The sequence below is a fragment of the Equus przewalskii genome, chromosome 22, assembly GCF_037783145.1.
Source record: "Equus przewalskii isolate Varuska chromosome 22, EquPr2, whole genome shotgun sequence".
NCBI classification, from domain to species: Eukaryota; Metazoa; Chordata; class Mammalia; order Perissodactyla; family Equidae; genus Equus; species Equus przewalskii.
The window spans coordinates 6702697-6846875 of record NC_091852.1 but is presented as its reverse complement, the minus strand read 5'-3'; the positions used below and the strand labels follow the sequence as shown (position 1 = coordinate 6846875).

The 144179-nt window shown below is 41.6% G+C and overlaps 1 protein-coding gene and 1 pseudogene across 3 annotated transcripts; both read left to right on the top strand.

Annotated features, from left to right (window-relative positions):
- The first annotated feature begins 57782 nt into the window (after positions 1-57782).
- On the top strand, positions 57783-88243 carry LOC103560600 (solute carrier family 28 member 3-like). 3 transcript variants are annotated; one of them, XM_070590796.1, is made up of 17 exons: positions 57783-58032; positions 63506-63672; positions 64869-64960; positions 66339-66528; positions 67611-67755; positions 69003-69116; positions 69736-69813; positions 71887-71967; positions 73334-73414; positions 75226-75351; positions 76971-77101; positions 80046-80214; positions 80615-80812; positions 85351-85432; positions 86164-86262; positions 86489-86609; positions 87494-88243. In XM_070590796.1, the coding sequence occupies exons 2-17, from the start codon at positions 63563-63565 to the stop codon at positions 87618-87620; spliced, it is 1944 nt and encodes a 647-aa protein (XP_070446897.1). In that variant the 5' UTR covers positions 57783-58032; positions 63506-63562; the 3' UTR covers positions 87621-88243. The 3 variants fall into 3 exon arrangements, 2 of the variants coding, with proteins under 2 accessions (XP_070446897.1, XP_070446898.1); XR_011531815.1 differs by lacking the exon at positions 85351-85432; XM_070590797.1 differs by lacking the exons at positions 85351-85432; positions 86164-86262; positions 86489-86609; positions 87494-88243 and adding an exon at positions 83491-83724.
- Positions 88244-99158: 10915 nt separating this feature from the next.
- On the top strand, positions 99159-128556 carry LOC103560599 (dual specificity protein phosphatase 5 pseudogene; annotated as a pseudogene).
- The last annotated feature ends 15623 nt before the right edge of the window (positions 128557-144179 follow it).

The following is a 144179-nucleotide window of genomic DNA, read 5'->3' as shown; positions in this document are numbered from 1 at the left end:
GGGGGACCAAACCACCCATCAGCACAGAGGAACAGCTAACCCTGCCTTGCCATCTCTTCTGTTCTAGTTCACATCACACACACAAACACACACACACACACATACACACATCCTGGGTCTTCTGGAATATTCTGTGCGAATGCTGAGAACATCACCCCTGCCCAGCTCTTTAGCACTGGATTCTGGCACCTTCTTCCTTGTCATGAGCCCCACTGGACCTGGAATGGTTCACTGCTTACGAAAAGGCCAAGAGCATGGGTGAATGGGGAGAGAAGTGCTTCCCCTGTAGAGATTAGCTTGTCTGAGTGTCTCCAAAATCCACAAATTAGATGACTAGGGGCCCAGATGGCTTGAACTGTCTTTAAAGAAACCTTTCATCATCCCAAGGAGCCAGAGCAAGACATCTGTTCTCCTCCACTGGGGAAGATTTGTTGGTGTTGGTGGAAATCCATGCCACTTGAAATGGTACTTTTCCTCAAGTTCCTTAGCAATTATTCTTGAGGAGGATGGGAGGGCAAGCGATGAAGTAATTCACTTCCTCCACTTAAGCATGACTCTTTTCCCTATCTTTCGATCTTTAGAAAGAATCATGTTCTTAGGAAAACACGGTATGTCCCCTGTGATTTCCTCAGGGTAGAGGTGGAGGGAGGTGGTTTCAAGCTCAATCACGTGCTTGTACTTTCTTAAAATAAGGCACTCAAGTAAGGAGGGCGGCCCCTTCCTGACAGAAACAGAGCTGTGTCACACCAGCTGCTTCGTCCCCGCCCACCCCAAGTTTCTGGATGGTTTTAAATGTCCTCATCATTGAGAGTTCCAGATCGCCTCGAGAGAGAGAAATAATCTCCCCCCAAACCAGTCTGCCATCTCTTTCTCTAAGGACAAAAGGATGACATACTTTCAATCCCCTTTCAACTGAATTTACCAGGAAATTAACAAACACAAATAAACATGCCTCATTCCCTTTCAGCAGAGCACTGGGTAGCTTCCTTGTTTAAAAACTTCAGAAAGCTCTTATGCAGTTTTTCTTAAAGGGAGATCTTTGTTTTGTTTGTGTTTTTTAATTAGCCACATCCCAGTTATCCCTTGAAAAATCTTCTAGCTCAGGAGCCAGAGCAAGGGTGGTGCCAGGACTTTCCCAGTTGGCATTAACTCCATCAGCTAAAAGTCCGGGCTGGACGCACAGTTCCCTCCTTATCCGCAGCGGCGCAGGGATCTGTCTTGAAGGACAGCCAGATGGGCATGTCTGTCAGGGCAGGGACTCCACGCTCTGCAGGGGCCAACAGGATGGTTCCCTCCAGTGGTACTGGGTGTGGTGACCAGAACCTGAGGGCCTGAGATTCCATGAATGTGGTGCCCTTCTGTCTTATGTTGTTGGCTTTAACCCCATTCTGTCTCCAGCAGATGCAAATGACAGACTTTCAGGAGGGAAGGAGATGGAAGACTGCAAGCAGCACACTCTCCAGGACACCTTCCCCACCCCGCTTCCTCCAGACCTGGGACTGAGATGCCTCTCCCCAGGTTCGGGCTGGCTCTAGCTATGGAAACAGTAAGGTTAGGAGAGGCCAGGGGCACCCCAGGACCGAGCTGCTCAAAGCCCACACCTGGGCTTCCGTGTGATGTCAGGCCTGAGTGGAGAGAGGAGGGAGAGAGAGAAGGAAGCCCTGCCTTTGTCTGCAGGCCTCAGCAATCCCAGGTGGGATGCCAGCATATGCCCTCGGGGGAACGTGGGTGCTAAGTCTCAATTAATCTCTCAACTAATAGAGCGACTACTACTCTAAGGAAGGTTTATGGGACACCAATTTGGCACCACCTGCATCACTCAGGAATCATTTAGGGAATTCCACAGTAATCCAGACTGTCAGTACGCAGAAGATGGAGCAGTGGTTCTCAACGTGTGTTCTCTGGACCAGCAGCATGAGCATCACCCAGGAACTTGTCAAAACTACAAATTCCCAGCTCTCTCCCCCCAGGACCTACTGAATTAGGAACTCCGGGGGTGCAGCCCCCCAGCTCAACCATCTACTCATATTACCTATCTGACTCTTGCACTTCGCAAACATTTTGTATTTTTCTGAGAAAAATTCTTGGATACAACTTAATTAATCACATTTTCTCTTGGGATTACTTTGCAAGGGAAAAAGAGAAGCAAAACTATGACAATATTGACAATGACATTATGATATGTATTGTACGTGTTTAAAACCAAAGGTTTAGGAGCCCACATGCTGACTCATCTGTGGTGCCCTTGTAGGTGATTGCAAACATAGTAAGAAAAGAGAGACTGTGGTAACACCCACAGAAATGACCCTCAAAACCAGAGTTTGTTGATTACATGCCAATGCACAGGCCAGGTTTATAAATAGCGCCTGAGCTCCAGGATATGGCTTCCTTCTACCTTCGAGAGCCCTTGGAGTTGACACTTCCCCTGCAAAGTGCAGGCTTGCTGATAACCCTGAGCTACGCCATTTAAAAGTTGTCAGAGCCCTGTGGGAACAAAAGAATCATGTCAAAACACAAATATGAGCTTTTCTGTTCCAGTTTTATTTTTTACTTTTTTGTTTTTATTTATTTATGTTTTTGTTGAGGAAGATTGGCCCTGAGTTAGCAATTGTTCCAGGCTTCCTCTGTTTTGTTTGTGGGACAATGCTGCAGGGTGGCTTGACGAGCAGTCTAAGTCCACACTTGGGATCTGAACCCCTGAATCCTGGAACGCTGAAGCAGAGCATGTGAACTTACCCACTACGGCCCCAGGCTGGCCCTGTCCCACCTTTAGAAACTCTGAAAGTGTCTGCTGCCATTAGATTATATTCCATGGTCTCAAAGGTCCTCTGTGGTTTGATCCTTGACTCCTCTCCAGCAGCCCTTCATATGTCTGTCCCCCACTTTGACCTCACGTGGGACAGATTCATATTTTATTTGAAGTACACAGTACTTTTAAAATTTGAACTAAATTTACATATTGGGAAATTTCAAATAAAAACTGGGGTTTTTGTTTCTCTTGAAGACTTGGAGGATCTGTTACTGACTCTGCCTTTCCCAAGTGTTTGACTGGAGACAGTAGGCGGCTGCTCTCCATTTCTCCGCAGTCCCTGCCTCTCCCAGTTGTCTCCCTGATCCTGAAGCTGTCCGTTACAATCGTCATCATGGTTTTTCTGGTGGAGAACTATTTACCTTTATTCTTCTTGTAATAAAACCCAGAAAAATGAAAAACAAATTGACAGTATCATGCATTTGCAGAAAAATGGGAGATACATTTCTTTGTATAAATTAAAATTATTTCTTTGTATTTTTTATGTAGACAAAGTTTATCTACTTCAAACCAGTCACTTTGCCTCTTGGAGTCTCTCCTTGTTGGTAGAAAGCGGAGCATAGAGAAGACGGCATCTAAAATCTCTTTCACATTTAAAACACACTCAATCTTCATGCACGGGACAAAATTAAGGAGTGGGTTGAATGCTAAATAAATGTCTAAAATGTTCTAGGCCTCCTACAGCTACTTGGACAATCTACACATAGATGCTTTGACACTTCTGTACTTTCTGTTTGCATGTATGCTTCTAATCCATTATCTTCAAAAACTTTAGTGTGCCGCTCCCATGTACAAGTTCTATAAACAGTTGCCATGGAAAATGCAATAAATGATAACATGAAACTTGCTTCAAGGAGTTTACAGTCTCACAGAGGGTGTGTCCTCATTTTATAAAACAAGAAATATTAAAGACCAAATGGATGGTGGGAATCCTCCCACAGGTCAGAGAGGAAACATGGCTTTCAGCTGTAGTGAGCAGAGGAGGCTTCCTGGAGAGGATGTCGCTGAGAAGCTCCGATTAGCAGGGTTCTCTCCTCCTGAGAGCACGATGTCCCTAGGTCACATGTTAGCACAGCTATCGTACAGGAGACAGCGCTAAAGAAGACGACTGAATGATGCAGTTCCACATCAACAGGCTTTAATCAAAGGCTGGATCCTCTGGCGAGGGAGTCCCATCTACACACATACGCCTCTCCCATCAGTAGGAATTTCCCCTCCTGCTTAATTGTCATTTTGTTAAGATTCAGGTCCGAATCCTTTTGTAAATGCAAATCTCCACCTCTGTTGGGGAAGATTCATTCTAATTTCTCATCCAGATTTATTCTCTACTAACCTGGACGCAAGGCTAGATTCTACCAATAGCACACCAGCTACAGTAAGCAAAATGCTGAAGCAAACTACTTCAAGTTCATGTTCAGAGTCCCTTGGCCTTTCTTTCTACCTTCTCTCCTAACAAAACTAGCTGCCAAGAAATGCTCTGGAAACAGTTAATTACTCTTCAGTATAAATGAAGCCAATCTGAGCTTCTTTGAGAGTTCCTTACATTTTAGCTCTCATCTCATATTATCACATGGAAGGGTTGGCACCTAACAAAATATCAGCCCTTCTGTGTGAACCAGCTTCTCCTGCAGATCATTGCAATAATTTAAGTTTTGAGACTCTGGGCAAGTCCTTAAAAATTTATGCAAGTATTTAAATCAGTGGGGTATCCAAATTATCAGCCGAAACTTAGTGAGCTGTTATAGTACTCAGACTATTAGAAATGTGACCAAACCTTGGTATAATCCTGGACCAACCCCATGGGAAAAGCTGTCATGGTCAAAGCATCTAAGGTACCTCCTTTTTCAGGGTCCTTGTATTTTAGATACCAAGACCCTTCCAATCTCTGTCCTTCAAATCGGGGCTTCGTTGCAAGGTAATTACAAACTTTCGGGGTCCTCTCCTTGTCTGAGATGGTTAAAAACAAATCCTCATCCTCATCTTACTCACATTCTATGCAAAGATGCTCAAGAAAACAAGAGATTCTCTCTGTTTAATTTTGAGGCAAGGATTTGTGAAAAGGTCATTTCAGTGCAGAAGCCATGGCAGCTGAAAGGAGGTCTGCTCAGGAGGAGTCTTCTAAGGGCTGGAGAGAGAGAGATCTGGGGTGGGACAAAAGGCTCCTGCTGGGTCTCAGAGGAAGGGTGTCATGGCTGCTGTCCACTGAGATAGTGTAGCACGTGCGACTGAAAGGAAGAACAGCTCAGAGACGGTCACAGACGCAGCAGCCAAACCACACAGAGAACAAGGGGCTGACTTCAGAGACATAGCAGGGAAGAAAGTCATTCAATCCAGATTGGGACACTTCCGTGAATTATGGCTGAACCAAAATGCTGAAATGAGTTTGTCTGGCATTCAGGCATTTGAGGGGCAGCCAAGAGGAAAATGGTCTGGCGCTCTGTTTCTAGCTCAGAACATGTGTATTTTATCTAGTGTCCAGATGATGAAAAGGTCCAGGGAGCCAAGAGACAGAGCAGACTTGATTCCCAAGTGATTACAGGTCCCTTTCAGTTGCACTCCGCACATCGCAAGCAGAAATCAGACTGTGTTTGTTCCCCTTTGTCAGAGCACCACACCCCGCCCTCTACATTTTCTGCTCTCAAAAATCAAAAACAACAGACACACACATAGACACAGAGAGCAGACTGGTGGTTACCAGAGGGCAAGGGGGAATGGGCGGCTGAATGGGGTAAAAGGACACATGTGTTCGGTGACCGATGGCAATTAGGCTTTCAGCAGTGAACACGGTGTAGTCTACACAGAAGTAGAAATACAATGATGTACAATTGAAATTTATATAATGTTATGAACCTATGTTACCTCAATAAAATTTAATTAAGTAAATAAAAAAATAATGTTTTTGAAGAGAGGAAGGAGCAGTCCATTTGGGGATTTTGCACTAATAAGGGATTCTGGGAGCAGATGGGAATGTTTCTCATGGCTGGACAAACGCAATCAAGTCCATGACGGGGATGCACTTTTCCATTCCCGCGATCCAGGAAACAAGACACACAGGCTGTTAACACAGAGAACAGGCTGTTGCTTCACTGAGCAAGGTAAGGCCATAGCTCAGCTTCCCCCGCACAGTTTAGGCACCACTGACATGGACAGTGAATGGGACTCACGCTCCATAAGGCCCTGGGAGGATGTGAGCCATCCCACCTCTTTCTCCTGACTTCTTTCCTTAAAAACAAGGTTGAGAGTGTGGTAGGAGAGTGGAAGGTTCCAGAGAGCAAGGATTAAAGGGCTACACCCTGCAGAGGATGGAAAGCAGATTGCAGTCCTCCTGGGTCTAGTTAGAGGGGCCCAGAAAAACCACTGAGTGTCCATGAGAGAAGGTGGCTGCCTGGGTGGTACCAGCAAGGCTTTGTTGCTGTTGCTTTCGACACAGATTCAGATCCAGGTAGGAAAGGTGAGACGGGAGGTCCATTCCTTCACCCAGTGAAGTACAGCACAAAAGATGGCGCTGCAGCCGCAGACCGTGACCCACCCTGTGAGTCTAGCCAGCATGTGCTGGGGAAACACTCTTGAAATAAAATCCAACCAGAGTTCATTGACTCCTCTTCCAATAATGTGGCTGATCACCAGGAGGGTGGCAATGATGAGAGGCCGCCATTCTGTCAGCCACCAGTAGAGTGGGAGTTCCTCCTACCCTGTCCAGGACAGAGATTTCCCTACACATCAGACCACGCCTGGAAATCCTCCAGCCAGGATCTAGTAATCGCCAAAGATGGCTGTTCACTTCTCTGTTCTTCCCACCACCAGAAAGTCACATCACATACAAAAGTACAGACCATCCCCAGACCCAGCCCCAGTCACTAAGATATTGTGACGATTACTAATCCAGTGTCCCTACATGGCAGTGACAGAACCAGTGTTAAACAGGCTGGGATGGTCTCAGCAGGGACTCGGGCATCACACTGAGCCACCACGGGTGGAAATGTTCAGTGGGGCAGACCACGGGCCTTGAACGAAGATATTGGCTCCAGCTGGTTTCCCAAAACCACTGCTGGGAATGAAAACCATTTACTGGATTACTGTTCAATCACTTGGATTTTCTCAAGTGGGTTCCCCCTGGTAGTGCTGGAAAGTCCTAGGAATAATTCCTGCACATTCCCCCACCCACCTATTTCCATCACTGATTGAAACCATGTTTGTGCAGGCTCTAACTACACAGTCTGTGGATAGTCTAATCTCCGAAGGGCAGACTCTGTGAATTAACTTTTTTCTTTGACCACATCCTATAATTTATCATTAGCTTGTCTTTTGATCTTAATTCCTATGCTCTGAGAATGACTGGAATCCCCGAGTCAGTCTCAAACACTGAAAGCCACTCACATGTGGAAAATAAATTCTCAGCAGTGGGGAGATATGTGGCCTGATAGTAACTGAAGTTTAGAGAACTGTAAAGATGCCACGAAAACCTGCGTTTTAGGAGGACTTGGTGGATGTCTATAGTTGCCTCACTTAACTTAGAAATGAGGATATCATTTTACTTAATTAACCAATCAGAACTCCGAGTGCAGAAACACACGCCTCTGGGGAAGTAAGTAATTGAAACTTCGCCCAGTGGTATGAAGGAGTCGTGTGTGTCCCCGTGCCCCGATTGTTACATGTCCAGGAATTTCATAAGCGGATCATTTAAAGCTTTGTCAGCTTGAAACCAGCGATGTTGGGAGTATTTAGACCACAGGAATTGGCAAACACTACAAATCAAATTTTTGTTTTGTTTTCTTTTCCGAAGAGCCGTTTTACCAGCACCCCACTGCTTTGGCCTCTACCAAACGATTTTAAAATCCACCTTAATTACTGAAACGTCTCTCTAGTGGTTGTAGGCTTTAGAGTTAGGCCCACCTGAGTTCAAATCCTGGCTCTGTTCTTTTCCAGCTGTGTGACCTAGATCAAGTCTTTTATGACAAAGCTCTGTCTGAGCTTGACCTTATCCACTGTGCACCTGGAATTGCTGTTCATTGTGTACAGAGCACCCTCTAGTGGACGCCTGAGGACATTACAGAATTTTATACCAAGGTTTCAGCAGCAAAATAAATTGCCAGAATGTGATATACACGTAATTATAAATACATGTGTATGTGTAGATATATACATGATATTTTACACAAATATGAGAAAATTAATGAAAATTAATATTTAGAATATGCAACATTTTAGCGTAAAAGGGTAAAATCAAAAGAAAATCAATCCACGGCCTGGACATATGTTAAAGATTTTCAAGATGCTCAATGTCCGGTGAATATCATTTTGCTATTAATCTGGATAACTGCTCTTAGCCATTAAGTAAGCATTTTTTTCTTCTAACTTCATTGAGATGTAATTGATATATATCAATGTTCAGGTTTAACATGTAGAGCACAATGATTTGATAGACGTGTGTACTGCAAAATGATTACACAATAAGGTCAGTCTACATCTATCCCCTCCAGAATTAACTTTCTGTATGTGTGGTGAGGACGTTTAGGATCCACTCTCTTAGCAACTTCAAGTATCCAAGACAGTGTTGTCAACTGTAGTCACCATGCTGTAAGTACATCTCCAGAACTTGTGCATCTCACACCTGGACGCTTGTCCCCTCTGACCACCTCCACCCACCCCACTCCCACCCCAGTCCTGGCAACCACCAATCCACTCTGATTCTGTGAGTTAAGTTTTTTTAGATTCCCCATATAGGTGAGATAATACAGTATATGTCTTTCTCTGACTGGCTGATTTCACCCAGCATAATGCCCTCAAGGGTCCTCCATGTTCTCACAAATGGCAGGATTTCCTTCTTGTTTATAGATGAATAATATTCCATTGCATTATATATACACATTTTCTTTGTCCATTCATCAATTGATGACACGTGGGTTATTTCTATGTCTTGGCTATTGTAAATAATGCTGCAATGAACAAGGGTGCTCACATATCTATGATAATTTCACTTCCTTCAGTTATATTCCCAGAAGTGGCACTGCTGGATCAATGGTGGTTCTATTTTTAATTTTTTTGAGGAGCCTCCATGCTGTCTCCCACAGTGGCTGCACCAGTTCACATCCCCACCAACAGCACACAAGGGTTCCCTTTTCTCCACATCCATGCCAGCACTTGTTATCTCTTGCCTTTTTGATAAGAGCCATTCTGAGAGGTGTGAGGTGAGATCTCATTGTGGTTTTGACTTGCATTTCCCTGATGATCACTGAGGACTGATGTTGGCAACAGACTTGTTGCTTCTCTCTCTGCTGCCTTCTCTCTTGGGTTAAGTGGACTTCTCAGGTTAAAAAGGCCTTCAGGGAAAGACTCCCTCATGTCAGGAGTCATGCAGACCACTTTTGTGACAATCCCCTGACTAGCATTGCTCTGGGCAAGGCTAACTGAGCTCTAATCAGATCCCCCAGGACAAATATGTCAGTCAGTCAGTCTACTGGAAAATCAGGGCAGATGTTTCTCCTCAAACTAGGGAAAAAACTGCCACTCAGCATGGCAGGATGGAAATCACTTCTCCTTATCTCCATCTCTACTGATCTCTATCTCTATCATGTATGTCTGTAGCTATATCTGTATCTGTATCTACTTACCACTGAACCTAGTTTTCTCTGCAGCAAGGCTCAAAGTCTTATTAACTTGAGTCCATCATAGAAATTGGCAATACTTCCTGGTGTCACTCCAGCTATGGAATAGAGGAAAAAGAGAGGAAAATAAAGCAAAAGCCTCAGAAATGGGGTAGAATGGCAAGAAGTGACGATATTGGGAGAGAGGAGAAAGGAAGCAGAAGGAATGGCCATTTACTGAGCCGCTGTGTGTGCACTTTCCACACATCCTCTCATTTAGTCCTCACACCAGTCCTGGAAGGGATGTATCATTTTCTCTCACTGTACAGACAAGGAAAGCAGGACTCTGAGAGTTACTGCATCTGTGGTTACCCTACCTGTAGGTGGCACAGCTGGGGTCTGAAGGTAAGTGTGACTAGAGAACCAACTCTGCCAGCCTGGCTCTCAGGGAGAGAAGGGAGGAAATAAAAGGCAAGGGAGGGAGGGAGAGAGGAAGAAGATGTTAGAAGTGAATGGAATGAGGCCAACCAGGAGAACTGACTGACTGTCAGAGCCTCTCACATCACGCATTGTGAGCTAGAACATCTTTTCTAATTTCCCTGTGTGTGAGTCATGCTGATTACCGAGCAGTTAATAAAATTTAGCCAAGATCTCGAAGTGTGCTGATTAAGTGTTGTCACTGAGGCTGTCATGCGTGTCTTTGGAACCTCCCAGTGGAGTTGCTGACTTCCTGGAGGAGCCTGCCCATGGAATGCTCTTGAAGAGAAGGAGAGAGGGGAAACAGCTCTAATGTTTCCCAGGTTGATGGTCACTAACCTGGGATGGCCCGCTTATCACCTCACCAACCAGAAAGTTCGAGGGGGGCTCCATTATGTTGATGTTTAAGGATGATTTGGGACAAATTATGATGAGATAAATTTCAGTTATATTCTGCAGTGGCAACTCCGAAGAACCCAGAGACCCAAACATTGACCAATTAAGAAAATTCCCTTCCCCAGGATGCTTCTGTCACTTGCTTGAGAATTCCTCTGGTAATGGGAATTTGTTTAATTTTTCTGTTCCCTGATACCTAGTAAGAGGCAAGAACTCATGCACAGTTCAAACATGAGGAGGTACCAGAAGAGCAGAGCCCTCTTGACTGTGTAGGGACTGAGGTGCCAAGTGGGATGGAACAGGGACCCAGGGCAGCAGAGCTGAAGGTGAGGAGGACGGAGGGAGCTTTAGGGAGGCGACGGTGAAGGGGGACAAGGGATGCCGAGAAAATCCTCTGTGGCTTGGCTTTCCTTAGGCTGCTGGAACCTGTAATGGCTTAAAATTTTGGGAAAAATCTTCCATTTTGGGTGACTTTTGAAGGCTCCTCGTCTCTGTTGTAAATCTTCACACGAGGGTCCTTCTGGATCAGCCACCTTTGTGAGGAGGGTCAGCGTTAGCCATTGTAATAACAGCTACATGATCAAAGCTAAAGAATGATGCCTTTTAAAAATAAACAATGAATTAGGGCAGAGTCACAACATGCTTCTGTGAGCAAGAGTGAAATGCTGGGACGACAGCTCAGGGGTGGGAGCTGTGCGAACCCCAGAACCTGCTCTGTCTCAGCAGAATCCCGTGATCCCCTCAGGCTCCTTGGGATGCGGCGCTCAGCTGTGCACCCGGAAGTCTTCCCTTTGCAGTCCTTGGTCTCTTTTTCATAGTGAGTTCCCGCTGCACACTCATCTAAAGACCCCGCACCGTAGAGAACCGAGGACGCCTCAGCACAGACGTCGCAGTCGTCCGCTGAGGGACCATTGCCCTCCAGGGGACACACTGGTGTGCATCTTCATAGAATTGGTGAGGACAGGACTGATGGCACATATGCCTGCACAGGAAGGACCCAGGCACACACTCTGGGGAAGCGGAGAGCAGCAATCAACCCCAAGGGGGACAGGAGAAAGGAATCCATTCCTTCTGCAGAGGGCTGGCCTGTCCCCACCACTTTGGCTCATCGGACCTGAGTATACGGGTGTCTGCCCCATCCCCACCCTGCTGGGGTTCATCCTCCATGTGGCACAGGCCCTGCCTTGGGAGAGGAGACCACATATGGTGGTCCAATTGGATGGTGACGGGTTTACATCCTGAAATGTTCTTCCCCTTGGAGATGCAAAACATTGTGGTGCTGTGGCAGATGAGTGATGGTTGAGATGCTGGAGAGATTGTCCTGAAATCCCAGAAAGCAGTAACAGATTTTTTAAATTGTATCGAGCCCCTTAGGCTCTATTTAATATGGAAAGCCATTTAAGAATTCTCAGGTTAGTTGATTTTTCATTCACTGATAGGGTAGACCACCGAAATATACATGTTTAATTAGCTGAAAAACGCATTGTAGGTATATTTTCTTTGTGTTCATTCTCTTGTTTGGGGGAGAATTCCAGAAAACACTTTGGTTAGACCAAGAGAATCCCTTGGATAGGACAGCACCAGTATTGAGTCAGTCTTATCCTTGGGAGGAAATTAGCCATCCTTTCTTGGGAGATAATTCCAGAGAGAAAGTTCCCAGCCAGAGCACTATTCTCAGAGTCTTAGTTTCCCCCAGCACTTGGGATAGTGCTTGGCATCCCTAAGTGCTCCATACACGTGTGTGGAAGAAATCGTGCAAAAAGGGGTTCTTGTCTGTCTTAACCTGCAGAGTGCACAATGGAAAGGCTTTCTCTCCTCCTCAGTATCCTCAGTGATGTGCACAGTGGTGGACCCATTTCTGTGAGGGAAGGGAGACTGGTTCCTCCAGTTCTGCTCGGACACCCCACCCTCAGAGAGTCAGTCCCCAGTTGGGGAGGTCCCGCAGAGCCATGCTCTCCCCTGGGATGCTCCCAGCTACCTCTGCATGTTTTCTCGTGTGTGCAGTCCTGACACATCTCTGAGCAACACTTGTTCATCCCCTCCATGGACATATGCCTCTGGGAGCAGGTTTCATGTCATGCCCCATGGTCCAGGACAAGGCCCCCTTCACAAGAGTGGCTGTTGGTGGCATTTCCTCCACATTCTGCAAGGAAAGCTACAGCGTTCACAGGTGCCGTCTTCTGCATAGAAGCCCCTGTGGGGAGGAGAGAGCGACTGGGGAAGCCCATAGCCGGGGAGAAGATTTCCACGTGGGGGCAAAGGAGTCAGGGCTGTGAACACAAAATGCTGCTGCTGTCGACCCAGATGAACCAGCAGATCTCCTGAGGAAGTGTGGTCAGAGACCATGTCTGCAGAAATGACATGAAAGGGACAGGGGTCATCCTGGGGAATTCGGTTTGTTTGGAAACAACCCGTGTTAATTCCTATCTAGTTTAGTTATCTTCTTCTGATTTCCCTGTTCTATCACCTGATTTTCATTTTTTCTTTTTCTTTTTCTTGGTTAAAGTAGAAAATGATTTTTATTTAATTTAATATGATTTTTAATGAAAAATGTTTTAATTTAACAAATTAGAAAAAATGTTGTTAAAAGCATCAAGAGTTTTATTGTCCTATAAAATGGGAACCACTTTTGCTTCTGGGTGCTCTGAGCCAGCCTCCCATGGCTTCTTTCAAACACACATGTAACGTTTGCACACAGCATCAACCACATCTGGAGCGCCTGTCCGTGGAGTTTGTGTTTGTGTGATTGACTTTCTTCCAGGTGGAATCTGGTGACTGTATGTGTGCTGTACCTGAGTGGTTAGCCTGTCACACCATAGATAACACTCACTGGTGTGAACACAGTAAATATGAACAACCCCAGCCCTCTCAAATGTAATTGGGAGATGAGGAAAGTATGGATGATGCTTCTTTGGAGGGAAAAATTGAAGGGAAGAGCTTGCAGAAGCAGGACAGTCATAAACCAGTTTCGAGAAGATGAACTTATGATGTCATAGGTGGCTAGTCCAATTGTTTTCTATAATTACCCTTCTATTAGTCAGCTATTGCCATAATAGTGCTATGTAACAAAACACCCCAATCTCATTGTCACTCGTGTGTCTGTGGTTGGCAGAGCTAGGCTGAGCCTGCACTCAGAGAAGCACGTGTCCTTGTACAGGAAGAACTCAGGCATGCGCTCTGGGGGAAGGAGGCCTGACTGCAAGGTGCACACTGGGTCTGATCTTCACGTCCCTGTATCCTCTCGGCACAGGGGACTACTGGGGCATGTTCTTCTCTTAGCCATGACAGAAGCACAAGAGGGCAAGTTCAACCCGGCCAACACATTTTACTCTGCTTCTTTCCTGCTAACATTCCATTGGCTAAAGCAAATCAAACAGCCCAGCCCACAGCCAAGGGTCAGGGAAGGCCATTCTGCCTCTCCTGGGAGGTGCTGCAAATTTACAGGCAGAGGGCAGGGGTGCAGGGAGGGTGAAGAATTGCAGCGAATAACTCCATCTCCTAGAGTCCTCTGTGAACCCTAAAGCCAGTACGGGACTCCTCCTCTACAGCATCTGTACTTGATGTTTTGATTCATTAACTCATTCACATCCATTTAACCATTCATTGTCATTAAGTTCTTGTATTTATTCAGTAAACAAAACTGTATTGAACGGGTCAGGAAGAAATAGGACAGTGGTGAATAAAAGTCACATTTCTAATGTGGTTTTAAGACAGAAAGATTGAAGAAGAAGCACTTAATGTCAGAGAGGGGGAACTAAATAGTAACCAGATGAAAGCTAAGACTGGCTTCCTCACACATTAGCATGCTTAACTTTGGGACCGTGATGGAGAACACTCGAAGAACAAAGACACTGCTGCTTTATGCAAACAAGTCAATCTGTTAAAAATGAATCCGACAAGACAGTGGATAGAAACATATTACTTCCTCACCAAGAGTTTGACTGAATTCAAGAAATTTGAAATTAAGGAAATTTAGTGCACTCTCAAACACATCACACCTTCTACCTCAATGAGAATTTGGTGGACTCATTGTTTCTAAGTTTGTAGTGAGGAATTTGGCCTCAAATGAAGAGAGGTCTGGCCTTTCCCCCTAGTTAAATTCTAAACTCTTGGAATTTCCCAAGTAGTAGGAAGGTCTTTGTCGTCCATCATGGGCCTTACTACCACACCTGATAGTTCCTGATAACAAAATGACTCAAGGTTGGGCTTGCCACACCCTGCAGTTTTAGGATGGGGGCTGGTATAACCAGAAGCACCAACCTTGTGTTGAGAGGTTGGGGATTTTGGGCCAAGTGATGCCTATTGATCTCTGGGGAATTTTCTATGCTAGGCCCAGTCAAGGTTGCAACAAAATAGTTTCTGGACACTGAAGATGAACAATTCTAGTACAAATTTGAAAAGACGCAGCTGGAAGAAAACTTTTTCCAATTCTTCTCATCAGGGAGTCAATGGATGTCAAATGAGAAGCTGAAATGAGAGGAATGGATTCAAGCAAAATAGAGAAAAAAGTATTGAAGACTACTGCTAACTCAAAAATACGTGAATCTCAGAAACGTGGTGGGAGGCAGCCAGAAGGCAAGTTGAGAAGGTGCTTTTTTTCAGAGAGCCACTTGGCTAAAAGCAGCCTTCTCCACACAGATCTGCCCAGCAATTTGTCCTCCTGCCTTCTCCCTGCACTTACAAGCCTCTTCTGTTAATGCTTTATTTCACTGTTATTTTCATTTGAGAACACAGTTATTTTTTTTGAGAAGAAATCGCTACCTGTACTAAATAGTTAAATTCAAAGTACTTTATGCTAAAGTCTTTCTGCCAGGATAAATATATGTAATGCAAAGCTGTGTGGGTCTGGAGCTCCACCTATATCTTACAGACACCAAGACAGTGGCAGCCAGCGCTTTAAGGAAGACTGGGTTTTCTTTTACCAGAGCTTCAAATCTGTTCACATTTGGTGAATCTGAGCACACTTTAAGTTTTGCATTGCTTTTTAAACAATCATTATAATGATATATGTTACAACTCAAACTATTTTCTTTCATGAACATATTCCATATTTGAAAAAGCAGTGGCCCCTAATGCTGACTTTTAAATAATTCTGATTAACTGGTTGCCGTTTTATTGCACGTTGTCTTCCTGTTATAAATCTTACTGCGGTTTTAGGATGAATTGCACCCCAAAGGGCAATTTCTCAGAAATAGCAACAAAGCTGCCAAACCAAGCTGGTTATTCTATGTTCCTCAGACTTTATCTATCTCCCGTTTTTTTGTAAATTTGAAGACGAGGGACCCCATGGTAATCAGACCACCCTACTCAAACAGGAGAGCACATGCTTGTGATTCCATAGTCTGCAGGATCTTCTGACCATGTTAGCAGCTTCCCTACTGCTCAGAAAATGCAAAATATCTTGGCTGCCAAGTAACTGCATAGTGTCCATTGCTGCATAAGAGTGGCTCACACCAGATTTGGAGGAAATATTGAGTGGTCTACCAGCTGGATGAAGGCGAAATGCATCTCTTTTTTCCTCACGTTAATGGATTTTCAATTCCTGGAACATTCAGAGTCCAAGAGACAGTTGGGAAAGGATGGTAAGGATTAAATGAGTAAGGTGATAACAATCGCAACCAGTTCAGTCCCACCATGGCAAAGGTCAATGAGGAAGCAATGGTTGACTTTGGTAAGTAGATTTCTGACCTTCTCCTTTGTTGTGTAATGATGTCTGTGCTAGCTTTGCTGAGCCTGGAGCCTGGTTGTTGGGGGAGCAGAGCTGGGACTTTCCTGACTCTGTCTTGCCTCATACTCCCTTCTCCACCTGGATTCTCTGACCCTGACCCTTTCACCAGTAAGCATCTTCTCAAATACCCAGCTGAGCAGGAACCTTGACAATATTATGCTGATTAAAAGAAGTTAGTCACAAAAAAATCACATTTTGAATCATTCTAATTATTTGAAATGTTCAAGAAAAGGCAGGTCTGTAGAGACAGAAAGTAAATTAGTCGTTGTTTAGACTGGGAGAAATTGAGAGTTAATGGCTAAAAGGGTATAGAGTTTTCTTTTTGGGGTGCTGAAAACATTTTAAAATCAGTTGTGATGATGGTTGCACTACTCTGTGAATATAGTAAAAGCCATTGAATTATACCCTTTTATAGGTGAATTGTGTAGTATGTGAATTATATTTCAATAAAGTTGTTATAAAAAAAGAAAACCCAGTTGCATGAGAAGGTGGCCTTGTGCAGTGGTTAAGCACATGGACTTCCGTGCTGGAGAGATTTGGGTTGACATTCCGACCATATCATGGATTAGCTGTGTGATACTGAGCATGGCACCCCTGTCCCCATCCTTCATATGGAGGAAATCATAGTACGTGGATAAGAGGATTCTTGTGAGGACTACTGGGATCATACATTTGAAGCCCTTAGTGCAGTGCCCGGATATCACAAGCACTCAAGTCCCTGTTTTTAAATGGTTTCTTTTCCCTTGGAATCTCTTGGCCCTTTGTCTGTTAAGGCTCTGAGAGGTATGACATTGATTGATGTAAACCTTCCTACAGGATTACAAGCCTTTTTCAAGCACAGACTTCCTTTAGTTGGTCTTAACTTTGTTTCTAACATCAATTTTTACACCTAGTAGGCGCTACGTATGTATCTGTAGAATTAAATTGAATATGCTTAGCTTCTACACTAGAGTGGAAGCTTCTTGAAGGTAAGGACCATGACTTATGTTTGTACCCTCCAGGATCCATCTCGGTGACGGATGAAAATAGGTGATAGGAAATGGGTATTGTTTTCTAATCATCAAGTTCCTTTAATCATCAGGCAAATTAAATTTCTAACTCCTTAAAATGGATGTGTTGGTTGTTTCCCGAAACTCATTTCTACCCCTCTCTCCACTCTTCCTGGCCATAAGTGTCCTGATTTTGTTTGGGTGTTCAGGGGTGAATCTTGTTCAGCCTGTCCCAATCCTTGTATTTCCATTCTCCTTGCCAGAGATCAGTTTAGGAAGGTGTAATGAGGCATTCTGGCTAATGAGCTGTGAAGGGAAATCTGAGGGAGTTTTCTTTCCTCTGAAAAAGAGATAATCAGGGGAAATGGGCTCTTTTCTGTCTCTGGTTGTTGCAGCTTGGGGTTGTGATGTTTGGATATGGAGCAGGCAACAGTGCTCAGAGGAGGACAGGCCAAGGAAGGGACGAGAGCAGAATGGAAAGACTGTGGGTTTTCAATGAGGTGTTGGCCACTGGAGTAACCAAATCTGGATTTCCAAACTTCTTGTGATGTGAGATAATAAGCCCCCATCTTTTCTCTGTCATTCTATTTGGCGTTTCTGTCCCTTGTCACTGGAAGTTCCCTGATATACTTTTCCATTTGCTCCTCATACATCACTTTATGTAAATCCTCTAAGTGGGAGCATTGATAGGAAGAGTAAAGGAAAGATAAACCACAGGACTGAGAAAGCCTTGAGGAATCCGTAAATAATCAGGTGTTCATTAATCATCTATGATTCATTCCTCACCTACTTTCAACATTTAGAGGAAGTTCATGTGTTCCCCAGCCTATCACAGCCTCACTTTTGTGATGGGGAAAAAAAACGCAGAAAACAAAAAACTGTCAACTACTTATCATAAATACAAAGTGGAAAAAAATATTTTCACAAAAGTAAAAATATATGCATATAATAGTCACAAGGGAGAAGTGTGCTTCTGGCCTTATGTAAGTTTTGGCTGCTGTGGCCAACAGTGATGCCAGACCATCAAGAAGGAACAATTATGTAGGCGCTCTAACCAGCAAGGATAGGAAAGAATTGCCCCATATACTGCAGGAGAATGCACACCTGCAGGGAGAGAGAGGAATGGGGAAGCTTAGGGCACTTGGTGTAGCACCTGCCTTCCTGGAGGGAGAGAGGCTGCTCTGGCTGACAGCAGCACTCTTTGCAAAGCTCGGCTCCAGAGCGAGAGACACAGTCCCCTGTATGGTTCTCACAGCCTCCACTCCTCACTGAGGGCCATGTGCCCTGGGGACAGGGGAGACGCTGCCTGAGCCAACAGGTGTATGCACCCAGAAACCCAGGGAAGAAGACAGAGCAGACGAGCATCACGTGTTTGATATGACAGCACAGCATCCATACAGAGAACTGATGCTCACAACAGTTCATTTTAAATTCTGTTGTTTTTGCACCCCATATCACTACATATTAACATTGCATACTCCAACATAATGATCACTGTAATGGGAGTACAACATTCTTTTTTTATTGATGAATAGTTGACATACAATATTGTGTTAGTTTCAGGTGTACAACATAGTGATTCAACATTTATATACATTATGAAGTGATCACCCTGATAAAGCTGGTAACCATCTGTCATGTAAAGTTATTATAATACTGTTGACTATATTCTCTATGCTGTACATTACGTCCTGGTGAGTTATTTACTGCATGACTGGAATTTTGTACATCTTAATTCTTTTCACCTATTTTGCCCTTCCCCTCACTCCCCACCCCCTACCTGCAACCAGCAATTTGTTCTCTGTATCTATCAGTCTGTTCCTGTTTTGTTTTATTGTTTTCTTTTTTAGATTCCACATATAAGTGAAATCATATAGTATTTTTCTTTCTCTGTCTGACTGATTTCACTTAGCATAATACTTCCTAGATCCATCCTTGTTGTCACAAATGGCAGGATTTCCTGCTATTTTAAGGCTGAATAATAGTCCACTGTATATACAAACCACATCTTCTTTATTTATCTGCTGATGGACACTTAGGTTGCTTCCATGTTTGGCTATTGTAAATAATGCTGCAATGAACATAAGGGTGCGTATACCTTTTCTAATTAGTGTTTTCATTATCTTTGGATAAATACCCAGAAGTGGAATTGCTGGATCGTGTGGCAGTTCTATTTTTAATTTTTTGAGGAACCTCCGTACTATTTTGCATAGTGGCTGCACCAATTTACATTCCCACCAATGGTGCGCAAGGGTTCCCTTTCCTCCACATCCTGGCCAGCAATTGTTACTTCTTATCTTTTTAAGAACAGCCATTCTGATAGATGTGAGATATCGAATTGTGGTCTTGATGTGCAATTCCCTGATGATTTGTGATGCTGAGCATTTTTTCATGTGTCTATGGTCTACCTGTGTGTCTTTTTTGGAAAAATGTCTATCCAGGTCCTCTGCCCATTTTTTAATTGGATTGTTTGCTTTTTGATATTGAGTTGTGTAAGTTTTTTATATATGTTGAATATTAACCTCTTATAGGATGTATCACTTGCAAATATCTTCTCCCATTCAGTAGGTTACCTTTCCATTTTGTTGAACGTTTCCTTCACTTTGCAAAAGCCTTTTAGTTTGATGTAGTCTCATTTGTTTATTTTTGCTTTTGTTGCCCTTGCCTGAGGAGATATATCCAAAAATATATTGCTAAGACTGATGCCTGAGTTTACTGCCTATGTTTTATTCCAGGAGTTTTATAGTTTCATGTCTACATTTAAGTCTTTAATTCATTTTGAGTTTATTTTTTCTTTGTGTAAGAACGTTGTCCAGTTTCATTCTATTACATGTATCTGCCCTGTGTTCCCTATGCTATTTGTTGAAGATACTGTCTTTTCCTCACTGTATATTTTGCCAATTTGTATCAGATTAATTGGCCATATAGGTATGGGTTCATTTCTGAGCTCTCTATTCTGTTCCATTGATCTATGTGTCCGTTTTTGTGCCAGCACCATACTGTTTTGATTACTACAGCTTTGTGGTATAGTTTGAAGTCAGGGAGCGTGATCCCTCCAGCTTTGTTCTCCTTTCTTAAGATTGCTTTGGCTTTTGGAGTCTATTGTGGTTCCCTACAAATTTTAGGATTCTTTGTTCTATTTCTGTGAAAAATGCCACTGGTATATTAATAGGGATTGAATTGAAACTGTAGATTTCTTTGAGTAGTATGGACGTTTTAACAATATTACTTCTTGCAATCCGTGAGCACAGTATATCTTTCCATTTATTTGTGTCACCAATGTCTTATAGATTCCAGTATACAGATCTTTCAATTCTTTGGTTAATTTTATTCCAAGGAATCTTATTCTTTTTGATGAAATCATAAGTGGGATTGTTTTCTTAATTTTTCTTTCTGATAGTTCCTTGTTAGTGTAAAGAAATGCAACTGATTTCTGTATATTTATATTATGTCTTGGACATTACTGAATTCACTTATTAGTTCTAATAATTTTGGGGTGGAGTCTTTAGGATATTCTATATGTAGCATGATGTCATCTGCAAAGAGTGACAGTTTTACTCCTTCCTTTCCAATTCGGATGCCTTTTACTTCTTGTTCTTTCCTGATTACTGTAGCTAGGACTTCCAACAGTGTTTTGCAGAAGAGTGACAAGAGTGAGCCTCCTTGTTTTTTTCCTGTTCTTAGAGGAAATGTTTTCAGCTTTTCACCACTGAGTATGATGTTAGCTGTGGGTGTGTCATATATGGCCTTTATTATGTTGGAGTATATTCCCTCTATATCTACTTTGTTGAGAGTTTTTATCATAAATAGATGTTGAAGTTTGTCAAATGCTTTTTCTGTATCTATCATGATGATCATATGTTTTTTATCCTTTGCTTTGTTAATTGTGATTGATTTGTGCATATTGAACCATGCTTGCATCCCTGGAATAAATCTCACTTGATCATGGTATAAAATCCGTTTATTGTATTGTTGAATTTGATTTGCTGATATTGCTTTGAGGATCTTTGCATCTGTGTTCATCAGGGATATGGGTCTGTAATTTTCCTCTTTTAGAATGTCTTTGTCTGGTTTTGGTATCAGAATAATGCTAGCCTCATAGAATGAGTTTGGGAGTGACCCTTTTCAATATCTTAGAATAGGTTGAGAAGGGTAGGTATTAACTCTTCTTTAAATGCTTGGTAGAATTCACCTTTGAAGCCACCTGGTCCTGGACTTTTATTTGTTAGGAGTTCTTTGGTTACTGTTTCAATTTCATTACTAGTAATAGGTCAGTTCAGGTTTTCTATGTCTTCATGGTTCAGTCTTGGAAAACTGTATGTTTCTAGGAATTTATGCATTTCTTCTAGGTTATCCAATTCATTGGCATATAATTGTTTGTAGTAATCTCTTATGGTCCTCTCTGTTTCTGTGGTGTTGGTTGTTATTTCTCCTCTTTCATTTCTGATATGATTAATTGGAGCCCTCTCCCTTTTTTCCAGATGAGTCTGGCCAATAGTTTATCAGTATTGTTTATGTTTTCAAAGAATCAACAGTTAGTTTCATTGATCTTTTCTATTTCTTTTAATTCTCTATTTCCTTTATTTCCACTTTTGTCTTTATTATTTCCTTCCTTTGACTAACTTTGAGCTTTGATTGTTCTTTTACTCATTCCCTTAGGTATAAAGTTAGATTGTTTTTTTGAGATGTTTCTTGCTTGTTGAGACAGGCCTGTATCACTATAAACTTCCCTCTTAGAACTGCTTTTGGTGCAGCCATAGATTTTGGAACATTGTGCTTCTGCTTTCATTTGTCTCAAAGTATTTTTTGATTTCCTCATTAACTCATTGATTGTTTAATAGCATGTTGTTTAGCTGCCACCTGTTTTGTATTTTTTCCAGTTTGCTTCTTGTATTTGATTTCTAGTTTCATGCCATTATGGTTGGAAAAGATACCTGATGATTTCATTCTTCTTAAATTTATTGAGACTTGTTTTGCAGCCTAACATGTGATCTATCCTGGAGAACATTCCATGTGCATTCAAGAAGAATGTGTATTCTGTGGTTCTTGGATGGAATGTTCTGTATATATCTGTTAAATCTATCTGGCCTAGTGTGTCATTTAAGGCCAAACTTTCCTTGTTGGTATTCTGTCTGGATGATCTATCCATTGTTGCAAGTGGGGTGTTAAAGTCTTCTACTATTTTTGTGTTGCTGTCAATTTCTCTCTATATGTCTGTTCATATTTGCTTTACGTATTTAGTGGCTCCTATGTTGGGTGCATAGATATTTAAAGTTTTGTATCCTCTTGTTTGTCGTTTTCTTTATCATTGTGTAATGCCCTTCTTTGTCTCTTGTTACAGTTTTTCTTTTAAAGTCTCTATTAACTGAAGTAGGTATTGCTACCTTAGCTTTCTTTTTCTTTCCTTTTGCATCAAATATCTTATTCCATCCCTTCACTTTCAGTCTGTCAAGGTCTTTAGATCTGAAGTGTGTCTCCTGTAGGCAGCATTGTTCTTTTATCCATTCAGCAACCCTATGTCTTTTGAATGCAACTTTTAGTCCATTTACATTTTAAGTAATTATTTAAGTGATAAGATTTGTTATATTGTTATTTTGTTAATTGTTTTCTGGAAGTTTTTGTAGATCTTCTCTGTTCCTTTCTTCTCTTGTCTTTTCCATTGTGATTTGATGACTTTCTTTAATGTTATGTTTGGATTCCTTTCTCTTTAGTTTGTGTATCTATTAGAGTTTTGGTCTCTGGTTACCAGAAGGTTGTTCAAATATAACAACCTTAACTTCTTATTGTAGAAGGAGTATGACATTCTTAATTCTTAATGTTAATGTAACGTGTTAATAAAATATCTAATTCAAGAAAGTTGTTATTTCTGAGGGTTTTTTTCTAAGGATAATGAAGCAATTGATTTGTTGTCCTCTAAATTCAGTACCAGAAATGAAGAAGGAAATAACAGGTAGACTGTTGATCCCCACTTAAACTCTCCATCTTCAGTTCTCTTGTTTCAGCTAATGCACTTTAAAAGAACAATGGAACCCCTAGAAATGTCAGCTACCGAGAGACCCTAACAAATTTTGTGGCCAAGTCAATCGCTAACTTCATCATACTTTTAGATTAGAAGTATTTCTTTTTCATTTTGGTCCCTTGAAAGCTGATTTTTATAATAGGCCAGTGTTTGGGTCCCTGCGTTTCTCCAGAGTGTGGCCATTGTGATAGGAACATGTGATGGGACTAGATCAAGTCCTGGAGACTGCTTATATAAAGATGCTCCTATAAATAACACAATGAACCGGCTCGGGCTTCCACCTCCTGTCATGCTCCCCACAAACCTTTTGGATGTGAAGTGCACAGGGTTGCAGATCCATTGCTGGCATTACTAGGAGAAAGACAAGGCTTGTATTGTCCCAAAATGTCGATGTAGGGAAAGACACAAGCAGTCAGTCTCCGTTGAACAGGCTCATAGTACTACAGTGTTGTAAAGGATCTCATGGGTAATCTGGTCTCCCCTCCTGCCCAAAATGGAATCTCTACAATTTTACGTTAGCTAAATGTTGGCACCCACCCATTGCCTACACTATGGACTTCATTCACTTATTTTTTTCTCTTACTCCTTCATTGACAATTGATTATCTAGACTTTTGTTGCAAACTTCTAATGACAAGATAGCTTTAAATACTAAGGGGATATCTGAACTAACAAATGTTACTTCTTTCATAGTTTAAAAATGTGGGAGTGAGTGTTTATGTGCTTGTGTGTATGTGTGCATGGGAGAGTTTTCATGTCAGAGGTGATCACTTATTTCACAAGATTCTCAGATGACCACTTCTCTTCACTCCAAGATGATGCCTGAAAATTCATTGTGCCTTTCATGGAGAAACATATTTTCTTTTTCTTTCTTTTTTGGAACTAGATTTCATAATTCTTCAATGTTTGGATCTCTGTGTCCTTCAGAGTAGCCACTGTGGAATATAACCTAAATTTGGCTCATCTTTATTTGTCCAAAATCATCCTTAAACTCCAACATAACTGAGGCCTCATTGAACCTTCTGGTTGGTCAGGTAATAAGCAGGCCATCCCAGGTTAGTGACCATCAAGCTGGGAAACATTAGCACTGCTTCCCCTCTCTATTTATCTTCCTCTTCAAGGGCATTAAATGGGCAGGCTTCTCCAGGAAGTCACCAACTCCGCAGGAAGCTTTCAAAGACACACATAACACCCTCAGTGATATCACTTAATCAATACACATCAAGATTTTGAAAAAATTTTATAAATTGCTTGGTAATCATCATGACTCACTTGAGGAAATTAGAAAAGAAGTTGTAGTTCAGAATGTGCGATATGAATGACCCTGCAATTACTCAGTTGTTATTATTGGCATCTTTACATTCCCTTCTATTACCTCCTTCCTCACTTCCTTCCTTTCTTGCCTTTCATTTCCTCCCTTTTCTTGACGAGAATCAGTGTGGCAGAGTTGGCACTCTAGTCACACCTGCCTACAGACCCCAGCTGTGCCGCTTACAGGTAGACTAAACGTGGATGCAGTAACTCTCAGAATCCTGCTTTCCATGTCTCTACAATGAGAGGAAATGATTCTTCCTTTACAGGACTGGTGTGAAGACTAAATGAGATGATGTGTGTAAAGTGCACACACAGAGGCTCAGTAAATGGCTATTTCTTCTGCTTCATTTCTCCTCTCTCTTGATTTCCTCATTTGTTGCTATTATACCCCATTTCTGAGGCTTTGCTTTATTTTCCTCTCTCTTTCCTCTGTTGCATACCTGGAGTGACACTGGGAAGTATTGTTTATTTCTATGATGGCACTCAAGTTAATAAGCCTTTGAGCCTTGTTGCACAGAAAACTAGATTCTAAGGTAGGTACATACAGATACAGATTTAGCTATAGATCTAGATGATAGAGATAGAGCTCAGTAGAGATGGAGATAGAGAGACGTGATTGTCCATCCTGCCACGCTGAGTGGTAGTTTTTGTTCTAGTTTGGGGAGAAGCATCTGCCCTGCTTTTCCCGTAGACTGACTAACTGATGTACTGTACCTGGGGGGATCTGATAAGAGCTCAGTTAGCTTGTGCAAAGCAATGCTAGTCAGGGGATTGTCACAAAAGTGGTCTGCATGACTCTTGACATGAGGGAGTTTTTCCTTGAAGGCCTTTTTAACCTGAGAAGTCCACTTAACCTAAGAGAGAAAGCAGCAGAGAGATAAGCAACAAGTCTGTTGCCAACTTCAGTACTCACTAATCATCAGGATAATCCAAGTCAAAACCAGAATGAGATCTCACCTCACACCTCTCAGAATGGCTCTTATCAAAAAGGCAAGAGATAACAAGTGCTGGTGAGGATGTGGAGGAAAGGAAACCCTTGTGCACTGTTGGTGGGAATGTAAACTGGTACAGCCACTATGGGAGAGGATATGGAGGCTCCTCAAAAAATTAAAAGCAGAAGTACCTTTGATCCAGCAGTCCCACTTCTGGGAATATATCTGAAAGAAATGTGATCGCTACGCATATCTGAGCCCCCATGTTCATTGCAACATTATTTACAATAGCCAAGTCATGGAAATAACATATGTCCATCAATGGATGTATGGACAAGGAAAATGTGTATATATAATGCAATGGAATATTATTCAGGTATTAAAAAAAGGGAAACCCTTCCATTTGTGACAACATGACGGAGACTTGAGGGCATTATGCTAAGTGAAATGTCAGACAAAGAAAGAAAAATACTGTGTGATCTCACATATGGAGTCAGAACAAACAAACTCACATAGAATCAGAGTAGATTATCAGAATATTATGCAGAAAATGATCAGCACATCACCTTCTTTACTGCCCCCCCCAAAAAACTCTGCAAATGAATTTCTTTTTCATGTGTTAATGGTTAATATTATTTTTTCTGATTCATTTATACTTCTCATTAAAATCTTACCTCACAATAAAGTTGAAGTCTCTCTATGGTGGTTGCCAGGATTGGGCTGGGGGTGGGGTGGTCAGAGGGTACAAGCGTCCAGGTGTGAGATGCACAAGTTTTGGGGATGTACATACAGCATGGTGACTACAGTTGACAACACTGTCTTGGATACTTGAAGTTGCTAAGAAGGTGGATCTTAAAAGTCCTCACCACACATACAGAAAGTTAACTCTGGAGGGGATGGATGTGGACTGACCTCATTGTGTAATCATTTTGCAGTACATACGTCTATCATATCGTCATGTTCTGCACGTTAAACCTGCACATTGTTATATGCTAATTATATCTCAGTGAATCTGGACGAAAAAGATGCTTACTTAACGGCTGAGAGTGGTTATTCAGAGAATAATAACGAAGTCATATTCATCAGACGTTGAGCACCTTGAAAGTCTTTAATATATGTCCAGGCCATGGGTTAATTTGATTTCGATTTTACCATTTTTATACTAAAATGTTGTAGTTACAAAATATGTTTTCATTAATTTTCTCATATTCGTGTAAAATAATGTTTATATTTACACATACATGTGTATTTATAATTTCGTGTCTCTCACATTCTGGCAACTTATTTTACTGCCACACACTTGGTATAAAACCCTGTAATGTCCTCATTCCTCCACTATAGGGAGCCCTGTGCACAATTATCAGCAATGAGGTGTGGACAGTGGATAAGGTCATCCTCAGTCAGTATTCTTTTAAAATTTTTATTGTGGTGACATTGGTTTATGACATTACATAAATTTCAGGTGTCCATAATTATATTTCAATGTAGATTACAACATGTTCACCACCTGAAGACTAATTACAATCCGTCACCACACACGTATGCCACACACCCTTTCACCCGCCTTCCTCCCCACTTTCCTCTGGTAACCACCAATCCAATCTCTGTTTCTATGGGTTTCTTTGTCATTATTTTTATCTTCTACTTATGTGTGAGATCACGCAGAATATCTTTCCATTGCTTTGTGTCTTCTTCAATTTCATTCAACAATGTTTTATAGTTTTCAATGTACAGATCTTTCACATCTTTGGTTAAACTTGTTCCTAGGTATTTTATTCCTCTTGTTGCAGTTGTAAATGGGGTAATATTATTAATTTGTCTTTCTGCCACTTGGTTGTTATTGTATAGAAATGCAACTGATTTTTGCATGTTGATTTTGTATCCTGCAACTTTACTGTATTCATTTATTATTTCTAAAAGTTTTGTGGTGGGTTGTTTAGGGTTTTCTGCATATAAAATCATGTCATCTGCAAATAGTAGCAGTTTCACTTCTTCCTTTATAATTTGGATCCCTCCTATTTCTTTTCCTGTCTGATTGCACTGGCTAAAACTGCCAATACTATGTTAAATAAGAGTGGCGAAAGTGGGCGTCCTTATCTGGTTCTTATTCTTAGAGGTTTTCTCCATTGTGAATATTAGCTGTGCATTTGTCATATATGGGCTTTATTATGTTGAGGTATTTTCCTTCTATAGGCATTTTATTCAGAGCTTTTATCATAAATGGATGCTGTATCTTGTCAAATGCTTTCTCTGCCTCTATTGAGATGATCATGTGATTTTTATTCTTCATTTTGTTAATGTGGTGTATGACGTGGATGTATTTGCAGATGTTAAACCATCCCTACATTCCCGGAATAAATCTCACTTATCATGGTCTATGATCTTTTTAATGTATTGTTGTATTAGACTTGCTAGTACTTTGTTGAGGATTTTTGCATCAATGTTCATCAGTGATACTGACTTGTAATTTTCTTTTTATGTGTTGTCCTTGTCTGGTTTTGGTATAAGGGTAGTGTTGACTTTGTAGAATGAGTTAGGAAACTTCCCCTCTTCTTCAAGTTTTTGGAAGAGTTTGAGAAGGATAGGTATTAAGTTTTCTTTAAGTGTTTGATAGAATTCACCAGGGAAGCTGTCTGGTCCTGGAATTTTATTTTTTGGGAAGTTTTTGATTACTGTTTCAAAATCCTTACTGGTGATTGGTCTATTCAAATTCTGTTTCTTCTTGATTCAGTTTTGGAAGGTCGTATAATTCTAAGAATTTACCCATTTCTTCTAGATTGTCCAATTTGTTGGTGTATAGTTTTTCGTAGTATTCTTTTCTAATCTTTTGTATTTCTGAGGAGTCTGCTCCTCTTCCCTTTCTGATTTTATTGATTTGAGCCTTCTCTCTTTTTTCTGTGTCAATTTTGTTTATCTTTTCAAAGAACCAGCTCTTGGTTTTATTGAGTTATTCTCTTGTTTTTTTAGTTTCGATTTCATTTATTTCCTCTCTTATTTTTATTATTTCCTTCCTTCTACTGATTATGGGATTTGTTTGTTCTTCTTGTTCCAGTTACTTAAAGTGCACTATTAGGTTGTTTCTTTAAGATTTTTCGTGGTTGTCGAGTTAGGGCTGTATTGCTATAAGCTTCCCTCATAGAACCACTTTTGCTATATCCCACAGATTTTTGGCATGTCATATTTTCATTTTCATTTGTCTCCAGGTTTTATTTTTTTTATTTCTCCTTTGATTTCTTCTTTCACCCAACTGTTGTTCAGTAGCATTTTGTTTAATCTCCATGTATTTGTGGATTTTCTGATTTTCTTCCTTAATTTCTAATTTCATAATGTTGTGGTCAGAAAATATGCTTAGTATTATTTCACTCTTCTTAAATTTTTTGACACTTCTTCTGTGGCCTAATGTGTCATCAATCCTGCAGAATGTTCCATGTGCATTTGAAAAGAATGTGTATTCTTTGGTTTTTCAGATGGAATATTCTATATATCTACTAAGTCCATCTGGTCTAATGTGTTGTTTAAGGCCATTGTTTCCTTATTCATCTTCTGCTTGGATGATCTCTCCATTGGTGTAACCGGAGTGTTCAAGCCTCCAAGTATTTACATCTGTTAGTAATTGCTTTATATATTTAGATGCTCCTATGCGGGGCACATAGATATTTATAAGCATTATATCCTCTTGTTGGATTGTTCCCTTTGTCTTTACGTAGTGCCCTTTGTCTCTTGTTACAGTTTTTATTTTAAGGTCTATTTTGTCTGATATAAATATTGCTGGCCCAGCTTTCTTTTCTTTGTCATTTGCATGGCGTTTCTTTTTCTATCCTTTTACTTTCAATTTGCGGGTATATTTAGGTCTGAAGTATGTCTCTTGTATGCAGCATATATATGTATCTCGCTTTTTTTTTAATCAATCGGCCACCCTATGTCTTTTTTTTTTTTTGAGGAAGATTAACTCTGAGCTATCATCTGCTGCCAATTCTCCTCTTTTTGCTGAGGAAGACTGGCCTTGTGCTAAAATCCATGCCCATCTTCTTCTATTTCATGTGGGATGGCTGCCACAGCAAGGCTTGACAAGCGGTGAATATGTCCACCCCCTGAATCCAAACTTGCAAAACCTAGGCTGCTGAAGTGGAATGTGTGCACTTAACTGTTGCACCACTGGGCCAGCCCCACCCTATGTCTTTTGATTGGAGAATTTAGTCCTTTGACATTTAAAGTAGCTATTGTTAAATATGTACTTATTGCCATTTTGTTATTTTTTTCTGGGTTTTTTTGTAGTCCTTCTCTGTTCCTTTCTTATTCTCTTGCTCTCTTCACTTTTGGTTTGATGACTTTTTTTAATATTATGTTTCGGTTCATTTCTCTTAATTTTTTTGTGTATTTATTATAGGATTCTGGTTTGTGATTACCAGGAGATTCACATGTAATAACCTATGTATATATCAATCTATATTAAGTTGATTGTCTCTTTAGTTCGGCCTCTTGCTAAAAGCTCTACTCTTTGACTCCCATCCTTCCACATTTTATGTTTTATTAAACTTTTTATTGAGATTATGATAGTTCATAACCTTGTGAAATCTCAGTTGTACATTATTGTTTGTCAGTCTTGTTGTAGGTGTACCACTTCACCCTTTGTGCCCACCCCCCCCACTCTCCCCTTTCCCCTGTTAACCACTAATCTGTTCCCTTTGTCTACATGTTTAACTTCCACATATGAGTGGAGTCATACAGAGATTGTCTTTCTCTAGCTGGCTTATTTCACTTAACATAATACCCTCAAGGTCCATCCATGTTGTTGTGAATGGGATGATTTTATCCTTTCTTATGGCTGAGTAGTATTCCATTTTATATATATACACCATATCTTCTTTATCCAATCATCAGTTGATGGGCACTTAGATTGCTTCCATGTCTTGGCTATTGTGAATAATGCTGCAATGAACATAGGGGTGCATAGGACTTTTGGAATTGCTGATTTCAAGTTCTTTGGATAGATACCCAGTAGTGGGATGGCTGGGTCATATGGTATTTCTATTTTTAATTTTTTGAGAAATCTCCATACTGTTTTCCATAGTGGCTGCACCAGTTTGCATTCCCACCAGCAGTGTATGATGGTTCCTTTTTCTCCACAACCTCTCAGACATTTGTTACTTTTTGTTTTGGTTATTTTTGCCATTGTAATGGATGTAAGGTGATATCTTAGTATAGTTTTGATTTGTACTTCCCTGATGATCAGTGATGATGAGCATCTTTTCATGTGCCTTTTGGCCGTCTATATATCTTCTTTGGAGAAATGTCTGTTCACATCCCCAGCACATTTTTTGATTGGGTTGTTTGATTTTTTGTTGTTGAGTTGTGTGGGTTCTTTATATAGTATGGAGACTAATCCTTTGTCTGATATATGACTTACTAATATTTTTTTCCCAGTTGGTGGGTTGTTTTTTTGTTTCAATCCTATTTTCTCTTGCTTTGAAGAACCTCTTTAGTCTAATGAAGTGAAACAGTAGTCAAAAACCTCCCCAAAAATAAAAGTCCAGGACCAGACAGCTTCTGTGGAGAATTCTACCAAACATTCAAAGAAGATTTAATACCTATCCTTCTCACACTATTCCAGAAAATTGAGGAAGATGGAGCACTTCCTAACACATTCTATGAAGCCAACATCACCCTGATCCCCAAATCAGACAAGGACAACACAAAGAAGGAAAACTACAGGCCAATATCACTGATGAACATAGATGCAAAAATCCTCAACAAAATTCTGGCAAACCAAATGCAGCAATACATTAAAAAGATCACACCATGATCAACTGGGTTTTATACCAGGGACACAGGAATGGTTCAACATCTACAAGTCAATCAGTGTGATACACCACGTTAACAAAAGGAGAAATAAAAACCACATGATCATCTCAATAGATGCAGAGAAAGCATTCGACAAGATCCAACATACATTTATGATAAAAACTCTCAATAAAATGGGTATAGAAGTAAACTACCTCAACACAATAAAGGCCGTGTATGACAAACCCACAGCCAAAATCATACTCAATGGGCAAAATCTGAAAGCCACCCCTCTGAGAACAAGAACAAGACAAGGGTGTCCACTCTCACCACTCCTATTTTTGGCTGGAGCAATTAGGCAGGAAAAAGAAATAAAAGGAATCGAAATAGACAATGAAGAAGTGAAACTCTTGCTCTTTGCAGACAACATGATTTTATATATAGAAAACCCCAAAGAATCCATTGGAAAACTATTAGAAATAATCAACAACTACAGCAAAGTAGCAGGGTATAAAATCAACATACATAAATCAGTAGCATTTCTATATTCTAACAATGAACTAACAGAAAAAGAACTCAAGAACACAATCTCCTTCACAATCGCAACAAAGAGAATAAAATACCTTGGGGTAAATTTAACCAAGGAAGCGAAAGACCTATACAATGAACAACACTACAAGACATTCTACATTTTATGTTTTGATATGAAATCTAACCTAGTTTTTATGTGTGTGTATCCATTTCCCACTTATTAAGGAAATAGATAATTTTAGTACTTTTTTTTGACCTTCATATTATCTTCATAGGTGGCTGATGTGCTACATTTACCTTTACCTTTTGATGTGTATATTGGCCTTTACCAGTGATTTTAGTGCTTTTTTGGTGTATAATTTTCTTATTCCTATTTGTGATCTACTCTTTTCCACTTAAATAAGTCCTTTTAGCATTTCTTTTAAGTCTTGTTTCTTGGTGATAAACTTCTTTGGTTTTTGCTTGCCTGGAAAACTCTTTATCTCTCCTTCCATTCTGAATGTTAACCTGCCAGGTAGAGTATCCTTGGCTGTAGTTTTTTTTTCCTTTCATCACTTTAAATATATTGTGCCACTCCCTTATAGCCTGTAAGATATCTGCTGAGAAGTCACCTGATAGCTTTATGGGGTTTCCTTTGTATGCCACTTCTTGCCTTTCTCTTGCAGCTTTTAGGATGCTCTCTTGATCTTTATTTCTTGCCATTTTAATTATAATGTGTCTTGGTTTGGGCCTCCTTGGGTTTATCTTGTTTGGTGCTCTCTGTGCTTCCTGTACCTGGAGTTCTGTTCCCTACCTTAGGTTAGGAAACTTTTCAGCTATTATTCTGTCAAATAAATTCTCTGCCCCTTTGTCTCTCTCTTCTCCTTTTGGGACACCTATAATACGAATGTTAGTGTGCTTGATGTTGTCCAAGAGGTTCCATAGGCCATCCTTGTTCTTTTATCTTTTGTCTGTTCAGCTTGAGCGATTTCCTCTAGTCATTCATCCGGCTCACTGATGTGTTCTGTAACATCTATTCTGCTATTGAGTCCCTTTAGTTAGTTTTTCATTTCCAGTATTGTATTCTTCATTTCTGATTAGTTCATTTTTGTATTTCCCAATTATTTGTTGAAGTTCTCACTGAGTTATCCATTCTTCTCCCAAGATCAGTGAGCATCCTTATGACTTTTTGTTTGAATTCTTTGTCAAGTAGATTGTTTATTTCTGTTTCATTTAGTTCTTTTTCTGGGATTTTGTCCTGTTCCCTTACTTGGAACATATTCCTTTGCCTCTTCATTTTACCTCTTTCTCTGAACTTATATCTATGGATTAGGTAGATCAGCTATGTTTTCTGTTCTTGCAGAGGTGTCCTTATGTAAGAGATGCCTTATGAGGCCCAGCAGTGTTCTTCATTCTCATCACCAGTTTCAAATGTTCCAGCAGTGACCCCTGTGTGGGCTATGTGTTTCCTCTTGTTATGGAAGGGTTGCACTTGCTGCAGGTGCCCAGGGAGTCTAGGCTGTCCCCCTGAGTAGATGGTTGTAATGCTCAGATGTATGTGGCTGCTAGGGACCCTTCAGTCTCTTTATCAGCCATGGGGAGCCCCAGCACAGCTGGCTGCAAGTTCTAATAGCACATTCTTGTTGCAATTTTTCTGTTGTGAGTAGGTCCCCACATGGCTGGTTACCAGGCTCAGAGGCTTACAATTGCTCTAGACCTCAGCCTGCAAGGCTGTTGTCAACCCTCTCAGGATTTCAGCTGAGTGGGGCTGGCCCCATGGATTGGAGCACCCAATTGTTTCTGGCTTTGGAAGGGGGTGCTGCTCCACTCTGTGGCTGCTTGAGAAGCACAAGTCTGCTGCAGCTGACAAGCCCTAACACCCACAGGGCCACACACCCTGTCAACACAGTCCTGCCCTGTGAGTGCACCCCGGCTCACTGAAGCAGACCCACTTGCCCCACTGCAGAGGCCCCACACACTCCACCAACTCTCCGCACATTCTACCCACCCCTCACCCACTCCCTTCCCTGCAGAGCCGGACCCACTCACCTGGCTGCTGACATTACAGCACCCACCTACTTGGGTCCACAAGTTGCCTGAGAGCTTGCTGTTGGGTGGGGCCAGTCTTTAGGTCAGGCTGCCTGCTCTGGATAAGCTGGATTAAGTTAGTGCTCTGGTAGGTTGTGCAGACCCAAGGCTAACTGGCCACAGGAAGAACTCTAATTGTGTCTGTCAGCATGCCTGTACTATGTCACAATAACACCTGCTGACAATGTCTCAGTCCTTGAGGAGGTCTCACCTCTCACTGAGATGCACCCAGAGTCTATCAGATGAGTCTGTTTTCATCAACAGACTGTGCACCTTTCTTTCCGGTGATTTTAGTTGCTTTTCAAAATGGATGAATTTGTGCATAGGCCCTTCAAGAGCAAGCTTTTAGCCTTGAGCTAACATCTGCTGCCAATCCTCCTCCTTTTGCTGAGGAAGACTGGCCCTGAGCTAACATCTGTGCTCATTTTCCTCTACTTGATATGTAGGACACCTGCCACAGCATGGCTTTGCCAAGTGGTGCCATGTCCACACCTGGGATCTGAACCAGTGAACCCTAGGTCACCAAAGTGGAATGTGTGAATTTAACTGCTGCATCACTTGGCCAGCCCCAATAAATTGGTTTTTCAAATGCAAAAAGTATAAAAAAGGGAGCCAGCCCCATTTTCATTGTTCAGATATGGCTTTATTATTTGGACCCCTTTGGGTATTGTAATTCGGATTTGAAGGACAGAGATTGGAAGGGTCTTGGTACTTAAAATACATGGATTGTACAAAAGGAGGTTCCTTAGATGCCTTGAACATGGCCAGTTTTCCCTACAGATTTGGTCCAGGGTTACACCAAGATTTGGTCATATTTCTAATAGCCTGTGTAGTATGGCAGCTCACTTAGTTTGGGCTGATACTTTGGGTATCCCATCAGTTTAAATACCATGCACAAGTTATTGGCTACTTGCTCAGAGTCTCAGAATTTAAATTATTGTCATGATCTGCAGGAGAAGCTGGTTCAGGCAGTAGAAGGGCTGATATTTTGTTAGGTGCCAACCCTTCCATGTGATAATATGAGACAAGAGTTAAAATGTAAGGAACTCCAAAAGAGGTTCAGATTGGCTTATTTATACTGAAGAGTAATTAATTGTTTCCAGAGCATTTCTTGGCAGCTTGTTTTGTTAGGAGAGAAGGTGGACCGATGTGAAGGCATTGGACGTCTGCAGGAGGTAAGGAAGGATGAGGGAGGAAGGCAGGAGGGGAAAAGGATTGCTGGAAAGGATGAAAGAAAGGCTGAGTGGGCCAGCCCCATGGCTGAGTGGTTAAAGTTCCACATGCTCTGCTTCGGCAGCCCATGGTTCATGGGTTTGGTTACCAGTCACAGACCTACTCCATTCATCAGCCATGCTGTAGAGGCATCCCACATGCAAACTAGAGGATGACTGGCACAGATATTAGTTCAGGGATAATCTTCTTCAAGCAAAAATAGAGGAAGATTGGCAATGGATGTTAGCTCAGGGCAAATCTTCCTCACCAAAAAAAAAAGAAAAAAGAAAAAAGAAAGCTGAGGGACTGTGAATTAAGCTTGATGAAGTTTACTTCAGTATTTTGCTTACTGTAGCTGTTGTGCAATTGGTAAAATTTAGTTTTGGATCCAGTTTGGTAGAGGATTAATCTGGAAGAGAATTTAGAGTGAATCTTCACCAATACATTTGGAGATGTGAATGTCCAAATGGATTCAGACATGAATCTTAACAAAATTACAAGTAAGCAGGAGGGGAAATTTCCACTGATGGGAGAGGCCTATGTGTGTAGATGGGATTCCTTAGCTAGAGGATTTCCAGGCTTTGATTAAAGTCTGTTGATATAGAACTGCATCAGTTCAATCATCCATCTTCTTTAGCACTGTCTCATGTATGATTGCTGTGCTAATACATGACCTAGGGACATCATGCTCTTATGGGGAGCGAATCCTGCTAATTAGAGCTTCTTAGCAACAGCTGTAACCAAAACCAAAGTGGGTTCACTCCTGGCGACTTAAATCAGACTCTACATCAGAAGAAGTTGTCTCATAAAGCAAAGTATATTTGTGGCAAATAGAAGAGCAAAGGGAATCATTTCCAGAGTCATGGTTTCCCAAAACAGAGGGAACCAGGGACATTTATTGCAGATGGGGAATGAACATTCAAAAAGGAGAGGAGGGTATTCTCTTGCACAGGCTCAGTTGGAAAACATGCTTCCACATACACTGCAGGTAATGGTAAGAAGGCCTAAGCTCCTCCTGGAGAGACCTTAGCATTAAAACAAGGCAAGGATCATAGATGTAGCTCTTGTGGTGAGGCTTGGTCTGGGGATTGCATCTCCTTAACGTAACAAAAGGAAAAAGAACACTTTGGAAAGACAGTTAAAATATCCAAATCTACCCTTGAGTTCCTCAGGGTAACTAGTCAGTGACACCCTCTCCGGGCAGCCTCCTCTGCTCACTACAGATGAAAGCGATGTTTCTTCTCTGACCTGCAGTGGGATTCCTAGCATCCATTTGGTCTTTAAGATTTTCTTGTTTTATAACACGAGGACACACCCTCTGTCAGACTGTAAACTCCTTGAAGACGTATCATGTTATCATTTATTGCATTTTCCATGACAACTGTTTATAGAACTTGTACATGGGAGCAGCACAATGAATTTTTTGCAGATAATGGATTAGACACATACTTGCAAACAGAAAGTACAGAAGACATCTCAAAGCATTTATGTGTGGATTGTCCAAGTAGCTGTAGGATGCCTAGAACATTTTAGACATTTATTTAGCATTCAACCCACTCCTTAATTTTGCCCCATGCATGAAGATTGAGTTGTTTTAAATGTGAAAGGGATTTTAGGTGCTGTCTTGTCTATGCCCCCCTTTTCACAAACAAGGAGAGACTTAAAGAGTCAAAGTGGCTGGTTTGAATACATATACATTGTTTACATAAGAAATACCAAGAAATAATTTTAATTTATACAAAGAAATGTATTTCCCATATTTCTGCAAATGCCTGATACTTTCAATTTGTTCTTCATTTTTCTGGGTTTTATACAAGAAGAATAAAGATAAATAATTCTCCTCCACCAGAAGAACCATGTAAGTATGATGATGGTGGTAACTGACAGCCTCTGGATCAGTGAGACATCTGGGAGTGGTGGGGACTGTGGAGAAATGGAGAGCAGCCACCTCTGGTATCCAGTCAATCATTTGAGGAATGTAGACCCAGCTGTAGATGTTCCAAGTTTTCAAGAGAAATGAAAACCCAAGTTTATATTTGAAATTTCCCAACTTTTAAATTTGGCTCAAATTTTAAAAATATTGTTTAGTTCAAATAAAATATGTCAAAGTAGGGGAAAGGCATATAAAGGGATGCTGGAGAGGAGTCAAGGGTCAAACCACAGATGATATTTGAGATCATGGAATATAACCCAATGACAGTAGAAACATTTAAAGTTGTTAAAACTGGGACAGAAAAGGTCATATTTGTCATTTGAAATGATCATTTTGTTCCCACAGGGCTCTGACAACTTCTAAACGACATAGCTCAGGGCTGAGGAGAGGCTGACACAGCCGCTATCATGATATTTCTCTTAAAAACCGAATGTGTCTGCCTTAATTTCCTAGCTTTTCACTTTTACCTCAACCAGTCTTAGCTTTACTGTCTACTTCGTGTCTGCATCACGTTTACCTGCCCTTTCTTTCTCCTTCTCTGGAAAGACAGCTCTTAGCTCCTCTCTCATCTCCTCAGGGACAGCGAGTCTGTGTCCACAATAATGTGAACCTGTGTCCTGACAACAGGCAGAAACGTCAAGGTTGTACACACTCTCTAATGAACAGCTGTCTAATCTCAACCCCTCGTCCCCAGAAGTGAAGCTCTGAGTCAAACCAAATAAGCTTCAGTGGGTGAGACATTTCAAAATGCAGTGGACATCATCAAAAATTCTAGGGGAAAGGTGGACCTTTTGAGTTTGTAAGGTGACTTTCTGGAATGGCCTTAAGTATAAACACGTGGTGCTTGTGTTTTGCTACACAGACTTGGTTTCATTGTTCCAGGATCAAGCTGAGGCCTGCTGACAAAGGCAGGGCTTCCTTCTCTCTCTCCCACCTCTCTCCACTCAGGCCAGACATCACGCGGAAGGCCAGGTGTGGGCTTTGAGCAGCTCGGTCCCAGGGTACCACTGGCCTGTCCTAACCTTACTATTTCCATAGCTAGAGCCAGCCCTAAACTGGGGAGATGCATCTCAGTCCTGGGTCTGGAGGAAATGGGGTGGGAGCAAGGCATCCTGAAGAGTGTGCTGCTTGCAGTCTTCCATCTCCTTTCCTCCTGAAAGTTGTGTCATTTACATCTGCTGGAAACAGAATGGGGTTAAAGCCAACAACATAAGACAGAAGGTCATCCAGTTCTTGGAATCTCAGGCCCTCAGGTTCTGGCCACCACACCCAGCACCACTGGAGGGAACAATCGTTTTGGCCCCTGCAGAGTGTGGAGTCCCTGCCCTGACAGACATGCCCATCTGGCTGTCCTTCAAGACAGATCCTGCCCCTTGGCAGATAATGAGCAGACTGTGTGTCCAGCCCTGACTCTTACCTTGATGGCGCTAATGCCAAGTGGGAACATCCTGGCCCCACCCTGGCTCTGGCTCCTGAGCTAGAAGATTTTTCAAGGAATAAGTGGGATGTGGTTAATTAAAAAAACAAAAACTTCCCTTTAAGTAAAACTGTTAAGAGCTTTCTGAGGTAAACAGGGAAGCTACTGGATGTTCTGCTGAAAGATAAAGGGCATGTTTAGATGTGAGGTTCATTTTCTTGCCAAGTTCCGTTGAAAGGGGGATGGAAAGTACATCATCCTTTTGTCCTTTACAGAAAGAGATGGCAGACTGGTTTTGGGGAAGATTATTTCTCTTGAGAGAGGCTATCTGGAACTCTCAATGATGGGAACATTTAAAACCATCCAGAAACCTGGGGTGGGCGAGGGAGAAGCAGCTGGTGTGATACTGCCGTGTTTCTGTTGGGAAGGCGCTGCCCTTCTCACTTGAGTGCCTCATTTTAAGAAAGTACAAGCTCATAATTGAGCTTTAAACCACCTCTCTCCACCTCTACCCTAAGGAAAGCACAGGGGACATACTGTGTTTTTGTAAGAACACAATTCATTCTAAATATCGAAAGATAGGGAAAAGAGTGGTGCTTAAGTGGAGGCAGTGAATTACGTCGTCCCCTGCCCTCCGATCCCCCTCAAGAAAAATAGCTAAGGAAGTTGAAGAAAAGTACCATTTCAGGTGGCCCGGATTTCCACCAACACCAACAAATGTTCCCCAGTGGAGGAGGAGAATAGATGCCTTGCTCTGGGCTCCTTGGGCTGATGGAAGTTTTTCTTTAACGTCAACTAAAGCCACCTCTGGGCCAGCAGTCATCCAACTTGTGGATTCTGAGACACTCAGACAAGCTAATCTCTACAGGGGAAGCACTTCTCTCTCCATTCACCCAAGCTTTTGGCCTTTTCATAAGCAATGAACCACTCCAGGTCCAGTGGGTCATGACAAGGAAGAAGGTGCCAGAACCAAGTGCAAAAGTGCTGATAGGGTTGATGTTCTCAACATTGGCACAGAATATTCCAGAAGCTGTAGGGTGTGTGTGTGCTTGTGTGTGTGTATGATGTGAACTAGAACAGAAGAGATGGCAAATTAGTGTTAGCTGGTCCTCTGTGCTGATGGGTGGCTGCCCTGCCCCCAAAGCCATCACAAGACCACTTGATGTATTTTCCTGGTATTTCAATGTTGCAACAGAGTGAAATCTGGCAAATAGCCTTTTTTTCCTGAATTCCTTGAAACAAATCACATCAAACATTTGAGGATGGGTCAGAACAGAGGTAACCTTTAAATGCTTTTAAGTAGTTCACTGACTCAAACTCCTTCAGGACTGGGTCAGGGAATTAGCTTTGGCAAGGAGGACCAGAGCGCTGGGGAGCTCCACATGTTAAATAGCCTGGGCAAAGTGCACTTCCTTCCTCCAAGTTCAGTCCTCTTTAAGGAGCTAAACCCGTGGGTTTATGCAAATGTAAAAGGAAAACAAGAAGATGAAGAGAGCGCTTTTAAATTTTGATTTCCTGTAAAACAAATTCAGGGTTAAGTTGTTATTTTTTTACTTTTATTATGGAAGAATTTAAATATATAGAAAATAAACATTTATACCAGACAGGACAGTAGCCCCCTAGGTATTCATCACTGAGCATCAACAATTATCAACACATGGCCAATCTTACTTCATCTATAGCCTCACTGATTTACTTCCTTCCCTTATTGTTTTGAAGCAAACCTATGAGTTAAATGTTAACATTCTCTCCCAGTTAAAAACTCATTTAGGGATGACCTTTCTTTTTTCTACCAGGACTAGAGATATCCAAAAGCTTAAGAATAGGAAGAAACTTGGAGAGACCAACTGTCCTGGTTACTGTCTGTCTCCCCTTACCCCTTACCCTGCCCCAGATATATTTTCCACCATTCTCTGTCCTACTGGGTCCTGGAAGTGTGACTACTTGGAACCGCATCCCCAAGCTCAATTCCATCACTTGTAAGTGGAGTTTCCCATTGGCCTCTAGTTAGTTTCAGACAAGGGGTAACACCTACAGGAGGTCTGAGGGTGAGAAGAGAAACTGCAACCAAATAATGCCATGATGTGCAAAAAACAGAGCCAAGCCCTCTAGCAGTATCAAAAATTGTATTAAATCTCCAAACCAGAAAGAAAATGACAAGTACCCAGAAATTGGTCCTGAGGATACAGACATATGTAACCTAAATGACAGAAAATTCAAAATAGCTATCATCAAAATACTCAATGAGTTAATAGAGAATATAGAGAAACAACTCAGTGAGTTCAGGAGCTATGTCACAAAAGAGATTGAAAGTATAAAAAAGAACCAATAAGAATATTGGAGATGAAAGATAAAATGGATGAGATAAAACAAAATATGTGTTCCCTTAACACTCAAGTGGACATCATAGAGGAGCAAATCAGGATGAATGAGAATAGGCATATTGAAATGCTCTAGATAGAGGAGGAGAGAGAACTAAGACTAAAAAGTAATGAAGAAAGTCTCTGAGAAATATCCTACTCAATTAGGAAATGCAACCTTAGAATTATAGGTATTCCAGAGGGAGAAGAGGAGAATGGAGCAGAAAGCTTGTTCAAAGAAATAATAGCACAGAGTTCCCAAACCTGGGGAAGGAGATGGAACTCCATGTGGGAGAGGCTATCAGATCTCCTAAATATGTGAATATAAAAGGACCTACTGCAAGGCACATAGTAGTGAAACTGGAAATCTGAATGACAAAGAAAACATACTAAGGGCAGCAAGGCAGAAGGAAATAACCTACAAAGGAGCCCCTATCAGGCATTCCGTGGATTTTTCTGCAGAAACCCTACAGGCTACGGGAGACTGGAATGACAAATCACAATCTTTGATGGCCAAAAAATTTCAGCCAAGAATATGCTATCCAGAGAAAATGTCCTTCAAATATGATGGAGAAATAAACATTCTCCCAAATAAACAAAAGCTAAGGGAGTTCATAGCCACAAGATGCCCCCCCCCCCATAGAAGAAATCCTCAGGAAGACCCTCATACCTGAAAAAAAAAAGGGAGAAAGATGTTAAAAAGCATGGAGTAAGGAGATAAATAGGTAGACAAAATCAGAAAATTGTAGCTTTACATCAGAAGAATAGCACTAAATATAAAGGGAAGGAAAACATCAAAACCAAAGATAATCTTGTCATTTTCATCACAAACTCACAACACAAGATGGAATAGGATGTGAGAAAAACAACTTAGGAGGGGAAGAGGAGGGGACTGAATTGGTTTAGTCTAAGGAAATAAGAGGCTATCAGAAAATGAACTACTTTATCTATGAGATATTGAATACAAACCTCATGGTAACCACTAAAAAAAAAACAGAACAGAGACACAAATCATAAATAAGGAGAAAACAAAGAAACACAACATAAAAAACTACATCACTCATTTGGTAAACCAAAATACACAGGACGAGAAACAAAGGAAATGCAGGAGAACCAGAAAATAAGTGATAAAACGGCAGCCTTAGGCCCTCATACATCGATAATCACCCTAAACGTAAATGGATTGAATTCTCCAATAAAAAGACACAAAGTGGGGAGATGGATTAAACAACAAGACCTAACAATATGCTGCCTGCAGGAAACACATCTCAGATCCAACAACAAACACAAGCTCAGAATGAAGGGCTGGAACACAATACGCCAAGCTAATGGCAAACAAAAGAAAGCAAATGTCACAATGCTTATACCAGACAAAGTAGTCTTCGAGATAAGACAGGTAAAGAGAGACAAAAAGGGGCAGCATATAATGATTAAAGGGACACTCTACCAAAAAGACATAACACTTATAAATATCTATGGACCCAACACAGGAGCACCAAAGTAAATAAAGCAACTATTAACAAACCTAAAAGAAGATATTAACAATAACACAATAATAGTAGGGAACCTCAACACTCCACTCACATCAGTGGATAGATAATCCAGACAGAAAATCGACAAGGAAACAGTGGAATTAAATGAAAATCTAGACCAGTTGGACTTAATAGACATATCTAGAGCACTCTATCCCACAACAGCAGAACACACATTCTTCTCAAGTGCGGACAGAACATTCTCAAGGATAGGCCATATGTTGTGAAATAAAGCAAGTCTCAATAAATTTAAGAAGATTGAAATAATAACAATCTTTTCTAATCACAAGGCTATGAAGCTAGAAGTTAATTACAAGAAAAAATCTGAGAAAGGGACAAAGATGTGGTGACTAAACCATATGCTATTGAACAAGCAATGGATCATTGAAGAAATTAAAGGAAAAATTAGAAAACATCTGGAGAAAAATGAAAATGAAAACATACCATACCAACTCATACAGAATGCAGTAAAAGCTGTATTAGGAGGGAAATTCATCGCAATACAGGCTCACCTTAACAAACAGGAAAACTTCCAAATAAGCAATCTCAAGGCACACTTAAATGAATTAGAAAAAGAAGAATAAACAAAACCGAAAGCCAGCAGTAGGAGAGAAATAATAAAAATCAGAGCAGAAATAAATGTTATTGAACCAAAAATCTAGTAGAAAGGATCAATGAAACAAAGAGCAGGTTCTTTGAGGAGATAAAGAAGATTGACAAATGTCTAGCCAAACTTACGAAGAAAAAAGAGAAAGCTCAGATAAATACAATCAGAAATGAAACAGGAGAAATAACAACAGATTCCACACAAATATAATGGATTATAAGAGAATACTACAAAAAGCTATATGGCAACAAAATAGACAATCTAGAGGAAATTGATAAATTCTTAGACTCCTACAACCTCCAAAAGCTGAATCAAGAAGAAATATATAATCTGAATAGATTAATGACAAGTAAAGTGATTGATACAGTAATCAAAAGCATCCCAAAAAATAAAAGCTCAGGACCAGACAGCTTCGCTGGAGAATTCTACCAAATTTTCAGAGAGGATATAATACCTATCATTCTCAAGCTACTCCAAAACCTTACAGAAGATGGAACACTTCCTAACACATTCTACAAGGCCAACATAACTCTGATACCAAAGCCTGACAAGGACAACACAAAAAAGGAAAACTACAGGCCAATATACTTGATGAACATAAATGCAAAAATCCTCAACAAAATATTGGCAACACAAATACAGCAATACATCAAAATGTCATACATCATGATCAAGGCGGATTCATACCAGGGACACTGTGATGGTTCAACATCCACAAATCAATCAATGTGATGCACTACATTAACAAAATGAGGAATAAAAACCACATGATCATCTCAATAGAGGCACAGAAAGCATTTGAGAAGATCCAACTGCCTTTTATTATAAAACCAAAAAAACTCTGAACAAAATGGGGACAGAAGGAAATCACCTCAACAAAATAAAGGCCAAATACGACAAACCCACAGGCAACATCATACTCAATGGGGAAAAACTGAACACCATCCCTCTGAGAACAGGAACAAGACAAGGATGCCCACTATCACCACTCTTATTCAACATAGTACTGGAGGTTTTGGCCCGAGCAATTAGGCAAGAGAAAGGAACAAAAGGAATCCAAATAGGAATGGAAAAAGTGAAACTCTCACTGTTTGAAGATGACGTGATCTTACATATAGAAAACCCTAAAGAATACATCAGAAAACAAATAGAAATAATTAACAACTACAGGAAAGTTGCACGGTACAAAATCAACTTGCAAAATTCAGTTGCATTTCTATACTCTAATAATGAACTTACAGAAAGAGAACTCAAGAATACAATTCCATTTACAATTGCATCAGAAAGAAAAAATGTATCTGGGAGTAAATTTAACCAAGGAAATGAAGGACTTATACAATGAAAACTATAAGACGTTATTGAAAGAAACAGATGATGACGTAAAGAGATGGAAAGAGATTCCATGCTCTGGATTGGAAGAATAAACACCTGAAGCAATCTATAGATTCAGTGCAATCCCAATCAGAATCCCAATGACATTCTTCGCAGAAGTAGAACAAAGATTCCTAAAATTCATATGGGTAGCCAAAGAACACGAATTTCTAAAGCAATACTGAGAAAAAAGAACAAAGCTGGAGGTATCACAATTTCAGCTTCAAAATGTGCTACAAAGGCATAGTGACCAAAACGGCATGGTACTGGACAAAAACAGGCACACAGATCAATGGAACAGAACTGAAAGCCCAGAAATAAAACCGCACATCTATGGACAGCTAATCTTCGACAAAGGTGCCAAGAACATACAGTGTAGAAAAGATAGTCTCTTCAATAAATGGTGTTGGGAAAAGTGGACAGGTACATGCAAAAGAATGAATGTAAACCATTATCTCATGCCATACACAAAAATAAACTCAAAATGGATCCAAGACTTGAAGATAAGCCCTGAAACCATATAACTCCTGGAAGATAATATAGGTAGTACACTCTTTGACATTGAACTTAAAAGGATCATTTCGAATACATATCTTCACAGACAAGGGGAACAAAAGAAAAAATAACCAAATGGGACTTCATCAGACTAAAGAGCTTCTGCAAGGCAAAACAAACTAGCATCAAAACAAAAAGACAACCCACCAATTGGGAGAAAATATTTAAAAATCATATATCCAACAAGGGGGTATTTTCCATAATATATAAGGAACACACACAACTGAACAGCAAAAAAACAAATGGCCCCATCAAAAAATGGGCAGAGGATACAAACAGATCTTTTTCCAAAGAAGATGTACAGACGGCCAACATACACATGGAAAGATGTTCAACATCACTAATCATTAGGGAAATACAAATAAAAACTACACTAAGATTCCACTTTACACCTGTTAAAATGGCTATAATCACTAAGACTAAAAATAAAAAAAATGTTGGAAAGGGTGTGAAGAAAAGGGATCTCTCATAGCCTGCTGGTGGGAATGCAAACTGGTGCAGCCACTTTGGAAAACAGTATGGAGATTTATCAAAAAAACTAAAAATAGAAAAATCATATGACTCAGCTATCCCACTACTGGGTATCTACCAAAACAACTTGAAATCAACAATCCAAAATAACATGTGTACTCCTGTGTTCATTGCAGCACTATTCACAATAGCCAAGACATGGAAGCAATCCAAGTGCCCATCGACCAATGGTTGGATAAAGAAGATGTGGTATATATATACAATGAAATGCTACTCGTCCATAAAAAAATACAAAATCATCCCATTTGCAACAACATGGATGGACCTGGAGGGAGTTATGACAAGCGAAATAAGCCAGACTGAGAAAGACAAACACCAGATGATTTCACTCATATGTGGAATATAAACAAACACACGTACAAAGAAAACAGCTCAGTGGTTACCAGGGGAAGGGGGCTGGGGGTGGGCACAGGGGGTGAAGGGGAGCACTTTTGTGGTGATGGACAAGAAATAACGTACACCTGAAATTTCACAATGATGTAAACTATTATGAACTCAACAAAAAAACAAAAAAGAAAGAAAGATAAATTTGTCCCAAAGAACGAGGAGGGAAAAGAAAGGCATGGGACAAATTCTGAATGAAAAAAGGAAGTGGTAGGAGATTTATGGAAGTAAAACCCTGAGGAGTTTTGTACATGGTCAGTTTGGCTAAGATTGGAATGAATCTAATTACGTAAATGAGTTTTAATATAAAAAGCAATCTGGTACAAGAATTAAAATTTTGCTTTCTCTCTTAAAGGGGATATGCTCTGTTTGCCCTTGAGTATTTCACAGCGACAAGATCAGCAGACACTTGATCTTGCATGACCAAGTGTTTTAAAACCTTTCAATATTTTTGACAAGCCCCCCTCACAAAAATATTCAAATCCTGAATAAAGGCTTTCATTGACTGGAAGAAGAAAGAGACTTTCTCTGAGGATTTTCAGAGGGCCCCTGAGACTACTCAAAGAAATTTGTTCTCTCTTCCTGTTAAGGAGGGGATACTAATTAGGCTTGTTTGGTATGCTAAGTTGCATGGGAAGCATTATCAAGTAAATAATGAAAAACCTTCTTAGGTTATATTGTGTAGGTAAAGATTATTCACTATTTAACCCTGCTACCTTGCTTCCAACATCACAAAAGGAAAAGACCACGACTGCATTCTATTATTTAATTGGTTTACAGACAGGTCTTACTTAAATGATAAGCAAGAGTGTTACCAAGCTGGATATGCTGTCCTGTGTCCAGAATTCCCACTACTTTCTATTAATTCTGCTAACCTGGTAAAAGGTTTCCCTCTAGAGGCTGAAGAAATCGTCATGGAAGAAAAGAATTAAAGGTGGCAATAAAAGGGGGAAAACAATACTTTTGGAACCTTTCTCCCACAGCAGCTCACAAGGCCTATACTCATTGTGCTATACGCCCAAAATATAATCTAGGGAACCTATTTCATGAATCACAAGGTGCTTTACCCTTTGTAAGGGACCCTTTGAGGTACACCATCTCAAGGATAAATACACCTTGTAGTGATCTGTATGTTCTCATGTTGGGTTGAGGCCTTTCTTTTAGAAGAGTGATAGCTTTAGGTAAATTATTATTAAAAAGGATAACTCTTGTTTGAGGAATTCCTACGGAGTTACATGGTGACCGGGGAACTCATTTCACCAGACAAATAATTAAATCTATTTGTAACATTTGGCCAATAAGGCATTTCCACTGCACCTACTATCCCTGATCCTCAGGATTGGTGGAAAGAACTAAGAGCATAAGCAAAACTTAATTGGCAAAGTTGTCAGAAGTGTTTACTCTCTCTTGACCTGAAGCTCTTCAATCTTAGATCTACACCCATTGGTAAACCTCGCTGTCTCCTTTCTAGATAATAACTGAATGGCCTATGCAATTAGATGAGGAAATATATGGACCATCTTTGCTTGAGGGAGAGATTACATTGGTATCAGGGTCTCACTGAGGTGTTTAAAAGAAATGAAAAGTTGGTAGCTGATTCTTTTCACAGAGAGCTTCCAGACCTTAAAGATCATTGACTATAACCTGGAGAATTTATCAGAAGAGTCATCAAATCAAAGACTCTTTGCAGCCCTGTTGGAAATGACCATACCAGGTACATTTAACCAATTCATGTGCTGCAAAATCAAAAGGCATAGACTCATGGATTCACATTTCCTGTTTCACAAAAAAAGGCCTCTCCACTTGAGTCAGTTTCAGCTCCTATTCCTCACACCCGACTTCAACTGACCAAGACAAATTTCTCCAAAACAGGAGGAGAAGAAGACAGCATCTGTTGTAGACAGCTGTCCCAAGACTCCAGACCAGGCCTGTATTCCCAACCTTGTATCTCCTCATTCAAACCTTTGTTATGCTTAAACTCTATGCCCATTTTATAATTTTTTGACTTAAGGTTTCAGAGCACTATCATACTTAAAGAAAGTGACTGATTCGGAACAGACTGGTCTTGAAGGTCAGACATTTATTGACTAGTAGCTAATGGAACTCAATGGTTATGTGGAACAAATCTCTGGCCTTGGCTACTGCCTGGAGGGCTAAAACACTGCACCTTGAGTTTCCCTTGCATGCAGGCAAAGATTCAAATTGAGCTGAATCCTAATGCCAATCTCCATCTCTTTAAGGCCAGATGGGCTCACTCAGTGTTCCACTGGTATGAAAACAGAGCAACTAGCTATAGTTGTTCCTTTGGGGCTAGAGGATCTCATATCCCATACAGAAGCCCTTAAAAGTAGTCAAGCAAGAATAGCCTTGTTAGATACTGAAATGTCTTTAGTGAGAAAGGCTGTCCTTCAAAATAGAATGGCCTTATATAGTCTTACAGCATTCCAAGGTAGTATATATATATCACTCAAACTGAATGTTGTGTTTTTATACCTGATGAGTCCTCCAATGTATCATCTCTGCTAAGGCAGAGATGAAAAAACAGCAGGTGAATGCCTTAAGTGATCCTGTACCTGGTCTTGACTTGTTTAGTTGGCTCCCTTTAAATATTGGCTTCCATTTGTGATCTGGAATCATTTTCTATTTCTATTACTCCTTGGAATTCTTGTATTAGTTATAATATTCAAACTAATTACTGTTTTCTCGTTTTTGTATGACTGGCATGCAAACCAGAGTAATGATTGTTCAGCAACTTGAGATGGTTGATCGATCCTACAACCCTGAACAAATCCCCTTTTATTAAGGCTTTGCCTAATAATTCATTTTTAAGCTAACCATTTCAAGTATTGGATTACTTGTTCTATAATTATTATAAACAATGTAACTATATGAAGTCATGTAAAAGCACATGTGCAGTGTTTGTGCAATAATCTAAAAATGATTGACAAGTGACATAGCCTATGAAATACTTCCCCTGTTAATATATACCAATATGCTTGTCCACTATATCTGACTATTTCCCCCCGACATGGATAACTGGGCAAATGACTGAAATAAAAGCTTTGCCCTGAGAGACATGATGGACCCAGGGCAGGCAGCAACCACCCTGGCACCAAGGGACAATATTTTGATCAGCAATGCTTTCTATCAAAAGATAGATCATAAGGGGGCAATGACAAGAGATTGTCACATACTGAGGTGTATGGGGTAACTATATGAGTTCAACACTGATTTGGCTTGAACAAGCCTGACTTTTGGTCTATCAAACATCCATTCTACATCTGCTTAACCACTAAAGTAAAGAATACACTCTCTTAAGAAAGTATAGTTGCTTTCCTATGCCCTATGGGTAACCCCCTAATGGTAATGCCTGGATTAGTCCCTTTCCTGACATCAGGGTCATGTTGACCCGCTAATTTTCAACTGAACAGCTCTTTGAAATTTTGATGGAAATGTATCCTGGGTGTGTTCAATGTATGTTCTTTGTTCTAAAATGATATAAGAATGTACTGAAACCCATGCTTCTCCGGAATACCTTTTAAGGCCTTCCCTGGTTATCATCCTCACTCTGGCTCATAATAAACTCACCCCAATGTTGATTTACAGGTTGGGTATGGATTATTTGTGTTGACTCCCCTCAGTTACTTGTGTCCTGTTTTTCTAGCAGGTCACGCTGCGTTTTATTTTTAACTTTTTAGTGAGGAAATTTGCAGCATCCATGAAAGTAAGACTAGTAAAATGAGTCCCTAAGTATCCATCAGCCAGCTTCAGCAATTAGCAACATTTTGTCATCCTTTCATACTGTATATACTGTCACTCCTTGCCATATCTTTATACCAAGTACCCAAAGGTATTACGTTCCTGTACCAGTTAGTGCAAAATTAAAATCACTATGGTTCATTAATTCCAAGTAATTGTTAGTGTCTGCCATGTGCAAGGAACTGTGCTAAAGTAAGATGTAAACAACTGTAACATAAAAGGGCGGTTTGGCAACAAGACTTCTGTGTGTGTTGGAGAGGTAGAACTATTCCTCTACCCTCTAGGTCCTTCTGGCTCATCTAAGAATTAAATTGACATGAGACAGAATAACAGGAGAAAATAGAACAAAGTTTAATAACAAGTATATATGGGAGAAACCCAGGCAAATGGAGTAACTCACCAAAATGGCTGAAGCCACCACCTTAAATACCATGTTCAGCTAAAGACAGAGGAAGATGATGGGGGTAGTAGTTTGAGACTTCTAGGAGAGGAAGGCAATTTACATAGAGATGGAAAAGCAAATACTTGATAAACAGATGTTTGCTGGGCCATCTATAGACAAGGTGACCCAGAGAGAGAGAACGTTGGTAAGAATGGGCTTAGCAAGGACCCTCCCAGTCTGTTACACCCAGAGTTCTCCATGGTGATGGCCTGTCCTGGGACAGGGCTTCTGTTTTAAACTCTTTTAGGCAGTTAGGGGGAAGGTCAAGTTGCTTTCAGAGTCTTTTTTCCTTAAAAATAATCAAGCCAAAGAGACACATTTTGGAGTGGGAGACACAATTCTGATCCCCCACGTGTGCGCTGGAAGTTAGATTTCATTCATGCTATACACACTTGTGTTCAATAAATGGAAAATGCAACACAAGTTGGAACTGTAATTTTGTCTAGATCCTCGGGGACAGCCAGAGATTTAAAGTTAAAATCTAGTCATATATTTGTTCTTTTTTCAAAGACAAGATCTCACCTGACAGGACTAGCAGGGGAGATTTCCTGAAAAGATATATGGACCCTCCTGACACCATGTATGTATCTGTTGCCATATAAAACATACCTTATCAAAAGGCAAGCTGGCATGGGGCTGGCCCCGTGGCTGAGTGGTTGGGTTCGCGTGCTCCGCTGCAGGCGGCCCAGTGTTTCATTGGTTCGAGTCCTGGGCGCGGACGTGGCACTGCTCATCAGGCCATGCTGGGGCAGCGTCCCACATGCTACAACTAGAAGGACCCACGGCGAAGAATATACAACTATGTACTGGGGGGCTTTGTGGAGAAAAAGGAAAAAAATAAAATCTTTAAAAAAAAAAAAGGCAAGCTGGCATGAGATGGGAGAAGAATTGCAGCCCCTCCAAAAAAAGGGAAAAGAGCAACAAGCCAGGTGTTTGTCACATCTGCAAAAAGCAGCAGGGGGTCAGCACACCACTCCCAGAGCACACCTCACTCAGTTCCTTAAAGTAAAACCAGCCTCACAAGAGGAGGCATTTGTCCTGTGCTCATTACTACCAGAGACTGCTTTAAACCAAAGAAAACACATTTTAACATCCCATAAAGCCAATATCTAAGAATAAAATTATCAGCCTAGGGTTTACTGTATTCTGTTTTATTTTATAAGTTAAAAGCCTGTGTCATGTGATGGAAAGGAGACTGGAAACCTGCCCCGTAGTCTCAGCTCTGCTAATTAGAAAGTCCTGTGGTCTGGACGAGACAGTTGTCCTCCTTTTTCTCTTCCTCAAGTTGGACCACACAAATCTTTCCTCTCAGAACAAAACAAAACAAAAATCATCTTTGTGTCTTTATGAGCCAAGATTCATTGGTTCTTTTTTTTTTTTTCCTGGTGAGGAAGATTGGATCTGAGCTAAGCTCTGTTGCCAATCCTCTATTTTGTATGTGGGATGCCTCCACAGCCTGGCTTGCAATCTGTACTCTTTTCTTAGAATGAAGACTTTCATGAAAACCAGAACACATCAGGAAACAACAACTCGCTGAGGAGCAGAGCTGTGCAGAACAGAGAGCACGAGAGGCCAAACAGATAGGGGAGGAGGGCGCTGAATGAATCTGCTACCATGGGAACCACGCTGCAACAAGCACCTGAGTGCTATGGGGACAGAAATCACGGTGCTCGGCTGGCACTTGGAGGAATGAATTAAATGGTCATTAGAGTGTGTAAGGCAGAGTCATGAAGAAAACACACAAGCCCGAACAAAGATTTTGTGTTAACACACCTGTCCTCAGAGTTCTCTGATGTGGAGGGTACCCAGGTTTCCTCCGACACCTCACTATTACGAATCCCAAGCTCCATCCTAAGGTCGAAGGCACTGTCTTAAACAAAAGCATCTCAATTTTAAGGTACATGAGGCAGACGAGGAAGGTTCTAAGATATGGCTCTAAAACTGTGTCCACCATGCCCTAGGGTTCCTCAGAGACACCTAAGTTTACAGAGCAGGCTGAGGCGCTCTGTATTGTTGACAGGGGTGAACATTAAATGTTATTGCTAAGTAAAAGAAGCCATCTGACATGGCTACACATCAATGATTCCAACCATATGACATTCTGGAAAAGGCAAAACTGTGGAGATGGTAAAGAGACCAGTGGTTACCAAGAGGGGAGGGCGGGGTGAATAGACAGAGCACAGATGTTTTTCAGGGCAGTGAAACTACTCTATGTGATACTATAATTGTGGATACATGTCATTATACATTTGTCCAAACCCATAGAATGTACAACACCAGGAATGAACCCTAATGTAAACTATGGACTTTGAGAGATAATGATGTGTCAATGGAGGCTCATCAATTGTAACAGATGCACCACTCTAGTGGGAGATGTGGATAATGGGGGCGGGGTGCTATGCATGTGTGGGACCAGCAGATATATGGGAAATCTCTACTTTCCACTATATTTTGTTGTGAACCTAAAACTGCTCTAGAATATAAAGTCTTTTTAAAAATATAGTTTCACAAAAAAAAGCAACACCCAAAATTAGATACTTTACTATCATAAATAGAAGCATGAAGACTGTGGAGTAGCTGCTGGATTGGGCAACAGTGGTCCTTGGGTGACCTTGGCAGAAGCCGTCTTGGTGGAAGCCTGACCACAGGGAGCTGAGGGAGCAGGATATGAGGGAGCAGGTCACAAAAAGTAAAGCAGGTGGTCTGGCTGTGAAGGGATGGAGGGGGCTGCTGTCCATGACTGTGGGGTCAAGAAGGTGGTGATGTTGTTTTAAAGATGAGAAGGTTGGGGAAAAGAGGCAAGAAAAAACAGTAATGTCAGAAATTCCAGATAGTAGATAACTTGGCAATTTCACTGTAAGCAAATAATAATTATGATCATTTAAATAAAAAATTTACCAAACTTTGTTGGCCAAGCTAAGTGTTTGGGGGAAATGAATAAGGCTTGTCTTCAGCCCGATCTTAGCAGCTGCAGCTTGGACTCAGCTGGTCTCTCTTGCAGTTGTGCCCTCGCCTTCCTAGTTCCCAAGGCCCACTGAGAAAATGAGGGCCGTCTAAGTCAGAAGTATAGTGGAGTTTGGCTTCGAAGGACTAGGTGATCTTTGAGGATCCCTTTGGTTCAGAAACATGCTAATGACTTATTTCTATGATTTTTGTTGAGGTAAAGAGAATCAAAGGCATCATGGTATATGACAGAAAACTAAAGCTGAGATTTGGCATTAGACCTCCTAGAGCATGTTCGAAACTGCTCCACATCCACATACTTCCTCCCCATCTCCCCTCACCATTGCTTACAATAGCTGGACCTATTGGAGACATTATTGCAGAATGGAGGGAGGTGGGAAATCCTCTATGCCATCCCAAGAGTAGGATGGGTCAGGATATTTAGGAGCTCAAACAGTACCTAGAAAGATTTTCCATGAAAGATGGCCCAGGTATCCACTTCACTCAGTCAATGAGAGCAAGGGCTAGTGGAGTAAGGGAAAAATTTCCCTTTAGCCCGATTGATAGAAGGACTCTAGTTCCAGAGGGGAGTTTGTCAGCTCTTGAAGATGCTGAGCTAGTGTTCACATCTATAGACCAAGCCTTAGGCTACCAGGAAAATAACACCAGGCTTGGTCTCTGCAGAGGAGGAAGAAATTTTCCTCTACCCTTCTAGGTTCTTCTGGCTGGTCTAAGAATTGAATTGATACAAGACAGATTAACAGGAGAAAATCAAACAAAGTTTAATAACATGCATACATGGGAGAAACCCAGGAAAACTGAGTAACTATCCTCAGGTAAATCCTCAGCTAAAGAAAAAAGAAGATGTTGGGGGTGGGGGGATTCAGAGACTTCAAAGGGAAGAAATGCAATTCACAGGTAGGTGAAAAGAAGCAAATATTTGGAAACAAATGTTCTTTTGGCCACACAGAAACAGAAGAACACAGAGGGAGCCCAACAAACAGGCTTTTCTAGGTTCCTCCCTGTGTATCACCCAGTTCATGGTATGCTAAGGCAATAGCGCGCTTCCTGAGACAGGTTTTTTTCCTCAAGTCTTTTAGGCAGTTAAGGGGGAGGTAACAAGAAAAACTTTCTGAGTCTTTTGTTTCTTAAAAACAGTCAGCCTAAAATAATTCTCATGTTGACAAGACACATTTTGGGGTGGCAAATATTGTTTGCCTTCATCTCAGTCCTTTGGAAACTGGGGCTGGCAGACTATAAAGAGAGATGTACGCAGCTCTGGTGTTAGCTTCATTTCACACTGGCCTGAAAACAGAGTGACAGTTGAATGATTACAGTAGAGGCAGGAGCGAAAAACAGAGATATGAGCCTGTTCCTAAAGAAAAGCAGATAATACCAACAGCTCCTTTGGAGGTAAAGGAAGAGACGTGTGATCTGGTTCTTTTGTGATGAGGGGAAAAAATGTCTGTGTAGTAGATTATAGGTGCCATCTTCTTGCATAATGATTTAAAAGGACCTTTTAAAAGTTCCTTGCTTGCCACAACTGGAAGGACTCACAGCTGAAAAAAATATACGACTATGTACCAGGGGGATTTGGGTAGAAAAAGCAGGGAAAAAAAAAGTTCTTTGCCAAAATTCTGATTAAAAGAGATCAAGGTCCATTGTGTCCAGGATCTCAAAATTCCATCTCTGCTCCACTGTTTTATTTCCAGGAGGAAAAACAGGTCACCATTGAGCAGGATTCTCCAGGAAACAAAGAAGATGAAAAGGATGACCAAGAGACTCATCAAAAGGGTACAGACAAATAACCACACCTACCTCCTAAACAGAGTGGCTGTTTTATCCTCATCTAACTTTTAGTCTTTGTTACAATTTATCAGAGATGGTCACCACCTCTCCCTCACCACCACCAGTCCCCCGTCCCTACTACCCACCCAATGCCATTTTGGGAAAATTAATGGAGCTCTAGGATAATCAACATGGTCAATTCAAACTGTTGATGTCCTGTGTAGGGGAGGAAGAGAATTCCTGTACCCTCTAGGTCTTTCTGGCTGATCTATGAATTAAATTGACATGAGATAGAATAATAAGAGAAAATCAAACAAAGCTTTTAACATGAATACATGGGAGAAACCTAGGAAAACTGGGTAACTCAGCCAGAATAGCTGAAGCTGCCGCCTCAAATAACATCTTTAGCTAAAGACAAAGGAGGGTGTTGGGGGTAGTGATTTGGGACTTCAAAGAGATGGAAGGCAATTCACATGGAGATGGAAAAGCAAATGTTTGGTAAAGAGAACTTTGATAAGAATAGGCTTAACAAGGACCCTCCCAGTCTAAAAATACCCAGAGTTATCTATGGTGATGGACTGTCCTGGGGACAGGTCTTTTATCTTAACTTTCTTTTAGAGGGTTAAGGAGAGGTCAAAGTTTCTTTCAGAGTCTTTTCTCCTTAAAAATAATAAAGTCAAAGAGACACATTTTGGGGTGGCTGATTCTGATCTCCCACCTGGAACCCAATATCCAAGATGATCTTCTAATTAATGTTATAAATTACCAACTAATTACTGCAGTCCATACAAAGTAGTTAATTCATCTTCCCAATGTCAATCAACAAGCAACTGAATTCTCAAAGCCCAACCCATTTTAAATCCCAACAAACTTGCTCTTCTCTTGTATTACCGTGAAGGTATTCCAGGTCCTTATCACCCATTAGGTGGGAGAGGCAAATTATTGTCATTATTTTTTGGATGAGGATAATGAAACTCAGAGAAGTGATTTACCCAAGGTTATTCAGCTAGAGTGGAACAAGGCTAACTTACAACCTCAGCTTCTGATTCCTAGTCCAAGATTGTTTGGTACTCTATCGTAACACCAAGGTATTTGTCAATATTCTAACTTCCTATTTAAATTTGATTTAATTCCTAAATCTCTGAGGAGCTTTGTTTTTATGTATTGGAAGATATCTCTGCAGTTGGTCAGAATTAGGATTGAACTCTCTTATCACATATACACCATCAAGAATATTTACCGCATCAGAAACCTGAGCTTAGTTTCATCCTTCACTTTACTTTCTGAGTCTCTGACACTGGGGGCTGAGAGATTCTCTTGAGCGGCCAGAGGCACTCAGGTTTCACCAATGTCAATGGGATGGAAACAACCCCCAGGGGATTGGGAGGTGTTCAGCCTAGAAAACCAAATGGCCAAGCGTCTATTTCTGGCTCCTTTATTTTATGCAGTGTCAGCTTGCTGTAAGGGACTACACACATTCCCTGCAATTAAGAAATCGGATACATCCACCCTAAAGCAGGTGAATGCGCCTTATTAAATGCTGCCCTTCACCACTGCTACTTTTCAACACTATGTCCATGACTGAGGATAATGCATCATCAGCCTTCCCTAAATTAGACTATGAAAAACTTAGTCTTTACACATTTATATTCCTTCAATATCTTCTGGAACAGTGTTTCGAATTCTCAGTACAGATGCACACACGATAAAGACAAAAGTTTCATGAAGTATACCTTCCGTCACTCTGTGTGGTACACTCTGAGATGTCCTCTTCTTCCTTTTGATGATGGTTATCATGCCCTGGGTGAGTTCACAACCCACTAAGGGGTCCCAACCCACAGCTGTGAAATACTGTTCCAGAAAAGCAATGTACACTCCCATTGCATTTATCCAGTAATTCTACAAATGCCTGTCAAACATCCTTGGTGTCCCCAGTGCTGGTGCTGTAGGGCTCACACACATCCATTTTCCAGGAAGTTATAGTCAGTCAAGCCTTCATAACTAAACACAGAGAAGACAGTAGGAAGAAAGTGCAGAAGATGCCTCTGCCTGAGCAGATGCAAGAAGGCTTCGTAGAAACTAAGGACTGAGCTGTGCCCTGAAACCTGAAGGAGCTGAGACCTGGACATGTGGGCATGACTGTGGGAAGGAGGGGACCAGAGGCGTTAACCAAGGAGAGGGATGGTCCCAACTATGGCCAGGGTCCTGTGCGGTCCTGGAGATTGGGAATCCTGTACGGGACGAGAATTGCTTGTTTTAGAAATGCTGTCCAGTGGCCTGGAAGTGGCAATGGTTAAGTGTGAGAGTAAATTCCTTCCATCCAGCCTCAAGCAGGAGAAGCAGAGGATTCTGTTAGATGTGTCATTGAGCAAAGAGGCACCTGCAGGGAAGCCAGGTCTCAGAGAAGGTTTGGAGGGGACCGGGAGCATCCCAGGAGAAATAGAGACAATCATTGTGGGTATGGCCCTGTGGCCTCTCCACACTCACTTATGGGTGGACACCTTCCTCCCCAGATGAAGTGATCAGATGCAAACATTGCTCCCACGCTACCTGTACAAATTGGTGACCCAGAGGGGACCTCTGTCCCTCTCAGGCTCTATTCTTCCAAACATCAGGTTTCCAACGTATGGAGAACCGGTTCTTGCTACTGGAGGTTGAGGGGGGAGCTTCATGAGGAGAGACTTTCCTCTTGGTGTCACTGCTGCTGGCCTAGCATCACGTCCCCATCAGGAGACCCAGCAGCCACTCTGAGAATTTTTCTCCGAGAATCACTCGATGGAGGTCAGCCGTGTCGAACCCATGGCACAACTATAAGTATGATTTCTTTAAGTTGTCTCACAAAGTCAGTTGCCTGAACCTTGGGTTTAAGGCTGCCCCAGCCTTGGTTTTGAGTCCCAAGATTCACATGTTGGAGCCTGGCTTCGGGATTCAGGTCTCTGTCGAGAGGTGGCCTGGCTCAAGGGAGTGACAATCTCCATGTGATTGAAAGGATTGCGTGACCCGGCCACCCCGGAAGAACCGAAGCTTGGCTCTGGCCAATGGGAGCAATCCCTGCTGACTAGTCTTTGGGCAGTGAGGGCTTGAAGCCCATTTGAGTTTGTCACTGCTGGGGTTTGAAGCCCATTTGAGGGCCCTTTGGTGTTTTGTGTTGTGTCAGTGACAGAAGGAGCTGGTATCTGGACTCACAGAGTCTGAGTCTTATCTTGTAACTGTGGTACAAGGCGGGGTTAGGTCCCTGCAGTCTGAGTCTTAACTGCTGAGCCATCTGGAACAAAGTGGGTGGGCACGCCCAGCAGAGGATCCTCTATCCCTCTCTGTTTTCTCAATAGACGGGCTTCCAGGCCTCTCGGATCTCTCTGTCTTCAGTTCCCTTACCAGCCGTCCTTGGGGAAACTCAAGGCTCTCATTTTTCCTTCCCTCTCACTTCCTTCTGGAGACGTTCAATCGGCCTCTCCTCTCCCAGATCGGACCTTCCTGGGGTCCTTAGTCTCCTCAACCGTCCTCCTTCGAGAGGGTGACTTTGCTTTTGCTCATGGAAGAAATGAGGCTCAGGACTTGAGAAGACAACTGTGGTGAGTCATGGAACTTGTGCACGATGGGGCCAAGGTACTTGCCCTCCCAGCACTTGGTCCAGTTTTTGTTTTACTGGATATTGGATCTGTCAGGGTTTTTTGTTGTTTTTGTCTTTGAGCTAACCTTTTCCAGCAGGACCAGCTAAAAATGATGGGCTTTATGTAAAATGATTACACCTCTTTTGCCTAATTATATTTTAAATTATACTGTGGGGATTGTGAGCACATATAAATCCACCCTTCAGCCAATGTTAATTAACCATGCTAAGAGAGACCTCACCTTAAAATGGCCAAAATGGGGCAAGTTCAGTTGACTGAAACTGGTGTATTTACATTCAGAATTGGAGACGAAGCCAGTCATGAAAAATTAAACAACCAAGGGGAAGCTTATTTTTATTTTTTTGTGTATGTGTGAGGAAGATTGTCATTGAGCTAACATCTCTGCCAATCTTCCTCTATTGTATATGTGGGACATCGCCACAGCAAGGCTTGATGAACAGTGTGTAGGGCTATGCCCAGGATCCGTACCCTTCAACCCTGGGCCGCTGAAGTTGAGCACATAAACATAACCACAATGCCACTGGGCTGGCTCTGCCTATTTTAATTTTTGAGGTTTCTAAACAAGACAAAAAATCCCCTGCTGCCTCTTTAAGAAAAAATAACTAAATAAACAAACATGCTAGGGAAAGAATGCCCAATCTGCTCCTCCTCCCTCCTCTCTTGCTGGGCTCCCCCACTTCACCTTCTCCAAAATTCCAGATCTGAAACTAAGCAAGTGAAAATAGGTAGACCTTTAAAATATTTTAAAATCGTAATGGCCATTTTGGGGAAATTTGTTCCAGAAAAAGTCCACTTTGAAAGAGAGGATTCCAAACCTCTCACAGTGGCATGCATTCTTTGATTAATACACAGACGCTGCTAAAAGAAAAAATGACTTTAAAACCAGCTATTAAAAATGATCCTTAGAGGGGCTCGCCCTGTGGCTGAGTGGTTAAGTTCCCACGCTCCGCTGCAGGCAGCCCAGTGTTTCGTTGGTTCGAATCCTGGGCGCAGACATGGCACTGTTCATCAAACCATGCTGAGGCAGCGTCCCACATGCCACAACTAGAAGGACCCACAACAAAGAATATACAACTATGTACTTGGGGGCTTTGGAGAGAAAAAGGAAAAATAAAATCTTTTAAAAAAAAAAAAGATCCTTAGAGCAAAAAGAAAAAAAAAATCTTTAACAAAATTCTTTAGCCATCTGAACAGGTCACAATTTGAATCCAGCATTCTTTTAAATTTTGTGCCTGAGACATGGCTGAAATTTTTAAAAATCTCTGTTTCCAATTTCTATATGTCTCTATGTGTGTGTCTGGATGGTGTCATTTCTAAAGAGAGCTCTATTTAATTGACTTAAAATAAGCACCATATAAATTATTTCTAAATGTGATAGAAACTAGCCCAGATGTCTTTCAAGTTGACATGATCTAAAATGATCTTTGGTAAATAAAAACTCGTTTAAGTTTGTTGGTTTAATTAAAATAGACATGTCCTCAGTGTTATCAACATAGGATGTAATGTAAACACACAGCCTTCATGAGTCAAACTTGTGTTGTCTCTGTTACAGAATTTGTCAACAAAACTAATAACTTAAAATAATAGCTAATTTTGTCTGATAATTCATAAAGTTTTTATAGGCAATCTAAATATTCATTGGAAACAGGTAAACTAAATAGATGTAAAAAGGTAAAAGTGTGGAGGAGAACTTTTAACAGTAATCATATGTTCTAATATATGTACTTCAATAACTTAAAATGATGGCTAGCTGCTCTGTTGTCACATAAAGACTTTGTGAGTAATCTGGACATGATCGTTAAAAACAAATGGCTTAAATGTAAGTGAGGTAAGAGTGTATGGATAAGCTTTTAATGATAATTATATTTTATAACATATCTATTTAGAATAACTTCCAAAATCTCTTTGGTAAGTTAAAACTTTGAAGTTTTACTTGGTTAAATTAAATGATAAAAAATTCATTATATATCTAGATAATTTCTAAGTAAGTCAAAATATCAGATAAAGGTTAATCTACTTTTGCCTTCTTATTAAAAAACAACTAAAAGATGTTCAGGTCTATTAATAAACATGTCCTATATTTTATTAAAAGATTATACTATAAAATAACGTTTCTAAAAGTTATAAAAAGTATTTATAAATATACTAAGCCACAGAATACTAATGTAAAAGACAGTATGTAATTACTTACTTCTTAGTTTTTGCAAACAAAATCAAAGTCTGTAAGGGCTAAAAATTCTAATTAATATATGTGATTGAAGCTACTAAAAGTTAATAACAGAAACATATCTGTACTCAAGAAAAGTAAAATGTATGTTTTCAGTAAAAGATACATAAAGAGTATAAATATGTTTAATTGTTTGGTTAAAAAAGATAAATTTGTCCTACAGTACTAGAAATAAAAAGGGAGGGAAGACGTGGGACAAATTCTAAATATAAGAAGCAGGTGACAGAAAGTTTGTGAAAGTAAAATCCCCGAGAAGAGTTTTATACATAGTCAGGTTTACTAAGATTAAAATAAATTCAATTAAATAAATGAGTTTCTATATCAAAAGTAGGTTAACAAAATTACAAATTTGGCTTTGTCTCTCTTAAAAGGATAATCTTCTTAAAGTTTTGGTCTACTCTTGACAAAGAGATTACAGAAGGTTTTTTTTTTTTCTTTATTTTTGAGTGAGTCTACTTACAAGACAGAAAATCTATGTTTCGTTGAAATAATTTCCTACAGTCAAGGTGACTGAAGTCTCTCTATTAGGGTCTTCTTTTTAGACTGTTTCACTCTCTGTTTGCCTCTGACATTTTCTGTTTTCACCTTGATTAAATGGGTAACTAAACATTATTTCCTATTTGACCAAGTATTTTAAAGCCCTTTGATATTTTTTTCACACATTTCCCCAAGGTTCAAATCCTAAGTAAAGTCTTTTGGGGGCTTCAATGGGACCCTGAGACTTCTCAAAGAATATGTTCTTTCTATAAAGTGGGAGATTTTAGGCTATTTAGGCTTATTGGGTGTATTAAATAACTAAAATATTACCAAATAATAATAAACCTTCTTAGGTTATATTATGTGGGTAAATGTCACTGATATAAGTGGTTCTTGATACCTGTTCACATCTCAAAGTGCTCCAGATATCTGTAGGAAACTCTAAAAGTTGATGGTAGGGCCTGATACCAGTTCTGTGCAGTTAGTGGAGGTAGCCTTCAGGGTACCCAACACCAGAGATATGACAGAAGAAATGAAAGATGACCAAGAGATGTAGAGGCAAGATACTCTGCTGTTGGTGGCCCTCCAGTCTGCTCGAGGTCACCTAAAGGAGAAGAATATTCCATGGGTGAGTGACCCTGGCCCCCACCATTGGACCAGAAGGCCACCAATGAAGTTGGGGCCTACTCAGTGTGCAACTACAGATGAGAAGAGCATTGAGATTGTCCAAACCAACCCCAGAGAGGGAAGGGATCCGACAAGACCAAGCCATGGTAACTTCCCATGACTACAGATAAGATGTGATGGGGCCATGGGGTTCCTCAGTTGGCTCCAGGCAACCTGTCCTCATCTCCCCAGAAGAACCCCAGGGAACCTTAGCAGTGGGAGGAGAGCATGCTGAATTTTTGCTCCATACTGGTGCCACATTCCTGGTGTTAAATACCCAGAAAGGAAACTTTTCAAAGAAGAACATGTGATATAAAAGGAGTATCAGTAGAGGAGAGACCAAAAGTTTTCCAGAGCCCCTGATCTGTGAAATAGGATCAAAAACATTAAGACATTGTTTTCTATATTGGCCAGAATTCCCTGTTCCTCTCCTCAGGAGGAACATATTATCAAAACTAGGGGCCTCAATAAACTTGGAACAAGACAAAATAGAAATATAATTTCCCCAAAATTGGGAGGTCGAGCTCATGGCCTTGTTACAAGACAAACCAGTACCTGAAAAGGAATAAATTCCCCAAACATTCTAAGCTGAGTCAACTTGGAGGTATTGACACAAGGACAAATGAGACAGGCAGCCAGTGTCATACCTGTAAAGGTGGACTTAAAGCAGATAGATCACTGGCCTCTGGGAAAACAATACCCTCTAAAGTCAGAAGCCATAAGAAAAATCTTTCCTGTAATTGACAAACTTTTAAAACAAGGAATAATCAGGCCATGTTGATCCCCATGTAACACTCCCATTTTGCCCATTAAAAAGCTGGAAAAGGGAAGTACAGATTTGTTCAAGACCTTAGGGCTGTGAATGAAAACAGCCCAAGACCCACATCCTGTAGGACCTAATCCTTACACCTGCTGGCTAATCTTCCTGGAACAGCATGCTTCATACAGCGCTAGATTTAAGAGATGCTTTCTTTTACGTCCCTTTGAACCTCGAGTCCCAAGAGATTTTTGCCTTTGAATGGGAGGACCCAAACTCCCGCCAGAAACAACAACATTGCTGGGCTGTCTTACCCCATGGATTTAAAAACTCCCTTACAATTTTGGGGGAAATCCTGGACAGAGGTTTAAGGGAATTAAAATTAAAACTAAGCATTGTGTTACAGTATGTGCATGACATCCTAGCAGCCAGTCCTTCTAAGAAAATGTCTGATGAAAACACAATGACCTTGTTAAACTTCTTAGCCATTAAGGGATATCAAGTGTCTAAGGGAAAAACACTGATATCTAAAGAGACTTTAAAGTATTTGGGGTTTATATTTCAAAAGGGCAGCACAGCCTTCCTCAAGAGAGGAAAATGGTAATATATCAACTTCTCAACCAAGAACATCCAGGCAGCTAGGAGTATTCCTGGGATGAATGGCTTCTGCCACACGAGGATCCCTAATTGGGGTTGATTGTTAAACCTCTCTATGACAAATTACAAGGGCCAGAAATAGACCCCTTTGAAAGGGATTAGCTATGTGACCAAGCTTTCAATAAGCTTAGAAACTTCCAAATAGAAGCACCTGCACTGGCCTTACCAGACCTGAGCAAACCATCTGACTTGTACCTTCATGAAAGACAAGGAATAACTCTGGGAGGATTAGGCCAAATGTTGGGATCCTTAAAGAGAGCAATAGCCTGTTTCTCAAAGCAGCTAGACACCGTGGCAAAATGATGGTCTCCATGCCGGAGAGCTGTGACTGCCACCTCCCTGTTAACCAAGGATATGAACAATTAAGAGCCATGCCTGGTGACCCACAAACCTACCTTAGACCAGTGGGAAAAATTCTACTCCTCCACCGGCCCCTCTGACAACATTCATGCTGTAATTCAGGAAGTAATTACAGAAGATGGACCTTTGACCTATACCCTCAAGAATGAGGAGCAGGATAAAAGTAGAGGAGGGATTCTGTCACCAGCCCTGGACTGTAACCCACTTCTCTTGTCCTGCCTAAACTCTAACCTTTTGTGTTTGACCTAATTCTCTCATCTTCTTGAAAGGTGCAGACATTCACCTCTCCAACAACTTCGGGGTCTTGAGCTTATGCGGTTTCAACTATGCAGGAGAAAGGAGTTCAAAGTGACGACCACCCTGGACCCAATAGCTCTGAACCTGACCAGACCAACAAGAATGACGCCTATGCAGACAGGCGGGGAGTTGTGCTAAAGTAATCTGCCCTCAGTAACATCCCAAACTCTCCTCTGGGAGGGACAAAGCAACCATTTTTAGATCATGTGATGCGTGTAAATGCATGATTTCAGACCACGAGTGTGCCAGCTTCTGCCCACCTCTACATGCGATGATAAAACTTCCCCTTTGAATATTCATTCCCGACCCCGAATAAAGGGACCCACCACCCTGTGCTCAAGGAGCCATAGCTTTGTGAATTATTCCCTATGGTCTCCATTTTCTTTCCTGCCTGCTGCAAACAAAATTTCTGTTTTGTGTGACAACTACTTCTGGTGTAGATTGATTAACTCACCCAGAATGGGACTCACATTTAGTCTGGTAACATACCCACCATCCCATAACTAAACTTGGGACAAACAAAAACATGCCAAAAATTCTAGATTTTTCTAAGAAAGATATATTACAAGCTACTGGTTAATAGCTCTCAAATCCACCAAATCCTACTTTACATTTCAAGCACCCAGTGACGTGTGTCAGCATCCCATTATGAAGTATGGTGAGAGAGGAGAGGGAACCACCAGCTTACTCAAACTTTGTGGAACCAGAAGGGATGAGAGTTCATTGTATTTTATTTTTAATGAGGAAGATTGGCCCTTCTTTCTTAAGGAAGACTGTCACTGAACTAAAATCTGTGCCAATACTATGTGGGACTCTGCCACAGCATGGCTTGATGAGCAGTGCTAGGTCCGTGCCCGGGATCCAAACCTGCAAACCCTAGGCCACCAAAGCGGAGTGTGCAAACTTAACCACCACACCACTATCTGGCTTTTTACTTTTCTTAAATCGACATTTATAAAAGCAGCTTAACAGCTAGTGGAGGTTCTTAGGCCACTGAGAAACACCCTCATCCTATGATTTATTTTTACCTTTTGGATAGCTCTCCATCTCCCCTGCTCCATTTCCAAGAGCACGTTTTCTCATCTCTGTAACCCCTCAAGGTCTGGCACATTCAATTCAGCAAATCATATCCACTCAGCAAAGGCAGATACAAGACATGGCTGCTTTTAGTCTAAAACGAAAAGTGTCTTCCATTTCTACATTGTAGGACACACAATTCATGAGTTTGGTTGTTTGCATGCTGATTTACAAAGCCCCATCCAGCCTTAGCTGCCAGTTTATTTCATGATTTTGGTGTTGACTTCTGCCTGCCTTTTTGCTTTTGTCCTCTTACAGGTATCTGGAAAGGAAGCATGGTAGAGTTCGGGATTTTTATCAAAAACACAAAACCACCCTTCAGTACATCTTCTGGGGCATCTTATTAGCAGGTAAATAACAAAGAGGATGGAATTGAGTGCCTCTTTTTGCAGATCCCCCAAATATGAGCCTTCTGTGGAAAGAAAATAAGTCTTTCCCCTGCCCCACACCTCACGGAATCATCCAGAGAGGGAGAGAATCAATAAGGAAGCCCCTGGAGGGGAGGGTCTCAGCGTAGGACACCTATGCAGAATGGTTCCCTGTCCAGTTTTTGTACCAGCAGCTAAGTTTTTAGGTCCCCTACTCCTGAGGCCTTTGTGACTGTGGTGTCGATTTGAGGGTTGGTTCATCACATCCAAGTAAGTGGAAAACATGGTGATAATCATGAGGTAGAAATCTAACTTCAGCGGGAAATATAAGTAATTAATACTCTATGCAAATGCAACATGAGAGGAGGAGCCTGGAGTCAGGGAGCCCACTCCTCTTACCTAAAGGCAGGACCGTAGCTCCTCACAGATGAGCAGGTATCCAGTTACGCTCTCTCCGAAGCAAAGGGCTCTGCAGCCCATTTTAAAGAGCACTCCTGTCTGTAAGATGGGACCTCCCACCCAAGTCCAGAGACCTTAACCCAAGATTGCTGCACCCTGAGGTCAGTGGGTCTGCTGATGCTCACACCGCAGGAACAGGGACCAGCCATAAACTCTCCGTGTCCCAGGCCAGATGGTGTCTCAGGCTTTGCACGCCATATGGCGAAACCCACATAACTCTGCCTTATGGGACAAAAGCATACAGTGTGGCTGTGTTCCCATGAGACTTTATTTGTAGAATACAAATACGAACACAAATACAGCTGAACTTGCCACCTACAAAGCATGTGGCAGCCAGATTTAACCTCGGACCATGTTTGCTGACCTTTAGCAGGAAACCCTGTTGTTCTTATCCTACAACCTCTTCTTCAAAAGCAGCCCCCTTGGTAATTGCCGCACCCCTTCCCCTTTCCTGTAGAGATCCCAGGACACTTAGAGATTGTTGGTGGGCCTGATTTCCTACTCAAGCTTAGGCCAAACCTGAGCTGCAAACCAGGAGAATCAAGACCTTTAGTCAGTGGTGGCTTCAACTCCTGGCCTTTCTCTGATGGAAGCTCACCTGCTGAGTCTGAATGCCAGAAAAAGTGGGTAGTACTGAGTGAGAGGCCCAGTGATAAAGCATCAGGATTCAAGAACTCAGAAGGTTCTATGAGAGAAAAAGACCTAGCACACCATCCTCCTAGTGTTCATGGTGAGACCGTTAGGGACTTGCTTGGAAAAACAACAGAAGCCCCCCCAAAAACACGAGCACTCCCGCATTCAATGGTCCCTTGATTGAAGCTCCCCTTGGCAGACCCAATTGGTGCTGTGGCTGGTCTCCAGCTGGTGCCGATGGCCCCCATCTGTGTTTGCTTCCTGACAGGTTGGCTGGCTATGGTGATTTCCGCGTGTGTGCTCAACTTTCACCGAGCCCTTCTTCTCTTCGTGATCACCGTGGCTGCCATCTTCTTTGTGGTCTGGGATCACTTTATTCCCAAATATGAGCATCAAATTGACGGGCTCCTGTCTCCTGGCAGAGAGTTTCTGGACAGCCATTGGTTCTGGCTGAAGTGGTAAATGCAGTTGGTTCTCTTACTGCTGTTGAAGGGGAGCTTAGTCTTTTCGAAAACTCTTCCAAAACTGTGTTTTGAAATTGCTTCCTCATTTATGGGATATTCAAGCTAGCGGCAACCTAGGGAATAATCTGTTAAAATCCTTTCATTTTACAAACAGGAAATCAAGGCCTGGATAAGGTGAGGACTCGTTCGAGATGTGTTCAAATGTCCCTACAAACTGCCTTAATTTCAACTGCCACTAAATGATAAGATGTTGTCCAAACGATGGGATGGTTCTCCTTTGCGGAGGTGACCCTCTGCTCTAGGCACAAAGATGGCCTCCTTGGGAGGAAGGGTCTGTGAATTACTAAAGCCAACCCTGTCCTACAGGAGCCCGTGGCTCGCAGGTGACCACTCAGGGCGTTTCTCACAGTCTCTCTCTGTGAGACCTCCTCTCCCTCCACGTGGCCCTCCTTGGTAGGACCCAGGACCCATTCTCCCCAGCATGGCCCACCTGGGATCTACCAGGAAACTTCACACATCCTTGGCCTAATAAACCAGTGTTGTGCAATCCCAACACAGCACCCTTTCTAGTTCTGCCATCCAAGCCATGTGTCAACCTTCTCATGCCCACCAGATTCCCCAAGGAGTTGAATGTACGTTAAAGTCCGAGTTGGCTCTCTGGTGCTCGGGTGAGGTACCCTAACTGCAAAGAATGCATTTCAAATTCTCTCTAAAAGGGAAGAAGTTAACACCTCACCCATTGTCCAAAATGGAGATGAGGAATCCCCATAGATCTCTCAAAAAATCACAAAACTTCTCTCCAAACATCCTTTCTTCTCTCTGACCCCTTTATATATCCTTGAAGGGCCCAAGGGCTGTGGAATGAGGGGGACACATTGCTAATGTTTGCATTATAGCCACAACAAAAGAGGGTCTGTTGCAATTTCTGGATGTATAACTTCTGTTGCCAGAGTGTGTTACTCTTAATATTCTTTGTTTGTTAGTTTAAGCCTGATTAAGATTTTCAAGTTAGCACTTGGATGCTACAAACAATGCCATAAATACAACAAAAGATGCTCCCTTTCTGGTTCTCTTAGGGTGATTTGGAGCTCTCTGATCCTGGGAGTTGGTTTCTGGCTGATCTTTGACACCGCCAAACTGGGCCAACGGCAGTTGGTGTCCTTTGGTGGGCTCATAGTGTACATTATCCTGCTATTTCTATTTTCCAAGCACCCAACCAAAGTAAGTATGAAATTGATCCTTTTTTGTTTTTTCCTTCTTTTTTCTCAGGTGTGAATTGCTCTAAATATTGAGTGTGAGAGGATTTAACTGTTATTCAGTATTTTTCTTACCTTACTGTGTTATTTTGAGTGGCTAGGGGGCCCTTCTTCCTGAACGTTCATAGAACTGTCACTTTCTCATTGTTCATTCTCAGTAATTTTCCAGTCACACAATCAGTGAGATGTTCTGTCGTGTCAAGTCCAACTTCTACTTCTGTACCCTCCTCTCCCCATTAAACACACATTCAATGAAAACTCATCCATTTTGATCCAGATTTCCCCAGACCAGTAAATAATCTAATATTCTACCATTGGATCCTGCAGTTTATCAAATTTCTTCTTCAATCTTGGCTATTTCACTCCAAAAATTTTTCCTGCAACAGTTGTGTTCACACTGAATTCCCTTCTCATCCTTGTTCTGTCAGTCAGTAACCCAATACATGGGCAAGAATTCTGAGACATCAATTCTTCACAAGTGACTCATAATGGCAAATCCTGGGAGACTTTACTGGCTGAAAGGTTGACCCCTCAAAAAAAAAGCATTAGAGACAAAGGTCACCTAATATGATAAAATTCTTTCCCCTGTGAACATCTCTGCCGTGTTCTAGGCCTCCAATCCCATAGTTCTTTGCAGGCCGCTCATCTCTGCACCAAAAATGAAAGCAGCTGATTGTCCATGACTCTGCTCTCCCTGGGTCTGTGTTACAGATAATTGCTTCCTTTTACGTTGAAATGAGAGCACTTCAACAGGGTGGAATTTCTTTCACTTAATTCACTTACAGTTTGTCAGATCAACAAACCTAGGGCACACAGAGAAGTCATGTTCTGCCTCTCCATTTCCAGAAGGGGAAATAATTATATGTATTGAATATTTAGAGCATGACCATCAAGGCTAGATTCTTCCTCCTTATGGCCCTGCTAAGACTACTCTTTGGATCTGAGTTTTTTTATCATGACATAATGGTTCCATACTCCCCTGAGACTGAAGGTGTCAAACTCAGGTTTAGAAAGAGGGAATACAGCCCTGAGACTTCTGCATATGAGTCTATCAAGAGACTCTCTGCTCATGACTGCTTGGGCCTCCCAGAGAAGGTGGGTCACAGGCCACGTGTGAGAATCTTCCAAGGAAACAGTGATCCTCTGGGCGTTTATGCTGAGGTCAGCATTCATCCTCTAATAAGACACATCTCTCTCCATCTTTCTGCATAGGTTTGCTGGAGGCCTGTCTTTTGGGGAATTGGGTTACAGTTTCTTCTTGGGCTCTTAATACTAAGGACGGGCCCTGGACGTTGGGCTTTTCAGTGGTTGGGCAACAAAATTGAGGTAAGTTGGGTTCAATAGAACATCTTACTTTTATAGTGGCTTTTAACATTTGAATATAAGCCTCAAGATATGTAAGAAATAGATTTATTTGTCTTCATGTATTGAATCAAATTTTAATTTCATACCATGAGTTAGACAAACAATTCTGTGCGGAAAATGTTAATCTGTCCAGTTTATTGATATTATTGTTGCCCCTCACCCATACCATCCACTACATCTCTCCCCTATCCCTGTTGCCCCCTTCATCCTGCCAAAGGGGTGTCACTCTTCTGAGATGGTTCCACAAACAGAGAGACAGGCTCTCTTTGCATGTAGTGGTCAGCAGTGTCACCCATGTGCCATCTATTGCTTCTGGAGCAATTACCACACCCAGCTTACTCTTCAGCACCCTAGAGTCAGATTGAATGTTAGAAATGCCAGGAAAACTGTGCACAGTTATAGTTCAAAAATACACTTCCCTTCCACCCACTGGAGGGAGGAAAGTGAGAAAATTAACTCTCCAAGTTTATCCAACAAATTTGCTGGGTCCTCACCCTCTTCAGGGCCTGGTGGGTCCTGAGGACGGTAACCACGGCTTCAGGGGTTATAATGATCTGCTCTTGTCCTTTCTTTATCTCAGACCTTCCTGGAGTACACAGATGCTGGTGCTTCCTTTGTCTTTGGTGAGAACTACACAGACCACTTCTTTGCATTTAAGGTAAAGCCAAATCCTTGTCTACAGAGTCACATCCTTTTCAATAACTTCTCTGTCTTTGTGGATGTTCGGGTGGAACTCAACTACCATAAACCAGGCATACAGCTGCTGGGCATGTCATAGGTGCACAGCACACCACTGTCCTTTCTCATGACAATTTTATCTGAAGTTGATGGATTGCAAATGTTTTACTTTGTTACTATAGCATTAAGTGAAACATGTAGAGTAGTCAGAAATATTGGAATACTTTTGGAGGGCCTGTAGCATTGTCAGAGATACTTATGAAAAATCATGCAGGGCAACAGTATCTGAGATTCCAGGGAAAAGAACATTAGGTACCTGGCCATGAACAGGCATACGGCCACTAATGGCTTCCATGTCCAGAATCAGCAACAGGTGCACCCACAGGAAATCCTCAGTCCCAGGCTAGACAGGACAGCTGGTCACCCACATCAGCCTCTGTCCTTCCAGAACCATCCTCATGCTAAACCGTTCCCATTTTCCTTCAGCAGTATCTTTGCCTAGGGAGGCCTGGGGGCTGGGCCTTCTCCCAGCCAAAGAAGGATGTTATTTTACAGTGGAAAGTCAACCTGGCCCCATGCCTGGGCCTCATCGATTCCCTCCTGGGGCTCTCATAAGACCCAGGAAGTCATTGTCCTCTGGGAAGTCCCTACAGATTCCTGTCGATGAGTCAGAAAGATGCATTTGGCTTTTTCTTCAGCTTTCCTTTTTGTGGTATATTATTCTTCCTACACTTCTAAACTGTCTTCTCACTTAGGGACTCTCAATTTACCTGCAAATTACCCCAGTTTCAGTTAGGCCAACTGTTAGGCTGGATATTTTCTTAAACTGCTGATTTGATGCTTTGGTGCTGAGATAACTAAGCCATCTCTGAAAGGTCAAGTGTTTACAAATTAAGATGGAAATATGCTCATATCTGATCTCAATCCAGAATGGGAAAAAATAAAGTCACAAAGAAAGTGTGACTTGCTGCCCAGACTGCACCAGTGTCTTCAGGCCTCCCTCCTGCTCCCCTCAGGGCAGTAGCCTCCATCCTCTCTACAAGCACAGAATTCCTTTGGGCACATTTAAGAGATGATCCCCTTCAACTCCCTGATGCTTTCAGGAAGGCTCTGCCTGCCCATTAAAGTCAACAAAATCACGTAAGTGCGTGAGCTCTGAATGAGGGTTCAGAATGTCTTTTAACATATAGTATTAATAGAGTTTCCTAAATTGGATCCTGTACAAATTGTCCTCAGTCATTCTGAGCCTCTGCCGGCAGCTTGTCCCTGGCCGGTTAGCTGGGGAGCAGAGGGGAAGGGGTGTGGAGGGGTAGGGGTGGGGAGGGACTGAGACCGCAGCTCTGTGTGGTGTCTGCAGGGGAGACACGGCTCCCTGTAGACACCCAGGCTGCACTGAAGGCACCCAAAGAGCATCAGGAAAATAGGATCTAGGAAAGGACAACCTTTGTGAACACAGATGTAAGCTGGTTTCCAAAGTTTAACCATTTCTTAGTGATCAAAAGTCTATAAGTAAAATAATTATCATTCTAAAAGCTCAAAAAGTGGATGCTTCCTCCATAGGAGGCACTGTGTGTGAGGACCTACCGTGCTCTATCTGATCTGTGCAGCCACTTTGAATGAGGATCTGAGGTTGCTGGGACTTAATCTTGACCCAGGTTACTCTGCTAATAAGTGGTGAAGCTCATGTCTTTTTAATATCAGAACAAGAACACCCATCAGTGGCCTTCAGTGTGTTGGGCCTAATTATTACAAATTCCTCCAAACCTTCATTCCTTCTCTGAGACACTAAAGGAAGAAAAGATCATTATAGCAGAGGGGAAATAAAATGTCAAGTTTCCTATGAAATATACTCAAGATTATCTAGAGCAAATTAGATAAGAGACTGTAGATGGGGCAGCTGCCTGATAAAAGTACTGTTTAGTTCAAGAGGCATTTCCAGTATTTTTACAATGTTTCAGAGGAAAAGGAGGTAGAAAGAAGGAGACTTATCTGAAACCTACTAATACTCCTGATGGCAACGTTAGCCCATGATTACTTTCATCTCCTCCCCCAGGTCCTGCCAATGGTGGTTTTTTTTGGTGCCGTCATGTCCGTGCTCTACTATCTTGGACTGATGCAGTGGATCATTAGAAAGGTACGGGACCAGAAGGGATGGGTGACAGGCATAGAGCTGATTATTTCAGGGACAAAGTCCTAAATACTTTTTATTCAGAGTTTTACAAAGTGACTCTCTTTTCACACTAAGATTCATCGCACTCTCCAAGTTACTGGATTCAAACCCAAAAATCCTACGTGTCCCTAGAGGGAAGTCTATCTCAGGGACTTCTGACAGGGCTTTGACTTGCAACCCACTGATATCTTCATGACACCTTAGCAATTGCTTCTTTAGCCACAGAATTGACTCCCACAGGTCCCACACCTGCCGGGGAGAACAGCACTGTCCTCCATCTTGTCGACCACCCTGTGCCTTATGCAGAGTCACTGCTTTTCCACAGGAGGTTCCAAAAGGGGGCACTCTGGTCTGGAAGCTACTAGAGAATCAGAGCAGGAAGGGGAACCTGCTTTTCACTCCTGAGGGAGTTTTATAAGCCCATAAATTTTTTTTTAAAGTCGAAAAAGTTAATCTCATTCCTGCTGGCCCAGCAACTGTCAGTCCTACAATCACATGTTAGACCAGAAATCTATGAAACGTGTAAGCTAGTTTGAACGCACATGAGAGCAAGGCCGTGCACACAGGGTTTGGGCACAACCCAGCCCTCCTTGGATCCCTGTCAATAAATAAAATGGAGAGAGAGAGAGAACCAGAATACCGGCAGAATTCAGTATTTCAGCAAGAGAACCAGGGCCTGCAATTTTCTGATTGTTGATTTAAACATTTAGAATTGCTGTGTTCATGTCTAAGGAGAAAGAATGCCACAGGAAGTCCCCATCCTAGGGTGGGAACCACAGTCTCCAGCTGGAAGGGGCACCATGAAAGTGGGACGATAAACCGTGTTAGATTGAGAGTTAAGAAGAAAAAGCCAAACATAAACTACACCCCACTACTTATTAGCTGGGTGGTTTTTGACAAAACAGCTAAACTGTTCTGTGCCTCAGTTTCCACTTCTATCAAATGGGCATAATTATAGGACCTCCCTCAAAGGGTTATTGTGTGGATTAAAGCGTTACTCAGATCAAGGGCTCAAAACTGCCTGGAATGCAGTAAGCCTGCCATGACTGTCAGCAATTATTATAACTTATGGCTGGTCCACAACGTTTCAGTAGAAATTCATTCATATAATGTTGAAAGTATGTGCAATGACTCAGACTTACCCCTCCAATAGGAGGGTGTGATTGGCCTGCTCTGAGGACTAGGTAAAATATCCTCACAGTTAGCACATTGCTGGCCTGCCTACAGTTGTTGAAGGCCTCAGCATTTTCCTCCAAAGGTTTTATCCCTACTCTGAAGTTTTGTGTATATAAATGGCTCTTCACTGACTTTGTCCCTTGTCCCCTTTTAGGTTGGATGGCTCATGCTGGTTACTGTGGGATCATCTCCTATTGAATCTGTAGTTGCTGCTTGCAATGTATTCTTTGGATACGTAAGTTGTAATACCAACAAAACAAAACCAAACACCTGCTGAAATGGACACTTTTTCCAGAAAGTGAAATAAAAAAATATGATGGTTTTATTTCTTTTAGTGTAGAGGGAAGAGTGTCAAAAAAGGAACCCTCAGGACTGACAAAGTCTGAATCGCTTTGTCAAAGCATTGGACTTCTCATGCATAGATTCTCAACCAATCTTTTCTAAGTTTATAGAATTGTTGAGGCTTCTGGCTCACCCTTCAGAGGTGAGCAGCTCATTCACTCACATGGAGTTCACCACTATCTCATGCCTGCAAACCCATAGCAGGTAGCCTCACATGCTGTAGTGTAAGGCTGGGGCGATGAAAGAGGCCAGGAAAGGCTCCCACCTACAACTGTGCAGCTGTATAGATACCTGAGTTCATTCTCAACTTGTCTGAACTGGCCAACAGTCTGTCTTTGCTGAGCCTGAGGAACAACGCTGATGAGCAAAAGTATTTTCACTCCCTGATCCATCCCATGGTTAGATGCTCTTTTGCCTGAAGTCCATTTAAGCAAAGAAATATGGCACAAAAGGGGTGTCTCTCAAAACAGGGCATTCCTAAGGGGCAGAGGAGTGAGAAATAAGAATAATTGTCCTCATCACTCTGCACATGGAGCTTCAGGCAGAATGGAGTTACATGCCAAGGAAACCAAGTGTGAGTGCTCACTAGCACGGCTGCCCAAGGAAATTGGATTTGAAGCAAAAATAGTCACCCAGAAAAACACATGGCTGTGGATCCCAGGCTTACGACTGCTCCAGGCAGCTGAGCCTTCTTATCGGCCAGCCTAGGTTGCTAACCTGGGGCACAGTCTTCAGAGCAGGGCCCATGCTTCCTTCCCTAGGAGTTCAAATTATTGTAATTACAGTCATAAGATCTCTCTGGACTAATCAGGGCACCATCTTGAGTTGATTCCTCCTACCTGTGGGGTAAGAGGGCTCATGTACTGAATTTCTATTCAGTCCATAAATTGACGCTCAACACATTCACTCTTACAGAACCATTAGAAATGATAAAATTGTAAAATTGCACACATGCTCACTTTGGTACCTAATATGCTAAAAGTTGAGCTATTATTTGTGGAAAGCCCAGGCTGCAGGCTGCCTGCCCTTCTTGAGGGGCCTCAAGCCTTTACAACTGCACTCTACCTGATTCCTTTCCACCCAAGGGGAAGAAGGGGTCTTGATTCTCATTAGGAAAAGGCCTCTGGGCACCTGTCCTTGTTATTTATTTTATGCTTATATCTCTATTTCCCTGTGGTGTCAGCAAGGAGATTTAAAGTCTGTCGAGATGAAGCTGGAAGATGGGAAGCCACAGAGGCCTGGGAATCCCCAGTTCTCAAGGCCAGGCCACTGGGCAGAGTTACTTAGCCAATGGTGTTCCAACCTTAGAAAAGTGTGCCAGCCAGCGGAGTCCAGTCCCAGGCTAAGTGGGGGCCTTGTGTGAATTGGCCTTGCACACTCTGCAAACTTTACACATGATTCTGTACGCACACTGACCTAGAGTTCAAATGACCCAGACAGCTAGGGTGTAGGCTTTCAAACTCCAGCATGCATCAGAAGCACCTGGAAGGCTGTTAAAACAGGATTGCTGGCCCCACCCCCAGAGTTTCTGATTCAATAAGTCTGAGAATTTGCATGTCTAAGGAGTTCCCAGGTGATGCTGATGGAGCTGGTCTCAGGTCCTCTCTTAGAAATACTGCTTTAGAGGATGGAATTTTGGGTAGATTGGCATACCCTCCTAAGACTTAAAAGGGAACACTTAATCTGTTCACTCTCTGTTTCTAGACGGAGTCTCCACTGCAGGTCCGGCCATATTTACCACACCTCACCAGGTCCGAGTTCCATGCAATCATGACCACTGGGTTTGCTACCATCGCAGCAAATGTCTTTGGCACATATGTTTCTCTTGGGGTAAGAATGTTTGGGGATCAATTTATGGAAAATACAACCTCTTCTTTCTTTGCTATTGTCATTTCTTTTTTTTCTTTGCCGTTGCTGCTGGATAAGGAGGCCCAAAGATTCCTTTTTGCTGGATGACTGGTCAAAGTTCCTTTGGCATTTGAATGGAGCTTTGGGGTTTCACTTTTATATCCCTGCCATCTAAATGTGAATCATATCCAACCATGGCAGCATACAGTGATATTATGAGGCTACTGTGGCTGAAAATATAAATATGTAAAATAAAAAACAATTACACTAGTAAAGGCAATATAAACCAGAGGTCAGCAAAGAATAACCCATGGGCCAATTCTAGATCACTCTTCTTCTCTTGTAACTGAATTTATACTGGAAATCAGCTACTCCTATTTGTTTCTCTATGGCAGCTTTCATGCTACAGAGTTGAGTACATGTGGCCCAAAAAGCCAAAAATATTTACTCTCTGGCCCTTTACAGAAACAGTTTTCTGACTCTGACCTAGAGCAGTGGTTCTCAAACCTTACTGCACATTAGAATCACCTGGGAGCCTTTAAAAGCCCGAATACCCAGGCCCATCCCCCAGAGTAATTAAACCGGAATCTCTTGGGGTGAGACCCAGGCATCAGTATTTTTTTAAAGCTCCTCAGATTCCAATGTACAGACCGTTGAGAGCTGGTGGACAATAGCGTAAGGATGGAGAGCCTTATGATAACTGGGGCGTGTGTCCTAAGCACAGAGCCGGCAAGCTACACATAGATGTAACCCCCATGGGAGAAATGGAATCAACAGCAGCCATGTGACCCAGGCGACTGGGCGTTCTTACAAGATAGGCGAGTTTCACTCCAGGGCTTCATCTGTTTCTCGAAGCTGATCAGCAGGAAGAGGGAACAGGGAAGAGGAAAAGGGTCAAGGAGACCTCAGGAATAGCACTATGACTGGATCCCCGGATGATCCACTCTGCCACCACTGTGGGAACGCTGCCTCCAGAAATGTGCTGGGTGGAATGGGCGCGGGGAGGGGGTGCTGATTCTGGAATTCTGAAAAGATAGGGAAGAGAATCCAGAAACAATAAGGGTGTGGGGAGGGGAGGGGAAAGAGTTTAAGTAGACCTGCGGTGAGGAGAGCAGAGATGCTTACAGATCACAGGGACTCTGCGTAAATGAGTGTTAGGTAAAGGCACAAACTTTCAGCAGAGCACAAGGAAGACGGAGAGTGTTGTATCCATGCCTGCAGTCCCAGACACCCTCATCTAAATCGAGATGTAATGAAATATGGGCTCTAGGGACTGTTTGAACATTCCAAAGGACCACAGAGAGGTGGAGGGATCTCTGAAAGCTCCTACAGCACAGGATTAATTCTCGTCTGAAATGATCGGACTTTGATTTTGTGCTTCTCCCTGAAGATGTGGTCAATTCGCACAAATTCCTCCCTCTGATTCTCACGGTGATGCCAACTTGGCTCCCTGAGATCCTCCAAGCTTCCAAAGAAACATTGTTTTCTGGCATAGACGCAATTCCTGCCCATCTCTTCCCTTGTGCGTGTTTTGAGTCATTCTTTCTGAACACAACAGAAAAACTAAACCTAGGTTGGCCTTCTTTCTCCTAAAATCACAGATTTCACCCGCCCACTTATTAACTGCTTCAGTTATGTCAGTGCCCGCGTCATTGGCTGTGGCTAAACTCTTTTGGCCTGAGACAGAAACACCTAAAATAAGCCTCAAAAATGCCATGAAAATGGGAATGAGGTAAGTGAGATTCGTTCACCTCATTAATGACTGTACAAGCTGACGGTGGGGGAGCAGGGGGAACAGGTCCACATTCAAAGAACAGCAAAAGATTGAGAGAACACAGTGAATTACAGTATTAAAGTGAATTTAATATCCCACTGACTATTAGACTTCACTCCAAAAGATCTTGTTCAACCTTTGAAAACCATTTTTTGTTCACTGAAGTATAGGTGACATACAGTATTAGTTACAGGTGTACAACATAGTGATTCAACATTTATACTCGTTATGAAATGATGACTGTAGCAAGTCTAGTAACCATCTGTCACCATACAAAGTTATTACTGTCTAATCGACTATATTCCTTATGCTGTACATTACATCCCCATGGCTTATTTATTTTATAACTGGAAGTTTGCACCTTTTAATCCCCTTTGGCAATTTCACCCACCTCCCTCCCCTCCATTGCCAGCACTTTGTTCTCTGTATCTGAGTTTGTTTCTGTTTTGTTATATTTATTCATTTGTTTTTCAGGTTCCACATATAAGCAAAATCATACAGTATTTCTATTTCTCTGTCTGACTTATTTCACTTAGGATGATACCCTCTAGGTCCATCCATGTTGTTGCAAATGGCATGATTTCATTCTTTTTTATGGCTGAATCATATTCCGTAATATATGTACACTCGTCTTCTTTATCCATTCATCTATTGATGGGCACTTAGGTTGCCTCCATATTTTGGCTATTGTAACTAGTGCTGCAGTGAACACAGGGTGCATATATCTTTCTGAATTACTGTTTTCATTTTCTTTGAATAAACATCCAGAAATAGGATTGCTGGATTGTATAGTTGTTCTATCTCTAATATTTTGAGGAATCTCCATACTATTTTCCATACTGGCTGGCTGCACCAGTTTATATTGCCAAAAACAGTGTACAGGAGTTCTCTTTTCTTCACATCCTCACTTACACTTATTTCTTGTCTTTTCGATAATAGCCATTCTCATCGGTGAGATGATAACTTGTAGTTTTGATCTGCATTTCCCTGATGAATAGTGATGTTGAGCGTCTTTTCATGCATCTGTTGACCATCTGTATGTCTCCTATGGAAAAATGTCTATTCACATTCTCTTCACACTTTTAATTGGATTTTTTGTTTGTCATCTGCCGAGTTGTATGAGTTCTTTATATATTTTGGATATTAACCCCTTATTGGATATATCATTTGCAAATGCCTTCCCCCATTCAGTAGGTTGTCTTTTTATTTTGTTGATGGCTTCCTTCATTGTAAAAGCTTTTTAGTTTGATATAATTCCATTTGTTTATTTTTGCTTTTACTGCCTTTGCCTGAGGAGACGGATGATCCATAAAAATATTGCTAAGACCAATGTCTAAGAGCTGACTGCCTAAGTTTTCTTCTAGGAGTTTTATGGCTTCACGTCTTACATTCAAGTCTTTAATCCATCTTGAATTTATTTTTGTGTATGGTGTAAGAAAATGGCCTCATTTCAGTCTTCTGCATATAGCTGTCTAGGTTTCCTAACACCATTTGTTGAAGAGATTGTCTTTTCCCTTTTGTATATTCTTGTCTTATTTGTTGTATATTAATTGACCATGTAAGCAGGGATTCATTTCTGGGCTCTCTATTCTGTTCTATTGATCTCTGTGTCTGTTTTTGTGCCAGTATCACACTGTTTTGATTACTATAGATTTGTAGTACAGTTTGAAATCAGGGAACGTGATGCCTCCAGCTTTGTTCGTCTTTCTCAAGATTGCTTTGCTGAGAACCTTTCTAAATACCTGAAAGTCATTACATTTCCTTGACTTCAATGTAGGTATTTTATTTTAAATATAGTGTGGTGTTCATTTAGCCTTGATTTAAGATTTTTGCAAAATCATTGGATGACCATTTCTGGAAATGTCTCATATGATAGAGAAAGAAGGCATGATATGGGTATCCTTAAACTTTCTTCAGTTCATTTTCTTTTGCCCTGTGTAAAACAAAGAGAAAAGGGTGGAAAAGACCAAGGGATTTAGGTTATTCAAAAGTGTTTCATTGGGGCCAACCCTGTGGCCTAGTGGTTGAGTTCAGCATGCTCCACTTTAGCAGCCTGGGTTCAGTTCCTGGTGAAGACCTATACCACTTAGCAGCAGCCATGTTGTGGTGGAGACCCACAACCAAAATAGAGTAATATTGGTACAGATGTTACCAATCTTAGGGAGAATCTCCCTCAGCAAGAAAAAGAAAAAAAAAGTACTTTATTAAATAACAGAATCCAACAACCAACATGTTTCCAAGATTCACCTCTTGTTTGTATGGAGGTAAAGTCATAACCATGAATGAAAAGTCAAGTTGCCAAAGAATATATATATGGAATACGTGTGATTCCACTTATAAAGTTAGCAAATGTGTGAACCTACACAACATGTTATTTAGGGATGCAGACATATAGGGAAATTGAAAAGAAAGGGAATGATAAGCAACTTCTAGGGAGCCAGTTACCTATGAGATTGAAGAGGATGAGATTAAGGAAGGGCACGGTGTGAGGAGGGGGACCTAAGGTGAGGGTGACTTCCATTTCTTAGGTGATGGATATTCAGGCCTTCCTTAAAGTATTAGTGCTTATTCCATGAATATGTTATAAATATTCTCTGGTAGCTACTTTTAATTAAATAAAATTTTTAAAAATATAGTATTTTATCTCTTCCCAACTTTCTAATTATAAATGCCACCAATTAAAAGAGTAGTAAAACAGACACCCATATGCCCATCACCTACACTCAGTAATTATAAATCCCATCATGATTTCATGGAATCCAGGTGAGGATTTTAACCAAGGCATGGACCTGAGAATTTGTCTCTCCATCCGAATGAGCTCTGATTTCCCCATATCTACACCTGTGATGTCCATCTGCTGACAGCTCCGTGGTAATTCTGCCATTGCTATTTTTTTATAAAGTGATTCAAGGAATATCCTAGAAGCAGCATCACAGGGAGCATCCGCATCCATCTCCCTGGTGGCAAACATCACTGTGATTCTGATTGCTTTCCTGGCCCTGTCGTCTTTTGCGAATGCAGCCCTGTCCTGGTTTGGAAGCATGTTTGACTACCCACAGCTGAGTTTCGAGGTATATATTCTATCACGTTTGTTCTCCATTTTGTTTCTGCCCATCTTTGTTTAAAAATAAAATAGGTTTGTGACTCACCTTCCCTAACTGCCTCTAGTGCACTCTTACACCAACACAAAACTTAGATGTATCCTCTATCTTCCCACAGCTCTTTCTCTGTCTCCTATTACCCTCATTCCACCAACATACTGTCATTCTCTCCATCCGAAGGATCCAGTCACTTCATATGACTAATTTGAACCTTGACTTCTAATGAATGAAGATGGACAAGGGCACATGAGGGGATTTCTGTGTCTATAAGGACACACAGAGGGGTGGGAACAATCTTGTCATGAGGGTGAGGCAGGAGAATGGGAGCAAATAGCTACTCTAATAAAGTATCCATTTTTGGTTTTTGTAGATGATATGCTCCTACATCTTCATGCCCTTTTCCTTCATGATGGGAGTGGACTGGCAAGACAGCTTTATGGTTGGCAAACTCATAGGTTATAAGACCTTCTTTAATGAGCTTGTGGCTTATGGGCGCCTCTCAAAATTGGTGAATTTACGGAAAGAGGCTGGACCCAAATTTGTGAATGGTGTGCAGCAATATATGTCGGTGAGTAAATATTTTGATTTTTTGGTGCACGTCTTTATCACATACATACACTCAACAAATAGTTACTAGTGCCTCTGTGTGTCAGGCAAGGCACTTGGGATAAATCAAAGAACAAAACAGACCCAAATCCCAGAGCTCATGGAGCTCGTAATGAACATAGCACCACATAATTCTCAGTTATGTTGAATTAATAATCTTGTGTGTGTGTGTGTGTGTGTGTGTGTGTGTGTGTGTGTGTGTGTAGAACCACAGCTAATCCTTACCACTGCAGTCATGTACTCTTGAGCACTATGGATCCAATCCCAGAGTCATATGAGCTGGGACTGGAATCAGTCCATCAACAAACATTTATCGAATGCCTTCTGTGTGCAGTGTACCTAGAAAAGGAGGCCACAGCGTTGAACAAGTGATAAGGCCTCTGCCCTCCTGGGTCTCAGAGTCTAATGATCAGGAAGCTCTCTTCCTTTCAGCTTAAGGAATTCTATGAACTCTGAGAAACTGCCTAAATGCAACCTAGTGCCCAGACATCCTAACGAAGTAGTGAGACACAATCACTGCTCTCCACGTAGAGGAGGGAAGAGAAGAAGCTCAGGGTCTATTGTCTGAACCTTTGAAACAAGTGCCCTAAAACTATGTCAGGCCTTCAGGTCAATAGCCTGCAAGGAGATGCTCATGTCCCCTTGGCCTTGGATGGGATAAGGGAGCTCAGGTGGGGCTCTTACTTGGGCCATATTTGCAGCTGAGTCTCCAACTTTTATTTTCCTAAAGAACAGAATTGGCACACATGGAAACTCTTAGGGAAACGGTGAGTATTTCTGGCCACCACTATGATCCATGGAAACAATCCATTTGGAATTAATGTCCTAGGCACATATTGGGCTTTTAAAGGAAAGGGGAGGGAAAGCATGCTGCCCAAGCTCCTAACTGAGATGGCCCACCTCTGAACAGCCCCCACTCTCCAGCCTCCCAGAGACCAAACATGCACATTTACTCCCACGTGTTACACAAAATAACAGCACACCCCGGGAGAGTATTGATCTGTGTGTTCTAATCAGGGGCATTTGACTCACACTTCTGATGTGAATAGTGACTCTGTAGGTCTCCTGTTTCTCATATGCTCATTCTTCAGCTGACCACGCAGTGGGGCTTGGCCAAATGTCCTTGTTGTCTGGATGCCACCACAAAGCAGCTTGCTTCCCTGCCAAAAGTAAACCGTAGGCTCAGTTAAGCGAAATGTTTTTTATTCCCAACTGCCAGTTGTCAGGAGAGAGTAGTTTTGTTAATGAGCAAAGCAAGCTCACAGGTCTGGCAGTGCTGAGCAGGTTTGTGAGCAGGTTAGTAAGAGGATAGAGACAGGCCAGTAGAGCTGATTCAGGTTGGAGGTGAGCCCAACCAGGGGCAGGTGCACAGAGGGTATTTAGGAATATGAGCTCAATGGCTTCTGTTATTGTTGTCTCACAATGGGAAAAGCATTTTGTTTTTCCCAGTTTCTTATTTCTAATCAACAAAATGGGGATGAGTCCCTGCAATTTCTGTTTACCAACAAAGAAGTGGAGGGGGTGTCCCAGTAGTCTCCTGGAAAAGGTACCACGTGACTGAAGTGTAAGATCTGGCTCCATAAGGCAAAAACTCTGTGTTACCCATTAAATTATGCCCAATGCTGATCTCCATCTAAGGTAAGAGGTCAGCATGTGTATGTTGCACTTTATTACTCCATTTTCTCTTTCTTAAAGATGATACTTTGCATGTTTGTTTGTTTATATGTAATACATTTCATGGCACAGAATTCAAAAGGTACAAAAAGCTATAGAGGGAAAAGTGAGTCATCCTCCCTATTTCACTGGCACTAGCTCCTCTCCCTGTGCCGTATTATGTTCACTGTTCTTAGCCTTGCTCTTTTTTCTTAATAACACATCTCAAATGCCTTTCCACACCAGTGCCTGTGACACAGTATTCTATGTGCAAGCACACCATAACCTATTTTAGCCAGTCCCCTGTTGATGAACACTCTTATCGATTTTTTGCTATTGGAAGTAGTGCTACAATGACTGTCCCTGTACATATGGCATCTTTGCTCATGTCAAGGAGAGCTGTAGGATGTACTATTAATTTCCTAGTGCAGTTCTTTCCACCATGTAGTCTTGCATATTTATGGGCAACGACAAAGTGGAATCATCCCAGCTTCCTTTCCCTCTTTTTATAAAACCCTACGTGGCCCCATCTGTGTACCCTCCTCTGCAGATCCCCAGAAAGGAGAAAGAGGACACTCGAGCACTTCATGCCCTCTCCCTCCCCATGGTCTCCTAATAAGCTGGCCTGTTTTTGAAGCCAATTGAACTAAATGAAAAGCACTAGACAGAGCAGGGGACGAGGATGAGCTACTCCAGAAACAGTGGACTGCTCAAATACTTGAAATATTTTTTCCCTTTCTGCTATATGCATGCTGATTGAAAACATCAACAAAGGAGTTCTCAGAAACCAGGGAAAAAGAGGCGCTTTCTCAACTAAAACTTACCATAACCATTTGAGTCTTGAATGGCAGCTTTAAAAAATCCAGCTAGTGAAAGAAATAAAGGCACCACCAGTTTTGAATGTAGCATTGGCCTGGTTTGTTTTTTGAACTAAATCATAGATTTTTCAGGATTTTCGGGGAAAATAATTGTTGCCTCAATTGTCAGGGTGCCTTTGCCAGATTGGGTGTTCCTCCAGTGAACAGTGAAGTGCCCTGGCTCTTCCAATCCTCTGCAGTCAGTCCCTCACCCTGAGAAAGAACCATCTGGCTGAGCAGCACCTCTTGCCTTCAGAATAGAGATGGAGGGCCACGCTCACACTTGGACGAATTCACCTTCCATCCTCTCATGGCCCTGTGAGAGGATAGTCCGTTCTCCCACTTCGAAGAGGCACCTAATGTTCCTATGGGCTGGTCAGAGCTGAGGAGCAAAGAAAGGCAAGCACACCCCACAACCAGATGGAAAGGACTCCTGTGAAATCTGTGAGCTGCCTTTCTACTGATATGATTCCTTTTCCAGTATATCCTTTATACTGAAATACAATTTACATACAAAAAAGGCCCATTTTTGGTGTACATGTGAATTTTAACAAATGTGTCCCCTGTGTAACCATGACCACAATCAGATATAGAACATTTCCACCACACCTAGAAAATCTTCCTCATGGCCAGTGTAGTCAACAGCCCCCGACTCCCACACAAACCCAGTCCCAGGAATGTATAAAGAACTGTTGTAACTCAACAATAATAATAAGACAAGTGCCTAAGAAATGAATAAAGAGATTTTACAAAGGACATGCAAACATCCAATAAGCACATGAGATGTTCAATAGTGTTTATCACTAGGGAAATGCGAGTTAAAACAATGAGATCCCACCACACATCCACTAAAATGGCTGAAAAAGTGGACAATACTAAGTGTTAGCAGAGATGTGGAGCAACTGGAACTCTTGTACATCATTGGTGAGAATGTAAAGTGACATAACCTGTTTTTAAAATACAAACATACTTCACAGTTTCTTATCAAGTTAACATCCACTGCCTGCATGACCCAGCAATCCCTCTACCGGAAATTTTCCCAGGAGAAATAAAAAGATATGCCCACAAAGGCTGTAGATGAATATTTATAGCAGCTTTACTCCTAAAAGTCCCAAGTTGGAAGTGACCCAAATGTTCTTCAACAGGTAAACGGATACACAAATTGTAGATTTCCATAAAAGAGCATACTATTGTGCAATAAAAAGGCAAATAAATAATACATGCAACAACATGAACGCTAAGTGATTCCACTCATAGGAAATTCTAGAACAAGCCAAAGTAATGTATGGTGAAAGAAAGATCATTGGATTCTGAATAAGTCCTTTGTCAAATGTGAATGTTTTCTGGGACCAATTTTGTATCTTCAGCAACTGGTTCTGTGCCTGGCACATTATAGCAGGTGGCCAGGTCACATTGAATATTTAAAGTTGTTATTGAGGGGCCATCCCCGTGGCTGAGTGATTGAGTTCGTGTGCTCCACTTCGGATCCCAGAGTTTCACTGGTTGGGATCCTAGACATGGACCTAGCGCCGCTCATCAAGCCATGCTGAGGCAGAGTCCCACAGAGCAGAACCAAAAGGACCTACAACTAGAACATATAACTATATACTGGGGAGCTATGGGAAAAAGGGGGAAAACCACAAGATTGGCAACAGATGTTAGCTCAGGAGCCAAACTTTAAAAAAAAATCCTGGATTCTTCAAAAAAAAAAAGTGTCACTGAGCAGAAAGTAACATTTGTAGGGGCCCAAACTACCAATTCCAAGTCCTTTGTAGAGAGTCTCTGAATCCACACAGCCCCTTTGTCTCCATTGAAATTCAAGGGGAAATGGAAACTAGAGTCTAGGAAGCAACAGGTGTTTGACACCGTGCACTGCGCACTTATTTGCCAGTATTGATTCTGTCATCAGAATAGGAAGCCCAGTTAGGGTGTCAGATTTACTAAGTTGGTCACACCATGTATGCATCTGTGTCTTTATGCTTATTTACAGATTCGTTCTGAGACAATTGCCACTTATGCTCTCTATGGCTTTGGCAATATCTCTTCCCTAGGAATAGTGATCGGCACATTCAGTAAGTAAAAACAACATTCTTCAACAAAAGATGTGTTGTAAACATGCTTCAGATCTCCATGTTGCTCTGTAACATTATTCAAGTAAGGAAAAGAAGGCCCTGCAAGAGCAGTGAATCCTTTGGGGTCTATTTGTTATCCCTGCTCTGCAATGTAGTTTCCCTGTGTAGACCCAAGCTAACATCGGGTAGAATTTGCCCAAATGCTCAGGTGCTTTTCCAGCCAGGGATGACACATGGCTTTCACTTCACATGCCAATTCCAGTAGACTTATAATGGCCACCTGGAGAAAGATTCTGAGGTCCAATGGAAGGTAAGTGGGAAAATGCTGTGATTCATGAGTCATGTCTTCTACGGGCACAGATGTGGATGGTGACAGATGAGTTGCAGATGTTTGGGATCCTTCCTTGCTATGCATTGTGCTGCTGTGCCCTCAGCATGCTGTGTGCGCCCTTTGGATGAACCTTAGGACTTGTTTCTTCCATGGGGAATGGAAGCCTCTGGGCCTTTCAGTGTGGACAGACTTCTTTTCCTTCCACACCAGGGGACTTCTCTGGATGTGGAACTCATCACTAAGCTCTTGAATCTTTAATTTCCCAGCTAAGTTTGAATAAAAAAAGGAAAAGTCAGCTGATCTGAGACTCCAGCCCCAAAACAATTCTCGGAGGTTGGGAATTTGAAATTCTAAACAATAAGCTTCAACATTAACCTCATATCTGCTTCCATGTTTCCAGCATCCATTGCTCCTACCAGGAAGCGTGACATCGCAGCAGTAGCAGTGAGAGCTTTGATTGCAGGAATCATTTCCTCTTTCATGATCGCCTGCATCGCAGGTACTGCTTCCATTCTTTGTGTCCTGTGTCCCTGTGCCCACAGCTCTCAGGGGGGTGGGGCCTGCAACCTGCACGTGCAGCATATGCTGTGCAGAGAGCTGAGAGGCAGGGCCGTGTTAAGCATGTCGTGAAGTGAAATGTGTGGAGCGTGGTAGAGAAGTTAGAACAGGAGACATCAGTGACCTCGTGAATTAATAAAATTCGTGACGCTCTGTTCCACTTCTAGGCATCCTCTCCAGCACTCCTGTAGACATCAACTGCCATCACATTTTAGAGAACGCCTTCGCCTCCGGCTTACCTCAAAACACAACCGACGTGGTGTCGTGTTGCCAGAGCCTACTGAGCAGGTATTGTATTCTTGATCACAACTTGTTTATATCCATCATTAATTTAAAAATCAGACATAAAGACCCCTTCCACTTATTTTTAATCTTCATAACTCTTACTTTATTTAAATATGAGAACCTCTGTGGCAATTCTAACTGCCTTTCATTTTGACGTTTCTCAGCTAAGACTAGGACCCATAGCCATCTAGTGTCGCTCAAGTGTTTCACGTTTCCCCACTGTGTGTTGGGTGCTTGCTGTGAATCAGCTCACTCACACCTTGCAGACACTGTGTAAGTTAGGCACTGTTGCTTTTTTAAGCGTTATATAAAATTAGGGCTTGGGGAGGCTATGTCACTGACCCAAGCAAAATGAGCGCAAGCACAGTCAAGATAGAAGGACCCAAGAAAACTGGGGTCTTTCTGCTCACAGAGCCCATGCCCTTAATTAGTACTGTAGTACTCTGGTACTAGTTACTAGGTGCTGCCTCATTTTCAAGGGGATCAAGCAACGCTGGCTGTCCTGACAACACGGTGATGCTGATGGGCCATGGTAGCTGAGGGGCTGCTGGTGCCCCATGCTGGCCACCCCTTCCCTGTACAGTTTCTATTTGCAAAATCAATACCCTCACCCCATCTGCCCTTCTTAATGTGCAGGTGTTTGATGAGGATTAATTCTATCCTTTCTTTGTTTATTCTGGAGGAAATAGGGGGAATCCTTAAGGTCAAACAGGGTTTCAGATTCAAAACTAATTCTTTGGTGCCTCTGTCCTTAACGCACTCTCACCTGAATGTGAGGGGGGAAGTCAGCTCCCTGTCATATGCTATTTTTAACGTGTCATCTTCTGCTCATTTATTGTTTCCATCTTCTAAGTCTCAGCTAACAGTTTCATTCCACTTTCTACCAGCACTGTTGTCACTGGTCCCGGGGGGGTCATCCCAGGAGGGAACCACAGCCTGTCTTCTTTGAAGAACTGCTGTGAATTGTTGAAGCCATCAACACTGAACTGCACTTGGATCCCTGATGCATTTTGAGTTCAGCCACTTCTCCAACAGAACCCTAAGCACAGATACTGAACTTTCTGCTTTGGGGAGCCAAAAGATCCTTATTCTTCATAGATTGGTACTTCCATCATGGAGTCAGCTTTACCTGGAAAGAAGAAAAACAGGAGTGAACCCTTCAGATCTAGAGCATCTTCCTCCCCTCCTCAGCCCCATCCCCGCTGAAAACTACTATAGTGTCCCAAAGTGAGGTGTTGTCTCCAGTCCCGCAAGTGTCTTCTGACCTTAGAATTTCAGGACATTTAACCAGAATGCAGGTATAAATGACAGCTAACAACAACTGGGCTGTGATTCAGCCATACTCAGTGTGAGTCTCTAAGTAATCCAGAATGACCCACTTTTAAAACATCTCAGGTGAGGTCTCTCTGCATTCACCCTGGCTGAGCTGAAATAGCCTAAATGTGTATCTCAGGTGGAGCAGGACCAGTCACATATCACCCACTCATCACCTGCCATGAGGAAGTCCCGCAGAAATCAGGAGTCCTTCAGGAGAGTGCCTAGACCAGTCCAAAGCTAGGTTTTAAATACTGTGTGCTTAGCGTTATACCAGTCAGCTTAGGCTGAACTACGCTGCAGTAAAAAATAACTAAAAAACCTTGGAGGCTTACAAGTTTATTTTTTGCTCATATTTTCTGTTTCTTGAGGGTCAATTTTGGCCATACTCCATGTTGTCTTCATTTCAAGGACCCAGGCTAAAGGATCCGCACCTACGTGGGGCATGTTGGTCTTACAGGAGAGGGAAAAGAAAGGTGGGGACCACGTGATGGCTCTTAAACCTTCTGTTAGGAAGTGACAGCCTTCACTTCGACTACGTTGCATTATCCAAAGCAGTCATATGGGAAGCATGAGTCAATGGCCATGGATGATTTATCCTGTTATAGGGAGGGATAATGAATATTTTGAAAAAATAATATCATATACCACATGGGTACATAATATACATGTCTCCCTTCAAGAAGTCAACCTGTTATAGGGCATAACTGTAAGCCTATTCATGTGCGAATTTGGTTATGTTCCTGATGAAAAGTTGCAAAATGGTGCTACTCTTTAGTCAAAAAGCCGTGTAAGGACCACTTTAAGAAGAAAAACCTTCCATTGATACTTCCAGAAGAGCATCAGCATCAAACTTGCTTAATGGGTATCAAAGAAGAACCTTAATGAATTCTGAGACTTAATGTGTCTCAGAAGAAACTTCCAGAAACAATGGTGGGATGTTCTTTAATGTTCATCATCAATGCCCTTAAAAGCATAAAGACCACATTTTGTTACAAATTCCAAACATTAATGACTAGATTAAAAAGTGATTCACCCAAAAGCAAGCATGTGAAAAAGTTTTTGGAATACCTTAAGTAATTTATTTATATATTTTCCTTTTTGTTCATGCTCAAGAGTAATTTTTTAAAATCTATGTGTAAATAGTTGATTTTTTTTGGTGGTGGTTGTGAAAGAGGGAGCTAAATGCCCAAAGGACTCTCAACCTCTGAAGAACAATATGCTGAGATATTCCTAATTATTGATCATTTGTATCAAATTTTTCTTGGAACTCAGTGTGTCCCTTCAGTATTTAGACTTCGTTTTAGGAAAATATATGTACCTGTCTTTCCCTCCGTTCTCAGTGGCTTGTGTCAGCCTTCATAAAAGCCTGTGGCAGAGTGTGTCAGGGATGCCAGTTATTCACCTGTTGGATCTCCTTTGTCTGTTATCACTATTATTTTTCTAATTCTTTTTTTCTCCTTCTAAACTTTGCATTTTTCTATTCTGCTTTATTTCCAAGAATCTCTTTCTGCGAGAATCTCTTTGCTGTTTCTAGTGTGCCTCTCTAGCCAGCTAATTTTCCAATTCTGTCTGTTGCCATTACTGTTCTTTGGATGTCTGTAACTCTTCCCTGAGCTTTTTTGTTCAATGAAAACTTAATTACTGCCCTTTTTTTTTTACTATGTTCTTTTTCATCAAAAATTAACACCCATTTGTAATAAAAAGTGATGATATTATACACACACATATCTTTCTCCCTACTCTGTTCACCCCAGCTCTCTTTCTAGTACCACACACCCCTGAGATTATTATTATTAATTAGCATATGCACCTTTCTCCAAAATTATATAAGTAAATGGGGAATTTGTTGTTTCTACACAAATAGAATGAGCCTCTTTACATATCACCTTCAACTTCTTTTCACTTGGCAATACACTTTGGAAATTCCTACAAGTCATTATATATAGTTCCAGCTCTATCTTTCCCTTCCTCCTAGTGTGTGTGTGTGCACAATTCTACGTAAATGAGATAATATACATGCTGGGGATGGGAGGGAGTTAGACACTTTATTGTCTTTCTACTTGCTTCCCTTCTCCTCTGTCCTGCCCTGGCCCACCACACACAGGTAACTCAAGTTAAGTAACTTGATGTTTTTTAACATCACTGTACTTTTTTCTTTACTGTTTTTCATGTTCAGTTCATATTTGACAAACATATCCATCTATTGAGCATTGGGATGGTAGTTTGTCAATATAGATCTTCCTTGGCTTACAATGGGGTTATGTCCTGATATACCCTTCATAAATTGAAAATATCATGTCAAAAACGCATTTAATGCTCCTAACCTACTGAACATTATAACAGCCCAGCCTACCTTAAACATGCTCAGAACATTTACATTAGCCTGTAGTTAGGAAAAATCACCTAGCACAAGACCTATTTTATAATAAAGTGTTGAATACTGTACTGAAAGTGAGAAACAGAGCAGTTTATGGGTACAGAATGGTCGTAAGTGTATTGGTGGTTTACCCTCCTGATCGCAGGGCTGACTGGGAGCTGTGGCTTCCCAGCATCATGAGAGAGTGTGGTACCACATAGAGTATCGCTAGCCCAGGAGAACATTAAAATTGAAAGTACAGTCTCTACTGAATGCATATTGCTTTCACACCATCATAAAGTCAAACAATCAAAAGTTGAACAATCGTTCAGTTGGGGACCGTCTGTACTGGGATTACATTTCTATGCAGTTTACTTTTCTTCTATAACAATACTTTGTGGATAGTCAAGTCCACTGGCAAAACTTTCTTCTTTTCAAAGGCTTAATAATAGCCCATGACGTGTATGTATATGTATGAACCAGTCCTCTATGGACAAGCATTCATTTTGTTTCCAGTTTCTTTTGGTTTCATTTTTTGGCAACTTTTAACAGTGTTTGTCCATTTACTTTACATACTGCTGCTTTTATTTTCCTTAGCAGTGCTGTCTGACAGAAATATAATGCAAGGCACATGCAATTTAAAATTTTCTTGTAGCCCATATTAAAATAATACAAAAAAGCTGTTAAAGTTAATTTTAATAGTATGTTTAATCCAATCTATCCAAGACATTATTTCAATGAGAGATTTTACATTCTATTTATTGAACTGTCTTTAAAATCTAGTGTATGTTTTATACTTAGAGCATATCTTATGACACAAAATTTTCTTTGGCAATACTTGATCTGCGTTTAGATTTCATAAAATTTACAGTTGAAAAGCAAATTTACATACTCAGGTTGTTCAAAACACGCTTAAAAGTTTTCCAATGGAAACTTCCATTTCTAGCTGAAATTAATATCATTTTTAAATTAAAATTTTAGGTCCTCAGTTCCATATATGAAATAAATCCATATTTCAAGCATTAGTGGCTACCATATTGGGCAGTGAAATTCTAAAGGATGACTTCCTATGTGAATTGAAATGTGTGTGGATATTTGGTATTAATACATATTGCCAGATAGCTTCTTAGAAAAATATGTTGTCTTAATTTTCATCCGCTTCATGGTATAATCTTTCTGATGTGTTTTATCCATCTACCTCTGTGTGTATGTGTGATATTTTTAATGCAATATGACCACATAAGTGCCATGCTGATTTCTTTTTTTTAATGTTGTCCATCCTTGAGTCGAGGATGGCATTACTATTCCTGAGCCATATGAGAAAAGATAGTAAGGGTAAAGACCAGGTGAGTGAGCTGGTGAGCACTTTGGGCTTGTTGCCTCCAGAACCTTCTCAATCCCCTGTGCATGTTGTGAGTGGCTCTGGGCTGGCTGGAAGTTTCCCTCCTCCCAGTGAAACCACTTGATGGAGGTTTTGGTGGTGGTGATGTCTTCACTCTTCTCTAGCAGACACAGAAGGTAGAGGACTGTTTGCTCCCCCCAGTTCAAGCACCACCCACCCGCCCATAGTCTCCTAGGATGGCAAAGATAGAGTGTTCCTGTGTTTCCTGTGTGTTTGCTTGGTTGTTGTCTGAGGTCATCAGGGCTGACAGCAGGTTGCTGTCCATCTATGCACCCCGACCGTGTTTCAAGCCAAGGCTGTGACATCTATTTTGAAGAGTTCTGTACTTTGTCTAGTCTGCCTATGACATTTGAAGCCCTCAGCCTCTGTCTGTGTCTATCTTCACACTGGTACAGTTTTCACTAATCTGAAAACCCTTTTTCAAACATAGTATTATGGGTTCAGATACGAATTTTTCCTAATTTCAGTGAAGAAGGAAGTTTCTTTACTGCTTCTGTTCTCCTTGTTGTTCTCCATTGGTTTGCAAAAGGAGATGGAGGTGGAAATGGCATTTCTCTCCCCAATCCAGAAACCATGGTTATAAACAAATTCTCTGACCCTGCAGAGGCCTTAGGGTCTCAGGAAAGAATAGACTGGAGTCATGGGATATGGAGAATTTTCTTTGATTTTTTTTTCCATTGGTCAAATCAGCACATCCGCACAGTTCAATCTGAGTGAGAAGGTCTCTGTAACTACACAGATCACTAACATGCATTCATTTTGCAAATGCCTCCAACTAATGGCTCCTCTATTTCTGTAGTCTAACCAGGCTAGTAGGCCACTGTAAAGAGCTGAAGACGCGTCCTTGCCCAGTGAGGCTGACTTCCAATTACAGAGCAATTCCGAATCAGGCACGCTCATGCGGAAGGTGCCGGAGGACAGTGTGCCGGGAAGGGTTAGGCTACACTAGTGCACTGGAGCAGAGGAAGGGAGGCAACCACGCACATTTAAACAGGCAGGAGCGCAGGACTTAAGGAAGGAATGCCTGGTACAGGGGCACCACGGGGAGCTAATGAACCATATGGTCCTGAGATAAGCTATTTTTTACAACTTGTTACTTAATTTTAAAAAATTAAATAAAAATTACTTTGTTTTAAACTAAAGGAAGAAGAAAAGTATACACTTACCCATTCTTCTTCTGGCTCTAAAGACAGTATGAGCTTATGGTAATAATTATCCTTTCCTTTACATTACAAAGGCACTGTGACTGCCCCCTGGATGCAGGGGGACTGCTTTCAACCCTGGTCATTAGTGGGCCACTTGGCAATTTCACTTCAAGAGACTCTAGAAAGTAAACAAAGAGTCTGCTCCAAGCCAGCCCTCTTACCCATTATGCTTTCTGCAAAATGTGAAGACAGTGACTGATTTTAGGGATCAGCCTGTAGCCATGGAACAGAGAAAAGCCCCCAGACGACAACCTTGAAATGTGGTCCTCAGGCAGCTGACAAACAACCCTTTTACCATGAGAAACTACAATCAGGAAAAACTGATATCTAATAAGCCATGTCAACATGGAGAATCAGCTCTACATCTTCCGTGCTCTGGCCATGCTTCTGGAATATTTATGAAATAAGAGGATGACAGAACCCTAGGTCATTCAGAAATGCTTCAGCTCCTCTCACCCCCCAGTCATGTAGAGCCACCAAATGCATGGGTAAAAGCAGAGCTGGGGCAGAGTCCCTGGGTCTAATCTGAATCCCTTCAACTGCAGAGCGCCTGCCTCCTTCTGTAGTTGTCCATTTGTCTGTCTGACCACTAGACTACTAATTCCTATGTGACTCCAGTACCTAGGATCTGGCATCTGGTAGACATTCAGTAAACGTTTACTCAATGAATGGATGAGTGAATATTGCAATATGGCCAACCTTAACAGTTACTTAATTCACTGTTCAAAAACTTTTTAAAAATCTCATCTAAAATGCATACTCATAATAAAAATTGCAAATGATATGCAAGTGTATAATTGAGAAATTGGAAATTTCCACCCACCTCAATCTCATTCCCCATAGTTGGCCACAGCTAAAACTTTGATGTCACTATTAATTTTTCTCTCCATCTTATAAACAATACAGTAAGCTACAGCTATCAAGCTAGAGTGGATGAGTATTCTTTCCAGCCCAATGCCTCAGTCACTGCCACCTTCCATTTCTTGGCAACCTCAGGCACGTGACTTTGCTTGTCTACAACATTAATTGTGTTCCACAATGATCAGCAAACACAGTTCAGGAACCTGGCCTTCTTAGTAATCGATAAAGCCAACCTGCAGTTTAGTAGTATTGTCTACACTGAAACTAAGTGGAATCATTAAAAGCATCTCAATACCTAACATAAATAGATGTATTTTAAATAACCAGATTCTTTCTGCCTAGATGAGCAATTGCTCTTCTACCACATTTGGAAAAGCTCTTAATAAGAAATGTAAAAGCACAAACTGGTGGCTACTTCTGGCAGGTGTGAAAGTATAACTCAGCAGCTAAGAGTCCAGCTCTGGAGCTGAACTGTTAATATTCAAATCCTCACCCCAAACACCAGCTCCATCACCTTAGATCATTATGTAGCCTCTCTGGCTTGGTTTCTCCATCTGTAAAAATGCAGATAAACATATCTCTTCTCCCATGTTTTTGTGAGAATTAAATAAGTTAAATCATGTAGAGCACATTGAAGAACGCCTCGCAGAGAAAGGCTGTAACATACACTCTTCGTCGAGGCAAAGTTTATACACAGTAAATGCACAGATTTTAAGTATACAGCTTCATGAGTTTTGACAAATGTATACACCCATGTGACGTTCAACCCAATCAAGACGCAGCACATTCCCATCATTTTAGGAAGTCCCCTGGTGCCCCTTCCCATGCAATCTCGCTCCTCCTCCCACATAAGCATGACTGACTTTCTTTCCCCCAGAGATCAGTTCAACTCTAGACCAGCAGCCAGGCTGTGTCCATGACTCTAGTCAGCATTAAGCACAGGCGCTGATGGAAAAGCTAAGTGATATTAGAGCTGCTGCAGAAAGTGCTGTGGACTCAAACTCTGCTGGGAGACTCTCTCAGCTCCTGAGGGCAGGGCCAGGTCATGGACTCTGAGCTCCCAGCACCCAGGACAGGCCAGGGCTCCAGTGAATGCTTGTTCTGTGGCTCTTGTATTAAAGACGAATGTTGGCAATGGTTCATTGTTCAGCTGATGTATCTGGTTAACTAGGGTGGAGCCCTAATCTCCTCAAGATGAAATACCTCTGGATTAGTTTCCTATTACTCTTGTAACAAATTACCACAAGCTTAGCGGCTTAAAGCAATACAAATTTCTTATCTTACAGTTGTGGAGGTCAGAAGTCTAAAACGGCTCTACAGGGCTGTGTTCCATTTGGAGGCTCTGGGAGAGAATCTATTTCTTTGCCTTTTCCAGCATCTGGAGATCACCTGCATCCCTTGGCTTGTGGCTGCCTCCTGCATCTTCAAAGCCAGAGCACAGCATCTTCTCTCTTTGTTCTTCTGCTCTGTCATCACATAGCCGTCAACTACTAACTCTGATCCTCCGGCCTCCCTCTTGTGAGGACCCTTCTGATAATCCAGGATAATCCCCCCATATCGAGACCATTAATTTAATCACACCTGCAAAACCCTTTTTACCATGTAAGGTGACATTCACATGGTCTGGGGATTAGGATGTGGACATTTGTAGGGGCCGCATTGTTCAGTCTACCACAAGCTGCAGAGGAATTACCCAGTTTATAACTAGCTGACCCTGGTGGGGTGGTGGTGAGGGGCAGGGTGGGAGAACGTGAGAAGATCAGGCCTGAGACATCCTGTGCCCAGCCCTTGGGGGACCAGGGCTCTGTGTTATGCACCAGCACTGAAGTCTCATTCTAGTCTAACTCACATCCCTAGTTTAAGGGAAGACCACCTTGTAGTGATGACATCTTCCTGTCTGTCTGATGGCTCCTGAGGTGATCACCCGTGGCACTCTAGATTAGGGTAATTAGAAAAGAAGATCTGGGGGTCGGATGATACAGGAGCTGGAGAATGTTCTCATGAAGCAGCAGCTGCTGGGAAGGAAGGTCACTGAGATTTGTGTAAGAGGAGCTGAGATGGATGGACAGAGAAGACCAGGATCTTTGAGCATTTTCTACTTGGAGGTGACCAGGAATGGTGTGGAGGATAGCTATCCCTGTGTCCTCGCAGGGAAATGGTGTCTTAGCTGATGGCCCGTCAACAAGAAGAGGAAAAGTGGCCACACATTTGTACTGTGAGGGTCTTGCTTCTCAGGTCTACTCTGCTGGGCTGGGGAGATGAATGCTGACACTTTCCAGGTCTTCAGCGTGTTCGTCCTTCCTTCTCTCTCTCCTATAACCTCCACTGCTCCTTCTTTCAGTTGAGTTGAGTTTTGTTTCATTTACTTTCTCCCCTTAGTGTGCTGAGACTAATCTTGGCATCCCTGGAGACCTGAGGGCACTGACTCACATTAGCGGGAACCTGTACTTGGAAACTGCTGGAGGCTGCCAACCTCAGACTAGGCCATACTCTGTTCAAGAAGATGTATTAATCAACGGATGCTAAATCAAGGGGAAACTTTGATGAGGAGCTGACCACCTGCATTTCCAGAAAGTGTCTCTCCACAGACTGCGTATTAATCACAAAGGAAAATGTAACTGTGCAGTGGAGAAATGGGACAAAGCCCTGAACAGATGACCACAATTAACATCACTGACGAGAGGCAGGTGGACACGTGGTGTCTCCAGAAGGACATAGCATCACCCGTGAGGAATTCTGGCCGAGAATGTATGACCTCCATCTACTCGTGGGGAAACTTCACACAAAGCCCCGTGGAGGTAGAGGGACTGTCTTCTTCTAAAATGTCAATATGGTAAAAGAGAAAGAAATTCAGTGGAAAATTTTCAGTTTAAAGAGGCTAAAGAGACATGGCAACTAAATGCAATACCTACCTTTAGACTGGACCCTGTCTTACAGGAGAACTGATAAAAGTATAATACGGATGGGATATTGAAGTATTATAGCAATGTTCAACTCACTGGAGTTGACAACTGGGCTGTGGTTATGTGAGAAAGCATCCTGTTCTCAGGAAATACATTCTAAGGTGTTCGTGGAAAAGGGGCCATGACATATGTAACATATCCGCAAATGGTTCTGAAACACCTATATTGTGAATTATGTCAGCATATACATTGAGAGCAGCAGACCCAGAGCAAGCACATGATAAAGCAGAGGGGCTCAAAGGTGAACAGTGGGGATAGGGGTAAAGGGCACATGTACTTGTTCTTTGACTGTTCTCACTTGTTTTTTTGGGGGGAGTGAGGAATTGTCCCTGAGCTAACATCTGTGCCCATCTCCCTCTATTTTGTATGTGGAACACTGCCACAGTGTGGCATCATGTATGATGTGTAGGTCCATGCCAGGGATCTGAACCCATGAACACTGGGCCACCGAAAGAGAGTACACAAACTTAATCACTACACCACCAGCTGGCACCTGTACTCTTCTCAATCTTGTGTCTTTACTGTAGGTTTGAAAGTTTTCCAAACACAAAGAAAAGAAAGACACCAATACCTCCTGGGAACCAAGCATCATGCAAGGTCGTTTCTCAGATGGAGGGAAGGACAAAGCCCTCCTCCGAGGAAAAGTGACTCACTTGGAAGAAGGCTGCTCTTCAGGCGGGTGTGACACTGGTCCTCTGAGGGCCCCATGCAGTGGAGCACTTGGCGGGACAGGGCTTACATCCCAGAGCCCATCACTGCAGTACTCAGAGGGGGTGTGTTCCTGGTGGGCACGCAGTCCCTGTGCTGCTTCAGCCTCAAGCCGTCCTGGCAGGCCATGCGAGACCCAGACACGGGCAGGTCCGGCAGGACTTGTGGGAATCTGTGGGTGGGATGGGGCTGCGACAGAGTGGGAGAGAGGCCATGCACCCCTCTAGGGAATTGGTTCCCAGGAAAGCGTGGGACGTGCCTTCTTCGTTTCTTCCAGAGATTTCCAGGGCTCTGTGCCAGGGTGTGGGGCCATGAGTTGAGGACAGCCCTTGGGCTCTGGGTGGAGCATTCTTGTTACAAAATGAGAAAAAATGTGTGTTTCGTATTCTCTGTAATATCTAGAGGCCCTTCCTGCAATGGCCCCTCAGAAATATTAGGAAGACTCATTGTAACTACCCGAGCAGCAGCAAGAGCACACTAAGCAGCCCTGCGGCAGCATGGCCACACACTGGTTAGTGGCCTTTTCACACCGTGAGTCCTGTTGCAGTCCTCCACTGACCTCCCAGAATGCCTTGCACTTATGACTAATGTAACCATTGTCTAGATATGTTATAATTACCTGTTGACAAAAAGCCCTCTTTTGTACTCATTTGTGAATGCACAGCACCTATGGGAGGGCCTGGAGTGTGACAGGCACTCAGTGAGTGTTTGTCAGACAAATGAGTGAGAAGGGTTCACTGCCCCCTGAAGGTTTTAGCAGTCGCTGCTCCCTGTGCCTAGAATTCTCTTCTCCCAGGTATAGGCTGGTTTGTTCCCTCCCTTCTCAGTGACATCTTCCAGCCTCCTTCTCAAATTTCGGCTCCATCCTGCCCAACATCCTGACCCCCTTCCCTGCCTTATTTTTCCTTCTGACTTATCTTCTGTAGAGTCTGCCTTCCCCAGCAGAATGCAAGCTCCATGAGGACAGAGTTCTGTGTGTATTGTCCCCTGCTGTTCCCAGGCCTGGAGGAGCACGTGGCACATAGGAGGCCCCCAAGAAGCACTCACTGAATGAATAGACCCCTGGTGTTATCGTTGTGATTGTCATCATCTCATCTTATCTATCCAGGAAACTCCTCCTCAGGAAAGGCTGGAGGAGCTAAGTCACTTGGATGAAAAGGGCAGAGTCATGGGTTGAACCCAGGACCTTAAGAAGAGCTCTCGCTATTTCTGCCTGGGTGCCTCGGGAGAGCTGTGGGATGCTTAGAGGTGTCTCTGCTGCCTCGTAGGGGATAATTTGGGGTGATGAGAATGGATTCGCAGTCCTTGTGTTTCTTAGAGGGGGTCTTGCTTGGAGATGGCTTGGTTCCAGGTGCTTCTCCACACCCACCCCAAACCTTAATTTTCAGGTCAGGTCCTTCGTTTCTTCTCTCTGGAAAATCAAGTGGTCACCGCATTTCTTCCCTTGTCCTCCCCTTGGCAGGGGCAACAGCATGGCAGGGACATACTCAAGTCACTTTCCAGTGTTGGGTGGGTCTGAGGGGAGCCCAGGCATCTGTGGTTTTAAAGCTCTGCAGGTGACTCTAATGGGCAGCCAGGGGTGAGACCCAGGGCCTTTCTCAATGGGAAGATCAAATCAAGCAAATTGGAGAAATGTCCTCTGAGACCTGGAAAGTTCTCTCTACGGCAAATTACGTCTGTGACTGAGCCCCAGAGAAGGGCCCGAAGTCAGTCCTCAGTTCCCAGCCTGGTGGAGGCAAGATGGCCCTGCAGGTCTTGGTGAGTCTCTGAACTTCTCGTGGAAACGGAGCCCAGCTCCACAGCCTGCTGCCCGGGCTCCCTCCGCCCTTCTGTTGCACGGCACTGCCACCCATCTCCAAGCCCATGTTCTTCACAACTAGTCAGCTGGGACAGTGACACTAAAGAAGCTTCACATAAAACACAGAAAAAGGGGGCCGGCCCGGTGGCGCAGCGGCTAAGTTCGCACGCTCCGCTTCTCGGCGGCCCGGGGTTCGCTGGTTCGGATCCCGGGTGCGAACATGGCACTGCTTGGCAGCCATGCTGTGGTAGGCGTCCCACGTATAAACTAGAGGAAGATGGGCACGGATGTTAGCTCAGAGCCAGGCTTCCTCAGCAAAAAGAGGAGGACTGGCAGTAGTTAGCTGAGGGCTAATCTTCCTCCAAAAACAAAACAAAACAAAACAAAAACACAGAAAAAGGTAGATCCCACCCACAGGCTAGAACAGAAAGCTTCCAGGGAACCTACGTCCTCCTGTCCTACCAACACATGTCCCTGAGACCTCCTAGCACGTGGGTGGCCCAAGGTCGCTCCTGCCCCGGGAGTCACCCTCAAGCTCTTGATGAGGTTAGGGGCCTGCCTCTGGGTGTCTATCTCATGTTTGCTTGGAAGCCACATGGGTTAGATTACCACTGACTGCAGAGCTGGAGTGGATGCTGTGACTGTAGTTAACAGGACAGTATTGTACACGTGGACAGTGCTAAGAGATTAGATCTTCAGTGTTCTTACCAAAACAAAGGGTAACCATGTGAGGTGATGGATGTGTTCACTGACCTACCTGGTCATCATTTCACAATATCCATGAGTATCAAATCATCACGTTGTACACCTTGAACTTACAATGTTATATATCATTAAAACTGGGGTTGGGGGTGGAGAAAGTTCCCTTCCCCAGGATGCTTCTCTCACTTGCTTGAGAATTCCTCTGGTAACGGGCAATTTGTTTAATTTTTCTGTTCCCTGATACCTAGTGCGAGGCAAGAACTCACACCCAGTTCAAACGTGAGGAGGCTTCAGAAGAGCAGACCCCTCTTGACTGTGCAGGGACCGAGGTGCCAAGTGGGGCAGAACAGGGACCCAGGGCAGCAGAGCTGAAGGTGAGGAGGACGGAGGGAGCTTTATGGAGGCGACGGTGAAGGGGGACAAGGGGCACCGAGAAAATCCTCTATGGCTCAGCTTTCCTTAGGCTGCTGGAACCTATAATGGCTTAAAATTATGGGAAAAATCTTCCGTTTGGGGTGACTTTTGAAGGCTCCTCATCTCCGTTGTGAATCTTCACCTGAGGATCCTTTTGGAGCAGCCACTTTTGTGAGGAAGGTCAGCATGAGCCATTGTAATAACAGTTACATGATCAAAGCTAAAGAATGATGCCTTTTAAAAATAAATAGTGAATTAGAGTAGAGTCACAATATCCTTCTGTGAGCAGGAGGAAAAGGCTGGGACCACAGCTCAGGGGCGGGAGCTGTGCGAACCCCAGAACCTGCTCTCTTTTGGCTGAATACCATCAGGCTCCCTGGGATGCAGCGCTCAGCTGTGCACCCGGAAGTATTCCCTTTGCACACCTTATTCTCTTTTTAATAGTAAATTCCGGCTGCACACTCGTCCAAACACCCCTCATCATAGACAACCAAGGACGCCTCAGCACAGAGGTCGCAGTTGTCTGCTGAGGGGCCACTGCCCTCCAGTCTTCGTGGCAGGGGACACACTGACCTGCATCTTCATAGGAGTGGTGGGGACAGGACTGATTGCACATATCCCTGCACAGGAAGGACCCAGGCACACACTCTGGGGAAGGGGACAGCAGCAAGCGACCCCCAGAGGGACAGAAGAAAGGAATTCATTCCTTCTGCAGAGGGCTGGCCAGTCCCCACCACGTTGGCTCATTGGACATGAGTGTACGTGTGTCTGCCCCTTCCCCACCCTGCCAGGGCTCATCCTCCATGTCGCACAGGCCCTGCCTTGGGAGAGGAGACCACATATGATGGCCCGATTGGATGGTGCTGGGTTTACATTCTGACATGCTCTTCCCCTTGAGGGTGCAAAGAACTGTGGTTCTGCGGCAGATGAGTGATGGCTGACATGCTGGAGGGATTGTTCTGAAATCCCGGAAAGCAGTAACAGAGTTTCAAAGTTGTATCAAGCCCCTTAGGCTCTATTTAATATGGAAAGAAGTTTAGGAATTCTTGGATTAGTTAATTTTTCATTCACTGATAGGGTAGACCAATGAAATATACATAGTTAATTAGCATGATAAATGCATTGTAGGCATATTTTGTGTTCATTCTCTTGTTTGGGGGAGAATTCCAGAAAACACTTTGGTTTGACCAAGAGAATCCCTTGGATCGGACAGCACCAGTTATGAGTCAGTCTTATTCTTGGGAGGAAATTAGACAGCCTTTCTTGGGAGATAATTACAGAGAAAACGTTCCTAGCTAGAGCATTGTTCTCAGAGTCTTATAGTTTCCCCCAGCACTTGGGATAGTGCTTGGCTCCCCTAAGTGCCCAGTACAAGTGTGTGGAAGAAATCATGCAAAACGGAGCTCTTGTCTGTCTTAACCTGCAGAGTCCACAATGGAAAGGCTTTCTCTCCTCCTCAGCTTCCTCAGTGATGTGCACAGTGATGGATGCATTTCTGTGAAGGTAGGGAGACTGGTTCCCCCAGTTCTGCTCGGACACCCCACCCTCAGAGAATCAGCCCCCAGCTGGGGAGGCTCCACAGAGCCACGCTCTCCCCTAGGATGCTCCCAGCTACCTCTGCATGTTTTCTCATGGATGCAGTCCTGACACATCTCTGGGCGACACTTGCACACCCCCTCCACAGCCTCATGCCTCTCAGAGCAGTTTTCCTGTCCCCCTCCCTGGTCCAGGATGAGGCCCCCTTCACAAGAGTGGCCGTTGGTGGCATTTCTTCCACATGTTCTGCAAGGAGAGCTGCAGCGTTCACAGGTGCCGTCTTCTGCATAGAAACCCCTGTGGGGAGGAGAGAGCAACTGGGAAAGCCTCCAGCTGGGGAGATGATTCCCACCTGGAGGCAAAGGAGTCAGGGCTGTGAGCATGAACTGCTGCTGCTGTCGACCCAGACGAACCACTGGATCTCCTGAGGAAGTGTGGTCAGAGATCACGTCTGCAGAAATAAACGAAAGGGACTGGTGTCCTCCTGGGGAATTTGGTTTGTTTCAAAACAACTCGTGTTAATTCCTATCTAGATTAGTCACCTTCTGATTTCCCTCTTTTGTCTCTTAATATTAATTTTCTTTTTTTGTTTGTTTGTTTAAAGTAGAAAATGCTTTTTATTCAATTTAATACATTTTTAATGAAAAATTGTTTTAATTTAACAAATTAGAAAAAATATTTTTAAAAGCCTCAAGAGGTTTAATGACCTATAAAATGGGAACTGCTTCTCCTTCTGGATGCTCTGAGCCAGCCTCCGATGGCTTCTTTCAAACACACATGTAACGTTTGCACACAGCATCAACCACATCTGGAGCGCCTGTCAGTGGAGTTTGTGTTTGTGTGATTGACTTTCTTCCAGGTGGAATCTGGTGACTGTATGTGTATTGTACCTGAGTGGTTAGCCTGTCACACTATAGATAACACTCACTGGTGTGTGAACACAGTAAATATGAACAACCCCAGCCCTCTCAAATGTAATCTTGAGATGAGGAAAGTGTGGATGATGTTTTTTTGGAGGGAAAAACTGAGGGGAAGAGCTTGCAGAAGCAGGACAATTATACACCAGTTTAGAGAAAATGGACTTCCGATGTCATAGGTAGCTAGTCCAATTGTTTTCTACATTTATCCTTGTATTACTCAGCTGCTGCCATAATAGTGCTGTGTAACAAAACACCCCAATCTCGTTGTCACTCATGTATCTGTGGGCAGGCAGAGCTAGGCTCAACCTGCACTCAGAGAGGCATGTGTCCTTGTACAGGAAGAACTCAGGCATGCTCTCTGGGGGAAGGAGGCCTGGCTGCAATCTGCACACTGGGTCTGATCTTCACGTCCCTATATCCCCTCAGCACAGGGGACTACTGGGGTATGTTCTTCTCTTAGCTGTGACAGAAGCACAAGAGGGCAAGTTCAACATGGCCAACACATTTTAATCTGCTTCTCTCCTGCTAACATCCCATTGGCTAAAGCAAATCAAACAGTCCAGCCTACAGCCAAGGGTCAGGGAAGGCCATTCTGCCTCTCCTGGGAGGTGCTGCAAAGTTACAGGAAGAGGGCAGGGGTGCAGGGAGGGAGAAGGATTGCAGCGAATAACTCCATCTCCTAGAGTCCTCTATGAACCCTAAAGCCTGTACGGGCCTCCTTCTCTACAGCATCTTTTCTTCATGTTTTAATTGATTAACTCAATCACATCCATTCAACCCTTCTTTCAGGCATCAATTTCTTATATTTATTCACTATGCAAAAATGCATTCAATGGGTCAGGAAGAAATAGGATAGGAGTGAATAAAAGGCACATTTCTAATGTGGTTTTAAGGAAGAAAAATTGAAGTATAAGAAGCAGTTTAGGTAGAGGCCGGCCCCATGGTGCAGCAGTTAGGTTCACACATTCTGCTTTGGTGGCCTGGGGTTCACCAGTTCAGATCCTGGGTGTGGACTTATGCACTGCTTGTGAAGGCATGCTGTGGAGGTGTCCCACATATAAAGTAGAAGGGGATGGGCATGGATGTTAGCTCAGGGCCAGTCTTCCTTAGCAAAAAAGAGGAGGATTGGTGGCAGATGTTAGCTCAGGGCTAATCTTCCTCAAAAGAAAAAGTTTAGGTAGAAGAGGGAGGAACTAAATAGTAATCAGATGAAAGCTAAGACTAGGCTTCCTCACACATTAGCATCCTTAGATTTTGGACCACAATGGAGAACACTCAAAGGACAAAGACACTGCCACTTTGTCCCACAAAGTCAATCTCTTAAAAATGAATTAGACAAGGCAGTGGAGAGAACATATTACTTGCTCATCTAGAGTTTGATTGAATTTGAGAAATTTGAAATTAAGGAAATTTAGTGCATTCTCAAACGCATCACATCTTCTACCTGAACGAGAGTTTGGTGGAGTCATTGTTTCTAAGTTTGTAGTTAGGAATTTGGCCTCGAATAAAGATAAGTCTGGCCTTTCCCCCTAGTCAACTTCTAAACTCTTGGAACTTCCCAAGAGGTAGGAAGGTGTGTGTTATCCATCATGGGCCCTCCTACCACACCTGATAGTTCCTGCTAACAAAATGACTTGGTGGGGCCAGCCTCAACCTGCAGTTTTGAGATGAGACTAGTGAAGCCAGAAGGACTAATCCTGTGTTGAGAGGTTGAGGTTTTGGGCCAAATGGTATCAGTTGACCTCTGGGGAATTTTCTATGCTAGGCCTGGCCAAAGTCGCTACAGAATAGTTTCTGGACACTAAAGATGAACAATTCTAGTACAAATTTGAAAAGATGCAGCATGAAGAAACCTTTTTCAGATTCTTCTCATCAGGGAGTCAGTGGCTGTTGGACGAGAAGCTGAAATGAAAGGAATGGATACAAGCAAAATAGAAAAAAAAGTATTGAAGACTACTGCTAACTCAAAAATACATGAATCTCAGGAACTTGTTGGGAGGCAGCTGGAAGGCAACATGAGAAGGTGTTTTTTTCAGAGAGCCATTTCGCTAAAAGCAGCCTTCTCCACACAGATCTGCCCAGCAATTTGTCCTCCTATTTTCTCCCTGCATTTACAAAACTCTTCCGTTAATGCTTTATTTCACTGTTCTTTTTATTTCAGAAGACGAATATTTCTTTGGATGAAAGCAAAAATGCATCTCTTTTTTGCTCACTTTAATGGGTTGTCAATTCCCAGAACATTTGAAGAATCCAAGAGACAGTTTGGAAAAGGTGGTAAGGGTTAAATAAGTAAGGTGATCATGATGACAACCAGTTCAGTCCCGGCATAGCAAACGTCAATGAGGAAGCAATGGTTGACTTTGGTAAGTAGATTTCTGACCTTCTCATCTGTTATGTAATGATGTCTGTGCTAACTTTGCTGAGGCTGGAGCACGGTTGTTGGGGGAGCAGGCCTGGGACTCTCCTGCCTCTGTCTTGCCTCATACTCCCTTCTCCTCCTGGTTTCTCTGACCCTGACCCTTTCACCAGTAAGCATCTTCTCAAATACCAGCTGGGCAGGAACCTTGAAAATACGCTGAATAAAAGAAGCCAGTCACAAAAGATTGCATTTTGTCTCATTTTGTTTATATGAAATGATCAAGAAAAGGCAAATCTATAGAGACAGAAAGTAAATTAGTGGTTGCTCACGGTGGGGAGAAATTAGGAGTAACTGCTAAAAGGGTACAGAGTTTTCTTTTGGGGTGATGGAAATATTCAAAAATCAGTTGTGGTGATGGTTGCACAACTGTGAATATAGTAAAAACCTTTGGATTACACGCTTTATATGGGTGAACTGTGTGTTTTGTGAATCATATCTCAATAAAACTGTTATAAAAAATAAAAGGAACTCCAGTTGGATAAGAAGGTGACCTTATGCAGTGGTTAAGCACATGGACTTCAGTGCTAGAGAGATTTGGGTTGACATGCCAACCACACCATGGATTAGCTGTGTGATACTGAGCATGCTAACCCTTTACCCATCCGTAATATGGGGGAAATCATAGTATCTAGATAAGGGGATCCTTCTGAGGATTAATAGGATCGTACATTTGAAGCCCTTAGGGCAGTGCCTGGATATCGCAAGCACTCAAGTAGCTGTTTTTAAATGGTTTCTTTTCCCATGGAATCTCTTGGCCTTTTGTTTGTTAAGGCTCTGGGAGGTATGACATTGATGTAAACCTTCCTACTGTATTGTAATGTAAGCCCTTTGCAAGCACAGACTTCCTTCAGTCGATCTTAACTTAGCTTCTAACATCAACTTTTGCACCCAGCAGCTGCTATATAAGCATCTGTAGAATTGAATATGCTTGGATTCTATACTAGATTGGAAACTCATTGAGGGTAAGGACCATAACTCATGTTTGTACCCTCCAGGATCCATTTCAGTAATGGATAAAAATAGGTCATAGGAAATAGGCATTATTTTTATCATCAAGTTCTTTTATTTATTTTTCTTTTGAGGAAAAGTAACCCTGAGCTAACATCTGCAGCCAATCCTCCTTTTTTTGCTGAGGAAGACTGGCCCTGCTGTAACGTCCATGCCCATCTTCCTGTACTTTATATGTGGGATGCCTGCCACAGCATGGCTTGACAAGCGGTGCCATGTCTGCACCTGGGATCCAAACCGGCAAAGCCTGGGCCACAGAAATGGAACATGCAAACTTAGCTGTTGCACCACCAGTCTGGCCCCATCAAGTTCCTTTAATCATCGGGCAAATTAAATTTCTAGTTTCTTAAAATGGATGTTGTTGGTTGCTTCCTGAAACTCATTTTTTGCCTCCCTCTCTCCACTCTTCCTGGCCATCAGTGTTCTGACTCTGTTTGGGTGTTCAGGGGTGAATCTCGTTCAGCCCGTCCCAATCCTTGTATTTCCATTCTCCTTGCCAGAGATCAGTTTAGGAAGGTGTAATGATGTATTCTGGCTAATGAGATGCGAAGGGAAGGCTGAGGGAGTTTTCTTTCCTCTTAAAAAGAGATGAACTGGGGAAATGGGCCCTTTTCTGTCTCTGGTTGTTGCAGCTTGGGGTGGTGGTGTTTGGATATGGAGCAGACAATGCAGCTCAGAGGAAGACAGGCTAGGGAAAGGACAAGAGCAAAATGGAAAGACTGCGGGTTTTCAATGAGGTGTTGGCCACTGAAGCAATCAACACTGGATTTCCAAATTTCTTGTTATGTGAGATAATAAACCCCCGTCTTTTCTCAATCATTCTATTTGGCATTTCTCTCTCTTGTCACTGGAAGTTTCCTGATGTACTTTTCCATTTGCTCCTCCCTCTTCCCATTAGGTAAATCCTCCAGGTGGGAGCATTAATAGGAAGAGTGATGGAATGATAAACCACAGGACTGAGGAAGCCTTGAGGAATCCATAAATAACCAGGTATTATTCTCTTTTTTTTTATTGAGGTCATAGCAGTTTATAACGTGAAATTTCAGTTGTACATTATTATTGTCAGTCACCATATGTATGTGCCCCTTTACCCCTTTCATCCACTCCCCAACCACCTTCCCCTCTGGTAACCACTAATCTCTTCTCTTTGTCCATGTGTTTGTTTATCTTCCACATATGAGTGAAATCACTTGGTGTTTGTCTTTCTCTGTCTGGCTTATTTTGCTTACCATGATACCCTCAAAGTCCATCCATGTTGTTGCAAATGGGATGGTTTTGTCTTTTTCATGGCTGAGTAGTATTCCATTGTATGTATATATATACCACATATTCTTTATCCATTCATCATTTGTTGGGCACTTGGGTTGCTTCCACATCTTGACTATCGTAAATAATGCTGCACTGAACATAGGGTTGCACAAGTCTCTTTGAATTGTTGATTTCAAGGTCTTTGGATAAACACCCAGTAGTAGGATAGCTAGGTCATATGGTATGTCTGTTTTCAATTTTTGGAGAAATCGTCATCCTGTTTTCCATAGTGGTTGCACCAGTTTGCATTCCCACCAGGGTTCCCTTTTCTCCACATCCTTTCCAACATTTGTTATTTTTTGTCTTGGTGATTACAGCCATTCTGACAGGTGTAAGGTGATAGCTCATTGCAGTTTTGATTTGCATTTCCATAATGATTAATGATGCTGAACATCTTTTCATGTGCTTATTGGCCATCTCTATATTTTCTTTGGAAAAATGTTTGTTTATATTCTTTGCCCATTTTTTGGTCAGGTTGTTTGATTTTTCGATTGTTGAGTTGTATGAGTTCTTTATATATTTTGGAGATTAACCCCTTCTTGGATATATGAATTGCAAATATTTTCTCCCAGTTGGTGGATTGTCTTTTTGTTCTGTTCCTCATTTCCTTTACCTTGCAGAAGCTCTTTAGTCTGATGTAGTCCCATTTGTTTTTTCTTTTGTTTCCCTTGCTGAGTAGACATGGTCTTCAAAAACATGCTGCTAAGACCAATGTCAAAGAGTTCACTGCTTACTTGTTCTTTTAGGAGTTTTAGGGGTTCAGGTCTCACGTCCAATTCTTTAATCCATTTTGAGTTAATTACTGTGTATAGCATAAGATAATGGTCTACTTTCGTTGTTTTGCATATGCTGTCCAGTTTTGCCAACACAATTTGTTGAAGAAACTTTCCTTTCCCCATTGAATATTCTTGGCTCCTCTGTCGAAGATTAGCTATCCACAGATATGTGGTTTTATTTCTGGGCTTTCAATTCTGTTGCATTGATCTGTGTGCCTGTTTTTGTGCCCCTACCATGCTGTTTTGATTACTATAGCTTTGTAGTCAAGGATTGTGATGCCTCCAGCTTTGTTCTTCTTTCTCAGGATTGCTTTGGCAATTCAGGGTCTTTCAATGTTCCATATAAAGTTTAGGATTCTTTGTTCTATTTTTGTGACAATGTTGTTGGGATTCTGATAGGAATTGAATTGAATATGTAGATTGTTTAGGTAATATGGACATTTTGACTATGTTTATTCTTCCAATCCGTGAGTGTGGAATATCATTCCATTTCTTTATGTCTTCTTTGATTTCTTACAATAATGTCTTATAGTTTTCAATGTATGAGTCTTTCACCTGCTTGGTTAAATTTATTCCTAGATATTTTACTCTTTTTGTTGGGATTGTAAATGGGATTGTGTTCCTGACTTCTCTTTTTGGTTGTTTGTTATTAGGATATAGAAATGCAACTGATTTTTGTAACTCAATTTTGTGCCCTGCAACTTTGCTGTAGCTGTTGATTATTTCCAAAAGTTTTCTCATGGATTCCTTAGGGTTTTCTATATATAGAATCATGTCATCCACAAACATCAAGAGTTTTACTTCTTCCTTTGCAATTTGGATACTTTTTATTTCTTTTTCTTGACTAATTGCTCTGGCCCAAACCTCCAGTACTGTGTTGGATAGGAGTGGTGAGAGTGTGCCCCTTGTCTTTTTCCTGTTCTCAGAAGGGTGGCTTTCAGTTTTTCACCATTACGTATGATGTTGTCTGTAGGTTTGTCACATATGGCCTTTATTTTGTCGAGATACTTTCCTTTTATACCCACTTTATTGAGAGTTTTTATCATAAATGGATGTTGGGTCTTGTCAAATGCTTTCTCTGCCTCTATTAACATGATCATGTTGTTTTTATTCCAGATTTTGTTAATATGGTGTATCACATTTATTGATTTGTGAATGCTGAACCATCCCTGTGTCCATGGTATAACTCCCACTTGATCATGCTGTATGATCCTTCTAATGTATTGCTGTATTCAATTTGCCAATATATTGTTGAGGATTTTCTCATCTATGTTCATCAGCAATATTGGCCTGTAATTTTCCTTCTTTGTGTTGTCCTTTTCTGGTTTTGGTATCAGGTAATTTTGGCCTCATAGAATGAGTTAGGAAGCATTCCATCTTCTTCAATTTTTCAGATGAGTTTGAGAAGGATGGGTGTTTAATCTTCTTTGAATGTTCTGTAGAATTCTCCAGAGAAGTCATCTGGTCCTGAAATTTTGTTTCTTGGGAGGTTTTTGATTACAGTTTCAATCTCTTTACTTGTTATTTGTCTATTCAGAATCTCTATTTATTCTTGATTCAGTTTTGGGATGTTGTATGAGTACAATAATTTATCCATTTCTTTAGGGTGTCCAATTTGTTGGCATATTTTTTTTACAGTATCCTCTTATAATCCTTTGTATTTCTGTGGTATCCATTGTAATTCCTCCTCTTTCATTTCTACTTTTATTTATTTGTGCCTTCTCTTGTTTTTCTTAGTGAGTCTGGCTAAGGGTTTGTCAATTTTGTGTATATTCTCAAAGGAACAGCTCTTAGTTTCATTGATCCTTTCTACTGTCTTTTTGTTTCGATTTCATTTATTTCTGCTGTAATTTTTTTATTGTTTCCTTCTTTCTGCTGAGTTTGGGCTTTGTTCTTTTTCTAATTCTGTTAGGTGTCATTTAAGGTTGCTTATGTGAGATTTTTCTTGTTTTAGGATGTGAGCCTGTATAGCTATTAATTTCCCTTTTGGGACTGCTTTTGCTGCATCCCATGTGAGTTGGTATGGTGTGTTTTCATTTTCATTGTCTCCAGATATTTTTTATTTATCCTTTAATTTCTTCTATCATCCATTTGTTGTTCAATAGCATGTTGTTTAGTCTCCACATTCTTTGTCCTTCTACCAGCTTTTTTCTTGTAGTTGATTTCTAGTTTCATAGCTTTTGGGTCAGAAACGATGCTAGATATGATTTCAGTCTTCTTAATGTTATTGAGGCTTGCTTTGTTTCCCAATATATGGTCTATCCTTGAGACTGTTCCATGCACACTTGAGAAGAATGCATATTCTGCTGTTTTGGGACGGAGTTTTCTATATATATCTATTAAGTCCATCTGGTCTAGTGTTTCATTTAGATCCACTATTTCATTGTTAACTTTTTTTTTTGAGGAAGAGTGGCCCTGAGCTAACATCTGCTGCCAATCTTCCTCTTTTTTGCTGAGGAAGATTAGCCCTGAGCTAACATCCATGCCCATCTCCCTCTACTTTATATGTGGGACACCTACCACAGCATGCCTTGCCAAGCAGTGTGCAAGGTCTGCACTGGGGATCTGAACCATCAAACTCTGGGCTGCCAAAGCAGAATGTGTGAACTTAACTGCTGTGCCACCAGGCCGGCCCCTCCTTGTTGACGTTTTGTCTGGATGATCTATCCATTGAAGGAAGAGGGGTGTTGTGGTCCCCTACTATTATTGTGTTCCTGTTAATATCTCCTTTTAGGTTTGTTAAAAAGTTGCTTTACGTACTTTGGTGCTCCTGTGTTGGGTACATAAGTATTTATAAGTGTTATGTCTTCTTGGTGGAGAGTCCCATTTATCATTAAAAACTGCCCCTCTTTGACTCTCTTTACCTGTTTTATCTTGAAGTCTTCTTTGTCTGATATCAGTTTTGCAAAAGCTGTTTTCTTTTGTTTGCCATTAGCTTGGAGTATTGTCGTCCATCCCTTCACTCTGAGCCAGTGTTTGTCTTTGAAGTTCAGATGTGTTTCCTGGAGGCAGTGTGTTGTTGGGTCTTGTTTTTCAATCCATTCTGACACTCTGTGTCTTTTGATTGGAGAATTCAGTCCATTTACATTTAAAGTGGTTATTGATATATGAGGGTTAATGCTGCCACCTTATCACTTGTTTTCCAGTTCTTCTGCATTTCCTTTGTTTCTCGTCCTGTGTAATTCAGACTACCAATTCAGTTAGGTAGTTTTCTATAATTTTAGTTTGGGTAGTTTTCTCCTTGTTTATCATTTGTGTCTCTGGTCTAATTATTTGTTTAGTGATTACCATTAGGTTGGATAAAAAAGTCTCATGGATGTGATAGTTCATTTTCTAGTAGCCTCTTATTTCCTTAGGCTAAGCTGATTCCATCCCTCTCCTCTTCCCCTTCTAAGTTATTAGTGTCATATCTTATTCCATCTTGTGTTGTGAGTTTGTGGTTAAAGTGATGAGATTTTATTTGTTATGGTATTTTCCTTCCATTTATCTTTAATGATATAGTTAAATATTTACTAACCTGTTCTCATAGAGAGCTGCAATTTTCTGATTATTGCCTTCCTATTTATCTCCTTGCTCAGGGGTTTGTAATCCCTTTCCTATTTTATTTTCTGATATTAATGACTTCTTCGGGATTTATTGTGTGAGGGTATCTCATGGCAATGAACTCCCTTAGCTTTTGTTTATCTTGGAAAGTTTTCCTTTCTCCATCATCTCTGAAGAATTTTTTCACTGGATAGAGTATTCTTGGCTGAAAGTTTTTGTCTTTCAGAATTTTGAATATATCATTCCACTCTCTCCCAGCCTGTAAGGTTTCTCCTGAGAAATCCACTGAAAGCCTGATACAGGTTCCTTTGTAGGTTATTTTCTTCTGCTTTGCTGCCCTTAATATTTTTTCTTTGTCACTGGCTTTTGCCAGTTTTACTACTATATATGCCTTGGAGAAGGCATTTTTAAAATTGATGTAGTTAGGAGCTCCATTGGCTTCTTTCACTTGTATTTCCAGCTTCTTTCCTAAATTTGAGAAGTTCTCCACTAGTATTTATTTGAACAAGCTTTCTGCTCCATTCTCCCTCTCTTCTTCCCCTGGAATACCTATAATCTTCATGTTGCATTTCCTAATTGAGTCAGATATTTCTTGGAGAATTTCTTCATTTCTTTTTAGTCTTAGTTCTCTCTCCTCCTCCATCTGAAGCATTTCTATATTTCTGTCCTCTAAATTGCTATTCAGTCCTCTATAATACCAGCTCTACTTTTTAGGGAATCTAGATTTTTCTTTCTCTCATCCATTCTGTTTTTCATGTCCAGCAGTTCTGATTGGTTCTTTATAGTTTCAATCTCTTTTGTGAAGATGTTCCTGATTTCATTTAAATGTCTTTCTGTATTTTCCTGTAACTCATTGAGTTTTTTATGATAGCTATTTTGAATTCTCTGTCATTTATTTTATGAGTTTCTGTGCCTTCAGGATTGACTTCTGGGTACTTGTTGTTTTCCTTATGATCTGGAGATTTAAGATATTTTTTCATGCTGCTTGATGGTGTGGGTTTTTGCCTCCACAAAGTGATAGTATCTGGTTGCAGCTTCCACCTGCTGCCAGTGAGTGGGGAATTAAGAGATGTGTATTCTGAGCCTGCCACAATCCATGGCTCCCTAGCTCCAGCTGTTGGCTCCTTTTCTTTCTATGAGGTGGTCTGGCCAATCATAGAGCTGGAGCACTGGGCAGGGGGAGGGGCACTGTCTTTCGCCTGCATGATCTCAGGGACATTCTCCCTGGGCCCTCGCTATTTGCTCTCCTGTGGTGCTAGCTTGATGAAGACATCCCTGCAATAGCTTAGTCACCTCTATGTTTGGGGCTTTCCCCAGAGGTTGTGAGGGAACTTGGAGAGTGATTGTGTTCCTTTGGAGGACCACCCCCCACCTTTCCTCTCAGAGCTGTGGCCAGTCCCATGGTCCCTTCTGTTCAAAAACTAAATCTCCCCCTTACCACCTTCCATTTCCTCTGATGTGCCCAGCACCACCACCTTCCTACGTATGGCTGTGTGGGTCTCTCAGACATCTTTTGTGTTGTGTGAATGTCCTCTGTTGGTGCACTAATGTCCTTTTTGTTGTATCATAGAGGGGAGAGTTCAAGGGGAGAGCTCACTCTGCCATGATGCTGAAGTCACTCCTCCAGTAGTTCTATTTTTAATTTTTTGAGGAACCTCCATACTGTTTCCCATAGTGGTTGCACCAATTTACATTCCCACCAACATTACATGAGGATTCCCTTTTCTCCACATCCTTGCCAATATGAGTTATTTCTTGTCTTTTTGATAATAGCCATTCTGACAGGTGTGAGATGATATCACATGGTGGTCTTGATTTGCAATTCTCTCATGATTTGTGACCTTGAGAAGTTTTTTCTGTTTTTTGTTTTTCGTTTTGAGGAAGATTGGCCCTGAGCCAACATCTGCTGCCAATCATCCTCTTTTCTGCTGGGGAAGACTGGCCCTGAGTTAACATCCATGTCCATCTTCCGTCACTTTATATGTCGGATGCCTACCACAGGATGGCTTGACAAGCAGTGCATAGGTCCACTCCTGGGATCTGAACTGGTGACCCCAGGCTGCCAAAGCAGGATGTGTGAATTTAACTGCTGCACCACTGGGCCAGCCTCAACATTGAGCAGTTTTTCATGTGTCTGTTGGCCATCTTCATGTCTTCTTTGGAAAATGTCTATTCAAGTCCTGTACCCATTTTTCAATCAAATTGTTTGTTTTTTTGATATTGAATTCCTTGTCTACTTTGGATATTAACTCTTTATTGGATATATCATTTGCAAATATCTTCTCCCATTTAGTAGGTTACCTTTTTGCTTTGTTGATTGTTTCCTTCACTTTGCAAAAGCTTTTTATTTTGATGTAGTCCAATTTATTTATTTTTGCTTTTGTTGTCCTTACCTGAGGAGACACATCCAAAATATATTGCTAACACAGATGTCAAAGACTTTATTACCTATGTGTTCTTTTAGGAGTTTTATGCTTTCAGATCTTATATTTAAGGCTTTAATTCATTTTTAGTTTATTTTTGTATACAGTATAAGAAAGTTGTCCAGTTTCGTTCTTTTGCATGTATCTGTCTAGTTTTCCTAACACTAACTGTTGAAGAACACTAACTGTCTTTTCCTCATTGTATATTTTGCTTCTTTTGTCCTAGACTAATTGACCATATAGGTTTCAGGGCTCTCTATTCTGTTCCATTCATCTATGTGTCTGTTTTTGTGCCAGTGCCATGCTGTTTTCATTACTGTAGCTTTGGGGTATAGTTTGAAGATGGGGAGCATGATGCCTCCAGCTTGGTTCTTGTTTCTCAAGATTGCTTTGGCTATTTGAAGTCTTTCGTGGTTCTATGCAAACAGGAGGACTATTTGTTCTATTTCAGTGAAAAATGCCATTGCAATATTAACAGGGATTACATTGAATCTCTCCTATGTTGGGTGCATAGATATTTACAAGTTTTATATCCTCTTGTTGGATTGTTTTCTTTATCATTATGTAATGTCCTTCTTTGTCTCTTGTTAAGTTTTTGTTTTAAAGTCTATTTTGTCTGATGTAAGTATTGCTACCTTAGCTTTCCTTTTGTTTACTTTTGCTTGGAATATTTTTTTTCTATCCCTTCACTTTCAGTATATGAATGTATTTAGATCTGAAGTGTGTCTCTTGTAGGTAGCATATATATAGGTCTTGTTTTTTTAATCCATTCAGCCACCATATGTAATTTATTTACTTACTTATTTATTTATTTTTGGCATGGAAAAGTGTCCCTGAGGAAACATATGTGCCAATTTTCCTGTATTTTGTATTTGGGAAACTTCCTCAGCATGGCTTGATGAGTGGTGCATAGGTCCACATCCAGGATCCAAACCAGCAAAGCCCAGGCTGCCAAAGAGGAATATGTGAACTTAACCACTATGCCATTTGGCTGGCCCCACCCTGTGTCTTTTCAATGGAGTATTTAGTCCATTTACATTTTCATAAATTATTTAAGTAATATGTTCTTATTGCCATTTTGTTAATTGTTTACTGATGTTTTTGTAGTTCTTCTCTTGTTCCTTTCTTCTTCTCTTGCCCTTTTCCATTGTGATTTGATGACTACTTTTAGTGTTATATTTTGATTCCTTTCTCATTATTTTCTCTGTGTCTATTATAGTTTTTTGGTTTGTGGTTACCACAGAATTCATAGGTAACAATATTTACTTCTTGGTGTAGCTGCCAGCATAACATTCTTAACTATTAATCTTAATGTAGCATGCTAATAAAATATCCCTCTAACTCAAGAAAGTTATTTTTGTTGTCTTGTTTTTATATATGATGAAGCAATTAATTTGTTGATTTGTTAAGATGTTGCTGTTGGGTTTTTTTCCTCCCTTATATTCAATCAGAAATAAAGAAGGAAATAACCAGTAAACTATTTATCCACACCTATATTCTCTACCTTAAGTTCGCTTGTTTCAGCTGATGCACTTTAAAAGAACAACGGAACCTCTAGAAATATCAGGTGCCTGAAGACCCTAACAAATTCTGTGGCCAAGTCAATCGCTAACTTCATCATTCTTTTAGACAAGAAACATTTCTTTTCTTTTAGTTTTGGTCCCTTGAAAGCCAGTTTTTATTATAAGTGAGTGTTTGGGTCCCTATGTTTCTCCAGAGTGTGGCCACTGTGATAGGAAAATGTGATGGGACTAGCTTAAGTCCTGCAAACCGCTTATACAAAGATGTTCATATACATGATACAGTGCATTGGCTTGGCTACTGCTACCTTCCATCACACACTCCACTAACTTTTGGGACATGAAGTTCACAGGGTTGCAGGTTCATTGCTGGTTTTACAAGAAGCGTGAGAAGGCTGGTGTTTTCTCGAAAAGTCAGTGTAGGGAAAGACACAAGAAGTCAGTCTCCTTTGAACAGGCTCTTAGTATTACAGTGCTGGAAAAGATCTCATGGGTAATCTGGTCTCTCTTCCTGCCCAAAGTAGAATCCCTTCTATTTTACATTAGGTAAATGTTGGCACCCACCCATTGCCTACCATGCGGACTTCATTCACTTACTTTTTCTCTTACTCCTTCATTGACAATTGATTATCAAGACTTTCTTATCAAGCTTCTAGTGACAGGATAGCCTTAAACACCAAGAGGATATTTGAACTAACAAATGTTACTTCTTTCATGTTTTAAAAATGTGGGAGTGCGTGTTTGTGTGCTTGTGTGTATGTGTGCGTGGAAGAGTTTTTGCATCAAAGGTGATCAATTATTTCCCAAGATTCTCAGGTGACTACTCTTCACGCCAAGATGATGATTGAGAATTCATTGTGCCTTTCATGGAGAAATGTATTTTGGGTTTTTTTTTGTTGTTGTTCTTTGGAACTATATTTCATAATTGGTCAATGTTTAGGTTTCTGTATTCTTCAGAGTAGGTACTGTGGAATATAAAATCAAAATTTATCTCACTTTAATTTGTCCCAAATAATTGTTAAACATCAACATAATGGAGCTACCCTCAAACTTTCTGGTTAGTCAGGTGATAAGCAGGCCATCCCAAGTTAGTAACCATCAACCTGGGAAACATTAGAGCTGTTTCCCCTCTCCCCTTCTCTTCAAGAGCATTCGATGGGCAGGCTTCTCCAGGAAGTCAGCAACTCCACGGGAAGCTTTCAAAGATGTACTTAACAGCCTCAGTGACATCACTTAATCAATACACATCGAGATCTTGAGTAAATTTTATTAATTGCTCAGTAATCAGCATGGCTCACACGGGGAAATTAGAAAAGATGTTCTAGCTCACAATATGTGATATGAGAGACCCTGACACTCAGTCAGCAGTTCTGGTTGGCATCTTACCATTCCCTTCTATTACCTCCTCCTTGCTTCTTTGCTCTCTTGCCTTTCATTCCTCCCTTCTCTCCCTGAGAGTCAGGCTAGTAGAGTTGGCTCTCTAGTCACACCTGCCTTCAGACCCCAGCTGTGCTGTTTACAGGTAGGGTAATCACAGATACAGTAACTCTCAGAGTCCTGCTTTCCCTGTCTCTACAATGAGAGAAAGTGATTTGTCCTTTATAGGACTGGTGTGAGGACTAAATGAGATAATGTGTGTAAAGTGCACACACAGTGGCTCACTAAATGGTAATTTCTTCTGCTTCTTTTCTCCTCTATTCTGATTTCCTCAAGTGTTAACATTTCATTCCATTCCGGAGGATTTTGCTTTACTTTTCTCCTTCTTTCCTCTCTTTCATACCTGGTGTGCCACCAGGAAGCATTACTTGGTTTCTATGATTGTGCTCATGGTTAATAAGCTGCTGAGCCTTGCTCTAGAGAAAAGTAGCTTCAAAGGAAGGTAGATATAGATGTAGATATAGGTATAGATTATAGAGATAAAAAGAGATAGAGATAGATAGAAGTGATTGTCCATCCTGCCATGCTGAGTGGCATTTTTTTCCTAGTTTAGAGAGAAAAATCTGCCCTGGTTTTCCAGTAGACTGACTGACATAGTCTTTATGGGGGGATCTGGTAAGAGCTCGGTTAGCCTTGGCAGAGCAATGCTAGTCAGGGGGCTGTCACATAAGTGGTCTGCATGACTCTTGACACAACAGAGTTTTTCCCTGAAGGCCTTTTTAACCTGAGAATACCACTTAACCCAAGAGAGAAGGCAGCAGAGAGAGAAGCAACAAGTCTGTTGCCAACATGAGTCCTCACTAATCATCAGGAAAATGCAAGTCAAAACCACAATGAGATAGCGCCTCACGCTTGTCAGAATGGCTATTATCAAAAAGACAAAAAATAACAAGCGCTGGAAAGGATGTGGAGAAAAGGGAATCCTTATGCACTGATGATGGGATGTAAACTGGTGCAGCCACTATGGAAAACAGTATGGAGGTTGCTCAAAAACTTAAAACTAGAACTACCATATGATCCAGTGATTCCATTTCTGTGTATATAACTGAAGGAAATGAAATCACTACAGATATCTGAGCCCGTATGTTCATTGCAGCATTATTTACAATAGCCAAGACATGGAAATAACCTAAGTGTCTATCAATGGATGAATGGATAAAGAAAATGTGTATATATAATACAATGTAACATTATTCGTTATAAAAAAGAAGGAAATCCTGACATTTGTGGCAACACGGATGAGCCTTGAGGGCATTATGCTGGGTGAAATAGTCAGACAGAGAAAGACATTTACTGTATGATCTCACCTATATGGGGACTCTAAAAAAAACCTGGGAAACATTAGAGCTGTTTCCCCTCTCCCCTTCTCTTCAAGAGCATTCGATGGGCAGGCTTCTCATTGAATTAGAACATAGTGATGGTTTCCAGCATTGGGGGTGGGGGTGGGATGGGTGGAGGTGGTCAGAGGGTACAAATTTCCAGATGTAAGATGAACAAGTTCTGGGGTTGTGATGTACAGCATGGTGACTACAGTTAACAACACTGTATTGGATACTTGAAGTTGCTAAGAGAGTGGATCTTAAATGTTCTCACCACATACACACAAGGTTAACTATGGAGGTGATGGATGTGAGCTAACCTTATTGTATAATCATTTTGCAGTATATACATATACCAAATCATCATGTTATACACATTATAATATATTTCCTTGTGACATATATGACATAAACATGAGTTTGTTATACGTCAATTGTATCTCAATAAAGCTGGAAAAAAACATGCTTACTTAAAGGCTGAGAGCAGTTATTCAAAGAATAATAATGAAATAACATTCATCAGACATTGAGCACCTTGAAAATCTTTAGTATATGTGTAGGCCATGGGTTTTCTTTTGATTTTTTATCATTTTTATACTGCAGTGTATTTACAAAGTATGAGTTTTTGTCAATTCTCTAATATTTGTGAAAAATATAATGTATGTATCTTCACATACATATGTATTTGTAATTGCATGTATCTCACATTCTGGCAATTTATTTTAGTGCAATATTCTTGGTATAAAATTCTGCAATGTCCTCATCCTTCCACTAGAGCGTAGCCCGTACACATTTAACAGCAATTCCAGGTGGACAGTGGATAAGGTCATCCTCAGTCAGAGCTTTGTCATAAAAGATTAGTGGCTTAATCTCAACAAGGAAAGTTTGACCTTGATCATAGTTTCTTCTTTTTTCTCTTCCAGAAATTCCACATCGGACAGGACCACAAAAAAAAGATCACCTTGACCAAGAAACTATAATCTCAGCCCTTCAAAACTTGACTATAGCTCAAACATATAAAACAAGGTTTCTCTTCCTTTTAATTTTTTTAGTAAATAAGCAATACTCACATAGTTCAAAATGTGGAAAGGCATATACCGTGAAGCTCCCTCCCAATCCCTTCTCCACTCTTTTTATACAAACTATATCTGTTCACACTGTGTATCACGTTGTCTCCCTTCTTTTGTAAGAGAATATTTTGGAGACCGTTCTTCATCAGTCCATAAAGAACCTTCTCCTTCTTTCAGATGGCTCCTCAGTACCCAATGTATGGATGTATCATGCTTCATTTTTCTCCTTTCCTGTTGGTGGTCATTTAGTTTTTTCCAGTCTTTGCTATTTCAGATAATGCTGCTGTGACTGGGAAGACAAAAGGTGGTTTCTCAGCCTGCTCTTATAGCCGTGCCAGGACACAGGCTTTTCCTGATAGCCTGTCCCAGGAAAATCACTTAGCACCTCAGGAACGTCCTTAAATGTTCTGGAAGTCTCCACGGCTGAAATTCTTCCCAGTCCTTCCCCTCGAACACCCACTGATATTTTATGCCATGGCCCCTCCCCCCCCCATTTCTCTCACGACTTCTACATCCCTACTTGGTCCTCGCTGCCCAACTTCTTGGGTTGGTTTCTGATCACAGAGACTCCTGACTGGCTCTGATCGCCTTCTCCTCCCTATGGCCCTGTCACCTCTTGTGATTTGAAATTTTCACCTTCGTCACTCCTGCAGGGAGCTCTTCACCAAAGATGGGCTTGCAGTGAGTACAGGTTCTTTTTTATTTAAAAAAAAAAGTGATTTTTTTTAAAGCTCAAAGGATAAAGAAGATAAACTTTTACAGATAATTGTACCATCAAGAAATACCTGCTGTGCATATTTGTTTACATAGATTTCCCATCTTTATATCAAACACGTGAGTATAATTACATGTGTATTTATGTGTGTAATCATTTACATCTTCTACATATGTTATACCAACTCTACATTTTGCATTTGATATTATAAATCTTATAGGCATTTTCTCTTGCCATTAATATTCTTCATAAAGATTATTTTTCATGTTTTGTATATTTATTTGTATGGACCATAGCTCACTTAATTTTTCTTTTGTTGCACTTTTAGATTGCTCCTCTCCCTTTGTTTTTTTGTTAATATAAATAAAGCTGTCAGTTTCTTCACCAGTACACGTTCTTGGTTGAGTCAGGACTCTGTCTGTCTACCGGGCATCCCAACTGACCATTAACTGACCCGGCTGCCTTCTTCCTGAGATTGTCTCTCCCAGATGTGCATTACTCTCTAGGCCCCACACTGCTTTCTCTCATGAGCTGGGGAGGCTGTTTTGAAAGTGACCCAGTGTTTCCTGTGGTGAAACTGGACTAGGTAAAGGGTTAGGGAACAGATTAACTTTGATTGTGTCATATTACGTGATGGGAGCTCTATATGTGTTCTCTCATGTAATTCTCAAAATGACCTTGTGTGAGGTTGTTTCACGGTCTCATTTTATAGATGAGGAGACTGCGGCTCAGAGACGATGAGTAACTTGTTCAAGGTCACACAGCTGGTAAAGAACAGAGCCAGGATTTGAACTCAGGTAGGCCTTACTCTAAAGCCTACATCCACTAGAGAGACGGTTCAGTGATTAAGGTGGATCTTAAAATAGTTTGGTAGAGGCCAAAGCAGTGGGGTGCTGGCAAAATGGATCTTTGGAAAAGAAAACAAAACAAAAACTGGATCTGTAGAGTTTGCCAATTCCTGTGGTCTAAATACTCCCACCATCACTGATTTCAAGCTGCCAAAGCTTTAAATGATCCACTTATAAAATTCCTGGACATGTAACAATCAGGGCACGTGGACACATACAGCTCCTTCATACCAAGGGCAAAGGTTCAATTACTTACTTCCCGGAGATGTGTGTTTTCTGCACTCTGAGTTCTGATTGGTTAATTAAGTAAAAATGATGACCTCATTTCTAAGTTAGGTAACTGTAGACATTCACAAAGTCCTTCTAAAAATCAGATTTTCATGGCATCTTTAAAGTTCTCTGAAATTCAGTTACTATTAGGCAACATATCTCCACACTACTGAGAATTTTTTTTCCATATGTGAGTGGCTTACAGTGTTTGTAACTGATTCTGGGAATCCCATCTTTCTCAGAGCATAAGAAGTAAGATCAAAAGACAGGCTAGTGATAAGTTGCTAGGATGTAGTCGAAGAAAAAATTAATTCACCAAGTCTGCACTTCGTAGATTAGACTATCAATAGAATGTGTAATGAGAGCCTGCCACAAGCATAGTTTTAATCAGTGATGGAAATAGGTGGGTGGGAGAAATGTGCAGGAATTATTCCTGGGACTTTCCAGCACTTCCAGGGGGAAAACCACTGAAGAAATACATATGATTGAACAATAATTGAGTGAAAGCAGACTTACAACTGGGCAGGTAACATGTGGTACCTTGGATTCAGTTGAGGTGGGGGAGAGAGAAGGAGTAGGAGAGACTTGGTGTCTGTTTAGACATTGAGGGTGTGAACCCTGTTGTCAGACTTAAAGGCATGAAAAAGTTAATTGCTCCTGATTGAAATGAAGGTAAATCTTAAATTTCTGTCTTTAACTCTGACTTCACTCTAGCTCCAGCTTCATAAATGCAGTTGCTTCCTTGCCCCTTCAAGTGGGTGTCCAGTAGGCATCTCAATATCAGAAACACAGAGCAGCCCTGGGTTCCACAGTCAGTCCTCTCCCAGTCTCCTCCTCAAATCGCCTGAACTCTAGGACCGAGCTGGTGCACTCCACTAACTAGAGAATGTGAAATCCTCTAGTCAATAAGCTTCAGTAACACCAAAAAATACTAATAAGCCAGATCCCCCTCAGAAAAGGCAACTTGATCCTTGTACTTTAACAAAGCAGCATAATATTGGAATAGCTAGGATGTGCCTCTTCAGCAAATTTCTGGACCACAGATTTCCATCAGTAGTTACTAGGGATTAATTTTTTTTGAACAGCTACAAATTCGTAAGTTCACATTGTCTATCTTTTTGAGGTCTATCCAAGGGTGGCACAGATCAGGGTGGAATGGAGCAGAGTGAAGGATGGAAAAGTACAGATCCTTTAAAATGGGCTTATCAAAGCCCAGCCAGTAGGACTCATAAGGCATTCTCAAAGGGTATGAAGTGTAGGGGAGCAGGATTTGTCACCCCAGAATGTGTCCCTTCAGCTTATTTATTTATTAATTTATTTATTTCGTAAGGAAGATTGGCCCTGAGCTAAAATCTGTTGCCAGCCTTCCTCTTTTTGCTTGAGGAAGATCATCACTGAGCTAACATCTGTGGCAATCTTCCTCTATTTCATATGGGATGCTGCCACAGTGTGGCTTGATGAGTGGTGCTAAGTCCACACCCAAGATCCGAACCTGTGAACACTGGGCTACAGAAGCAGAGTGTACGAACTTAACCACTACACCACTGGGCTGGCCCCTGGCTTGATTATTTTTGAGAACAAAAGACTCAGGAAGAAACTTTGACCTTCCCTGTAACTACCTAAAAGTATTAAAGAAAGAAAGCCTGTTTCAAGGAGCTATCACCATACATAACTACAGTATAATATGAACTAGGCCCTTTGGTCAAAGTCCTCACCATGTCCTATTGCCTTTGCCAGGCATAGCAAACATTTGCTTTCCCATCTCCATGTGACTGCCTTCCTCTCCTTTGAAGTCCCAAACCACTACCCCCAATATTCTCCTTTGTCTTTAGCTGAAGATGGTGTTTAAGGTGGTGGCTTTGGCCGTTTTGGCAAGTTACTCAGTTTTACTGGGTTTTGCTGATGTATATATGTTATTAAACTTTGTCTGATTTTTCTCCTGTTATTCCATCTCACATCAATTTAATTCTTAGACCAGTGTCAATCCAAAATGACTAATATCCTTTTGATAGATAAGAGAAAAAAGGTGAGTTTTACTTGAGCCAAACTGAGGATTATAACCCAAGAAGGCATTTTCCTGAAAGGAAGAAAGCTTCCAGAGAAGCGTGGTATTCAGTACATCTTATACCTTTTTAGAACAAAGAGCATACATTAAACATTCCAGGATATATATTCATAAAACTTTCAAAGATGTATTCAGTCTCAAATTAGCAGGTGAACATGACCCTGATGTCTGGAAAGGGACTAAAATGTGCATTACTAATAGGGCCTTATGGATACTGACATAGGAGGGGAAGTATGCATTCTCATCTTCAGGGAGTGTATTCTTTACTTTAATGGTTAAAGCAGAGGTACAATGTATGTTTGGTAGGCCATAAGTCAGGCTTTTTAGTTCAAGCTGGATCAGTTTTGAACCTAAATAGTTACCCCATATACCTCAATATGTGAAAATCTCCTGTCATTTCTCCCTTTTGATCAGTAATCTTTTGATAGAAAGCCTTGATGATCAAGATATTGTCCCAGGGTGCCTGGGTGGTTGCTGCCTGCCCCGGGTCCATCACGTCCCTCAGTGCTAGGCTTGTATTTAATTGACTTGCCCAGGTATCCATGTTGGGGATAAATATTCAGATACAGTGGACAAGCCTAGACGTATATATTAACAAGGGAAGTATTTCCTAGCTTACGTAATTTGTCAGTTATTTTTAGATAATGGCACATACGTCATGCATGTGCTTTTACATGACTTCCTATGCTTACATTGTTTACAACAATTATAGAACAGATAACACTTGAAATGATTAGTTTAAAAATGAGTTCTTAGGCATAGTCTTTATCAGAAAAGGAAATTCATCTATACTTCTAAGATTGATCAACCAGCTCAAGTCACTTTGCAATCATTAATCTAGCCTGCACGCCCGTCTTACAATGCTGAGTAAAGAAAACAGTGATTAGTTTGAATATTATGATTAATACAAGAATTCCAAGGAGTAATAGAAGTAGGAATTTCAATCCAGATCACAAAAGGGAACCAATACCTGAAGGGAGCCAACCAAACAAATCAAGACTGGATGTAGGATCACTTAAGACATTCACCTGCTTTTTCATATGCTTTAGCTGAGATGACACACTGGAAGATTCATCAGGTATAAGAAAACAGCACTTAGTTTGAATGACAACACATATCACCTTGGAGTACAGTTAAAATATCTAAGGCAATTCTATTTTGAAGGACAGCCTATCTCATTACAGACATTTCAGTATTTAATAAGGCTATTCCTGCTTGGCTATCATTAAGGGCTTGTTGAGTAAATTTATTCAGGGCTCCTATATGTGATATAACATCTTCTGGCTCCAAGGAAAGAACATATATAGCCATGAGGAGCTCATGCCAGTGGAACACTGAACGAGCCCATCTGGCCTTCAGGAGAGGAAGACAGGAAACAGTTGTTAGCTCAGGGCAAATCTTTCCCTGCATCCAAGGGAAACCCGGGGTGCAGTTACCTAGCCATCCAGGTGGTATCCAAGTTCATAAATTTGTTCTCTATAACCAGTGACTTCCATTAGGAGCCACCCAATAAATGCCTGGCCTCCAAAACCAATCTGTTCCAAACCAATCACTTTCTTTAATTATGATACTATTCTGAAAAGCTTAAATGGAAGAATTATAAATGCATATATGGTTTAAGCACTACAAGGGTTTAAATGAGCACATAGGAGCTTGGGAACACAGGCCTGGTCCATTGTCTTGGAACAGCTGTCTATAACAGGAATGGTTTTCTTCTCATCCTGGTTTGGAGGATTTGTCTTTGTCAAAGTCAAGTGTCAGAAATAGGAGTTGAAATCCACTCAGGCAGAGATTTTTTTAATGAGAAATATGAATCCATAGGTCTACGCCCTTTAATTTTACAGCACATGGATTGGTTAAGAGTATCTATTATGGTTCTTTCAACAGGGCTCCAGAGACTCTTTGATGCCTCTTCCAATATATAAAATCTCCAGGTTGCATCTCCCAGGAGCTCTCTGAGAAAGGAATCAGCTACTAACCTTTCATTTCTTTTAAGTACCTCAGTGAGACCTTGACAAGAATGTAATACATCTCCCTTAAGCAAAGTTGGTTCATACATTTCCTTATCTAATTGTATAGGCCGCCCTGTTATTATTTCAAAATGAGACAGCTGATGTTTACCAAAAGATCTAAGATCAAGAAGTACTAGCAGAAGAGCTTTTGGCCATGAGAGATTAAATGCTTCTGGAAGTTTGCCAATTGAGTTTTTTTTTTTTTTTTTTAAGATTTTATTTTTTTCCTTTTTCTCCCCAAAGCCCCCCGGTACATAGCTGTATATTCTTCGTTGTGGGTCCTTCTAGTTGTGGCATGTGGGACGCTGCCTCAGCGTGGTTTGATGAGCAGTGCCATGTCCGCGCCCAGGATTCAAACCAACGAAACACTAGGCCACCTGCAGCGGAGCGCGCGAACTTAACCACTCGGCCATGGGGCCAGCCCCAAGTTTGCCAATTGAGTTTTGATTGTGCTATTAATTCTTTCCACCAATCCTGAGGATTGGGGATGATAAGACTTTGTAAGAATTCCTCAAACAGGAATTATCTTTTCCAATAATAATTTACCTACTGCTAAAGTCATCACTCTTCTGCAAGGAAAGGCCTCAACCCAACGTGAGAAAATACAGGTCATTAACAAGATATATGCTTGAGATGGTGGCATTTGAAGAAATGGTCCCTTAGGAAAGGGAAAGTGACCTTGAAACCCATGAAGTGTTTTCCCAGGATTATATTTAGGACATAAAGTACAATGAGCATTTGCCTTATGAGCCACTGTAGGAGAAAATTTCCAAAAATATGGTTTTCCCCATAAAATCAATTTTTCAGGTGACCAACAGATATTTAATGTATATGCTGGAGCAGTGACAATTGTGCTCCAATAGGCACTGTGGTTTCTTATCAGGTCCAAACCACATCGGCATGGTGGTGTCAAAAATTACCCCTTTCTGTTGCCATATTTGTTTTTCATCTTCTGTGGCAATTTCTTAGGACTTAGAAGGAAACCTTCCTCTGGGTTAGCAGGGTTAACAGAGCAGTGGACATTCTTGAGGTGGACAGGGTATCCATTCTGGTTATGTCACTACTTACCTTTTAGGTAAGACCCATCTGTAAAGCAAATCAGATAAGAAAATGCAGTCATGGTCATTTTCCTCCTGTGGTACTAGAAGCAAGGTAGCAGGTTTAAGATAATGAATAATATTTTCCTATGCAATATAACCTAGGAAGGTTTATCATCATTTACTTGACAATGCTTCTTAGGCAATTTAACATGCTAAATAAACCTAATTAGTTTAGTATCCCCCTTTTTATGGGAAGAGAATAAGTTCTTTGAAAAGTCCCAGGGGCCCTCTGAAAATTTTCAACATTACTTTCATGTCAAAAGAAAGACATCATTTAGGATTTGAATTTTGGGAAGCATATTGAAAATACCAAAAGGTTTTAAAACACTCAGTCAAACAAGGTCAAGTGTTTGCTGATCTTGTGTTGCTGTCAAACACTGGTTGCTGTGAAATAATGCTTAGTTATCCATTTAACCACAGTGACAACAGATGTTAAAGGCAAGCAGTTAAAAAAAGAAACCCTTAGTTCTTTTCATAGAGAGATTTCAGCCTTTTAGGACATAGGAAATTATTTTGACAAAACATAGAATTTCCATCTTTTAGGCCTTTTCTGCTTGTAAATTGTTTCTAGCGCAAGAGTTTGAATAAAATTAAATATTCATATTTCCCAGTCAAATAATAGTACACCTTCCAGATGTTCCAGCACCTGGTTTAAGAGCCCTGACACTATGTCAAGTTTCCACCAACCTGTGAAACAACTGTGTACAGATGGGTGGGGCTGCAAATGTGAGTGAGCTCAAGATGTGATTTCTACATTTACTTTTAGATTTAAACAGAAAATTTTAAGGATGATTTACGATCTTTGGGGTTCATCCCTAAGTTCCTTAAATTTAATGTCACTGATAATTAATTGTGAACTCTATAATTCTGAGCCAAATAGCTGACCTAGTATTGACAGATCTTACCATTTTATGGATATGTTATGTAAGAGGAAACCCCTAAATCAAAAATCTTAACCCCCATCAATAGCAGCATTTTTGTGTTGTTGTTGTTATAGAAATCCTTGCCAACTCTGAACTGAAATAATTAAATTTGCATGGAATCTGTGTTTAACCACATGGGGAGAAATATGTTGGAGAATATATAGTTTCAGAGACTTAGAAAATGTAAATTAGGGCTTCTGAGGTGGTGAGTGGCTGTGTCAGCCAGCAGCAGCCCTGTGGGTCTACTTGCTCCAAGGGGGGTATGAGACCTTTTACTCAGAAGCTCCTGAGTGTTGTGTGAATTTAAAACCCATTTCACAAGAGGAGGTTGAAATGAAAAAGCCCTCATTAACCAGTGTGGGAAACCAGCACTTGACACCAGCTACAAGCTGACTTCTGAGCAGGGTGGCCCAGTTGCAATCCTTCTATGCCTCAACTTTGGAAGTGCCCACTGTGCATCCAAGTGCAAAATCCACACCAGCCTGAACATCATGGTCCTGCTGAATGTCTCTCAGCAGCCCTCCAAGGTCTGTGTGGCCCACCTGCAATACTAATGGACCCCTGTGGAAGACAGCCACGTGATTGACGTTAACTCCCACTTTCGAGAAGCAATAGACTTCATTGACTGTTTAGGGGGAAGGGAGCAAAATCCTGGTCCTCTGTGAGACTTGGATCTCCTGTTTACACTCCATCTGCAAGGATTATCTCATGAAGACCAAGCAGGTGGCCTGAAGGACGCCTTGGACTGCATCGAGCAGAAGAATATGATCTCACCCAACTTTGGCTTCATGGACCAACTTCTGCAGTATGAATCTGACATGTTCCACATCCACCCCAAGGCTCCCTTCTGCCAAGGGAGGCAACAGCTTTTCATTTACAGCCCACTTGCAGCCACTGGGCCTGAAGTGCAGGATTTTACTGAACATGCCCTGCCTCCCCGCTGGCACCAGTGCCCACGCACTCTAAAGTCTCAGAACTCAGCAGGAGCCCCAAGACTGTGGCCTCATCCTAAAACTGGGATTGGGGAACCAGCCCAGCCCCACCAGCAACTGGGATTTTTTTTTTTAAGAATCTAGACATTTCCTATTTGTGCAATAATGAAAACCTCACTCTTTCTGGCAGCCCCAGTGGGATAGAGAGTGGCCACTAGGCTTGCAGATGAACTTCAGACTGACCAGGGGGATAGGTTCACAGCACCAAAGAAAGGTGGAGCCATTATGAGAGCACAGTGTGTGTGACTCCTTCACTTCCAGACTCCCTGCTCTCTCAGGAATAGCCAGTCCTTGCACTTCAAAGTTCACCTTTTCATTTCAAGTATAAGGCAATAAATACCTGCAACAACAGGTGCTAGGCCAGGAGAAAAGGCAGCTAGGAAGCCAATCTGTTTTGAAGCAAGCACAATTTCTATCTTAACCTTGGCAGCCTTGGTTTCTGTCTCTGTTGCTTCAGGGCATAAGCTAACCACCATCTAATCAGGAAAGTAACCCTACAGGGTTTGTAGGGACACAATCTATATGCTGATTTGAATGCTCAAATGTTTTTGAGATTCTCACTTGGTTGAAGCAGTAAGACATTGACTCAGTTTCCTTTTCACCATGCATTCTTCCCTGACCTTGGACTTTGGCCTGATTCTTATTCATAAACCTTTATCATTGCATGTCTCCTCAAAGCAAGTCTTGCATCATTTAGAAAAGAGTTCTTCAGGACACAGACCAAAAATCAACCCTTAGAAGTGGTGGCAGTGGATACCAGGAGAAAAAGGGTACCTACTCTGTATTCTGGGTCAATGGTGCTGAAAACAGTCATTTCCCCACCTTGCTGTCCTTGTATGTGCTTGTGTGTCACTTCTGACACTTGTTTTCTTTACTGTCCCTGTGAGTTGTCTTCAAGTTATTGACCTCTGAGATTTGCATGTTTCACAATGTGGTGCTACTTCTTTTTTATCTGTAGGTTATTTCTGCAGGGGAAAAGCTAATAACTTCCTAAAACTCATATGAATGTGCAGAAAAGTAGTATGTTATTGGTTGTTGTTGTTATTGATTTTTATAGTGCAAAATATAGTAGTATAAAAGGTAGAAAAGTTGCAAGAATAACATAAAAAACTCCCATAACTTAATCATATTCACCATTAACATATTGCTTCACCTGCCTTATTATCTATCATGCCCATACATTTACAAGTTGCTTTTTCTCTGAACCATTTGGGATAAATTGCAGACATTGTACCTTTTATTCCTAAATACTCCAGTGTCTATTATTTGAGGACATTCTCTTACATAAACACAGTATGATTATCAAATGAGGAAATTTAACATGGGTACATTACTGTCACCAAAATGCAAGTCTGGTTAATTGTCTCTCCATCGTCCTTTATAATAAACATTTCCCTTGGTCCAGGATCCACCCCAGGAAGATGTGTTGCATTTATTCATAATGTAATCTTTGGTATCCTGTAATCTGGAATAGTCTCTCTGCTTTCTTTGTCTTTCATGACCTCAACAATTTTAAAGAATAAGGTCCAGTTACTTTTTAAAATATTCCTCAATTGGGTCTCATGTCTTTATGATTAGATTCAGGTTATGCATTTTGGGCAGGAATACCATGAAGTGATCTTGTGTCCTCCTCAGTGCATCACGTCAGGAGGCATATGCTGTCACTTTGTCCCATTCTTGGTGACCATTTGGTTAAGATGACGTCTTCCAGGTTTCCCCATTATAAAGCTTCTGTTATTCTTTTTCTTTGATTAATATGAAATTTGGGGGGAGACAGTGAGAGGCTATGTAAGCGTCCTCCTCATCCAATTTTTCCAGTTGCTAGTTTTAGCATCCATTCATGATTCTTGCCATAATGGGCACAAAATAGTGAAGAAAATATATTTGAGTGTTCCCTTTTCCAGAGATTGCAGTATTTTTTCCAGTGGCTGCCTTATTTAGCTGATCATCCAAAACCAACCACCATTCCCTCATGAATCATGCCCTGTTTTCTCATCCATGAAAAGAGACAGAGAGTCTTTCCCGCAACAGAATGACCAGCACTGTGGTGCTTAGAAAGCAATGCCTATGTATTCAAACCTTGGGCTGGGTCCAGGGACCTTTAAATCACACCAGATTAACTCACCTCATCACACCAGATGAATGCAGCTGGCACTAACGCTGACCTCTGTTATGGGTAAGAACTGGGGAAAATTTATATACAAACCCAATCCAGTATGAAACTGTTTTTTGTAGACCTCTCACATGGCAGCCTTTTTTTCTGAACATTGCAAACAGATCATAACAAATTAAAAGGGAAGATTTTTACCTCTGGAAATCTCATTTTCTCAGACTCTAGAATGGGCTTCCTGGAAAGTATTTGTTCGTCCACAAGTGGTATGTTGCCATTACCACCACTCAGGCCAAAGTCAGCGTTTTTTCTTCACTCCCTTTCTCAACCTTATCTGACTAGATACAGCAATAACATACTTCCAGACACTTAGGGAGCCCTAGAAGTCTACTCTGGGTTCCCTTTTTGGGGAGCTGCTGGCGGTTTCCCCTGGAATCTTGAGTGTACGCGTTCTTCCCATACATGCTGGGCTCTTTCCAGGCAGCACCTCATTTAACCCTCACAGGATCCTTGTCAGACAGGTGCAACTATTAACCTCGTTTTGCAGGTAACAACAGATGCTTAAAGGGATAGCTAGTAAGTAACTTGCCTGATATTCCAGCTAGTTAGTGTCAGTAAGAGGCAAAGCCTGGATTGGTCCCTGGACTGAGTCCAGAGCCTGCACTCTTAACTGCTACTTTATACTCATCCAGGACAAACCCAGGGATCTTCGTGGAAGGGCCAGGAGGAGGCTGAGCTAGGCAAGGTGCCTAGGGAGCAAACTTTAAGGAGGCCCTCAAACTCAGCTGCCAACCCTGCACTTGCATGACGCTGAGAGTAGGTGCCCCCTTAAAATTTGCGCCCTAGGCTCTTTGCTTACTTCACCCTCCTCCCAGCCCTGGTTATGGGAGGGCTGGCCAGTGTGAACTGGCCTCCCTAACAACTCAGTGCAACTCACACATATTCCTGGAATACATGGGAATGTAGGGATTTCTGTTTTCTTCCTTTAGTCAATGGACAAACTATTCATGCTTGAGCCCAGTCTGTTCCAAGCACTCTGCTAGGAACGGGAGAGAGCAGAGACTAGGATGGGGACAGTCCCTGCCCTCCTGTATCCTGCAGGTCCAAGCATTTGTTTCCGATGGATTCAATATGGCAGGCCAATACTTGGGCCTTCTTAAGAATCACCTCACCTAAGCAGTGGCACATTTTTTGAGGATTTCACAGTACACAGAGGGGTCAAATTCTGCTGTCCTGACAACCACATTGTCTATTCATTTTATTCAAAGGGGACACTTTTTCATTTACTTTGCCTGTGGTTTGCTTTCCCCACTAATAGAATGAGCACTTTGGGTACTAACTCAGTTGTGCTTCCCTGGGGCTTTATTTCTTTCTAGAACTTAGCTCTTGACAGGACTACATTTCAGAGGTGTGGGCTCAAATTATGGCTCTGACACCTACTAGTTGCGTTCTTGGAAAAGTCACTCTGTCTCCCTGGGCCTCAGGCATTTCATGTGTGAAATGGAGATATTAATTTCTCATCTGCAGATTTCTAGTGAAGATGACATGGAGACATAAGCACCTAGCAGGCACATGGCAGCACTCAACAGATGCTTGTTCTCCGCCCTTCTTTGGTCGACCCTTGTGCCAAAGTCATCCTTCCCAGGGGTGTGACTAAAAGGATGCAGACCGCCAAACAGTCTTAAATCACAGCTAGGTGTTGTCCAGGCGGCAGACTCTGTGGCTGGTCTTTGACAGTGTGAGTGCTCCGGCTGGCCTTTCTTAGCTCCTGCTGTACAGTGGGAGTGTTGAAAGGCAAACTCTAGCTGCAAAGGTGATTTTGTTGGGAAAACATTCTAAAGTATTTCCTATTTCAAATACACACTATTGATTTCTTTTCTCTCTTGGATGATCTGAATAACTGGAGTTGGTTAATTAGATTAAGCTTTGTAAACCTCCCAGGATTATACTTTTGGTTTATTGAACTATTTCAAGATGTATAAACAAATGTTAATCTGTAATATATGAAATGTCCTTCAGGGGAAGACAGCAAGGAGCAGACAAAAATCATGTTGTGACGTATAACACATCATTATTAACACAGGGCAAGTGTTCTGCAGTACTTAAAAATTCGTTTTACTCCTTTTGGAAACATTACCCCTAAAAGAAACAGAGTGAGCTTACTCTAGAACTGAATGCATAAGGCAAGATCTACTGCCAACTATTTACATTGCTTTTACTTTCATATTTTTAAGGAATTTGGAGGTATCTGGAGGGTTATTTTGTTTTGTTTTTCTGAAATGAGCTTGTATATATCCAGCCCATGGGCTCTCCGTCTTTATAAGCCACTGTTTGATTAACAAGCCCAGTGATTGTGGAAGATAAACAAACAAACATAGATACAGAGAATAGAATGGTGGTTAGCAGAGGCCTGGGGGTTGGAGGGAGGGGGAAAGGGGTGAAGGGGCACAGATGGACGGTGATGGACGGAAACTGAACTTTTGGTGGTGAACATGAAGCAGTGTATACAGAAGCTGAAATAGGACACCTGAAATTTACACACTGTTATAAACCAATTTGACCTCAAGAAAATAATTAAAAATAAATAAATAAATAAAAATAAAATAAAGCCAGGGGAAAAAAGCCGAGGGATTGGGTTGCTACTCAGTTGCAAAGTATAAAACTGAGTTTGAGGGACACAGCAGTGAAAACAGCTCAGACTCAGAGGAGTTAGGAGACTGTTCCTTAGGCCCTAGCATGAGCTCTTCCTTACAAATAATGATTCTGCATGTCTGGGGAATGATTTAAAATGTAGTCTTATAAAGTTGAAAGAGTCTTTCATCTCATCTTCTGATCACCATTTCTATTTCCAAAGTGGAAAATATAAGCCATAGCTTCTACCACGGTACCTAATTGTAAGTGACAGCCCTGTAAACCAAGTTAATTCTTGTGCTGCAAAGAAAGAGTCTGAATTTTCCTTAGTTCTGAAAGCTCTTAACCATAGGCTTCAGACATACAGCATGTTAGGTTAAAACTTCTCTGCGTGACCATCATGTTCACATTTTAGTCTCATGGTTGTACGTGCAATTGACTCTACTTAGGTCTCGAGGGGTCCCGGTGAGCTGGAGAATGGAAGGGGCAGGTCACTGTCCTTTCATCAACACTGGACAGTGCTCTTGCTTGCTCTGATGTGCTCTCAGACGTACTTGCATTCTCTTCACACTCACTGTCCACTGCCGAGAGGCAGAAAACACATCAAGCTATTGCATTTTAAAAGGTGCGTGTAACAGTATCTTCAAGAATGTCAGGCATTTGAGTCAAGTTTCTGCAATTACAACCACAAATGTCAGAATGAAGATTTTTCTTTTCCTCCAGAGCAAGAAGAGTAAGAATCCTCCATAAATTTAAACTAGATTGACCCTTGAGTTCATGAAGGTTACACTATCTGGTTGCAACAACTGGTTTACCCAACAATGTTACGATGAAGGTTTCTCACATTATCTGCTTTATAGTTATCTGTATCTCCTTCATCACTTCCATCTGGATTTTTACGTTTGGTAACATGTTGACTACTTATTATGGCACATCACAATTATGGGGAGAAACATAAAAATTCCCATCTCCATTCATCAGTGAGAATCGATAAAGAGCTAAAGCATAAAGAAAGCTCAGCTGGTGTTGATAAATGGTGAGGATTGGAATAGGGCTCCAGGAACACAAAGCGAGAAGTCAGAGATCATCTTTCCCACAGTGTCACTACAGGGGGACTGTGGGAGAGACTGACCTGACCCCCAGTCCAGCAGGGCAGGGAGGGTTGCGATGCTCTCCTGTGCATGTGCAACGCATCACTTGCTCACCCACAGGTGCACCTGGCTTCAGGTGGAAAGCGTGTTCCCTAAACACATGCAAACCACTGATGAGAGATCATGGCACTTTTTTAAATATTTCAAGGTAAGTATTATCTTACTTAGAACAACAAATTTACTACATACCAGGCACTATTCCATGTATTTTTAAGTATATTAACATATTTTGTCATCTCAGTCACAGTGTAGAATGGGTACTATTATGCCCATCTTATAGATGAAGAATCAGAGGCCCAGAGAATACGTTCACGTCCAAATTCACCTGGCTAGTAAGTCAGGGATCAGCACACGTTGTCCATAAAGGGCCAGGCGGTGAGTATTTCAGCTTCTAGGGTCGTACAGTCTCTGTCTCAACTACCCAGCCCTGCCCTTGTGGAGCGATGGCAGACTAGATGATGCATCATGAATGGGTCTGTTCACACACCAATAAAATTTTATTTATGCACACTGAAACTTGAATTTCACATAGTCTGCATGTGTCATAAAATATTCATCCTTTTGACTTTTTTCAACCATTGAAAAAGCTAAACACCATTCTTAGGTTGGGCCGTATAGAAAGTCAGCAGGCTGGGTTCAGCTCTTGAGCAGTAGTTTGCTGCAGTAAGTGGTGGAGCCAGGCCTTGAATCCAGGCAGTGTGGTTCCAGCAAGCTCTTAACCATGTACGTATGTGTACATGGCTGTACCAGGACAGTCACAGTATCATGCTCTTTACAGGAAACTCAGCAAAGTTTAAACAAGAAAATAACAACGACCCATAAAACCACAACCCAGAAATAACCACTAGTAAAATCTAATGCTTTCTTCCATTCTTTTGTCCACTATATGCAGTATTCAATGTATTCTAGTTTTTCACTCATCATAAGCATTTTCCACATTTCCACACAAGTCACACAATTATAATAATTAATAGATACATAACAGTTCATTTTAAATGTACTAGGGGAAACTGCTGTCTTGAACAATCCTACAGCTAGTAATTTCATAAAGCAGAGAAACCGTCTATTAAGTGAGCACTTGGTCACCCCTCACTTCTCTGCCACATATTTGCAATTCTAGAAGTTCAGTTGTTAAAAGGGATCCAGTCTGCAGACAGGGATGTAGTAAAAAGGTTTTGGAATCCACCAGACCTAATTTGACTTCTCATTGTCCCTTTATTAGCCAAATGGGCCTGAGCAAATTGTTGACTTTCCCACACCTCAGTTTTCCTTGTTCTGAAGATAAACCACGACCACCATATCTGAAGCACAGAGCACATACCTAGCACGGAAGGTGGTCGCTTGGTGGCAGCCTGCCCTGACCTTCCCGGCCATCCCCCACCCCAACTCCTAGGCTCCAACACCACCCGCAGGAAATGGACTATTTCACTCCTGACCATAGAGAAAGCGTCCTTTTCTGTTTTGTGCAGTACAAGAATTTCTCCCAGAAGTAAGCATGGGCAGGCAACTGGGGACAATGAGAAAGCTCAAGGAGGTGGGTGGCCTGAACTGGAAGGCTCCACCCTGTCCCCACCACTCCCACCCAGCCCAGACCAGGGGATTATTGTTGAAGTTCCAAACTGAAGCAGCGCCCAGCTTCCCCAGCAGCAGGTGGCATTCTGACACCAGCAGAGGCTGTGTTCATTTTCACAGGTGCAGGGCATCTCCAGACCAGGCAACTGAAAAGATTTCAGCGCCCAGGCAAATCCATGAGCAGCACAAAGGCCGTGGAGCTGGAGAACACGACAGCCCTCGGAGCGCAGGGCTGCAGCAACCCTGGTTACCAGGTGAGCAGGAGTTTCACCTCATGTTTAAGACCACTCAAGTGGGAATCATGCTCTTTCCTTGCCTCCTTGGTAAGTTCCTTAACTAAAGCAGTAGGGTTGTTGGAACACAATAAGGTTTTAATGACACTCTTTAAGCCTGTTCTTTGTTCTTCTTGGGTTGACAAACCTGAAAAGTCTTTTTTAATGGAATCTGTTTTGATCCCTGACTTGCCCTGTCACTTAGAAACAAGACTGTCTTCTCCTGCTTTTGTTTTGGGCTCACGGGCTCCCACCGGGATACGGTATTCACCTGCAGACATTTTCCCTAAGAACCAGTGAGAAAGGATGGGGGGATCCAGACCCTCAGGACCCCTCTCTTAAACCAGGCCCCGGAGGAGAGGGGCGAAGCAAAATGGCGGGGTGAGCTGACCCGGGATTCTGTCCCCTCCAAAATACAACAAAAGATTGGAAGAACTGAAGTTCAGAGAATAAACATAATGCCAGCTCGTTAGAGACCTACAATACCAAGAAGGCGGAGATCATAAACCTAGCTTTACCCCTTTGGAGGTGCTGGAACGGTAGGAGAGAACATCGCTCCCTCCCCTAGAGTCTGCGATCCCTGCGGCGGGTCGGGAAGGAGCGGGGGAGGGGCCGCGTGACCGGGGGATCATCCAGGACTCCTGCCGCTGATTCAGTGGAGACCTGCTGACGGGAAGAAAGCTTCCGTCAGCGGGGACCCTATAAATCAAGGGCCTTGGAAGACCAGAGAACAGAGCTGATCTGAACCCAGACCGGCACGTGTGAGTAACAGCCCCTCCCCCCTAACAAAGCCAGTGGGCGCAGCCATCTTGCCCCGAAGGCAAAGAGCTAACACACCGCTCTCGACCCCCATCTAGTGGCGACAGGCTGTAACTGCAACCGAATTCTACCACCATGAGAAAAAACCACTCCTCTAGCATCCAGCAATTTATAAAAGCCCCAGACCAGAAGGAAAACAATAAAAACACAGAATTAAGTCCTGAGGACTTGGAATTAGGTAAACTAAGTGATAATGAATTCAGAGCAGCTATAATCAAAAAACTCGAGGTAGAGAGAAAGAGAAACAAGCCGAGTTCTGGAGTTACTTCACAAAAGAGATTGAAATCATAAAGAAGAATCAAACAGAATTACTTGAGATGAAAAACACAATGGACCAGATAAAACAGAATACGGATTCCCTGAATGCCCGTGTAGACAACCTAGAGGAGCAAATCAGTATAATCGAGGACAGACAGGCTGAATGGCGCCAGACAGAGGAAGAAAGAGAACTAAGAATTAAAAAAAATGAGGAAAATCTCCGAGAGATAATGAATTCAATGAGGAGTAAGAACATAAGGATCATAGGAATTCCTGAGAATATGGAAAAGGAAAATGGAGCAGAAAGTGTGCTTAATGAAATTATTGAAGAGAATTTCCCAAATCTAGGGATCAATGGAGAAATGTGTGTAGAGGAGGGTTTTAGATCTCCTAGATTTGTCAATGTAAAAAGACCCACCTCACGGCACATAATAGTAAAGTTGGCAAATAGGAATGATAAGGAAAGAATACTCAGGGAAGTAAGAAAAAAAAAAGAGAATAACCTATAAAGGAGCCCCTATCAGACTGTCAGCAGATTTCTCTACAGAAACTAGAAGAGAAGCTACAGAAGCTAGGAGAGAATGGAGTGATATATTCAAAGCTTTAAAGGATAAAAACCTTCAGCCAAGAATACTCTATCCAGCAAGAATTTCCTTCAGATATGAGGGAGAAATTAAATCTTTTCCAGACAAACAAAAGTTAAGGGAATTTGTAACTAAAAGCCCTCCATTACAAGAAATCCTCAAGAAGGCTCTCATACTTGAAAAAAGGAAAAAGGGAGAAAGGGGACACAAGCCACAGACTAGGGAGACCGATGGATAGAACCAGAACAGGATAGCAAATATTCAACTATAGCATTAGGGTAAAAATAAGGAAACTACCAAAACAAGGACGATCTTAGCACTCTAACTACAAATTCATAAGACAAGTTGGAATAAAAAATGAAAATAATTATTTAGGAGGGGAAGAGCAAAGGGTCTAAATCAGTATTGGTCGAGTAAGTAAGAGACCACCAGAGAATAGACTATATTATACACGAGATTCTAAATACAAACTTCAAGGTAGACACTAAAATAAAGTACAGAACAGAGTCACAAATCATAGATAAGGAAAAATCTAAGAAACCCAGCATAAGAAATTTCAGTATTAAATGGGTAGTCTAAAGCACACAGGAAAAGAAACACAGGAAAACAAGATAATGAGCGACAGATTGACAGCATTAAGTCCACATGCATCAATAATCACTCTCAATGTGAACGGATTGAACTCTCCAATAAAAAGACACAGAGTGGCAAAATGGATTAAAGAACAAGATCCAACAATTTGTTGCCTCCAGGAAACACACCTCAGCCCCAAGGACAAACACAGACTCAGGGTGAAGGGGTGGAGGACAATACTTCAAGCAAATAGCAAGGAAAAAAAGGCAGGTGTTGCAATTCTCATATCAGACCAGGTGGATTTCAAAATAAGACAGGTAAAGAGAGACACAGAGGGACAATATATAATGATCAAAGGGACACTTCATCAAGAAGAAATAACACTTATAAATATCTATGCACCCAACACAGGAGCACCAAGATTCATAAAGCAACTATTAACAGACCTGAAGGAAGATGTTAAAAACAACACAATAATAGTAGGGGCCCTCAACACCCCACTCACATCAATGGACAGATCATCCAGACAGAAAATCAACAAGGAAATAGTGGAGCTGAATGAAAAACTAAAACAATTGGACTTAATAGACATCTATAGATCACTCCACCCTGAAGGAGCTGAATACACATTTTTGTCAAGTGCACATGGAACATTCTCTAGGATAGACCATATGTTGGGAAACAAGGCAAGCCTCTACAAATTTAAAAAAATTGAAATAATAACAAGCATCTTCTCAGATCATAGTGCTATAAGGCTAGAAATTAATTACAAGAAAAAAGCTGAGAAAGGCACAAAGATGTGGAGACTAAACAACACACTACTGAACAAGCAATGGATCATTGAATAAATTAAAGAAGAAATAAAAAAATACCTGGAAACAAATGAAAATGATAGCATGCCATACCAACTCATATGGGATACAGCAAAAGCTGTATTAAGAGGAAAATTCATCGCAATACAGGCACATCTTAACAAACAAGAAAAATCCCAAATAAGCAACCTTAAAGCACACCTAACTGAACTAGAGAAAAAAGAACAAATGAAGCCCAAAGTCAGCAGAAGGAGAGAAATAATAAAAATCAGAGCAAAAATAAATACTATTGAAATGAAAAAGGCAGTAGAAAGGATCAATGAGACAAAGAGCTGGTTTTTTGAGAAGATAAATAAAATTGACAAACCACTAGCCAGACTTACAAAGAAAAAAAGGGAGAAAGCTCAAATAAACAAAATCAGAAATGAGCGAGGAGAAATGACAACAGACTCTGCAGAAATACAACAGATTATAAGAGAATACTACAAAAAACTATATGCCAACAGAATGGATAACCTAGAGGAAATGGATAAATTCCTGGACTCCTACAATCTCCCAAAGCTCACTCAAGAAGAGGCAGACAATTTTAACAGACCAATCACAAGGAAAGAGATTGAAACAGCAATCAAAAGCATCCCAAAGAATAAAAGCCCAGGACCAGATGGCTTTCCTGGGGAATTCTAGCAAACTTTCAGAGAGGATTTAATACCTATCCTTTTCAAGCTATTCCAAAAAATTAGGGAAGATGGAACACTTCCTAACACATTCTATGAGGCCAACATCACGCTGATACCAAAACCTGACAAGGACACCACGAAAAAAGAGAACTACAGGCCAATATCACTGATGAACATAGATGCAAAAATTCTGAACAAAATTTTGGCAACCAGAATTCAGCAATTCATCAAAAGAATCATACATCAGGATCAGGTGGGATTCATACCAGGGAAACAGGGATGGTTCAACATCCACAAATCAATCAACGTGATACACCACCTCAACAAACTGAGGAATAAAAACCACATGATCATCTCAATAGATGCAGAGAAGGCATTTGACAAGATCCAACAGCCATTTATGATAAAAACTCTGAACAAAATGGGCATAGAAGGAAACAACCTCAACATAATAAAGGCCATATATGACAAACTCATAACCAACATCATACTCAATGGGCAAAAACTGAACCCCATCCCCCTGAAAACAGGAACAAGACAAGGATGCCCTCTATCACCACTCTTATTTAACATAGTACTGGAGGTCCTGGCCAGAGCAATCAGGCAAGAAAAAGGAATAAAAGGAATCCAAATAGGGAAGGAATAAGTGAGACTCTCGCTGTTTGCAGATGACATGATCTTATATATAGAAAACCCCAAAGAATCCATTGGAAAACTGCTAGAAGTAATCAACAACTACAGCAAAGTTGCAGGGTATAAAATCAATTTGCATAAATCAGTAGCATTTCTATACTCCAGTAATGAACCAACAGAAAAAGAACTCAAGAATACATTACCATTCACAATCACAACAAAAAGAATAAAATACCTTGGGGTAAATTTAACTAAGGAAGTGAAGGACTTATATAATGAAAATTACAAGGCCTTTCTGAGAGAATTGGATGACGATATAAGGAGATGGAAAGACATTCCATGTACATGGATTGGAAGAATAAACATAGTTAAAATGTCTATTCTACCTAAAGCAATCTACAGATTCAACGCCATCCCAATCAGAATCCCAATGACATTCTTTACAGAATTAGAACAAAGAATCCTAAAATTCATATGGGGCAACAAAAGACCCCGAATTGCTAAAGCAATCCTGAGAAAAAAGAACAAAACGGGAGGCATCACAATCCCTGACTTCAAAACATACTACAAAGCTACAGTAATGAAAACAGCATGGTACTGGTACAAAAACAGGTGCACAGATCAATGGAACAAAATTGAAAGCCCAGAAATAAAACCACACATCTATGGACAGCTTATCTTTGACAAAGGAGCTGAGGGCATACAATGGAGAAAAGAAAGTCTTTTCAACAAATGGTGCTGGGAAAACTGGAAAGCCACATGTAAAAGAATGAAAATTGACCATTCTTTTTCACCATTCACCAAAATAAACTCAAAATGGATTAAAGACCTAAAGGTGAGACCTGAAACCATAAGGCTTCTGGAAGAAAACGTAGGCAGTACACTCTTTGACATCAGTATTAAAAGGATCTTTTCAGACACCATGCCTTCTCAGAGAAGGGAAACAATAGAAAGAATAAACAAATGGGACTTCATCAGATTAAAGAGCTTCTTCAAGGCAAATGAAAACTGGATTGAAACAAAAAAATAACCCACTAACTGGGAAAAAATATTTGCAAGTCATATATCTGACAAAGGCTTAATATCCTTAATATATAAAGAACTCTCACAACTCAATCACAAAACAGCAAACAACCCAATCAAAAAATGGGCTGGAGACATGAACAGACATTCCTCCAAAGAAGATATACTGATGGCCAATAGGCACATGAAAAGATGCTCATCATCGCTGATCATCAGGGAAATGCAAATCAAAACTACACTAAGATATCACCTTACACCCGTTAGAATGACAAAAATATCTAAAACTAATAGCAACAAATGTTGGAGAGGTTGTGGAGAAAAAGGAACCCTCATACACTGCTGGTGGGAATGCAAACTGGTCCAGCCACTATGGAAAACAGTATGGAGATTCCTCAAAAAACTAAAAATAGAACTACCATACGATCCAGCCATTCCACTACTGGGTATTTATCCAAAGAGCCTGAAGTCAGCAATCCCAAAAGTCCTGTGCACCCCAATGTTTATTGCAGCACTGTTTACAATAGCCAAGACATGGAAGCAACCTAAGTGCCCATCAACAGACGAATGGATAAAGAAGATGTGGTACATATATACAATGGAATACTACTCAGCTGCAAAACAGAACAAAATCATTCCATTTGCAATAACATGGATGGACCTTGAGAGAATTATGTTAAGTGAAATAAACCAGCAAGAGAAAGATAATCTGTGTATGACTCCACTCATATGAGGAATTTAAAACTATGGACCAAGAACAGTTTAGTGGATACCAGGGGAAAGGTGGGGTGGGGGGTGGGCACAAAGGGTGAAGTGGTGCACCTACAACACGAATGACAAACATTAATGTACAATTGAAATTTCACAAGATTGTAACCTATCAATAACTCAATAAAAAAAAAAAGAAGATTGGCAACAAATGTTACCTCAGGTGCCAACCTTCAAAAAAAAAAAAGAAAAATTACTTTTCTCGAATTGACCAAAATGTAAAAAGATACCAACTGTTTAAAAATAAACAAAGACCTAAAATACAAAAAAAAAAAAAAAAAAACCAGGCCCCGGAGCCCTGTCAGATGGTTGCCTGTGTGCCTGTACCAGTGCAGCTGGGTTGTGCAAACCAGTCTCACGTCTTCAACCAAAACTCACTGAGTGATTAACGCTACTTGGGTGAGGGCTGGTTCCGCAGGGCTCCGGAAGGAGTGCTGACACTGGGAAACAATGGCTGTTCCGACTGGGTTTGGGCTGGGATTTTTCAGGGCTGTTCCTGGGTGTGCTTCCTTTCCTGAGCTGACACTCAACATGGGAGCCCGCATGAGCAAATGTCAGCAACCCCTTGAGAGTAAGGGTCCCTAACCAGGTAAAACAAACTTTTAGGCACTAGCAAAGAAAGGCAAAAGAAAGTAAAAAGGCTTTGACATGAGTCCTGAGTCTTCCACCCACGAGTTATTATTAATTCTCCCAGCCTCAGTTCAGTTGTCTGCACAATGGTCCCAGTGATGCTCATCCTATAGGTGGTAAATGTAGGGGAGGAAAAACATTTGCTTTTACCCTCTTATATTCAGTGCCTGGGATCTGTGGATTAAACTGATATATGATAGGTTAACAGGAGAAAAGACTTACAAATTTTATTAATATTTTTAATTTTACTTGCATGGGGCTTCACAGAAAAAAAGCAAAAAGCCCAAAGAAGTAGTAAGACAGGGGCTTATATACCATTTTAACAAAGGACGATAAACTGTGGAGAAGTAACTAGACGAAGGAAAGGGCAGTTGGGCTTTTAGAGGCAGTAAATTGTGGGAAAGTGACCAGGAAATATTTGGGGGATTCTGATGGAAGGGAAGGCTTGTTAGCGAGGTTTGTTTATGCAGTCTGATCTTGGCGTCATCTCTGTCTGTGGTGATAAGGGTTTTTCGCCTCTTTCTGGTATGGGAGAAATTTGTGCCCTGTTTTTAGGCAGGTAGAGAGAGAGCAGAGAGCTTTCTGTATCTTCTTTTTCTCAACTGCCTTCAGCTCAAAAACATTCTTATGCCAAAGTGACATATTTGGGGGTGGCATGTCCTGATCCCCTTCATAAGGGTTAAATGAGAAACATGCACGAAGCGGAGGACCTGTTATGATTCAGGAGAGTGGGAAGGATGGGACGGGATAAAGAATCAGAGTGAACAGGGCAGCAAGATGAAGGCGTCTGCAATGGAGAAGGCGCCCTGTCACCAGCGCCTGGCTGCTCAGAGTCAGTGAGGAGGACACGCACCTACCAACCGTGGCCCTGCTTTCTATCCCTCACTCTCTTCTATCAAAGCAGAGCAACTCCAGGCCTCAGGGTGCAGAGCAGGGCATGTGAGAGCCAGCAGAGTCCATGCACCAACGCCAAGGGGCGGTGGCCAGGTTATTTCTTCCAATGCTTGCTTTTCAGCAAGCATTTCCAGAGACATGTATTTACTCAGCAGAATCATTAACTGCTCCCCAGATAAGGCCACCTCTGGGAAGAGACCCCAATTCAAGGAGGAATAATACAGTATTCTTGCCCTCCA

Coding starts and splice junctions, on each gene's coding strand:
- LOC103560600 (XM_070590796.1), top strand. CDS start 63,563: ATGCAGGAGAAAGGAGTTCAAAGTGACGACCACCCTGGACCCAATAGC. Junction 69,814..71,886: donor ACCACTTCTTTGCATTTAAG/GTAAAGCCAAAT, acceptor CTCCTCCCCCAG/GTCCTGCCAATGGTGGTTTT. Junction 86,610..87,493: donor TGCCAGAGCCTACTGAGCAG/GTATTGTATTCT, acceptor ACTTTCTACCAG/CACTGTTGTCACTGGTCCCG.